This window comes from Malaclemys terrapin, chromosome 20, assembly GCF_027887155.1.
Source record: "Malaclemys terrapin pileata isolate rMalTer1 chromosome 20, rMalTer1.hap1, whole genome shotgun sequence".
NCBI lineage: Eukaryota > Metazoa > Chordata > Testudines > Emydidae > Malaclemys > Malaclemys terrapin.
This window is the reverse complement of record NC_071524.1, coordinates 12,306,400-12,447,874: the sequence shown is the minus strand read 5'-3', so window position 1 is coordinate 12,447,874 and position 141,475 is coordinate 12,306,400. Positions and strand designations below refer to the sequence as shown.

General features: G+C 51.3%; 4 protein-coding genes across 6 annotated transcripts; 1 reads left to right on the top strand and 3 right to left on the bottom strand.

Moving 5' to 3' along the window:
* Positions 1-1,875: 1,875 nt before the first annotated feature.
* Positions 1,876-12,885, bottom strand: LOC128826678 (zinc finger protein OZF-like). The gene is made up of 5 exons (XM_054010107.1): positions 12,766-12,885; positions 11,942-12,068; positions 8,156-8,248; positions 4,015-4,128; positions 1,876-3,677 (listed from the first exon to the last, which is right to left on the bottom strand). The coding sequence occupies exons 1-5, from the start codon at positions 12,883-12,885 to the stop codon at positions 2,401-2,403; spliced, it is 1,731 nt and encodes a 576-aa protein (XP_053866082.1). The 3' UTR covers positions 1,876-2,400.
* Positions 12,886-30,766: 17,881 nt separating this feature from the next.
* BLOC1S3 (biogenesis of lysosomal organelles complex 1 subunit 3) lies at positions 30,767-32,859 on the bottom strand. The gene is made up of 2 exons (XM_054010143.1): positions 32,775-32,859; positions 30,767-31,800 (listed from the first exon to the last, which is right to left on the bottom strand). The coding sequence occupies exon 2, from the start codon at positions 31,781-31,783 to the stop codon at positions 31,214-31,216; it is 570 nt and encodes a 189-aa protein (XP_053866118.1). The 5' UTR covers positions 31,784-31,800; positions 32,775-32,859; the 3' UTR covers positions 30,767-31,213.
* TRAPPC6A (trafficking protein particle complex subunit 6A) lies at positions 32,849-41,076 on the top strand. Of its 2 annotated transcripts, XM_054010144.1 has the most exons (6): positions 32,849-32,954; positions 34,847-34,914; positions 36,632-36,749; positions 37,800-37,883; positions 39,638-39,731; positions 40,920-41,076. In XM_054010144.1, exons 1-6 carry the CDS (start codon positions 32,895-32,897, stop codon positions 40,949-40,951), a joined length of 456 nt encoding a protein of 151 aa, XP_053866119.1. In that variant the 5' UTR covers positions 32,849-32,894; the 3' UTR covers positions 40,952-41,076. The 2 variants fall into 2 exon arrangements, with proteins under 2 accessions (XP_053866119.1, XP_053866120.1); XM_054010145.1 differs by lacking the exon at positions 34,847-34,914 and having other exon boundaries at positions 32,878-32,954.
* An 11,978-nt stretch (positions 41,077-53,054) lies between these two features.
* LOC128826689 (galectin-4-like) lies at positions 53,055-88,157 on the bottom strand. Of its 2 annotated transcripts, XM_054010126.1 has the most exons (10): positions 87,929-88,157; positions 86,325-86,413; positions 81,951-82,149; positions 76,827-76,946; positions 74,852-74,899; positions 65,564-65,608; positions 60,849-60,878; positions 60,168-60,256; positions 59,446-59,611; positions 53,055-53,633 (listed from the first exon to the last, which is right to left on the bottom strand). In XM_054010126.1, exons 1-10 carry the CDS (start codon positions 87,956-87,958, stop codon positions 53,490-53,492), a joined length of 960 nt encoding a protein of 319 aa, XP_053866101.1. In that variant the 5' UTR covers positions 87,959-88,157; the 3' UTR covers positions 53,055-53,489. The 2 variants fall into 2 exon arrangements, with proteins under 2 accessions (XP_053866101.1, XP_053866102.1); XM_054010127.1 differs by lacking the exon at positions 65,564-65,608 and having other exon boundaries at positions 87,929-88,155.
* Between the last annotated feature and the right edge of the window lie 53,318 nt (positions 88,158-141,475).

The window sequence follows — 141,475 nt, the reverse complement described above, 5'->3', positions numbered from 1 at the left end:
CACTGCTTTGTGTGTCAGTGCAAGACCTGCTAGTGTGGATGCGCTCTGCCAGCACAAGAAGTATAGTGTGAACATACAACAGCAGTTTAATTAAAGTGCTTTAATTAAAGCGGCATCATTTTGTTAACAAAAAGCTCTGTAGTGTAGACAAGGCCTAAAATGCAGATTTTTTTGGTCTTGCCCCCTTTCCTGCCACTTAGCATGGTCCATCAGCCTTGTTTGCACTTGGCTGAGGTGTCATTTGACCTCTGAGGAATTGCTTTTGGCCATTCCTCAGATTTATCTACCAAACATACTTTTAGCCATGATTTCAGCTTGTGTTTATTACATTACATACAGTGCTGCTATGTGTACTTTTCCATACTACTGATCAGCAAATTATGAATTTTTAAATGGTACCTCACAAGACGTGCCTTATACAAAAATTATTGTAATAGTGTGTAGGGTGTGAACAAGTCTGTCACAAGACCCTGCATCACAACTGCCTTGGAAAACATATACGAGCCTTTTGCCTAGTGCCTAATCACTTACTGTGGAATTCTCTGCCCAGATCATCTGAGACAATATTGACCTAAACAATTGAACAGCACTGTGACTGTATCCAGTTACTCCCGTCAGTTGCATAATTTGGGGCGTGCTGTTGTTCGCCATTTCAGACTGGAGATTTAAAAACAGTTGGTGATATGTCCAATAACTCGGAGTATTCTCTTCCGTTGACTGAACTGCACTTGAAGTTTCTCTATGTCATCATGGAGGGGAGGCAGGGAAAAAGCAAAACTAAACTAAGAAATGACTACTTGCTAAAATAGTCATTTTCTCAAAGTCCCCAATAAATCGGAGCCACAGTTTGACAAATCAAACTCATATCCTGTTTGGTGGCCAAATGGCCCTCAAGAAAGAGGAAAAACCCACAACGCAGAGAGATATAAGATACATCCAGTTTCATAGAACTAGAAATTCCAGAGCAGGTTAAATGTGTTGACTCAGAACCAAGAGAAGAGGGTCTCTCATTGCATTCTCCTCTGATCCATTCAAAGCCGCATCACTCATTAGTGTTGAGTCGTATCATTTGCAAAACTTCTAGAATCATTGTAATGAAAAAAAAAAAAAAACAGAAACAGAACAAAACAAAAACCCAGCCAACCTTCCCATCTGCAAACAATCCCATCCCCTTTGCTAACCGTTGGAAACTGGGATTTAAACGCCAAATGACGGCCCTGTGTTTGAGATCCATTCAAATGCCCTTTCCAGGTCTCTGCCAATTTCATCTCAGGCCCTAAATTACTAGGTTTTAAGATCAAAGAAAACAAAGTGTGATTCCCAAGCAGAGGACTGAGAACACTGAATCATATGACACATTGAGAGGCAGAGTTGTAGAATGTGTAGAAGATAAATTCTATACGGCTCAAACAGAGAAAATACTGCTGAGCTAATTCTGAACATGGGAATCCTTCCAACTCACCACTTCAGGTGTCACAGAAGTTGAAAAGAACATATTTTCCTATCCCTAATCCGGCTCCTTCTCTTTGTTATATTTAAAATAAGAAAAATGATACAAAACCCAGTGATTCAGCACAACCCAGAGCATTGTGAGAACAACCGGGAATGAGACAATTTGTCCCTAGTGAGGGAACCTGGTGACTAACAATCACTTTGCAGTGGGAGGAAAGGTATGAATATGATACTCCAAATTTGTTTAGACTAGAAGTGATGGAGGTTATGTCAGGTCTTGAGGAAATTTGCTAATTTTCCCTGGTCACTATACATGGGCTATTTCCTTTACTGTAAAAACACTATTTTTTCATCAGGATAGCTAACTCCAGCTATCTAACTCCATGGAATATCCTAGTGCAGTCAAGGCCCAGGTAGATTTAACTTCCATGTACCCAGTTGAAGTGATTCCCAGTTCCCCCATCTGGAGCTGATGGACATTCCTGTTGGAGGGACACACATTTCCCATGACCTAGGACAAAGGAGTTGGTGAAAAAGAAAAAATTGTGGGATTCAGCCCAAGGAAGGGTGAGTGCAAAAGGGAAAAGCAGACAACTCAGCTGGGGGAGCTGAGAGACAACCATGACACAAATGCTGCCTTGAAGTTCATTATGTGGGAATTAGCAAAAGGAAAACAAAATCTTTTCTCATCTCTAAACAAGATTTTTATGGTATTTATCTCCCTTGCAGCTTTTCTGATAATAAATAAGGGCTGAACTCTGACAGAATTTCCCACCCTCAGAGAATTCATAGGATCTCTCCTTTGTGGATCCTTCGATGTCCATTAAGGTGTGAGCCATGAGCAAAGGTTTTCCTGGACTCACAGCATTCCTTTGGGCGCTCCCCTTGGTGAATTTTCTAATGTGTATTAAGGTTTAAGCTCTCAGTGAAGGTTTTCCTGCACTCACATCATTCATAGGGTTTCTTTCTTGTGTGGATTCTCTGATGTGTAATAAGGGTTGAGCTCTGAGTGAAGGTTTTCCCGCACTCACAGCACTCGTAGGGTTTCTCCCCTGTATGGATTCTGTGATGTATAATAAGGATTGAACTCCGAGTGAAGGTTTTCCCGCACTCATGGCATTCATAGGGTTTCTCCCCTGTATGGGTTCTCTGATGTGTAATAAGGTGGGAGATCTGAGTGAAGGTTTTCCCGCATTCACTGCATTTATACGGTTTCTCTTCTGTATGGATTCTCTGATGTGAACTAAGGTTTGAGCTCCAAGCGAAGGTTTTCCCGCACTCCCAGCATTCGTAGGGTTTCTCCCCTGTGTGGTTCTTCTGATGTTTAATAAGATTTGAGATCACAATGAAGGTTTTCCCGCACTCCCAGCATTCATAGGGTTTCTCCCCTGTATGGGTTCTCTGATGGCTAATAAGAGATGCCCTTTGAGTGAAGGTTTTCTTGCATTCACAACATGCATAGGGTTTCTCCCCTGTGTGGATCCTCTTATGTGTAATAAGGTTTGAGCGCTGAGTGAAGGTTTTCCCGCACTCACAGCATTCATAGGGTTTCTCCCCTGTGTGAATCCTCTTATGTGTAATAAGGTTTGAGCGCTGAGTGAAGGTTTTCCCACACTCACAGCATTCATAGGGTTTCTCCCTTGTATGGATTCTCTGATGTGCAATGAGGGTTGAGCTAAGAGTGAATGTTTTCCCACATTCACAGCATTTATAGGGTTTCTCCCCTGTGTGGATTCTCTGATGTGCACTGAGGTTTGAGCTCCGAGTGAAAGTTTTCCCGCACTCACAGCATTCATAGGGTTTCTCCCCTGTGTGGACTTTGTGATGTTTAATAAGGGTTGAGCTCTGAGTGAAGATTTTCCCGCACTCACAGCAGTCATAGGGTTGCTCTCGAGTATGGATTCTCTGATGGCTAATAAGGCCTGAGTGCCTACTGAACTTTTCCCCACACTCAGTGCACGTGTTTCTCTCTCCCGTGGGGATTCTCTGCTGGTCTGTGGTTTCCTTGAGGCCCTTCTGAGTTCCCTGATAATTAAGAGATTTACCAAATTTCTGCACTGGCTGGTTTCCCTGCCATTTCTCTGGAATGTGCTGACTCTCATAGGCCTTTCCCTGCTCACAACTCCTGGTCACACTCCCTTTGCATCTTTGCAATAACGCCCCAGGTGGTTCCACTTGCTCACCATCTTTCTGCTTCATGGTCTCACTCAGCATCCCATCACCTGCTGGGACAGAGAAAGAAAAGCCTCAGAAACAGGAATGGAATAGGGGAGAACAAACCAAAAGAGCAGCTGCAAATGGAAAAAAAATCCCCAAAGAGAAGAGAAGAGGGGATCAGTTCTGCATCCAGTTTGCATCCAAACACTCAGGGAGAAGCGAGTTCAGGGAAGGAACTACTGCCAGGAGTTAGTCAGGATGGGTAGTAAACCATGAGCAATATCTGCCCTGAGAATATGACACCTGCTGGGGACAATCCTGAACTCAGAGAGCTCACAAGGTCTTTGCTGGGAGCTGTTTCCGTCAGGTACTGACAGTTTCTGAGTTGGTTTAATGATTGCTCACCTGTGCAGATGCCTCTCAGGATCTCTCTTTCCTCTGAGCCCTGGAGATCTGAGGCCCACAACTCTTCCCCTCGTTCTAGCTGGGAGATGACATCAGGTTTGGAAACTGGAAACCCTGCCCAGGGGAAAGAAGATAAGTGAGATCAGGTTGAATTCATGGGACATTTGTCACCCACACAGGAAGTTCTGTTATTTTAACCCCAGATCATATTAAATGAGTAAAATCCTGGGGCCAGCTCTTCTGATGAGGAATTTAACTGTGCCCATGTCTACTGGGAAGACACACAGCCAGACACTCATGAGCAAAGGGGCTCCTAAAACCCAGAGCAGGTACCTCCATATCCCAGAAAGGGAAAATTCCAGCCAGAGGGTAAGTCCTCCTGGAACTGCTTCTTACTGATAGAGGCAGGCCCACAGACATTGCAAGAGGGGGAAAGGCATGAGGGGGGCACTCAGAGAGACGAGGAAGGACACACAGATGTAGCGACCCCTGTCAACGATGTTGCCCTGGATTGAGGGGCGAATATACCCTAGAATGTTATCAAGCTAACTGCAACCATATTATATGCACTCAGCCACTATGACCTAATGAAACAGAACACCGCATAGTTAAGGATTAATTTGGAGACCGGCTTTCAGATGTAAGGTCATAACTACTGGTGGTTTTGCTAATCAGAATGGGAGGAGGGGAGGAAAAAGTAAATAACTGAGAATGAAAGAAGATATGTGAATGGACAGCCTTGAATCTAGACGCCTCTGATATTAAAAGTTCATGGAAAGTTAGGAAAACTGATGATTTAGTAGGGGTCATTATGCCCTATGTGTTTTGTAGAGTTAGTTATAAAAAGTTTAGATAATAGAGTGTACTTTGAAGCAGTCTTCTGGAGCTATCCTGTCAGAGACTTTTTTCCTGACATCTTTACTCCCTGGCAGGGAGGCATTTGGCTAGCACCGACCTGTTGTTGATTACTCAATACCGTCTCAGAATATAGGTGAATATCTGGGATGTTCTAAACCTATTGCTTATGTCTGTGTGGGCTTAAATCTAATAAACTGCAGTGTTAGACAAGAGCATGCTGACTTGCATTTAATCCTAGATCAGACAGAATCGCTGGGTGCCTACTGATTTATTCCTAACACCACCTGGAGTGAAATAGTTACGTTGCCCCTGATGGGGGTTCTGAAAACCTTGGGTAACAAACTACTGCCACCTTCCTCTAACTGATCTCACCCCTCCCCACCTCCTGGGACCATTCCTTGTGTTCTCTCCTCAACTCCTCCATTGACCATAGACCTCCTTCTTGGAAGTTCTCCCAAATGTAATGAGGTAGGTCTGGGGATATTTATGGGAAGCTCTTCCAATGAGCAGCATGGGAAAAAACAAAGAACAACAGAAATGTAGGGCTGGAAGGGAGCTCAAGAAGTCATCAAGTCCAACCCCCTGTGCTGTGACAGGACCCAGTAAATCTAGATCATCCCTCACAGGTGTTTGTCCAACTTGGTTTTTAAAACTTCCAATGATGAGGAGTCCACTTCTTTCCTTAGACGTCTATTCCAGAGTAAACTGTCCTTAGAGTTAGAAACTTTTCCCTAATATCTAACCTAAATATCCTTTGCTCCATAATAAGCTCATTAAGGACCCGGCTGAAGAGACCTCTGAGTCAATATCAACAATCTTGGAAGATGGCTTCAAGTCAGCAGGATGTGATGAAATACATCCAAGAATACTTAGGGAACTGGCTGAAGAGAACCCTGAGCCACTGGCAATTATCTCTGAGAACTCATGAAGGGTGGGAGATATCCCGGAGAACTGGAAAAGGGCAAATATAGTACTTATCTCTAAAAAGGAAATAAGGACGGCCCACAGAATTATACACCAGTCAGCTTAATTTTAGTAACTGGAAAGATACTAGACCAAATAATCAATAATCAATTTGTAAGCATCTTGAAGAAAATAAGGTGAAGTACTTGTCACCATAGATTTGTCAAGAATAAATCATGTCAAACCAACCTAACATCAGTCTTTGACAGGGTAACAAGCCTCGTGGATGGGGGGAGCACTTTGATGTGATATATTTCTATGTCCCCCCCCCTCCCCAATCTTCTTTTCTCAAGACTGAACATGCCAGTTTGTTGTTGTTGTTTTTAAACCTTTCTTCTTGGGTTAGGTTCTGTAATGCTTTCATTATTTTTGTTGCTCTCCTTTGGACTATTTTGAATTTCTCCACATCTTTCCTAAAGTGTGGTACCCAGAAATGGACACAATACTCCAGCTGAGGCTTCACGCAGTGGGACATTCAGTATTTTACAGATCAAATTCCTGTTAATAGACCAGAATGATGATATCCTCTTTTGCAGCTTCATCACACTGTTGACTGCTATAACCACCAGATCCTTTTCAGCACTTAACCAGTTATTCCCCATTTTCTAGTTGTGCATTTGATTTTATTTCCTTCTCAAGTGAAGAATATTGCACTTGCCTTTACTGAATTTAATCTTGTTCATTCAGTCCAATTCTCCAATTTGTAAAGGTCATTTTGAATTCTAATCCTCTCCACCGAAGTTCTTGCAACCCCTCTCAGCTTGGTGTCACCTGCAGATTTTAGAAGCATACTCTCAACTCCCTTATCCAAGTCACTAATGAAAACATTGCATAGTACTGGACCTAGAACTTATCCCCGCAGGACCCCACAAAATACACCCTCCAAGTTTGACAAACTATTGATAACTACTTTTTAAGTACCGTCTTTCAACTAGTTGTGACTCTACCTAGACCATCAGAGGGGTAGCTGTGTTAGTCTGAACCTGTAAAAAGCATCAGAGGGTCCTGTGGCACCTTTAAGACTAACAGAAGCATTGGGAGCAACCTGCATCTGAAGAAGTGAGGTTCTTACCCATGAAAGCTTATGCTCCCAATATTTCTGTTCGTCTTAAAGGTGCCACAGGACCCTCTGTTGCTTTTTACCTAGACCATATTTCTCTAGTTTGTGAGAATATCATATGGGGCTATGTCAAAAACTTTATTAAAGTAAAGCTATATCACATCTACTGTTCCCCCATCCACTAGGCCTGTCAAAGAAGGAAGTCAGGTTGGCTTGGCATGATTTGATAAATCCATGCTGGCTACAACTTATTACACTATTATTCTCTAGATGCTTACAAATTGTTTGTTTAATAATTTTGTTTCAGTATCTTTCCAGGTATTGAAGTAAGGATTGACTGCTCTTTAATTAACCAAATATTTTTTTTGTTCCTGTGTTTAAAGATAGGTACACCTCTACCCCGATATAACACCAATTTGGATATAATGCGGTAAAGCAGTGCTCCGGGGTGGGGCTGCGCACTCCGGTGGATCAAAGCAAGTTTGATATAACGCGGTTTCACCTATAACGCGGTAAGATTGTTTTGGCTCCCGAGGACAGCGTTATATTGAGGTAGAGGTGCACTAAGTTTGCCCTTCTGTAGTCTTCAGAGACCTAATTAGTCCTCCAGATAATTGCTAATGGTTCTGAAACTGCTTCAGCTAGTTTCTTGGATACCCTAAAGGGAATTTAATCAAGCTCTGCTGACTTGAACACATTCAACTTATCTAAATATTCTTTAACCTGTTCTCCTATTTTGGCTTCTCTTCCTGCCCCTTCATTGTTAATATTAATTGTGTTAAGCTTAAGGTCACCATTTACCTTTTTTAGTAAAGACTGAAGCATTAAATACTTGAGCTTTCTTGATGTCATCAGTTATTAGTTTTTCTTCCCTACTAACTAGAGGAGTTACACCTTTCCTTTGTCTTTCTCTAGCTCCTAATGTATTTATAGAACCGTTTCTTGTCTTTTCTATCCCTTGATAGGTGTAAAAGTTATTTTGTCCCTACATGCTTGTGCTCGCCTTCTATACTCCATTGCAATTTGTCCGCATTTCCACCTTTTGTAGGATTCCATTTTATTTTCAGGTCATTAAAGAGCTCCTGTGGTGCTATCTTGGCTTCTTACTATCCTTATTTTCTCTCCTTCATTCAGTTATGCCTTTGGTATTGTGTTCTTGACAAACTACCAGTTTTTCTGAAATATTTTTTCCCTTCAGACTGTACCTACTACCCTGTTTCCCCGAAAATAAGACATCCTCCGAAAATAAGGCCTACTTACAGTTTTGCCTCTCGTTGTAATATAAGGCATCCCCCCGATAATAAGACCTCCCCGATAATAAGGCATCCACCGATAATAAGGCATTTTTCATTTCTGAAAAATAAGACATCCCCTGAAAATAAGACCTAGCGCATCTTTGGGAGCAAAAATTAATATAAGACACTGTCTTATTTTCGGGGAAACAGGGTAGTTCTCTTAGGCTTTGTCTACACTAGAGGCTTTTTGACAAAAGTTGTTTCGACGATCAAAAAGCACTATAATTTTATCGCTATTGCATGGTGCACTACCCTCCCTTTGTCGGCAGAGCACGTCCACACTTGGGTCTTTAGCATCGAGAGTGAGAGCAGTGCACTGTGTGTACCTATCCCAGTGTGCAACTTGCCACTTTCAGCAGCTAGGACTTGTGGGAATGTGGAGTTGATCACAGCGCATCATAGGCTGTATTATTTTCTGTCCCAGCATTCCACAATCTTCTGACTGCTTTTCACGGCATTTCTGTGTACTGTGCGCCTGCCATCTGCGTGTGAAAGGATGGATCCCGCACTGCTCTCTACTGTTGTGGTCACTGTTATGAACACATTGCGGATGGTCATGCAGTTAATCATGAGCTACCAATCTGAACAGGAATCAGAGTTGCCTGACCTGCTGTATGCCACAGAAAGAAGCAACACTAGATTACTTTTGGCATTCACAGAGCAGCTGCACATGGTAGACTATTGCTTTTGCGCACAGGAAACAGGCACAGAGTGGTGGGATTGCTAGTCATCGCAGACATGCATAACAATGCAGAGTGGTTGCAGAACTTTTGGATGAGGAAAGCCACCTTCCTGGAACCGTGTGCAGAGCTCGCCCCAGCCCTGCGGTGCAAGGACACCGAATGAGGGCTGCACAGTCAGGGAGAAGTGTGTGGCGATTGCTGTGTGGAAGCTGGTGACCCTGGACTGCTGCCAGTCACAAATCAAGTTGGAATTGGGAAGTTGACCGTAGGAGCTGTTAACACAAGTGCGCCGGGCCATTAATCGCATTGTGCTACGAAGAACCGTGGCTCTTGGCAATGTGTGTGAAAGAGTGGATGTTTTTGTGGAAATGGGATTCCCTAACTGTGGAGGGGCAACAGATGGAACATGGATTCCAATTTTGGGTCCGGACCATCTTCCAGTGGAGTACATCAATAGAAAGAGGTACATGGTATTGCAGGCGCTTGTTGATCACCGTGGGTGTTTCACTGACATCAACGTGGGGTGGTCTGGGAAGGTGCTTGACGCACGCATATACTTAAAAAAAAAAAATTGGTGTTAGTTTTAGTAACTTTTTGTAGTTGCTCCTCAAATTATATTTTTGGCCTGCCTAATTATACTTTCAAACTTGACTTGCCAGAATTTATGCTCCTTTTATTTTTCTCAGTAGGGTTTGACTTCCAATGTTTAAAGGATGCCCTTTTTTTAACCTCTAATTACCTTATTTACTCTTTAGCCATGGTGGTATTTTCTTAGTCCACTTACTTTTGTTTTTGTCCCCATTTGGGGGTACACATTTATTTTGAGCCTCTATTATGGTATTTTAAAAATGTTTCCATGTAACTTTCTCACTTTTGTGTAGTTTCTCTTTCTGAAGTTAAATGCTACTGTGGTGGAGTTGTTGGTACTTTCCCCCCTCGCAATGATGTTAAATTTAATTACATTCTGGTCTCTGTTACCAAGTGGTTCACTTCTTGGACCAGATCCTGTCTGTCACTTAGGACTAAATCAAGAATTCCCTCTCCCCTTGTGGGTTCCAGGACTAGCTACTCCAATAAGCAGCTATTAATGGTTTCTAAAAACTTAACCTCTGCATCCATCCTGAGGTGACCCCTACACAGTAAATATGTTGAAAACCCCGATTATTATTATTGAGTTTTCTATTTTAACAGCCTCTCTAATCTCCCTGAGCATTTCATAGTCACCACCACCATTCTGGTCAGGTGGTCAACAGCATATTCCTACCGCTATACTCTCATTATTCAAGCATGGAATTTCTATCAGTGGAGATTCTATGGCATAATTTGATTCACTTAAAAGGTTTTCGATATTTGACTCTGTTTCTTTCACAGAGTTACTCCTGGGGGAATTTTATGTCATTGTGCGTATCCAGAATTCACGTCCCCTGCAGATTTCTTTGCTTCCCAGCAGAAAAACGACTTCTGTCAGGGAAGCAAAGGGAAGCCGCAAGAGTGGTCACACACCCCTCACAGCAATGCAGGCAGGTTGGTTCAGGCGCCCGGAGCAGCCCGTAGAGACATAAATCACCACCAGGGGCAGGGAGGAGCTGAGCAGTCACGCATGTGAGAGAGACACTCTGTCCCTCTTGCTCGCTCTTGTGGCGAGCTCGGCGTGGAGGGGCAGGGCTTTGGGATATTTCTGAGGAGTTAAGTATGGGGCAGGCTCTGTCCCGTCAGGCAGAGCAGAATGTAGCAGCCTGCCTGCTTTGTGAATTGTTCCTATTGTCATTGTGACTTCCCCTAGGAGTATAAAATAGGTGTAAGTTTTAAGGTACATTTACAGTGCCAGAGTGCTGTAAAGGACAGTATGGCCTTATAAATCCTTATGGTGCTTTAGTGATTAAACGGGGCTACATTTTTGGACTGAAAAAATGTGCTGTATGAACTGTTTACCAGATGTTTCTGGAGATGGTCAGTAGCCAATATAAATTGTGAATCTGATTCCCCAGCCCTCACTTGCTCTTCAGTTGCCTATGATGTAACACTGAGCATATTAGCCAACAAATATATGCAGCCATAACTAGAAAGAGAATCAAATCTAGCTACGTTACTATTAGGCAAGGAAGCTTGGGGATTTCCTCCAATGCTCCCCACTCCCACTCTTAATCCATTTTCCTTGTAGTTTAAATTACATAAATAACTGAAACCAGTGTGATTATATTGCGTTATTTTGACAAATAAAATATGCAGAATTTTGCAATGTGCACAGAATTTTAATTTTTTTGGCATAGAATTCCCCCTGGAGTAATATAGTGCCTCTCTGCACCAGCACAACCTACTCTGTCATTCCTATATAGTTCGTTTCTTGGTATTACCATGTACCATTTATTATAATCACCAAGTTTCTGTGATGCCTATCATATCAATATCCTCATTTAGGATTAATTTGAAGAGCAACTAGCAAAAGTCACAAACTAACACCAATTTTTTTTTTTAAGTACATCAGAAGCAGGAACCCTGACAATCAGTGGGGCCACTGGATGATAGATGTGCTAAACAAGCACTCAAGTTCACCCATTTTAGGGAATAGTTGGAGCAACTTGGCAGAGCTGTGATTCTGATATGAAGAGAGGTGCACGTGAAACTCGAAGAAACAAGTATTCCTCAATTCAGTGGGGAGTGTTGTTGGCACGTCAATAAAGGTGTTCTTGTCACGCCAATTGTCAGCAGTCTGGTGGCATACATGCAAGTGGTCTCCATGAGGGGTAAGTGACTCAGAAGGAATCCTCAGTGCAACGACAAAGGGGTGTGCAGTAGGCTCAGTGTTGGAGTGCAGGCCAGGGGTATGTAGCTTTTGTTTTCTACACTGGACCAAACTACAAGTTTTGCCTTAGCAAAGAGAAAGTATTAGACTTTATGCTATACTGCTCCTGTGTGCTCCGTAGGGGGGAGGATAAAGTGCTAGTATGTGTCATTGGTCTGTCGAGATGTTGCTGAAACAGGGCACAGTTGAGGTTGCATTGTGGGGTGCTGTGAACCTTAATTCCTCATTTTCCCCTTCTCATAACCAAGGGGATGGGAATCCTTACCCAGCGAGGTCACATTCTCATAGTTCTCCTGCATAACATCTCTGTAGAGGGCCCTCTGAGCGGGGTCCAGCAGAGCCCACTCTTCCTTGGTGAAATACACAGCCACCTCCTCGAAGGTCACTGGCCCCTAAAAGAGCAAGAACCTGCTACTCAGTACCTGCTGCCTAGTGACATCACTATTAACAGGCGAGGAGGGCCAATCACATGAAAGCTCTGGGAGGCAGGAAGTGAGCATAGTCCCACCCCATCAGAGCAGCCAGGAAGCATCAGGGTGATGGGAGAAAGAGAGAGCCCTTGTAGCAGAGAGAAGAGGCAGTGGTCTTCCCATTCTCATCGCTCACCTAACTAGCCAGAAGCTGATACAGGAGATGGAGCCCCCAGCAGGGCCTAGGGACAATTTCCTGGTGGGAATCCCAACACCCTCCACATTACCAGCAGCTGGAGGGGAGGAGTTGAGGTGTCTTCACTGGGGGGTGCCCCTTCATATCTCACAAAGTGTCTGGCTCGTAGGTTCAGGCTACAGCATGTGGAGGCTGGTACGTTTTCCCAGCCCAGTTCACAGGGGTTGTTTCCTGTTTGACAAATTAGGGAATTTCCACCCACAAACCCCAGGGCTCTGGTGCTCATATCTAGGCCTCATAGTAAACAAATTGCAGCAAGTTTGTCACACCCTGTCCCCACCCCTCCCTTTCTCCACCCTGTGTATTTCCCTGACCCCTCCCACCACCAAATCAACCCCCCAGAAGTGCCCACTTCCTATGTATTTATTGCCCTTCTCCCTCCAACAGGAACCCAGGAACCCACCAGCCTCTGATAATCCGTACCTCAACCGGCTCCACTGCATCCATTTCCCTTCCCTGGTCGCTGGAAGGACGGAATGATCTGGAGCAAAACATGAATGTTACGCTGCAGCCTGTTACGGCAAAAAGGGCGATAGGAGACATGTCAGAACAGGAAATAATTTCACCTCACAATTCCCCCCAGGCTCTTTCCCTGCACCCTGATGTCCTAGACCAGGGAAATAACAGAAAAATTCAAAAGACAGTTAGTAATGGAGGTGGGGTGGGGGCATGTGTTAGAAAAAGAATTCAACCAGACACAAAGTGTCCAATAAGTTCTTGGAATGTACTGGGGATACCTGTTTCTTTCAGAAGAGGGAAGTAGGAACCGGAGGATGGCCATTTTACACCCGATTCTGACTAACAAGAAGTAATTAGGGCTGGTCTACATTGGGGGGAGGGGGGGCGGATCGATCCAAGATACGCAACTTCAGCTACGCGAATAGCATAGCTGAAGTCGAAGTATCTTGGATCGAATTACGTGGGGTCCAGACGGCGCGGGATCGACGGCCGCGGCTCCCCTGTCGACTGCGCTACCGGTGGAGTTCCAGAGTCGAAGGTGAGCGCGTTCAGGGATCGATATATTGCGTCTTAACGAGACGCGATATATCGATCCTGGATAAATCGATTGCTACCCGCCGATACGGGTAGCAATCGATACGGCAGGTAGTGAAGACGTACCCTTAGTTACAAAACAGAAGGTGGAAAGCAATATGGGCAAAAGTGATCATGACATGATAGATTTCATGATTCTACGAGTAGCAAAAATTCTAGGAGTGGCAAAATAAGGACAGACTTCAACACACTTGGAAAATGGTGACATAAGACAATAAGATAACGGTTCTATAAATATTAGGGCTGTCAAGAGATTAAAAAAATTAATTGCAATAAAAAAATTCCGCTCAACGCATAGCTGCTGCCAAAAAAAGGTAACCGCACGTTAGGATTCATAAGGAACGGGATGGAAACATACCAAACATTTGTATATAAATCAAGGGGACAACCACCAATATACTGGGACCACCATGGCTACTACAGCAAGGCACACAGGAGATTTTATATTAATCTCCGAGAATTGTGAAGGAAATGGGCAAAAAATAAATATTTGATAATATGCTAGAAAACAATGAAGATCTACAGGGATTTTATATCGATATTAAATCTGCGAGAACATTGGGACAATTTAACAGAACTGTATACAGAATTTCAATAAACCAGGGGTTCTCAAACGGGGGGTCGGGACCCCTCAGGGGGTTGCGAGGTTATTACATGGAGGGGGTCGCAAGCTGCCAGCCTCCCCCCCCCAAACCCTGCTTCGCCTCCAGCATTTATAATGGTGTTAAATATACAAAAAGGTGTTTTTAATTTATAAGGAGGGGGGTCAAACTCAGAGGCTTGCTATGTGAAAGGGGTCACCAGTACAAAAGTTGGAGAACCACGGCAATAAACAGACAGTAATAGTTCTCCATCACCAGGCCCATGGGCAGCAGGGAGCCCTTTGGGGAGCTGCTTTAAGAGGGTACGTGAGGGTGGTATGGAGCAGGAAGGCTTCCTGGCAATGGCCGGGGAGGGCACAGCAAGGGTGTGCAGGTGACTGGCACCTGGGAGGGGTGGGCAGTATCTGGGGCTGCGTGACCTGGAGCGTCCACTTCTTCTAAGCTTCTTCTTTTGTGTTTAAGATCAGCAGGGATTTCACTGTTAAAATAGCCCCCACCGGAGGAGATCTGAAATGGACACTGGAACAGGAAAGAGACAATGGGGGTAAAATCTGGAGACAGGGTCAGTAACTGGAGAGATGGGCAGACACCTGCCTGGATTTTGACAAGCCGGGAGAATTGTATCCCTGGTGGGGAGACACGTGGCCAAATCAAAGGGGGGTTCATTAGCCCCCCCCCCATCACCAGCCCCGCCGCCCCGGGGGGGTTCCTGGCTGCAGAGATGGTCCAACCCCCCCATCTGCAGCATGTCCCGCCTGACCCCCCCCCCCCCGCCACACACACAAAGGGGAACCCCCGGGCCCCGCCCCCTCTGTCCCCACCGCGCCCCCAGAGCCGGACCGGCTCCAGCCCCGGCGCGTTCCCGGGGGCTGCGAGACCTGCAGCGCCGCTGCCCGGCCCCAGCTCGCGCCGGCCCCTGCTGCCTGCGGCTCCGGGCGGGGGCGGCAGAGAAGGTCCCCCCGGGCGCGCGCCAGGCAGGGAGACGAACGTTCCGCGGCGGCCCCCGGGGCCCTACACCCGCGCGCGCGCAGCGGGCCAGCCCGCCAATCAGGGAGCGGAGAGCGCGGCGCGCTGAACCCCGCCCCCACCCTCCGCCAATAGAAGGCCGGCGTGAGAGAAACTACACTTCCCAGCGTGCCCCGGGAGGGCGCTTCCGCCTCATGTCCGCTCCCAGAACAGTCAGGAACTACAGTTCCCAGCGTACCCCGGGGTCAGCCTGAACCCCTCCCCCCCACTTCTCATCCCCCCCCCCCGTGCTCTAGCAAGAGCCTCTCACAGCCGCTCCCCCCGCCCTGAGCCCCCCCATTTCTACAGCAAACTCTGGTGTTCAGGGGGGCGGAGCCTGGTGCCTGGTGGCCCCGCCCCTCGGCCGGGGAGACTGAGCGCGGGCAGGGGCTGGGCGGGGGGACCTCAGCTGGGGGTCTCTGGGCCTGCTGCTTGCAGGGGTCTGTCTGTGCAGCGCCCCTAGGAGCCCTTGGACCGACCAGCCCAGCGCCCAGCCCCCACCCCGCGACCACTGTAGGGCGACCAGACAGCAAGTGTGAAAAGTCGGGGGGGGGGGGGGAATAGAAGCCTATATTAAAAAAAAAGACCCCCAAATTGGGACTGTCCCTATAAAATCGGGACATCTGGTCACCCTAGCACCAGGGGCTTCACAGGGAGTGACCAGACCAGGCAGCCAGGGAGGGATCTGCCCCCTCAGCCCAGTCCCAATCAGGTAGGGTGACCAGATCGCAAGAGTGAAATATCAGGACACATTGGGGAGCGGGGCGGGGGGAGGGGAGAGGACGACAATGACAGACACAGGTGCACAGAGCCGTGAGAGGGGACCCTAGGAAGCTGCGAGAGGGGTTGTACGGCCCCTGCTGCAGCCCGCACCACAAGCCACAGGGCAAGGACACCTGTTGAATTCAATGAGAATTTTGCATCTGAATTGATGTACCTAGTTCTGAGATTATAAAGCCAGAAGGGATCCGGTGATCACCTGGTCTCACCGCCTGTATAGCACAGACATAGAACTTTCCCAACATAATTCCTACAGGATAGCTTTTAGAAAAAGCTTTTAGAAAAACACCATGACCCTTAGTATATTGTTAATCGTTAATTACTCTCATCATTGAAAAGGTATGCCTTATACCCAGTCTGAATTTGTCTAGCTGCAACTTCCAACCCTTGGCTCATGCTCTACTTTTCTCTGCTAGACTGAAGTGCCCATTATTAACTATTTGTTCCCCATGTAGATACTTACAGTCTATAACCAAGTCACTTCTTAACCTTCTTTTTGTTAAGCTAAATAGATTGAGGTCCTTGAGTCGATCACTATAAGGCATGTTTTATAATCCTTTAATCAGTCTTGTGACTCTTCTCTGAACCCTCTCCAATTTATCAATATCCTTCTTAAATTGTGCACACCAGAACTGGACACAGTATTCCAGCAGTGGTTGCACCAGTGCCAAATACAGAGCTTAAATAACCTCTCTACTCCTGCTTGAGATTCCGATAAATTTGGCATCTGGTCACCCTATTTCTGTATGCATTTCCCCAGGTTTTTTTGTAAAAATCAAAACTGAACTGCCCCAGAAATTCTGGCATGTGGAATCATCGTGAAACTCGCATGGCTCCAACCCTGCCGATGAACCTTTAGATCCACTGCACAGACTTCTGCCACTTGAGCTAATGGAGTAAGTGATGGCAGAGGCAGTAGGTTGTCATCCTATATGTGATAGATCAGCTCTATAGGGGGATGAGATACTTTTTTTGCCACTGGGTTTCACAGATGTCTGCTGACAGAAGAGGAACTGTGAAACTCAGGAATCCTGGGTCTATTCCAGGCTCCTGAATGGAGTGGTCTCTAGTAGTCAAAGACCCTTCTTCCCCGTCCCCTCCAGTCTATGTCTATCCTATTGCTGTCTAACCTGCCCCAGCTCCTCATCTCATTTCAACTGCCCCCCACTACTGCTCTGGATTCCTTGTCCCAGTTTCCTGGTCATAGAATCATAGAATCATAGAATATCAGAGTTGGAAGGGACCTCAAGAGGTCATCTAGTCCAACCCCCTGCTCAAAGCAGGACCAATTCCCAGCTAAATCATCCCAGCCAGGGCTTTGTCAAGCCGGGCCTTAAAAACCTCCAAGGAAGGAGACTCCACCACCTCCCTAGGTAACGCATTCCAGTGTTTCACCACCCTCCTAGTGAAATAGTTTTTCCTGATATCCAACCTGGACCTCCCCCACTGCAACTTGAGACCATTGCTCCTTGTTCTGTCATCTGCCACCACTGAGAACAGCCGAGCTCCATCCTCTTTGGAACCCCCCTTCAGGTAGTTGAAGGCTGCTATCAAATCCCCCCTCATTCTTCTCTTCTGGAGACTAAACAATCCCAGTTCTCTCAGCCTCTCCTCATAAGTCATGTGCTCCAGACCCCTAATCATTTTTGTTGCCCTCCGCTGGACTCTTTCCAATTTTTCCACATCCTTCTTGTAGTGTGGGGCCCAAAACTGGACACAGTATTCCAGATGAGGCCTCACCAATGTCGAATAAAGGGGAACGATCACGTTCCTCGATCTGCTGGCAATGCCCCTACTTATACAGCCCAAAATGCCGTTAGCCTTCTTGGCAACAAGAGCACACTGTTGACTCATATCCAGCTTCTCGTCCACTGTGACCCCTAGGTCCTTTTCAGCAGAACTGCTACCTAGCCATTCGGTCCCTAGTCTGTAGCAGTGCATGGGATTCTTCCGTCCTAAGTGCAGGACTCTGCACTTGTCCTTGTTGAACCTCATCAGGTTTTTTTCTGCCCAATCCTCTAATTTGTCTAGGTCCCTCTGTATCCGATCCCTACCCTCTAGTGTATCTACCACGCCTCCTAGTTTAGTGTCATCTGCAAACTTGCTGAGAGTGCAGTCCACACCATCCTCCAGATCATTAATAAAGATATTAAACAAAACCGGCCCCAGGACCGACCCTTGGGGCACTCCACTTGAAACCGGCTGCCAACTAGACATGGAGCCATTGATCACTACCCGTTGAGCCCGACGATCTAGCCAGCTTTCTATCCACCTTACAGTCCATTCATCCAGCCCATACTTCTTTAACTTGGTGGCAAGAATACTGTGGGAGACAGTATCAAAAGCTTTGCTAAAGTCAAGAAATAACACATCCACTGCTTTCCCCTCATCCACAGAGCCAGTTATCTCATCATAGAAGGCAATTAGGTTAGTCAGGCACGACTTCCCCTTCGTGAATCCATGCTGACTGGTCCTGTCTCACTCTCCTCTCTCCCCGCCCCCATCCCTCAGATGGGATGTTCATTCCAGACTGGCAAAATTATAAGGCTTCCCAACATTTCAACACTTCCCATTCTAAAGTTTCAGTTGCTTAACTATAGGCTAGCTCTGCCTACAACAAAGCATATTCAGAACCTCTGATTAAAGGGATTATAAGTGTAGCAACCTCCATCATAGCTAGTCACCAAAGATTGAACCCGAGCCATCCAGACTTAGAAGCATGAGCTTCTACTACTTGAGTTCAAGATATAACTCCCTTAGCTGGTAGCTATACAGTTATCCTCTAAAAATCCACCAGAGGGCACAAAACACATGTTGGACAGTGAATTACAAAAGTGCCAAATATTATTATTAGACCTGCAATACTTTTCACAATGAACATCAGCAGGGGATAAACTGGGAGTTTAAGAATATTTGGAAAACAATTTTAGAATAACATTCAGTGCTGTGGTTTAAAAGAAAAAAACTGTTAAAACTCATAACTTAGCAGTATTCAGTGTTTGAGAAAAAACAACTTCTAGGAGCTATGGGATACAAGTTAAGAATGTTGAAACAGGAAGATGTTCTGCTTAGTTACCACTTGGGTAAGGCGGCGTGCTATGGAATACTTGCAAGATTTCACTGTAATGTTTTACCATATATAGCAGCGCAATGCTGATTCCATTGATATTGTTGAGCAATTCATGCTGGTTTTATTTATTTCAGTCCACATCTTAATAGTTTTGAATACTATAGATCACAATTTTCAGCTCAGTTGGTCTGAACATGCAGAGCTTTAAAACTGCTATGCTCTAAACTGTATATTAACTACAATTTTATAAACCGGCATGTCAGAGAACTGTGTGCCACTACTACTAAACAGTGGCACAAGGCTATTCAGTGTGAATGACAGAAATGTAGGACTGGAAGGGACATCAACAGGTCATCTAGTCAAACCCCTGCACTGAGGCAGGACTGAGTAATAACAACACTAGACCATCCTTGACAGGGGTTTGTCTAACCTCTTAAAAAACTCCAATGACTGCTATTCCATAACCCTCTAGGTAATTTGTCCAGTGCTTAACTACCTTTACAGTTAGGAAGTTTTTCCTAATGTCTAACCTAAATCTCCCTTGCTACAATTTAAGCCCATTGCTTCTTTTTCCTGCATGTCCTGAGTGGGACGGGGGTGGGTCCAGGCAGTGGGATTGGGGGGAGGGAGGTCGAGGAAGTCAGTGGGTATGTGGGGATGGACCAGGGGAAGCAGGGTGGAGGAACTGAGGGGGACAGGACTGGGACTGGGGGAGTCGGGGGGTGCTGAGGGGGATGGGACAGGACTGGGATGGGGGAGTAGGGTAGGGGCTGAGGGGAGCATGAATGGGACAGGGTAGAGAGCTGTGTAGAGTGGGGCGGGGCGGGGGAGACAATGGGGCTGGGCTGGGGAGGGTCAGGGGATTGGGGAGAGAGAGACAGGGTCTGGAGGGGTTGAGACAGAGGGGAGCAGGACTGGAATGGGGGGGGAAGTTGAGGGGATGGGGCAGCAGGGGGAGCGATGGGGGTGGGATGATGGGAGAGGCTGAAGAAGAGATTTGGGGTGGGGCAGGGACTGAGGGCAGTGGGTTCGGGGTGGGAGGTACAGGGGGGACTGCGGGGGAGGCTGAGGGAACAGGATCAGGGTGGGGACCGAGGGCAGTGGGTCAGGTCTACACTGGCACCTTTCAGCATCACTGTGCCGGGCGGCAGACCTGCGCCAGCGCTACCCTGGCGATGGAAGAGTCCTCAGTGGAAATGCAGACTTCATGACACAGACCCTCCTCGTCACTTCAAACCTGATGCTGCTCTGGTCAGTCGCTAGGCTCTTGTCACTTTCAAACCCATGCCGGGTATCTGGCTCTTTTTCAGTTCTCAGGTTAAGAAAAGCCTCTGCATTTTGTGAGGGCTTCAGCGTTCACATTCCTACTTCACAAACTGTCTGCCTGACACATTGCTCCCAGGGCATTCATCTTTAGTCATTATCGGCAGGTCCATCAGATTAACGAGCAACACAGGGGGAAGCAACACAATGGTGTCAAGGATTTTTAATTTTTCAAACCACTTTGGCCTCAACAGGGATAACAGCAAATCTGGACAGAGCAGATGGGTGTCAGGATGGGTTTGGGTATTTATTTATTTATTTTTTAAGTGAAAATGTTTGGGTCTGAGCAAAGGCTGCAAACTTCCCTTTGGAAACCTCTGCTGATCTTTTGCCCCAGGGGCTAACGACAGCCTGGAATCTGAGACAGATTTCCACATTCATGCAGGGTGAGATGATCGGGGGTGTGTGGGGGGGGGCAGGGAAGAGACTGTGGGGGAGGCTGTTGGAACAGGGGCAGGGACTGAGGGCACTGGATTGAGGGGGGACACTGCGGGGGAGGCTGAGGGGTCAGGGTGGGGGCTGAGGGCAGTGAGTCGGGTGAGATGATCGTGGGGAGGGGATGGACTGTGGGGGAGGCAGAGGGAACAGGGTCAGGGGGACTGAGGGCAGTGGATTGAGGGTGGGAGGCATGGGGGGACTGCAGGGGAGGCTGAGGGAACAGGGTCAGGATGGGGGCTGAGGGCAGTGGGTCTGAGGGGAGTCCCCCCAGAGGGACCTGCCAGGGGGCCAGGTGAGCCCAGCAGTGCTTACCTGGAGCAGCTCCCAGGAAGCATCCAGCAGGCAGGTCCCTCCCAGTCCCTCTGGCCCCTTCCTAGGGTCGGGTCGAGGGAAGGGGGACGTGGGGGGCTGCCTGCTGCCGGAGTCTAGAGGCCCCTCCCCGCCGCAGCACACAGCAGAGCGAGACCTCCTTGCTGCCTCTCTGTGTGCCCGGGGCAGGGGCAGGGCTGCGCTCTGCAGGCTCCTGCCGGCCGGGGGGTGGCCCCGTGGGCTGACACCACCGCACCAGGAGCTCAGCTGCGCGCTGCCCCAGGGCCCAGGGAGGAAAGGTGAGTGGCGCCGGCGGCGGTGGCTTGCCGAGGTCCCCCTCATATAGGGTGACCAGACGTCCCGACCAATGTAAGGTCGGGACGCGGGACAAGTCCCCTAAAATCGGGACTGTCCCGATAATATCGGGACGTCTGGTCACCCTAAAATCAGGGGCCAGGCAGGGAGGGACGCTGGGGACTGGACGGTTGCTCCCTGGAGCACTTGTTGACCCTTTCATTGGTCTCCTCAGTTTTTGCCCCATTTTCTCTCTAATTCTCCACTGTCCATTTAAAATCTCCTCTGATTTGGGATATTTTCCCACCTGTAGCAAATTCTCTTTGTTTTGGTGGGAAAGTTACCCAAATGAGAAGGGGGTTAATGGGCACAGCTGGCAGAGCCCTGAGATCAGGCTGCATCTGCGGTGGGGTGGGGTATCCAGTCTCTGCCAGCAACAAGGCATGGAAGGGCACAGGAGGAAAAAGTGTGCCCAACGGAGACTGCCCAGCTCTTGGTCACACAGTCCAGACTACTGCCCCCACCTGGTGCCCAATGCAGCTTCCCCCAGCTGCCAGTCATAGAAGATTAGGGTTAGAAGAGACCTCAGGAGGTTATCTAGTGGTGTCCCTAGCCTCTGTTTGTCAGAGGGTGGAGATGGATGGCTGGAGAGAGATCACTTGATCATTGCCTGTTAGGTTCACTCCCTCTGGGGCACCTGGCATTGGCCACTGTCGGTAGACAGGATACTGGGCTGGATGGACCTTTGGTCTGACCCAGTACAGTCGTTCTTATGTTATAGGAGCGGTGGTTTAAGATAATACTGGTACACTGGGGTACACTGCTCCTCTGAGGATCTGGAATTTCTGTGAGTAGGCAGTGTTGGGGCTGGATATCCCAGAGGAATGATTCAAAGGGTTTGAGGTGCACCTATTGTTAACCTGCAAGGCGAAGGAGGGGCTGGCATAGCCCAGTGAGAGTGCTTGAGTGGCCGAAGGGCTATAGTGTCAGAGAGCTGACACCAAGCTACCCCTGGAGGCAGGGAGTAACAAGGTGACTCACAGTCCTGGAAACAATCACTCCTTGTATCACCTGGGAGCCGCTGCATGGTTCACAACTCCTTGAGCCCATCCTTTCCTGTGTCTTTCCAAAGGTTGGATCCATAGTGGAGTACCCTTCTCCCCCGCTTCCCCATGCACTCGTATCCCCTCCTCCAGAACCTGGAACAGGACCCAGCATTCCTGAGTCTCAATATGCTTCTGCATTCAGCAACTAGCTGGGAAACTTGCTGCTAAAATGTGTTTTATCCCCTACCTAAAGATAATGGCCTGCTCTTGCCACTAGTTACTCTGTTAGCTCAGGTACTGGAGGTCTGCAGTGGATCCAAAAGGACACAACCCTGCTGATGATCCATGCAGAGGGTCAATATGGTTCCACGTGATGGGCAAGGCGTTCGAGGTGACGTGTAAGTGGGACACCAGCAACCACTTCCTCCCCGAGAGCAGCTTCACCCGATTTGCTGACTAGAGATTCATCCACAGGGCCCAGCTCAACTGCGTCCCACTGAGCGGAGCCGTCCGCCATAGGCATCGGGACAAGCGACGCAGGAAGTGCGGCTATGCCAACGAGATGCTACCCCATGTCCTGTGTAGCTGCAAGCCCCATTCGAGAGCTTGGGAGCTGCAACACAACACCATCCAAGATTGCCTGGCCAAAGCCATCCTGCCACCCGTGGGGAAGGTTGCCATAAACTCTGCCATCCCCGGAACGGAGAGCCAACTGTGACCGGACATCGTCATCACCAACAATGACGTCACAGTGCCGTTCGAGAACAGGACCCCGGCCTTCCATGATGCCCGAGCTTGAAAAGTAGAAAAATATACCCCTCTGGCTGAAACCTTGAGCGCTACAGGTTACCAGGTCCAGACACACATGCTGATCGTCAGAGCCTTGGGCGCATGGGAGCCCAGTAAGAGCGAGTGCTGAGAGAATGCGGAATCGGTCAACGCTACACTTGGCTGATGCGGCAAACTCATGCTGTCAGATGCCATAAGGTGGTTAAGGGACATCTACATAGAACACATCACAGGACATCGGCAATACCAGGAAGGATGAGCTGGAGTGTCGATAAGAAGCACAGTCAGGAAAGTAACATTCTTTCTTCATTGATTGTATTTTCTAAATGGACAACCAACTTAATTCTCAATTACTGAGGGACAATCTCCCCTCACTGATATATTTTGCTTTCCACAACCAAATCTTGGTACACCTTTTCATGAGTGATGTACCCGTGTATTCGGATTCTGATATCTAAACTGCATTGTTAAATCTACTCACCTAAATTTGGGTTATTGCTGATTATATACTCTATGAATCAAGACTTTTTAAAAAATGAACATTGTATTATTGGTGGATAATCTAAGCACTATACCCAGATGTACAGACACTCTTTTCCCAACCTATGAATTATCTATATTTTTTAACATTAGCTTTAATAAAATTTTTATATATGAGCATACACTGGAAGACTGCCTGGCTCCTCTCTCAAGCCAAGGTCAAGCAACCACTTAGGAGGGGCAAGGGGGGAGGCAAAAGAAACACTAAAAGCCAAAGAAATGTCTGTCCCAGACCGAAGCACAAACTCACTCCCTACCCCTCATATGGGATACAAAAGGGATGGTACCAAAGCCCCCAGATTCATGACCCTCCGAAACAGGAACATGACCATAAATTGTAAGGGGTGGGATCAGGGGTGTGTACTGAGATGCTTTGATATTGATCAGAGGATCTTTTATCTTTCTACCACTTATTTCAGATATTTTCCTTGATAGAGAATATTTTCCTTATATATTGTTGTCCCTACCTGTGACTCCAATCTTCCAGCTTTGGTGTGATCATCGGCTACCCGAAACCCATCACCATCATGTGATTAAATCCATTGAAAAGTCAATTCATTGCCTCGCTCTCTGATCCTTTGAGCCTCCTATAAATTGCATTGATTTTTTCAAAGTTGACTTGTAATTGACTTGCGTTGCAGTTGAGTTCTCAGCACTTCTGGAACTTAATCCCCAAGTGTCTCAAGATGAGCACCCAGAAAATGAACATACTAATTAGTGGCCATGCAGGAAAAAGTTGGGTTTAAGTGACTTGGCTCCTTGGCTGATGCAATGGTAGAAGCCAGTTCCCCAGTGTGGCAGTTGATTGCTTTAGCCAGGGGACCATCCTTTCTCCTCCTGCAATCCCCAGCCTCATTCTGTACACAAATTCTACAACAAATGAAGCTGGGGTCCGACATGTCATTCTCACTCACTAGGCTATTCTGATTCTTTCCCTGAGCTTTGTGCAGCCTGTGCATTGAATCCGGCAGGATCTTGGCCTGCATCTGCAAGAGCATTTAAGTGTTGCAATACTGAGCATCACAGGAACACTGGAATGTTGTTAGGGGCTTTCCCAAGAGAGAGAGAGAGAGAGAGAGAGACACACACACACATCCAAAAGGCCAGAAGTCTGAAGTGCAGGCAATGCAATGTGTACTGGGGATAGTTTCCAGCGAGCATGTCTATAACTCTGATGCTGCAGAACCTCGTTTCCCAGTGTCCCCTACAGGGCCGTCCTAGCCATTTGGGTGCCCTACGCAGCCCCCTAGGCCTCCCCCACCCAGGGTCTGGGAGGCAGGAGCTGTAGGGTGGCACTTTTGGGGGCCCCACAGGCCCAGAGGATTAGCAGGGGGCCGGGAGCAGCCCGCTCCGCTTCCCTTGCCCCAGCCCCAGCTGTATTGTTCGGGGGAGGGGGCTTGGAGGAAGGGATCCCCTCCCCACCCCCGGCACTCACCGGCAGCGGCAGGAAGCGGAGCAGCCCGGCCCCAGCCCGCTTTACTCTGCCAGCTCCCAGCTGCGGCGCTCCGCTTCCCGTCGCCAGTGAGTGCGGGAGGCGATCCTTTCCCCAAGCTCCCCGCACGCACCGGTGGCGGGAAGCGGAGCAACGCGGCTGGGAGCTGGCCGAGTGGAGCGGGCTAGGACCTGGTTGTGCCGCTTCCCGCCGCTGCCGGTGAGTGTGGGGTCGCTGGGGGAAGAGGTGGAATGGAGGCGGTCCGGGGAGGGGGAAGGGTAAGAGGTCTGGGACCCCCCATCTGCCTAGGGATGTGCCCCTTGCAGTGGGCGCAGCCCACGGCGCGGCCAGCCGAGGGATAGAGCTAGTCGCTGGGGCTGGTGCTACCGCATATGCGGCATGCGCAGCTGCCTAGGGCACCAGGAAATTTTGGGCAATTTGGTGCCCCAAATTTCACGGTGCCCCACGCAGCTGCGTATGCTGCATATGCCTAAGGACGGCCCCGGTCCCCTTTTCCCCACTCCCTTAGCAGGCATAATTATACCTGAAACGCACGTCCTCAGTCCCACCGCTGACAATTTATGGTCATGTTCCGTTTTGGGGGTTGTGAGTCTGGGGTCTTTGTCCCACCTCTTTTATAGCCCATGGGAGGGGTGAGGAATGAGGTTGTGCTACAGTCAGGGAAAGGCATTTCTTTGGCCTTTTAGTATTTTATACCTCCCCCCCACACCTCTCTTTGCCCCTCCCCACTGGGTGCTTGACCTTGCCTTGAGATAGGAGTTGAGGCAATCTTAAAGTGTGCACTTGTATACTATACTTCCACCATGCCCAGGAACACTCTAACTGCTCTTAGCTGTTCCCATTATACTCACAAACCCATCTGGCTAGGCAGAAGCAACACACACAGTCCTTGTCCTTGGTTTGCACACATTAGTATAAGATATAAGAATATCAAAAATCAACCGGGCAAACAAGACCCAAAATTCTATCTCAGGCAAAGATACAGGCCTGAATCCTACATCGTCACCAACACTCCTAACGTTCTCTCCCACCTGACGTGGCGATTTCCAGGCTGCACAGTTCCCTGCCTACACTGGGAATTCCCCAGCAAAGTCAGCCTGCCCAAGCACCCTGGTCTGCTTTTCCCCTCGGAGCCTATAAACCATGCAATTGCCACAGTTATGCTAGGACACAGCCCCTTCTAAGCAAGTACATTTCTTCTTAAGGTAAAAGTATTAGAGAGAAAATATTAAAACCTGAACTCCACTAAGGGCTCCAGCCATTAAACAGTGTTTCAAACCCGACCTCCCGCGCTCCACCAGCCTGGGTTTTTTCTGTGCTAACAAGTTCATAACAGCTGTTAGCTCAGAACAAGCAACCCCATGAATCTGAGTCACTCTTTTATCCAGTTTGGGCTGCTGAACTTGTCCTCATGTAATGAGTTATCAGCAGACAACGCGTTTCTCCTCAGGGTGCAGCTTCAGAAGGATGGGACCAGAGGTGGGTAATTTGCATTCCCATTTTCCCACGTATTGCTTAGGAAAGCCACTCACTAGAACAGGGGTGGCCAACCTGAGCCTGAGAAGGAGCCAACATTTACTGATGTACATTGTCAAAGAGCCACAGTAATACGTCAGCAGCTTCCCCCCACCCCAGTGCCTCCCACCCACCGGCAGCCCCACCGATCAGCGCCTCCCCCTCCCTCCCTGCACCTCCTGATCAGCTATTTCGTGGCATGCAGGAGGTCTGGGCCGGGGGGAAGAGGAGCAAGGGCACGGCAGGCTCAGGGGAGGGAGCGGGAAGGGGTGGAGTGGGGGCAGGGCCTCTGGCAGAGCCAGGGGTTGAGCAGTGAGCACCCCCCGGCACATTGGAAAGTTGGCACTTGTAGCTCCAGCCCCAGAGTTGGTGCCGGTACAAGGAGCCACCTATTAACTTCTGAAGAGCCCCATGTGGTTCTGGAGCCACAGGTTGGCCACCCCTGCACTAGAAGATTAATCTTGTCTGGCCCGTTGTTTTAAATATGTCCCCTGAAACTCACAACGCTTCCCACCGTTTCTGTTAGACCACAATCCCGCAACACCACAAACATTTGCATTTTTAATACAACGAATTCGGAAAATACTTAAACTTCATTCAACAAGGTTTGTCCAGCATACTGCAGGTAATTGCTACATCTGTCACAGCCAAGAGCAGACTTTAACACTGCCCACACTTTTGAATGTCATATTGTAAGGCAAGTGATTCTCTCCACTACACTTATTCCCTGTGGGAGTTGCCAAGTTTTTTCTCGAACTTCATGGCCTGAGATGATTATCCTGGACAAGACAACAGCAGCAGCAGCGTTTTCAAAAAATCCAACTGTGTCTCACGTTCAGCGCCCAAACAAAATGAGCGAACCCTTCGCAATTCTCTGTGTGTCATTTCCTCACTTGTGAGCCAGGCACAGTAAATATCTCCCAGGGTCTTGTGAAGAGATATAATTTAAAGACGCACTCAGCTATGACAATGATGGGTACCAGAATCATAGAATATCAGAGTTGGAAGGGACCTCAAGACGTCATCTAGTCCAACCCCCTGCTCAAAGCAGGACCAATTCCCAGCTAAATCATCCCAGCCAGGGCTTTGTCAAGCCGGGCCTTAAAAACCTCCAAGGAAGGAGACTCCACCACCTCCCTAGGTAACGCATTCCAGTGTTTCACCACCCTCCTAGTGAAATAGTTTTTCCTGATATCCAACCTGGACCTCCCCCACTGCAACTTGAGACCATTGCTCCTTGTTCTGTCGCCATTGCTCCTTGTTCTGTCAGATAGGGTGACCAGACAGCAAGTGTGAAAAATCGGGATGGGGGTGGGGGGGGGGTAACAGGAGCCTATATCAGAAAAAGACCCAAGAATCAGGACTGTCCCTATAAAATCGGGACATCTGGTCACCCTAGTACCAGAGAAGAGCCCATGAGGAAATGAATAATTCGGTGTTTACTGCTCATTAGCCAAACACTAAATACGGAAGAGACCACTCACTGAATCATATGCCTGCATAAAATATTGAACAATTACCCATTCAGCTAGTACCACCCAGCCAATCCCCGGATGGAGGGAGACGTACTGTGGAAAAATACTATGTGAGTATATAGTTAAACACGGGAATCAAAATACATAAGTACAAGGAGACAGAGACAACTTTAATTCTGGTATTTCCTAACTTTTCAGTGCGTGACTTTGTCAACTGACCATTCTTTTAAGGTAGTTTTTGTATGTAATCGGAGACACAAAAGATCAATTTGACCTCAGTACTTACCACCTACTTAACCCTGGTGAGACATTAACTGCAATAATAACTAGAGGGTCACACCTTGTTACTTACGCAGGCTGAGGTGAACACCCAGCTGGGCCCCTTGTCCCCAGACACTTGTCTCCCCAATGCAAAGGTGCCAACTGAAGTGGGGGGTGCAGCTGGCTGGAGTGGGGGACAAGGGTCTGTTGGGTGGGGTGCTGGCCAGACTGCAGGGGCAAGAGGCTTCTGGCAGCTTGATTTCCACGAAAACCAGGCCCACAGAGTGCTCATTAGGTGGGCTGGTCCACACTGGGGCGGGGGATCGATCTAGGAAACGCAACTTCAGCTACGAGAATAGCGTAGCTGAAGTCGACGTTTCCTAGATCGAACTAAGTTTACTTATTGCGGGTCCACGCGGCGCAGGCAAGCTCCCCCGTCGACAGCGCTTCCTCTTCTCGGCGAGCAGGAGTTCCGCAGTCGACGGGGGAGCGCTTCTGGGATCGATCCAGATGAGACGCGATAAATCGATCCCAGAAGATCGATCTCTACCCGCCGAATCGGGTGGGTAGCGTGGACCTACCTGGTGCTGCAAGCAGAGGAAGCCCGATGGTTCCCTAAATCTAACCTCACCTCACTGCCTCATCCCTGTATGGAGTGATGCTCCCCAACCACAAGCCCGGGGGAGGTAACTGCCTCACCCGTGTCCAGAGCCTACAGAAACATACCGTTTAGATCAGCAGAAATCAGCCTTTTCCAGTTTTCTGATTTTCATCAAAATCAACAGGCTTCTGCCCTTGATACTTAGAACATTCTCTGCAATTCCAGAGTGAACGGGAGGCAGTCTTCAAAAGTGATCATGCTACAGCCACGCTGAGTGCAAGGGCTCCCTTTGCTGGGCCAATTAGCTCTTATGTAGGCAGAAGAAAAGGGAATCTTAAGAAGGGATCTGAAGGACAAGCTGGGGCAGGGGCTGTTTGCTTTGTGGGGGGGAGCTGTTTTTAAACAGACTAGTTAAGGGAGAGCGTTCCCTGCATAAGGAGTGGCGTGAGATAGGGCAAAGGGGCTTGTAGGAGAAGTGAACAGAAGGGGAAGGAGATTGACGACTAAGGAGGGGTTGGGGGCGGGGGTTAAAGGTGAGCACAAGAAGCTTGACTCTCATGCAGAAAAGCGGGGAGAGCCAGCAGAGGGATTCAAGCGGGTTTGAGATGGTTAGAGTAATAGGCCAGGATGACTAAGGCACCTAGGCATCACACTACACTCATACAAGGAAATAATAATCTTAGCAGCAGCATTTTGAATTGAGGTTTGTGGTCTGGATGCAGAAATCAGTGGATGCGGTTCTCTGATCTGCATGACACGGGCTAGACTAGATGATCATAATGGGCACATCTTGCCTTAGAATCATAGAATGTCAGGGTTGGAAGGGACCTCAGGAGGTCATCTAGTCCAACCCCCTGCTCCAAGCAGGACCAATCCCCCAACTAAATCAAAATGAATGGCCAGGAGAACAATGTGGGTTTCAGGGATGCCATGGAGGAGGTTATAGGAGCCAAGCAGGAGATGGTGAGGGCCCAGAGGAGAGAGTGAGCAGGATGGACAGAGATAAAAGGCAAGCTGTTACAGAGGAAGTTGCAGCATGATTTAGGCATTACCTGGGTGTGTGAGGTGTGGGAAAAGTTACAGATGACACCCAAGTTGCAGGCCTGATGGTGGTGTTCTGTACAGGGACAGAGAAAGGGAAAGAGGAGACTTTGGTTGCTAGGGCCCAAATCCTCCAAGGTATTTAGGGTCCTAATTTCCATTGCAATCAATGGAAGTTAAGGAGCCTGAATACCACTGAGGATCTGGGCCTAGGATAGCAGCAAGACATCCAGGAGGAAGATACACAGGACTGGAAGGAACCTCCTGGGTCCAATCCTCTGCTATTGCAGGCTACCAGGTCACATAATCAAGTGAAGCCTCTCAGTCAGGAAATCAAACCCTGTCTCCCGCATAACAGGCAGGGATACTCAGCACTATGCTAAAGGAAGGCATGACCAAGGAGGATACAGAGACAGATGGAGATGTAGGACTGGACAAGTAGGGTTGAGTCATCGGTGTAAATATGGTAATTGAAGCCAGGTGAGTGGAGGAGATGACCAAGAAAGGGTGTAGAGGGAGAAGACGAGAAGGCCAAGGACACCTCCTAGAAGTAGGTGGGAGAGAAGAAAATGGCAGAACTAGAGATGACAGTATTTGTCAGCATAACTGAGCCTGTATTAGCTTCACAAATGATAAAACACCAAGGAACAGGCTGAGAAACCTTTCACTGAGAAATCACTGCTTTAAATTCCGTCCTGGGGGGATGACTGGAAATGACCATCTGACAACTGCTCTATGTTGGGGACATATCCACATGACAGTTAGTCCCCTTAGTAGTTTCGCTGACCAGATGGGGCATGGAGACGCTTCAGAAAAAAGAACCCACACATTCCATGCTTAGAGCTGTTTACTTACATCAGCTACAGGACAGGCACTGTCCTTGGCCTTCAGACACGTGCTGGTCATACTACTCTGAAAGTGTTACCCTAAAGCACAGACCTTACAGTGCATCCACTGCACTTATTTCTTGGGATTAGCTCCAGCCACATAATATTGTTAACAGCAGATCTCTTAAGCAGCAGTTGCATGAGACCTTTGTGCATGCTGGGAGCGGTGTTCCCTGAGACCTTGGTCATTAATTCGCTTGGGACTAGCTGGGCAGTATTGTCATCCTCAAAACTACAAAGACCCTTCAGGGCTAAAGCAGTTCCATTTGATATTCCACATCCCCTCCTTGTGACAAGCCAGTACCCATCAGTAACCAACCAGCCCAGCACACCAAGCTGCCAACAGAACGGGGTAGCTCAGCTCCCCTAGTTCCAAGAGAAGGGGTAGGTTATGCAGGAGGCAGCTCCATCTGGATATCGGGCAGCAGGTTGCAGCTGGTGACGATGTCCATCTTGTCAGCCACCGCTTGCAAGTCATCCAGAACGAGGCGGATATTGTGCGAGGCGTTGATGATGCCGCTCTGCGAGTTGCTGAGCTGTGCAGTGATGGTGCCGAGTTCCTTGGTGGCCATCTGATACACCTGCTTGATGGTGCTGCTGACATCGTAGTACAAGCGGGCATTGCTCTCAATCAGCTTCTGCTGCAGCAAGGTGCTGTAGCGCCCCTGGTGCTGGATACGAAGGGCAGGTTTCTCTTCTATTCCCATAGGAGACCTTGGCTCCTCCTTCCTGATGACAATCAGGGGAGGCAGGTCCAGGTCGACTAGCTTAGACTTGACTTTGTGCCCACTTGGGCTCCCTTCGTCTTCATCATCTGTCTCAGATGCTTCCCCGAGGACTTTCACACCAGAGAGGCTGGGAAAGGAGGCCTGGGGAACGGACGACAGATAAACTTCTTCGTCGGAATCAGTCTCAGATGCTTCCCCTTGAACCACTGCTTTGTTTTGGGGTGCTGCCATCCTTGGGCTTCAGCCACCTAAAGAAACAAAAGCAGGTCAATCACAGCAAGAGAGGGGAAACTGAGACAATGGAGAAGAGCCTGAGACAGCTCGGAAGGTCGATGGGTCCCAGGAGCCCGGAAGAAGCTGGCAAGTGGTTGTGAAGTTCCAGGGAGGGGCAGTTAGGTGGGCCGTTAGCTGAAGTGCTATGTGCCAGCAACAACCCAGCCCAACAGCCGCTGGATGGCAGGTACCCAGCCAGGAGAGAGGCGGTGAATGAGAGGGCAACACGGTAACAGGATAGGGAGACCACCAGTCCATGGCATGACGGACATCAGCACAGGGCACAATATGGCCATGGGCAAAGTCCCGGAAGCCTGTCATTCATCTCTCAGGGAAACCCCCCATACACGCCCCACAGACATCCCTTCCACCTCTGCTCCAGAGCCGCCTCCCCAGCCCCTCTCCCAGAAAGCACCCTGCTCCCCCTACAGTTCCCCACCCCAACCCTCCCTCCTACACCTCCATCTCTACCCCAGAGCACCCCTACTTCCCCAGAGTGCCCCCACACTTCCCGCCACATCCTCAGAGCATCCCCACTCATCCCCTCTCCCGCAAGAGCATCTCCATTCCCCCCAGAGCGCCCCCAACTCCCCTCCCTTCCCCCCAGAGCGCCCCCACTCCCTTCCCCCCAGAGCGCCCCACTCTCCTCCCCCCGCGAGCCTCTGTCCCTCTTCCCGAGCGCCCCCCACTCATCCCACCCATCCCCCTAGAGCGCCCCCCACTCCCTTCCCCCCAGAGCCCCCCATTCCCCTCCCCCCGCGAGCCTCTGTCCCTCTCCCCGAGCGCCCCCCCAGAGCCCCCCACTCATCCCACCCATCCCCCTAGAGTACCCGTGCTCACCCCACACTCCCCCACCCCTCCCCCAGAGTCCCCCCCCTTCCTCAGGTCCCTCAAACAGCCCCCACAGTCCGAGCCACCAGCCCCGCCCCCACCCGCTTCTCTTCGCTACCCGCTATCGCGGAGGGGGAACAGGAACGGTACAGACGGCGTCCAGGTCACATGATCCCGTGGCAGGCAGGTCACATGATCAGTCACATGGTGTCCGATCCCGGAAGTCGCGACTCCGGCCATGGCTGACTCGCCGCTGTTCCAGGCGCTGCACATGGAGATGGCGCATGCGCTGTGTGCGGTGAGGGGAGGGGGGTGAGAGGGAGCGCCGAGCCGGGGACAAGGCTCAGGGTCGGGCGGCGAGTCGCTGGCTGCGGGCGGGGTGCGCTGCCGAGGGGCGGGGCTCTGTGCTGGGGGCGGGGCTCTGTGCCAGAGGCTGGGGGCAGTGCGGGGCGGGGCTCTGTGCTGGGGGCGGGGCTCTGTGCCAGTGGTTGGGTGCAGTGCGGGGCGGGGCTCTGTGCTGGGGGCGGGGCTCTGTGCTGGGGGCGGGGCTCTGTGCCAGAGGCTGGGGGCAGTGCGGTGCGGGGCTCTGTGCTGGGGGCGGGGCTCTGTGCCAGAGGCTGGGGGCAGAGCGGGGCGGGGCTCTGTGCTGGGGGCGGGGCTCTGTGCCAGAGGCTGGGGGCAGTGCGGGGCGGGGCTCTGTGCTGGGGGCGGGGCTCTGTGCCAGAGGCTGGGGGCAGAGCGGGGCGGGGCTCTGTGCTGGGGGCGGGGCTCTGTGCCAGAGGCTGGGGGCAGTGCGGGGCGGGGCTCTGTGCTGGGGGCGGGGCTCTGTGCCAGAGGCTGGGGGCAGAGCGGGGCGGGGCTCTGTGCTGGGGGCGGGGCTCTGTGCCAGAGGCTGGGGGCAGTGCGGTGCGGGGCTCTGTGCTGGGGGCGGGGCTCTGTGCCAGAGGCTGGGGGCAGTGCGGGGCGGGGCTCTGTGCTGGGGGCGGGGCTCTGTGCCAGAGGCTAGATGCAGGGCGGGGCTCTGTGCCAGCATTCAGTGCAGTGGGGGGCGGGGCTCTGTGTCAGAGGCTGGGTGCAGTGCAGGACTCTTTGCAGTGAGGGAGGGGCTCTGTGTCAGAGGCTGGGTGCAGTGAAGGGGTTGGGGCTCTGTGCCAAAGGCTGGGTGCGGTTCTCTGGCCTGTGCTATATGGGAGGTCACACTACATTAGGGTGACCAGATCACCACACTAAAATATCGGGACACATTGGGGTGCCATCAGCTCCGCCCACAGTCCACCCCTGCTCGGCCCCAGGTCCTGCCCCCTCCCCGCTCGGCCCCCCCACTGCGCCCTTCCTTCTCCCCCGGCCTGCTGCTGGTTTGCTGCATCCCTCAGTCCCCAACCCACCACTCGCCTCCCCGCCTGCTTGCCTGCCCACCGCTCACCTCTTCACCCCCCGCCAGCCACTGACCCCTACGGCGCCGACTTCCCTTCTGCCAGGTGGGTGCTCGCTCACCCTCCGCCTCTTCCTGCCCTTGCACCGCCCTTGCTCCACCCCCATTCCACTCCCTTTCCCCAAGTCCCCGCCTGTGCCCTGCCTCTTCTCCGCCTCCTCCCCTGAGCGTGCCACATACCTGCTCCTCCCCCCTCTCTCCTGGAAAGCGCTAAGCGCCGCCAAACAGCTGTTAGGTGGCAGGAAGCACTGGAGGGGGGGAGGCGAGGAAAGGGAGCTTGGCTGCAATTTTTCCCCATGGTTGCCCTAGCCCTGGAGCACCCATGGGGTCAGCGCCTCCCTCTGTTTGCCTCCTTACCTGAATATCAGGACAAATGGCGTCCCAATCATACATTGATCGGGACGTGGGACAAAGGGTTAAATATTGGAACAGTCCCGATTTTATCGGGACATCTGGTCACCCTACACTACATGATCACATTCACAATGGTCCCTTCTGGCCTTGGAGTCAACAAATCGATGAAACTTCAGAGTGAGCATCAGGTTCCCCTACCCCACCTCAACCCAACCCACCATACCCCACTCTTCAACGTCAACTTCACAATGCTGCATCTTGCCCTGATGCTCCCAGGTCAGAGACCTTCTCCCACCCTTCTGAAGCCATGGAGGGGCTGCTAGGCGAGGCTAATCCCAGCGCCAGACAAATGGCTCACGTGCACTGACTCCATTCTGAGCCTTTTCATCTGTGGTGTTTGACAGGAACAGGAGAAAGGTCTCGGTGCCCTGGAGGGAGTGGGTTTCCGAGTGGGCCAAGGACTCTCGGAGAGGTGAGTGCAGAGTACCAGAGCACAGGCGGGGTGGGGTGGGAGATTCATGGAGTGACGGTGGAGGAGGAAGTTTAACGTGGACGACAGATCGGCAGGAGCAGCTCCCAGTACAAAACGGTCCCTGTGAACTGGGAGTGCATCAGAGTCTGAAATGGAGCCCAGTGAGCACCAGGGAGGGAAGGCCCCAGGAGCAGTGGCGTAGCCAGCTTCTAAGAGGAGGGGGAGCAAATATTAAAAAAGGCGCCCCCTCCTTGGCTCCTTCTCTGGCCATGTCCCCCTTGGCTGGCTCCTCCTTCGGCCACTCCACGCCCCGCCCTTGGCTGGCTCCTCCGGCTGCACCGCCCCTCCACCCCCCATGGCTCCTCCAGCCCTGCCGTGCCACCCCCACAGCGCCCCCCCCACAGCGCCCCCCCCCCGCTCCTCTGGCCGCGCCCGCCGTCTCCCCGTGGCTGCCGGCCGCCAGCCTGCGCCCCCCCCTCCTCCGGCTGCGGCAGCCAGCCGCGCTGCGGGCCGCATGCTGCGCCTCCCCCCGCTCCTCCGGCCGCACGTCCGCCACCCACTCAAACCACATTTGTTCATCAGACGCCCACACAAACCTTCTTTGTTGCTCTCTCGGCCTAGAACTGAGATACTGTGTATACCAGCCAATCAGTACAATTCAGAGTAAGGATGAGGTCAGTTTGTGATGGCTGGAGCCAGATTGAGAGTTTTTTTAGGTCTTGGATTTTGGTTTGGCGCATGATACAGGTAGGGGTCAGAGATGAAACATGGAATGGATCCCCCCCCCCCCCCCCTCCTCTGGCCGTGGCTTCAGGCCGCATGCTGCCCCCCCCCCTCCCCCCCCGCTCCCTGGCCGCGCTCCCGCCGCCCACCCATGGCTGCCGGCCACGCTGCGGGCAGCCAGCCTGCGCCTCCCCTCGCTCCTCCAGCCGCCTTTGCAAAGGCGCCGCTTTTGGCAAATTTGCTGAGGGGAAGCGGCTGCTTCCCCTGCACCCCACTAGCTACGCTACTGCCCAGGAAGGGCTGGGACATGGCAGGGGTCCTGAAGCTGGATTCACTTCTAATTTTGGCACCGTTTGCTCTGGGCTCCCCTTGCTTGGGCTGTCTGTCCTCCTGCAGTTCCTCCTGCCCACTGGGCAGCAGAGTGACCTGGTGAGTCTGTTGGCTTAGCTGATGGGCAGAGTTTTGGATGTTGCGCTAGGCCAGGGTGGCTGATTCCATGGGGGATGTGTCCTAAAACCATGAGAGAGCACAAAGGAAGCACATTTGTGATTTAAGAGCCTGAAGCTCATTGACTCAAATAGACACAGAAAGTGAATGATATTTAGGCTCCTAAGCGACTTTGTTGTTTTTGAAAATGTTCAGCCCTTCTGTTTAGCTGTTAAGTGAAAAGCACTTCCAAATGCCGGAGTGGCTTCAAACCCCCTTGCATGTGCTGAAGGGGCTCCCAGCTCCCTTCCCAGGCAGGGCTCCAAGCCCAGGCCTGAGTAAATCCAACTTCCTTTCTGATACATCTAGTGCTTAATCTCTTTTGACAAGATACAAGGGAAACAGGAAATGATGGAGCTAGAGCCCTGGGCAGTCTGCCAATGATCCTGTCAGCATTGCTCTGACAGGTGACTCAGCTCCGGGTTTTCTCTAGTCCCGCTGCCTGATACTGTAGGACCCATTCAAAGAGACAATTACCAAACTCTGCGATTTCCCCCTTCTGCTGAAGGTTGACAAAGGAGACTCCGTCATTCAAGGATGAGCTGGACGTCCTGAAATTCCTCTGCAAGGATCTGTGGATGACCGTCTTCAAGAAGCAGGTGGATAATCTGCGCACCAACCATCAGGTAAGAGCTGCGAGGCTTTCCCCTGCTCCCAGGATGACTGGATGCTCTCCCACAGTTTTGTCTTGGCCTTTGCAGGCTCCTCCCTAGAGGGGGAGGATAGCTCAGTGGTTTGAGCATTGGTCTGCTAAACCCAGGGTTGTGAGTTAGGGTTCTGGGGCAAAAAACAAACAAAAAATATTGGGGATTGGTCCTGCTTTGAGCAGGCGGTTGGACTAGATGACCTCCTGAGGTCCCTTCCAACCTTGATAGTCTATGATTCTATCTCAGTGTCCCTGCTGCACAATGCAGACGGGTGAGAAGAGAAGCATTCATTCTCCCCAAAGCACTTCTTGCTCCATAGCTTATTCCAAGAGGAGGGTGGAGAAGGACTAGGCTGCTGCCCCAGGTAGTATCAAGAGGCCTGAGCAAACATTTGAGTCTGGCATTGTGGCTCAGCAGTGTGTGGCACACGCGCAGCCTTATTTCCAGGAGAACAGAGCTCCTCAGCTGAGGACCCTCCAGTAAGAATGCCCAGCCCCAGAGTTCCACCCTATTGTCCCCATTGTCCTGGGGAGAGAGGTGGTCACTGAGGTTGGCAGGTCCTAGCCCATTAGAGCTCAGAGATTAATACAAAGACCATGAAATGTATCCAGAACTGGACCAGAGCGTACTGGGAGTCCTGTGCCTGTCCCTGCTCTGGAACTGACCTGACTTAGATTCCGAGGTGCCATTTGCAGATCAGGGGTCCCTCTGAAGGCTGCGTCAGAGACAGCGAGTGTACTGACCAAGCTGGAGTACAGAACAGCACTAGGATCATTTAGTGGAAGGAAGTGCCCTTCCTGCTGTGCTAGGATCGGGGGCTTGGCATTGCGGAAGCCTGTGGCAGTCAGCGATGGATTTCTAGGCGATTGCTGATGGTCTCATGTGCTGCGCAGGGGGCACCCTGGTACATGCTGCTCACACAGTCTGACTCTTGGTTTCATTTCTAACGGGCCTAGTATTTGCAGCTCTGAGGCCCAGCCATCTTGACTTCTTTTGACTCCCAAACCCACAGATCTCTCATTCCCACAGGGAACCTACATGCTGCAAGACAATCAATTCCTCCTTCTAAGCCAGCTGTCCAATGGGAAGCAGTACCTGGAGGAGGCACCCAAGGTAAGCCCACCGTGGGGCCATCCTCCAGTAGAAGCATCTCCTCCTTGTTTGTCAGGGCCACAGGAAAGGCTGCACTGTGACCTCTGTCACCACGGCTAAAACCCTCCTCCGTGTTCAGATCCCCCATATAAAACCCAACAGATTAAATTCCTCCAAAGCAGTCGTGGACATGCTGTGTGTTGCCTCTTGCCATAGCAAGCCAAGCTGGAAGCGGAATCCGAACCAGGTAGGCCTTGTGGCTGCTTTTCCCCTGGGACTGACTGCCCCTCTCAAGCTCAGATAGTCCATATTAGGTTATAAGATCTTTGGGGCAGGGACCAGGCCTTTCTGCCTCATCTGGGGGGCCTCAGCATACCTTGGATGTTCTAAAATAATAAACACAGCTGCATGGACTCTGACCTGGCCTGCTTTCCTGTGCTCTGGGTTCCAGGTCCTCTGGTGAAGTCCATCACTGTTGTCCTTTGAACGTGGAGCTCGTGTAACTGTTGAAAGCCCATATAAGAGCTAATGGGATGCTTGGATGCATTAATGGCATGGGTGGCGTGTGAACCGCCCATTGGGGCAGGCTATCCCCCAGCCACTCCCCTTCTGCCTGAGGCCCTGCCCCATCCCCGCCAGAGCCTAGAGCAACCCCACCACGGCCACCTGAGCGCCCCCAATCCTGGAACGCTGAACAGGCAGTCCCCAGCCCCAGAGCGCCGGGCGGGTGGGCGGGCGGCCCCAGCGGTCCCCAGCCCCGAAGCACCAGGCGGGCAGCCCCCAGCCCCGATGCACTGGGCGGTGCAAGCACTGGCCCCAGTCGCCCCGAGTCCCAGTTACAGGCTGGCCCACCCCCACCCGAGCCATGGGGGAAGAGCGGGAACTGGAAGCAGGCAGGAGAGGGTCTGGGGGCGAAGCATGGGCAGGGCCACGCTGGACTGTTTGGGGAGGCTACGCCTCCTCTGGCCTGTTATACCCGCCGCCCATGGTTAACGGGAGTAGTGAGTGGGAGCAGGAGGGTGATTTTCCCTCTGTAGAACATTGATGGGACCAGTACTGAGATGCTGCCTCCAATTCTGGGGTCCACGCTGGGGAGAAACTGAAGAGTTCAGTCTCTTTAGTTTATCCAAAAGACAGTTATGGTTACATGTGGAGGAGATTTCTGGTTTTTTTATCTAGCCAAATGAGTTAGAACAAGTTCCAGTTACTGGAAGCTGAAATTAGATAAACTCAGAGTAGGAATAACCAATTTTTAACAGTCGGAGTAACTAACCACTGGGAGAATTCACCTAAGGGTGGTGCGGATTCTCCACCACTTGGAGTCTTTAAATTAAAATGGGACATCTTACAAAGAGATGCTGTTCTCAGCCCTAAGTTACGGGCTTGATGCAGGAATCAGTGGAGGAGGTTATCTGCCCCATGTTATGTAAGAGATCTGAACAGATGATCTTTACTGTTATTTCTGGCCTTACAATGTGGGGGTGAAATCCTGGGCCCACTGAAGTCAATGGTAGAACCCCCACTGAGTTGGGCAAGCCCGGATTTCATCAGAGGAGTCCATGACTGTGAGGATAATTCCCTAATTCCTGAGGTCCCTTCTGACCCTGATATTCTGTGATTCTATTGGTTAGTCACTGGGGCAGTCTGCACATAGAGAGAGTCACTCCCAGTCTAGCTAGTGAGTCCTAGCTCGATCCCCCTCTACCTAGGGCAAGTATTGCTCCTCCAGAATGCCCCCCAGGGGAGAACTGACCAGCTCTCTGCCTTTCCTGTAGTTTCTCGCCTTTACATGTGGCCTTGTGAAAGGAGCTCTCTCCAACCTGGGCTTTGACAGCACTGTGACTGCCGAGGTGCCGGTGATGCCGTCCAGTAAGTAGTTAGCCTCTGCGTGGGGAGAGGGAACTGAGATCCAGTAGGACGCAAGCCAGGGCACCTTAGGATATACCCCTCCCCCATCCCTGCTCTAGGGAAGAAGGGGGTGCCCCCAGCGAGCACCCTGTTCCCTACTTCCCTGCCTGTCAGAGCCCTGGGGAGCCTTGGGTTGCAGTGTGATGTGCTGGGCATTGCCCAGATGTTCCAGCCAGCTGATATCTGTTCTGTGGCCCTGAGTGGAACAAGGGAGACAGAAGGTCTGAGTCCAGTTCTTGGCAACGGGGTAGCCCTTGTCACAAAGCTATTGTCACCATTGGCCCCAGCTGGCTCCCCTGGCCGGTGGCCTCTGGAGAGGGGGCCAGGATGGAGCGGGCCAGGCAGGTTGAACTCCTCTCTTGGAGAAGCCCTAGAGGCTGAGACATGTGGAGGATGGTGCCCTGCTGCCGCCTGTGTAGTACAGGAGGGTGTGCCAGGGGGGCCAACCTTCTCCCTGCCCAATATTCACTTCCGAAAGGGACCCCTCCTAGCTAGCGCTCAGTGAAGAGGCGTCTGGGAATGTGTCCAGGGAAAGAGAGCCCCAGGGAGTCGGATGTGGGCTCTTGGTTCAGTATTTGGTGGGGTTGCATGGATGAAGCCAGGACAGTGATTTCCCAGGCAGAGGTTTCTCAGCCATGAGATCTCTCTAATCCAGCCCCTTTCCATGGTCATAGGCGCCTTCTGCTCCCGCCGGTGAGTGCTCGACCCTCCTCTACCCCCCTGCCCCGCCCTGACTCCACCCCTTCCATGAGGCCCTGCCCCGCCCCCATTCCAAGTCCCTGCCCCAACTCCGCCCCCTCCCTTCTTCCCCAAATCCCCACCCCGGCCCCTCCTCTTCCCCACCACGTTCCCGCTCCTCCCCCCACCCCAAAGCGGCCAAACAGCTGTTTAGTGGCGGCCAGGCGGGAAGCGCTGTGAGGTAGGCGGAGGAGCGGGGACACAGCACGCTCAGGGGAGAAGGAGGTGGGGCATGGGGGAGCTTGGCTGCCAGTGGGTGCAGAGCACCCACTAATTTTTCCCCATGGGTGCACCAGCCCCGGAGCACCCACGGAGTCGGCACCTATGGCCATGGCAGCATTTCCCTTTTTCTGTGTTCTCCCCTTCGCGAAGGGCCTGCATTGCACGCTCAGTGCTTTCTCTTTCTGCCAGGTAAATTTCAAGTGGTGATTCAGAAATCCTGACCTCGTGCTGGCGGCTGAGAATGGGTAGAAGAGAGACAGTGGCTGCAGCCCTGTTTCAGTGGAGCTGGTTTCTGCTTTCTGGGTACCAGGATGTCATAGGTTTGCAATAAAGTGTTTTTGATTTCCATTCGTCTTTGCTGCTCTCCCAGGTAACCAGCCAGCTTCTGTCAGGTGTGGGGCTGGCCTGGCACTCTAATGCTGGTGTTCCAGTCCTACCCCATGGAAGTGAATGAGCTCGAGCTGGTGGGGTGTGAAGAATATCCCTCCCTGTCGGATGTGCAGTAGCAGAAAAGTGGTGGCTGTGACCTGAGGCTTTGGGAGTGATTCTCAGGTCTCTGGGTGAGCAGGGATTCATAGATTCTAGGACTGGAAGGGACCTCGAGAGGTCATCGAGTCCAGTCCCCTGCCCGCATGGCAGGACCAAATACTGTCTAGACCATCCCTGATAGACATTTATCTAACCTACTCTTAAATCTCTCCAGAGATGGAGATTCCACAACCTCCCTAGGCAATTTATTCCAGTGTTTAACTACCCTGACAGTTAGGAACTTTTCCTAATGTCCAACCTAGACCTCCCTTGCTGCAGTTTAAGCCCATTGCTTCTTGTTCTATCCTTAGAGGCTAAGATGAACAAGTTTTCTCCTTCCTCCTTATGACACCCATTTAGATACCTGAAAACTGCTATCATGTCCCCTCTCAGTCTTCTCTTTTCCAAACTAAACAAACCCAATTCTTTCAGCCTTCCTTCATAGGTCATGTTCTCTAGACCCTTAATCATTCTTGTTCCTCTTCTCTGGACCCTCTCCAATTTCTCCACATCTTTCTTGAAATGCGGTGCCCAGAACTGGACACAATATTCCAGTTGAGGCCTAACCAGCGCAGAGTAGAGCGGAAGAATGACTTCTCGTGTCTTGCTCACAACACACCTGTTGGAGGAAAGATGGGAGGTGGAACCATTTGTTTCTTTGTGATAGTGGGAGTGGCTCCATGATCAGGGGTTTGGCTCTTCCAGCCTGTGAGTTCTTGCTGGCCTTTGATTCTTGCTGCTTGCAGCCTGTGGGAGGGAGAGGGGCACAGAAAAATAGTGGGTGTCCAGCACCCACCAGAGCTGTTCGGTGGTGTCACAGATCAGCTGTTTTGGAGGCGCTTGGGGGAGGACGGAGAGCAGCAGGCAGGCAGGGGCCTCGGGGAAGGGGTTGGAGTGGAGACAGGAAGAGGCGGAGTGAGGGCGGGGCCTCGGGGAAGGGGGCAGAGCAGGGGAGGGAAGAGGCAGAGCAGGGGGGGGGAGAAGAGTCAGAACAAGGGAGGGGCCTCAGGGGAAGGGCCGGAGTGGAGGCGGGACCTCGGGGTGGACTAGGGCGTGAAGTACCCCCGAGGGAAAATAATTCAGTGCCTCTGCTCCAGGCCCAGCAATCAGGGCTCCAATTCACATGGAGTATGACATGCCGGGACTGCAGCACCGCTGTAGCGAGAGTGAAAGGCAGCCCTAAGTACCCTTGTCAGACGCCAGTGGTGGCCCTTGGCTCTCCCACTGCTCCTTGTAGGGGAAATACCTTACGTGTGTTCTCTCTGGAGCTCTCTGCTGGGACAGCTTGTCAGCATCTGCAGGCCCTGAGTGGTGGAGGTCCGTGTGTGTGCACAGTGGGCACCGGCCGACACAGGCAGCTCTGCCAGGTGCCAAGCATGACTGCAGCCCCAGATAATTCCCAGTCCTAGGTGCTGCCTCTTGCCTGATTCCTCCACTGACACAACCTAGCCTCAGTGATGCCACACTTCCAGTGAGGTACTAGTGTGAACCGCAATGAATCCACAGAGACACAAGAGGCAGCGGAGCAGAAGAGACTGTCAGGAGCCCATGCAGGGCAGCCACAGGGTTACCATATTTTAAGTGTCCAAAAAGAGGACACCCCGCGGGGCCCCGGCCCTGCCCCAACTCCACCCCCAGCCCCGCCCCAACTCCACCCCGCCCCTTCCCGGCCCCAGCCCAACTCCGCTGCTTCCCGCCAACATTTGATTCGCGGGAAGCCTGAAGCAGGCAGGCAGCAGGTAAGCTGGGGCTGGGGGGCATGAGGAGGCGCGGCCCCCCCGGCCGAGCGGCTCCCTCCGGTGGCTGGCCGGCCGGCCCAGGCCAAAAGGCTCTGGCCCCGGTGTCTCCTGCCCGGCTCGGCTTGGGCCCTGGGGCGTCAGACCCCAGCCCGGTCCCGGCCTGGCCCCCGGCCGAGCACCGCCGGCCCCTCCCTCCCTATTTTCCCAGACATGTCCGGCTTTTGGGGATTTCCTCCCGGACAGGGATTTGAGGCCCAAAAAGCCGGACATGTCCGGGAAAATCCGGACGTATGGTAACCCTAGCAGCCACACAAAGGGCTTGTTAATAAAACGTTGTGCTGTGTACAGCTGGTCAGAGCACGGCAATGCTCTGCACCTTGCTCTGCGCCCCCTTTGCTGTCTCTGAGCTCCATGCTCACTGCTCCAGGCTCCTTCTCTTGCTTTCTCCACCCATCAGAGTCCAGGCCGTGAGGTCTGATGAAAGCCCCAGCTTGGCACACGTTCCTAAGAGCCACTTGCACCCAAAAATGGTGATCTGAGAGGGTTTGAGCTTTCTGTACATCATGGATGTATTGCAGTATTGGTCTAATGAATCACTAACAGCAATTAAAGTCCCTCACAGGACTGGGCCACTAGGAAATGTTTTTGCATCTTTAGCGTGGCCCAGTGGGTCTGTCGGAGCTTCCCAAAGCAGGTTTGACCTCCAAACAATGGCAGGAAACGAAGAAGTCGGCAGATACTTATCGCGGCTCCGAAGTGTGAAAAAGGAGCCAGAGCCCCCGTGTGAGGGATTATGCCCCATAACATTCCACAGCTCCTGTTCACGAGCAGAAAACTTCGTTAACACAGAGCTAAGGTTGCCTGTGGCTCATTCATGCCCCTCCAGAACACTGAGTCCAGCTACACTCAAACTTCTGAAAACCAGGAAATACAAAGTAAAGATCCAACCCTAATTCAGATCTCCTTTTTTGGTGAGATTACAAGTCTGATTGATAAAGATAGCAGTGTTGATTTGGTACACTTAGACTTCTGTAAGGCATTTGACTGGGTCCCACTGTGACCTTCTATACCTTGGGGGAGCGTCCTGTAACCCCATATTCCTCATTTACATATAATTGTGATCTTGCATATAACGCATGCCTTATAAGGTATCAGGGGAGAGGTTATGATCTGCTGAAAGTCATTTTTCTATCCGTACATGTACATCATTAATGCAGATGAAGTTATGAGAATTGTGTTGTATGGTTGTCACTAAAGCGTGCTGTAAGTTGGGGAATCAGCCAGATATTAGCTCCCCAGCAAGGAAAGTAACCAATGCCCAGGTAGGGTGTCAAACAGCCATCAACAGCCATTGTCCAGCAAGGGAGCTACAATGCAATGACTCACCTGCATGAGGCTACACCAGGGGAACTGCCCAATCTTGCCTGGGGACTCAGCAATGCCCCCCAACCATGCCTGGACTTGTGCTCTACAAGCACATGGACTGAGGGTATAAAACTGAACACAGGGGGCCCAGGCTGGGCCCTTCTCCTGCCCTCACCTACGCTGCAAGCAACCAAGACACTGAGAAGAAGACAAGGCTCCAACAGAGGAGATTGGCCCAGGTTTAAGGAACGAACCTGTATGTTAAGGACTGCAATATCCAATGGGGTGAGAAAAACTGCTTAATGTAGATGTTGCCCAGTCTAATAGAATTGAGAGTTTAGAAGAATATGTGCTGTAATTATTGACAATACCGCTAAGAAGGTATACCATACATTCAGGTGTGCACACCCCCGGTCATAAAGATACCGGGCAGTAAAGAGGGAACCAGGTGTGGTTAATATTGTATTCACTGTTGGTATTTTATGAATTGAGAATGTTTATGATTAAAAAGTATCCCCACCTTCGGTCGTAGCAGGGCTGAGAAACAGGAGAAAGGTTTAGATCCCTCTCTCCACCCCAGACTGCTGGGGGAAAATAATTGCAGGTGGGTATACCCCTGATTGTAGTATGGTCAGGCAGTAGGAGGAGGACTTAGAGATCCTCGCTCCAAACCGAAAAATCCTAGGTGCATACAGCCTCAGCCGTAGCAAGACTGAGCACAAGAGGAGAACTTAGGGTTTCTCACTCTGATCCCTGGGAGGGGTTTTTATATTTGGTGTATAAACCCCCGGTTGTAGAAGTGCCGGGCAATAGGGGGAGGATTAGAGTTCTCGCTCCTGTTGGGGAAAACTATAGAGATAAGATATATACAGTGTAGTATTTTTTGTTTGTTTGTGAGTGATATTGTGGTAATTTCACAGTTTTAAAAAAACGTTTAAGGAAAGGGACCAGGAGGGGTGGGGGATAGTTAAGGAGCCCACCCTCCTTGCTAAATTGGTAGTGGAACAAAGACAGTGTCCATAAAAAGGGACGGTTCAGCGAGGAAAACAGGATCGGGCCTAGACAAGCAGGCAGGCAACAGATAAAAAAAATTGAAAACCAGGTTGGAAGCCCCAAGGGCATAGGGGCAGGAGTAAGAAAAAAAGGAAGTACAGGCATGGGAATTTCAGATCCCCGGAACAATACTTGGAATGGTAAAATCTGAGTTGATGAAGGTGTCATTTTAGAAGATAAGCAAGTTATTAAAAAAAAAAAAAAGTAAGACGTTAACACTGCAGAGGCTGAAGGAAATTAAGCAGTCAAACGTCGTAAAAATGTTTTTTAAAAAAAGTATTATAGAAAGAAAGTTCTTGGTTTCTTTGCACCCATTCTGACGGGAAGATGGGCCCTTTTCCAAAGGAATGTCTGTAAGTAAGCCAGGCAAAGACACAATCTGATTTAAATCATTTGACTATAAACAATTTAGTCAAATTTGCTAAAAGAACATAAGGGGTTTCTATTGGAACGTAACTGCTCCCAAATGTATAAAGGGAATGTAATCGGTGTACTGCTATTTAAAAATGGAGCAGCGTAGAAGGAATGTTAAAAAAAAATGTGTACGTATCTATCTCTGTTTGTAAATATGTACGGTTCTAAGGACCAATTGGTTTTGTTTTTCAATAATTCCATTCAAAGTTGCAAAACCAAAAATTACTTTTTGCCAAACACCGGTAACTAGTGTTGTTCGGCTTTGATATTTAGCATTTAACCCTTAAGGTACCTTAATGCTTTATAAGTTCAATATCTTTTTAAAAGACCAAAGTCCTGGCTGCGGCAGGGCAGTTCAAAACCAGGAGAATGAAAAAAGATTCCGGATTTGTTTTTTGGTAACAAAATAGCAAATAAGAGTTGTAGTAAAAGAAGAAAGAAAAAAGACAGTGCCCCACACTGAGCCTTATGGTGACTCTGTGTAATGAAACTGTCACTCTGATAAAGGTACATAAAAACTCTGTGAGCACAAAAAAAACCCAGTTACACCTTATGTAAAAATTAATATGGCTAATGTAATAAAAGTTAAACTGTAAAAGGAATGTGCATTTTCCCCAGAATATGTGTAATGTATATTGTAAAAGGAATAACAAAAAATGAAAAATAAAAAAAAATTGCAAACTTGGTCTACTGTATAAAAAAGGGGAAACCGAGGCACAAAATCAAACACTAACGAAAAAGGATTTGGCACTAATTCAGACAACGGGGTTCAAAGTAGCCTTAGATAAGGTTCCATTGGTGCAGCCCCAAGTTACATATTGGGGTATAATTATTGAACAAGAAGAAAGGCAAATAGACCAGCGCAAAGTGAGAGCCCTAGTGAAAATGCCAGCTCCTACTGACGCTCACTCCCGGAAAGTACTGTTGGGAGGGTTTAATTTTCTCAGATCACACAGTTACAAGTATGCTAAAGTAATACACCCCTTGTGGCGATTATTAAAAAAGAAGACCAAGGGGAATTAGGAAGAGGAGCAGGACGCTGCTTTAAGGCTCTTAAAGCAAAAAGCTCTCCCAGCTCCGGCACTGCACTTCCTTGATGAATCGCAGCCTTTTGTTATTCACCTAGCTGCCAACAATACAGCCTTGGCTGCTACCCTATTACAAAATAATAAAAAGGGAAAACTAATTCCGGTAACATCTAAATCCAGGAAGTTACAAGGAGCTGAGATAAGTTTTAATCCCTGTGAACACGAATGCGGGGCAGCCATCTGGGCAGTGCAATCTTTTAAGCCACTCACAGGAATAGCTCCAATCACTATTCAAAGCACCCACACTCCACTAAAATTCATTTTGTCAGGAAAGCTGATGGGAGGGAAAGTCTCTAATACTCGAATGGCACAATGGACTCTAATTTTAATTAACAGCGGGGTAACCACAGAAACAGTGTCAAAACCAGACATGCTAACACACGCTTTAATTAAAAAAGAAAACCGACATGACTGGCCAGAGATCACTCTGGGGCAAAGAATTGCTTTAGTACAAGCACCTCCACTGGAGAAATTGAATACAGTAGGGCAAGAGAAGCATATCTGGTTCACTGATGAAAGTCCAATGGTAATACATGGAAAAAAGTGTGTAAAATATGCAGCTCTCAATTTAAATAAAAACGTTATTCAGGGCCAGCTGGACCATGGGTCAGCCGACATGCTGCATTACATGCAATTTATCAGGTTCTGAAATGATATGAGCATTCCTCACGACCAGTGTATATTTACGCTGATAGCAACTTTTGCATAAAGGGAATTCAGTTCTGAATGCAGGACTGAAAAAAAAAAAGTAAGTGGAGGGCGGCGGATGGTAAAAATATTGCATATCTAAATAAATAAAAGTGGAGTTATCAGTGGGTAACAGAAAATCTTAACCAATTGAAAATCAAACATGTAAAAGCCCATAACAAGGAAACAAGCGAGGAAGTTGTTTGGCACAGGGGGAGGGATAGCTCAGTGGTTTGAGCATTGGCCTGCTAAACCCAGGGTTGAGAGCTCAATTAATGTGAGTTCAATCCTTGTGGGGGCCACTTAGGGATCTGGGACAAAAATCAGTACTTGGTCCTGCTAGTGAAGGCAGGGGGCTGGACCCAATGACTTTTCAAGGTCCCTTCCAGTTCTGTGAGATAGATATATTATTATTATTATTAATAATGTAGCCTGGCAACACAGTATAGCAATTGTAACTAGAAACCAAGCTAAAGGCATCCTTACCGAGGCCCCTGAACCAACAGATGATGCTGTAAATCACCAAACTCCAGGAAAGGCAGAGAGGCAAGAACTAATTAATGTAGCCCATCAGTTCATGCATGAAAAAGTAAAGGAAACCTTAAATAGGGTAAAACAAGTTGCAAAATAGAAAACCATGGAGGATAATGTTAAAACATGGGTAAGGAATAGCATGCGGTGTGCACGACCCCTTCATTGGCAACCCATGATGCACCAACGAAGGCACGGGCCCTGGCATAGAGTCCAGATTCATTTCATTGACAAGTTGCCTAAAAGTAAAAAAGAATTTCAATACCCGTTGGTGGTAATTGATTCTTTTTCAGGCTGGGTAAAGGCATTTCCTACTAAAACCAACAGCACCAAGGTGGTGGCCAAGGAGTTTTTAATAAGATGGTGTGTAAATATGGTACCCCTGAAATAATAGAGTCTGATAACGGGGGGGGCCTTTGTGAAAAAAAATTTCACATTGCTCTTGCAAGCCTTAGGAATCAAACAAAAGTTTCATATCTCATACCGACCCCACTCCTCAGGTCAGGTAGAACGCATGAACCGCACCATTAAGGCAGTACTGCGGAAGGTAGTAAACCACACCGAAAAAAATTGGCCAGACAAGCTGCCTCTAATTTTAGCAGCTATCCACAGCAGCAACAAATTACAAACCAAAATTCAGCCCTTCCAAATTATTTTTGGACACTCCATGCATCTTATGATTGACCCTGTCCACCTAACACAAGATCGGGGGAAAGACCCCTAATGTAACACAGCATAAACATTTGCAGTGACTTAAGCAGCTGCGAGAAGATAAAACCACTCTTCAATACAGAGTTAATCAAGCTATTAGACAAATACATAAAAAAATTCAAGCACAAAAGCATATCAAAGTGGCCCTATGGAAAACAGGGGATCAAGTTATGTACCTTAATTAAAAAAAAGGCACCACTCCCTGAAATCAAAATGGACGGAATCTTATTCCATAGTGGGCCGCCTCAGCCCATTGGTATACTGTATTAAAAAGAATAAAAAGTTAAAATGGGTACATGTTTCACAACTTAAACCTTCTGCATGATTAATAATGTCTTGAACTTTTTACAAAAAAGGACCCCTGGAATTCAAAACATAAGACGCTGCTCGACCACTACTACTTCCAAATCCATGAAACCTCAGTATAATCCCCGACCATGCTGCCGGCTCAGCCCAGCGGACACAGTGTCATAAATATACACAGAGCAGCTGTACTGAATCGCTTTACCTGTAAGGGCGTTAATCAGTTCAATTAACCTAGTTGGCACCTGACCAGAAGGACCAATGGGGAAAGAAGATACTTTCAAATCTGGGTGGGGGGAGGTTTTGTTTGTGCTCTCTTTGTTTGTTCCCTCTCTGGACGGAGGGAGGGTTCAGGCAGGAAAAAAACATCTCCTGGAAACATACCTGAAATAAGCATCTAAGGTTACAAAAATTGTAAGTAAGGCAAGGAAATGCGTTAGGTTATCTTTTGTTTTAGCTTGTGAATTTTCCCTGTGCTAAGAGGTCATTTCATTCCTGTTTTGTAACTGGGAAGCAGAGTCAGTGGGGAATCCTCTGTGTTTTAACTCTTTTTATTTACCCTGTAAAGTTACCTTCCATCCTGATTTTGCAGGTGTGATTCTTTGACTTTTTTTTAAATAAAATTCTTCTTTTAAGAACCTGATTGATTTTCAGTGTCCTAAAAACCAAGGTGCTCACATTGTAACCAACTGGTTAGTATATTATTTTCAAGCCTCCCCAGGAAAGGGGGTGAAGGAGCTTGGGGGGAATATTTTGGGGAAACGGGGACTCCAAATGGACTTTTTCCCTGAATTTTTGTCTAAATCACTTGGTGGTGGCAGCAATACCGTCCAAGGACAAGGAAAGGATTTGTGCCTTGGGGAAGTTTTTAACCTAAGCTGGTGGAATATAAGATTAGGGGGTCTTTCATGCGGGCCCCACAGCTGTACCCCGGAGTTCAGAGTGGGGAGGGAACCCTGACACACAGTCACCTCCCAGTGGGGCCGGTGAATGTGGCTGGGGGAAAGGGTGTGGGAGAGCGGGTCTCTGAGGGAGTTTGTGGGGAGGGGCTCTGGGCAGTGCAGGGTTTGTGGGAGGTGCTGGGCAGGTGTGGGGGCAGGCCTGTATGGGGCGCTGGGCAGTGGGGGGGTCTGTGGGCAGGGGGGCACCAGACATATGGGTCTGTGGGATGTCTTAGTGGGGGCACTGGGCATAGGGGACTGGAGGGTGTCTCTGGGCAGGGGAGCACTGGGCAGGGGGTTGGTGTGGTGCTTGGCATGGACCTGCCCCCGAGAGGAAGGGGCAGGCTGGCAGCGCATGGCTGGGCAGGCCAATGTGTGTCTGGCGCAGCGGTTCTCAACCTGCAGCCCACAATGGTAAATAGGTTGAGAACCGCTGGTTTAGTGTCTGAGTGGCTGGAGGTACAGCTGCAAGAGATGATATTCCATATGACATTCCATTTCTCAGTGCATAGCTGATTTAAAGACTTTGTATCAGTGACCTGTTCTCTTCACTAGTTACCAGTCTCCCAGTCTTTGTGTCATCTACAAGCTTCACCAGTGATGATTTTATGTTTTCTTCCAGGTCATTGATAAAAACATAAATAGCATAGGGCCAAGAACCAATCCCTGCAGGACCCCATTAGAAGCACACCCACTCGATGATTCCCCTATGATGAGACTTATCAGTTAGCCAGTTTTTAATCCATGTAATGTTTGCTGTGTTAATTTTATTAGAGAGACAAGATGGGTGAGGTAATATCTTTCATTGGACCAAATTCTGCTGGTGAGAGACGAGTTTTCAACCGTACACAGAGCTCTTCTTCAGGTTTGGGAAAGTTACTCAGAGTGTCACTGTCATGGACTCACATGACTCGTGCTCTCTCTCGGCTCCATACGGTCCCTGGGAGGAACCCCCTTCAGAGCAACAGACCTTCTTGGGGGTCCACTCTCTCCTAAGGGTTAAGCCGTAGGCCCCTCCACATTCTGGAACCTCTCTGAGCCTTCAGCACGCCTGGCTATCGCTGTGGGTCCCTCAGGGAGTCCACTCGCTCTGGACCCCAGGGCCTCCATGCCCAGAGGGAATAATACAACCCCAATCTCTAGCCTGCAGTGACTCTCAGCCAACACAAAGCAGAAGAGTTTATTGAGCATCTGAACCCAGCACAGGAAACTCTCCGGGCCCTTGGGCTTAGCAACCTTCAGCACAGTACATCTAGGTCTCTCTTGCATCCAGGAGGGCTCTGGCTGCTCCTCTCCCCAGTCCAGCTGCCCCCGCCCTTCCAGCCGACCATCTGTATCATCTCCCCCAACAGCTCCTCCGCTGTCCTTTGTCTTGGTCCCAGGTAAACAGGTCGCCTGGGCCTCCTCTCCTCCGTCCTTTGTTTCCCCCTGGCTGGAACCAACGAGTCAGGTCAGCAGGGTCCTCTCTCCTCAGCCCTTTTTCCTCCCAGTGGCCAGAACCAGCTTACTGCTAAGCTGGGGTAGGCCACCTGGTCACCAGGTCACTAGGGTCCCCCATCTCCAGGCAGTTTTCTGGGGTCCCGACTGCCAGGTGAGGTCACACCTGGTCCCTTGCAACAACAAACTCCCTCTCCTACCGCCTCATTACACACGCAGCACACAGGGAAACTGAGATCCACACAGTATTCATGCAAAACTCAAAGAAAATCCCCCACTTCGTCATAGTCACAACTAAATACAAGATGGAACAGATTGTTCAGCCTAAGTAAATAACACATATTTCAAAGGTGACGTAGCCTGTTAGCACCCCTCCAGTCATTGGCAGGGGAAAGCTTGGTGGGAAGGCGGGTTGGGGATTACAGATTGTTGTAATAAGCCATAAATCCAGTGTCTCTATTCAGTCCATGATTTTTAGTGTCTAGCAAAGTTATGAATTTAAGCTCCCAGGCTCATTTTTTGAAAGTGTTGTGCAGGTTTCCTTTGAGGATGAGGACTGAGAGGTCAGATATAGAGTGATCGCTTGGTGAACAGTGTTCACTCACAGGTGATATGGTGTTTTTGTCAGGCTTTCAAACAACCCCCCACCCTTTCCAAACTCATCATCAGATAGGGTTGACTCAGGCCCTGGAACTCTAATCCAGTGGTTCTCAGCCAGGGGTGCACATACCCCTGGGAATACACAGAGGTCTTCCAGGGGGTACTCAAATCATCTAGCTCAGTGTTTCTCAACCTGGAGGTCATGACACCCAGGGGAGGTCACTGGATTGGTTTAGGGAGTGGGGGCAAAAGACATATCTGGCTTCAAAACTAAGCTTGATAAATTTATGGAGGGGATGATATGATGGGATAGCCTAATTTGGGCAATTAATTGATCTTTGATTATTAGCAGGTAAATATGCCCAATGGCTTGTGATGGGATGTTAGATGGGGGGGATCTGAGTTACTACAGAGAATTCTTTCCTGGGTGTCTCGCTGGTGAGTCTTGCCCACATGCTCAGGGTTTAGCTGATCGCCATATTTGGGGTCGGGAAGGAATTTTCCTCCAGGGCAGATTGGCAGAGGCCCTGGGGGTTTTTCACCTTCCTCTGCAGCGTGGGGCACGGGTCACTTGCTGGAGGATTCTCTGCACCTTGAGGTCTTTAAACCATGATTTGAGGACTTCAATAACTCAGGCATAGGTTAGGGATTTGGGTGGGTGATATTCTGTGGCTTGCGTTGTGCAGGAGGTCAGACTAGATGATCATAATGGTCCCTTCTGACCTTAAAGTCTACGAGTCTATGAGTTCACAAGTGCAGGGCTGGCATTAGGGGGTGACAAGCAAGGCAACTGCCTGGGGCCCCATGCCACAGGGGCCCCCATAAAGCTAATTTACATGTTTTAGCCACGCCGCCTGGGGCTCAGCCTTCAGACAAGGCTCACAAGTGAAAAACGGCTCAAGCATCACACTGAAATGTAAGTACAATATTTATAGTCCAGTTGATTTATTTTATAATTACATAGTCAACATGAGGAAGTCGGCACTTGATCAGTAATAGTGTGGCTGTGACACTTTTGTATTTTTATCTCTGATTTGTAAGCAAGTAGTTTTTAAGCGAGGTGAAACTTGTGATACACAAGACAAATCAAACTCCTAAAAGGGGTACAGTAGTCTGGAAAGGTTGAGAACCACTGCTTTAAGCTACAGTATCAGAAATGCATATAGACAAAAAAAGAGACAATGAGAGAAGCCCTTCCCTCCCCCAACCCCCGTAGTGAGACTTCAGAGTTTCTGTATGATGTGAGATTTGGTGGCTGAGATCTCCAGGCTCGGCAGTGGAGCTGTTGAATGAAGATGATGAGAGGGCTGTGGAGTGGAGGATGAGTCAAATAGTGAGAATTTAGTGGCCCAGGCGGGGCCATCAGTACTGCACACAGGAGAGTGTCACATCCCCCGCTATCTGTAGCTGGTCCACCTGGTTGGCAGGGAGGCGGTGGACATAGTCAAACACGCGCAGTCCATTCACCGAGACCTGGTAGCACTTCCGCGTGTTCATTATCTCCATCTGGAGGAGAGAGAAGATTTACATTTGTGTGCCCTGACACCCAAGGATACAAGAACACCTGTTACACTGATAACAAAGCCCAGGGGAGCCATCAGTTCATCTTGCAGCACATTAGCCAAGAAGATAAAGTTGAAGCCAAGAAAAGCTTCTCCTGACCTGCGTCTTTGATGCCACGTGAATGCGTGTCTCAAAACCACAAATGTAACATTTTCTAACAGAGCTCCTGAAATAAAACAGCAGCTGGATTATCGCCAAGATCACCCCTTGCTACATGATCACAGAGTGTTTATTTCAAGCTCTTTTGATGGGGAACACAGTATGCACCTCAACCTCCACTTCCTCAGAAGTATCTTTACAAGATTTGTTTCAGGCAGAAAGCTTACCTGCTTGGGAAAGGAGACGAATGGGGAGAGCAGATCAGAGTATATAAAATCACATTTTTAAAACCTACATGAAAAGAACATGAAGGTTGCAAATTCAAGCACGCAAAAATTAGATGATGTTAGGGATTAATATTGCCCAGCAACCTTAATTCATCTGCCTTGTGTGTGAGCATCATGGTACAGTCTTTAATTACATAAAATCATAGCGATGTAGGACTGGAAGGGACCTCAATAGGTCATCTAGTCCAGTCCCCTGCACTGAGACGGGACTGAGTATTATCTAGACTAGTGGTTCTCAACCCATGGCCCGCAGGCCACTTGCGGCCAATCAGCATACAGCTGGGGCCCATGTGACATCCTCAGGGCCATACATGTAGTATATATATTGTGTGGATGCAGCCCACATAACACATAGAGAGCAGCATATGTGGCCCACAATGGTAAATAGGTTGAGAACCACTGAACTAGACCTGGATAGGTATTAGTCTCACCTGTTCTTAAAAACTTTCAATTGACGGAGATTCCACAACCTCCCTGGGCAATTTATTCCAGTACTTAACTACCCTGACAATTAGGAAGTTTTCCTAATGTCCAACCTAAATCTTCCTTTCTGCAATTTAAGCCCATTGCTTCTTATCCTGTCATCAGAGGCTAAGGAGAACAATTTATCACCATTCTCTTTCTATCAATTTTTTATGTACTTAAAGACTATTACCATGTTCCCGCTCAGTCTTCTCCAGACTAAACAAACTCATTGTTTTTTCAATGTTTCCTCATAGGTCATGTTTTCTAGACCTTTAATCATTTTTGTTGCTTTTTTCTGGATTTTGTCCAATTATCAACATCTTTCCTGAAGTGTGGCGCCCAGAACAGGACACAATACTCCAACTGAAGTTTTATCAGTGCTGAGTGGAATAATTACTTCTCATGTCTTCCTTACAACACTCCTGCTAATACATCCCGGAATGATATTTGCCTTTTTTTTCCCCCCGCAACAGCGTTACATTGTTGACTCATATGTAGTTTGTGATTCATTATAACCCCCGGATCCTTTTCTGCAGTACTCCTTCTTAGGCAGTTATTGCCCATTCTGTATTTGTGCAATTGATTATTTCTTCCTAAGTGCAGAACTTTGCATTTGTCGTTATTGAATTTCATCCTATTTATTTCAGACCATTCATCCAGATTGTCAAGGGCATTTTGAATTCTAATTCTCTCCTCCAAAGCACTTGCAACCCCTCCCAGGTTGGTATCATCTGCAAATTTTATAAGTGTACTCTCTATGCCATTATTCAAATCATGTATGAAGATATTGAATAGAATCAGACCTAGGTCCGATCCTGTGGGACTCCACTTTATATCCCCTTCCAGCTTGATTGTGGACGATTGATCAGTACTCCCCGCATACACTTTTCAAACCAGTTGTGCACCCACCTTATAATACATTCATCTAGCCTATATTTCTCGTTTGTTGATGAGGCCATGTGAGACAATATCAAAAGCCTGACTAAAATAAAGATATATCACATCTACCTCAGTTAGAGTGTATACATCTTTGATATACAAGGCAATGTCTCCTCCCTTTTTTCCCTGCCTGTCATTGCTGAAGAAGCTGTACTCTTCTATACCCATGTTCCAGTCATGTGAATTATCCCACCAAGTCTCTGTGATGCCAATTATGTTGCAATTGTGATTATTCACTAGTATTTCTAGTTCTTCTTGTTTATTCCCCATACTTCTTGCATTAGTATACAGACATCTAAGACAGACATCTAAGATGTTCATTTGATTTCCCCTCTATATTCCCTCTTTTCTCCATTGTCCCTGCTGTGATTGCCTATGTTCCCCCCCCCCCACCCCGCCCCATATTCTGACCCTTCACCCAAATCTCCGTGTTTTGGACTGACATGTGAGCTTTTGTCACCTGCCCCCATCAAACCTAGTTTAAATCCGGCCTCACTAGGTTAGCCAGTCTGTATCTGAAGATACTCTTCCCCTTCCTTGACAGGGACCTCCAGAGGTCATCTAGTCCTGTCCCCTGCACTCATGGCAGGACTAAGTATTATCTAGACTCTCTCTGACAGGTGTTTGTCCAACCTGCTCTTAAAACTCTTCAATGATTGAGATTTCACAACCTCCCTAGGCAATTTATTCCAGTGCTTAACCACCCTGACTGTTAAGAAGTTTTTCCTAATGTCCAACCTAAACCTTCCATGCTGCAATTTAAGCCCATTGCTTCTTGTCCCAGCCCCAGAGGTTAAGAAGAACAATTTTTCTTCCTCCTCCTTGTAACAACCGTTTATATACTTGAAAACTGTTATCATGTTCCCTCTCAGTCTTCTCTTCTCCAGACTAAACAAACCCAGTTTTTTCATTGTTCCCTCATAGCTCATGTTTTCTAGATCTTTAATCATTTTTGTTGCTTTTCTCTGGACTTTTTCCAATTTGTCCACATCTTTCCTGAAATGTGGCACCCAGAACTGGACACAATACTCCAGTTGAGGCCTAATCCACATGGAGTAGAGCAGAAGAATTACTTCTCGTGTCTTAGGGCTAGGTCTACACTACCCGCCTGAATCGGCGGGTAGAAATCGATCTCTCGGGGATCGAATTATCGCGTCTCGTCGGGACGCGACAATCGATCCCTGAATCGACGCTTCTACTCCACCAGCGGAGGTAGGAGTAAGCGCCGTCGACGGAGGAGCCGCGGAGGTTGATTTGCCGCCGTCCTCACAGCGGGGAAAGTCGGCTCCGATACGTCGAATTAACTGAATTTGCATATCTTAAATCGAGCCCCCCTCTCCCCCCGTATTGAGGACGTAGCCTAGCTTACAACACTCCTGCTAATACAATCACTATACTATGAATCGTCCCTGGGTCTTCTCTTTATCCCTCTGCATTAGGCAGGCTGCCTCCTCCTCCACTTCATGGCTAGGGCCCAGCAGGGGGAGCACTGAGAACACAGGAGAGACAGTCTCCCTGTTCTCCACTCTGGAGCCTGACAGGACAGCAACCCCCAGGAGGAACAATTGCAGGAAAAGTCCTAGGCCCTACAGTCCTGGGCTGGAGCATGCTCTGTGCAGACAGACTCTTCAGAGAATAACACTTGCAGCCTCTAACAAACCTCTACTGAGCAAGTGCAAAGTGCAGTTTGCACTGGTGTGTAACTTGGCCGTACGTGGATGGATTTTCGCAAGGACAGCAAAAGGTATGTCCCTGACACAAGGGAGATAAACTAGGGTTACCATATTTAAAAAATAAAAAAAAAGAGGACACTCCACGGGCTCTGGCCCTGCCCCTTTCCCATCCCCTTCCCGCCCCAACTCCGCCCCTTCCCCAAAGTCCCCGCCCTAACCCCGCCCCCTCCCCTGAGCACCACGCATTCCCCCTCCTCCCTCCCAGCCATGCGAAAAGGGCTGCCCGAGCGCTACCGGCTTCACGGTTTGCCGGGCAGCCCCCAGACCCTGTGCCCCCGGCCGGCGCTTCCCCAGCGCAGCTGGAGCCCGGGAGGGGAAGTGCCCGGCCGGGGGCGCAGGGTCCGGAGGCACGGGGGCTATCTGAAGCCGGTAGCACTCGGGCAGCTCGGCTCTTACAGAGCCCAGGAGTCAGGGAGCACAGCAGCCCCCGGCGCCCGCTCTAAGGTAAGCCAGGGAGTATTTTTCCCCGGACATGTTCGGCTTTTTGGAAATTCCCCCCGGACAGGGGTTTGATTACCAAAAAGCTGGACATGTCCGGGAAAAACCGGACGTATGGTAACCCTAGATAAACATTTCCCCCTCCCCTGCCAAATTTCTAAAGCACAGGGGCTACAGCCACAAAGGGATTTAGGCACTTAACTGCCAGTTTAGGCACCTAAGTCCAAAATTTAGAACCTCAAAACCCCTGCTTAGCTGCTGCCAAAGGCTGTAGGCCCCTGAATCCTCTGGGTGCCTCTGTTTCTCCTGGGCACCTAAATCCCTGTGGGTGGGTGTGTGCACAGCTGTCCAAGGCCTGACACCTGGCTAATGCCTAAACCCAACGGGATTCACAAACTAGACAGTACCCACCTATCTCACCTGCGGGGCCATAGCTGATGGCCAAGCTAAGAAGCTGCCTTAGAGCATATGTACTGGATTGGGTCCCATGCAAAGAGGTGGCATTGCCCTTCCCCTATAGGCCTAGGGTGACCAGATGTCCCTATTTTATAGAGACAGTCCTGATATTTGGGGCTTTTTCTTCTATAGACGCCTATTATCCCAAGGTGGAATAGCTTCAGCAGGAGTACTTGAATGTGACCCACCCTCTGTAGCCCAGTGGCTAGGAAGTAGGAGATTGGGGTTCAAATCAGACAGACTCTGTATCTCCCACATCCTGGGTGAGTGCCCTACTGGCCAGGGAATACAGAAGGTGGTGGTGTCAACACCCCTTCTCCCCCTAATTTTTTTCCCCCCAAGAAAGAGTTGATCCAGCTTAGGTGCCCAACTCCAGGAGAGAGTCACAGCAGAGAATCCCGAGCACAGACAGACACTTAAATCCGGGTCGGAGGGAGACACCTACATCCCTTTGAGGGGGCGAGGTTTTACTCACCTGCCATTCCTTGGCTGGTTTAGGCAGCTCCCACTCAGCCTGCTGGCTTTTGTGAATCCCGGTCTTAGGCACCTAACGTTCCCCTTGCACTGTATGGGGACCCTGAATGCCCAACTTGAGATTGTGGATTCTGCTGGACAGCAGGGAACCTAAAAGTTGGGCTCAGCAGTGCGGTGCCTAAGTCCCCTTTGTGGGTCTTGCCCTAGAGCTTCTCCACAAAGTGGTTGCAAGAATTCTTGAGCATGAGCAAAACAACCTATTTCTTCCTAGCTTCATTCTTGGAAATGGCTGAACTGTTTCTACTGAAACTTACCAAACAATTCAGTCTGAAGCTGATACCCGGCCTGGGAAATTTCACCCTGCATTTCAGGCTGTTATAAGCAACTGAAAACAGGGTCTTATAATGGAAAGTGTCAAACAACCTTAATAATAAGTGGTCCTATAAGAATGAATGAGCCAGAGCACAAGAGCTTACCCCTGTCTCTTAACACAAGAATAGGGGGGTATTCCATGAAATTTAAGGAAATACTTTTTCATATTAGGCACAATTAGACTCACTGCCACAGGCTTTCATTGAGGCCAAGAAATTAACAAGATTCCCCCACAAAGAATATAAAAGTCTGGCATTCTACTAGTTAATTCTAACAACAATTTTGACAGGGATAGAACACCTCATGCTCCAGGCAGAGCCAATCTCTAATTCGTAGGCACTTGCCCATTAAAAAAGGATTTCGTTCCACAGGGGCCTGTGGCTCTGTGGATTCCCGCTGGGCCGGATTCCCTACTGCACAGCACCCCAGCTGCAGCATGAAGCTGAGAACGTGTTCCAATGCGTGCCTCAGACAGCCGCCTTGGAGGCTCACCTGGAAAGCCTGGCCTGGCGCGAAAGGCAGGGTGGAGAGGTGCCTCTCCTCTGAGCCCCACGTGCCGTGCGTTTGGGTGTTCCGAACCAGCGCCCTCTCCCTCAGCCGTGGGTTGATGTGCAGGGCGATGTTGCCGGTCATGCTGTTTTTCAGATTGACGTGAAAGCTATGAGGAGGGAGAAAGGGTTTGGTCAGAGCTTTTCATGACAAGGGTGCAGGGAGAAATGTACCAGGATGGTGCACATTGGAGAGTGGGACAGACCCGTGTCCTGTAGCCAGGGCCACCTTCAACACCCCCGCCCCCACCCCACTGGGCACTGGAGCCTACACAACTTCGACCAGGAGTTCCTATGCCCAACTCCTGGCAATTCCTATCCCAGCCTGGACTTTCCCATCTGCCATCAGCATCTTGTGACCGGTCCACTCTGCTTGTGGAGAAGGAATATGAGGAAGGGTGATTGCATCCAGCAGGGCCTGGTGCTTAGCGGTTGCCTCACAAATGAAGACAAAGGGTTTTGTTTGTCACATGCTGAGTGCAGCAACCCCCTCCCTACCCCCCGGCATTTCTAAAGCATTGTTGCTTGGTGAGTCTCCTGCCCACCCCCACCCCTATCCCAGGCTGTAACCTATCAGCTGCGTTTGTGTGATGGTGGGTGCAAACCAGCCCATGCACATGGGCCCAAGGCCCCCATGTTCCCCTCCAGGCTGCATCAGAAACCCACCTGTTTGCATGGAAAGGCACGTTCCCCACAATGGTGATCTTGCGGGCCCGGGCGATACTCCCTGGGATGGCCACTTGGAATGGGACGACCTGAAAAGAGAGCCCAAAATCTCATAGGCCACAGTCCTTCCCCACAGCAGCCAAGCATGGGGAGCCAGGGGAGGCTGTCGTAACCCCAGATTGGGATTAAAGCTGACAGGCCTGGGCTAGGGGATGGAATGGCTCAGGGGGAGGGGGCACCTCCATTCCTGCCAGGCCCTGGAAGGCCAGTGCCGCAGGAGGGGGTTGTCACTGGCTCTGTTGGTCAAGGATTGGTTGTGTCCCGGCCAGTGGCTCAGCTAGGTGCAGCCCCTACACCGCTGCCCTGGGGCAGAGAGCTGGGCAAGGAGCTGCCCCCACCCTGCGGCTGTGCTCCTGCCATACGTATGGACCAGCTGTCTCAGTCCACATGTGCTTGCGCAGGCCCAGTTCCTCTGGTGCCATTTCTGTGTAGGCCAGGCCAGCAGCACTCGCTGGGCAGCACAGTGGCTTTTAGGTCAGATTGTCATGAGCAACTGAGATGGGGGCTGAGGCTCTGGACTAAGGCAGGAGCGATTCCAGGGCAGGGGGGGCGGCTCCTGCTCAGATAAGCCCCTGACCCGGCTCTCACTAGTTCCTTCTCGCGGTTTGGCTGGGTACTCACAGGGTTGGTCACAGTCATAGGAGTGTTGTGCTGAGGAGAGAAGACACGAAGGCAGTCAGAACAGTCCCTCACTCATCACTGTGTAACACCCCCCAGTCTGTGCTGGCTGGGGAGCGCCAGGGGCCAAGCCACTGGCAGGAGGCCCCAGCACCTCTCTGGTGTGGAGACTGTACCAGGCCTCCCCTGTTCTTTGACAGGCCATTGGCAAGGGCCCTGGGCACAAACCTACCTCTCTGCAGGGCGCAGGGAATGCCGTGCGGGTTTCTCCTTAAAATAAAGGCCTCAGAGCCCTTTTCTCCCCAGAAGAGAGTCCGTGTCTGCTGCTCAGGACTCATGAGCACCCCTACAATAACAAACCAGCACTCTTGCCCTGAGCAGCCCGGGTATTCCTGCTGCCAGTGGGCATGGGAGTCAGGGGGAGGCAGACCAGTGACCCACAAGGACCCCTTCAGGCAGCCGAGAATGCCAGCTGCCATCTCCATGGAGCTGGCTCCCAGAATGTGCCTCTGGGTGAACCCCAGCCCAGCTCTCAGCATTTTCACCGTTCTCAGAAATGCTCTCAGTAGTATTCAGCTTGTGAACTTTACCGTCGGGCACACTTCTCTCCAATGCGCTCTGCATCCAGCCTGCACGCTAGGTCATCTCCTGAGCACAGCTTCCCCATGGCCCTGAACTCACCTCTGACAGGAGCTCCCCCAGCCTCTTTAGCAGAACAACCCATAAAACCTGCCACCAATGATGCCTTGAAGGAGCCAAAAAGCAGGGAAGCCAGGAAACAAATAGCAATTTACAGGCGCATTTGTGAGAGATCAAATGCAATGGAGAAGATGGATTATAAAGAAACCCTAGGAGAGCCCAGCTTCTCCTGCTCCCCAGGGACTGAAACTGCCCCCAGATCTGCTGGGAATCATGGTGCCTCCAGGACAGGAGCATCTCAGGCAGCCGACACACACTTCCCCCTGCCAGTGTGTCCCACCTTTGCCAGAGCAGGGCCATCTCTGCGGATAAGAGATGCGTTCAGCATCTGTGGCCCCTTTGAGTCTTTGTCTCTCTGTCGAGATGAGGCACCTGCCACCAGGAACTGAACTGAGACCCATTAAACTCATTGCACTGCTGGGAGCTTTGGGAGGAGATGTTCTTCTTTCAAGAGGTTTGGAATGGAGCAAGATGGCGGACCGTGGGTTTGGCATGAACAATAAAAGGGAAAGAGCAGACCTGAAGGTCAAGGGGAGCTGGAACGGCAGGTAAGGGCAGCCTGGGGAAGGGAAGGAGTGTGCTTGGGGCCCTGGAGCTAGCTGGAGGCAGATGCAGCCAGACACGGGGCTGAGACATCCCAGGAAGGAAGCCTGGTTATCCCACTGCAATAAAAGCCAGGAGAGGAAACCCACTGTGGATAAAGGAGAGCACAAGGCAAATAATGGAAGTGGTGGGCAGCAGGTCCTCCTCCTCCATGTACCCAAGAGGAGAATGTGAATTCTGGGGAGTTGCACAGAAATAAAAACTGGGCTGACCCACAGCAAAGTATCAACTAATCAGTGGAGCTGTGATAGCTGGGGATCTCACAGACACACCAGGCAGCAGGAAGCACCAGGAATGCCAATGCCACCATCCCAGCACTGGTCCAAAACAGGCCTACAGAACAAGTTACAGGCTGGGAGTGAATAAAAACTGTCTGGCAGAGAACAGGCAGCAAACAGAAGACAGGGATCAGTATTTCCAGGAGCTTAATACTGATGTGCAGGAGAGGCAAATTCCCCATGGATTCATAGGCCCAGATAAGCACAAATGGGAGAGCCAGCATGGACTGTGAATCTAGATCTCCTACCTGGAGTGACAGAATAATCACAGTGCTTATAAGCTGGGAGAGGGCAGCAGTGCAGAGAGAGAGAGACCTGGGATTTAAACTGAGACACCTACTAAAATGCAACCGTGACCCCTTTACCACTGATCGAAGGAAGCACGTTTTTACCCAGCCGCTAACCAGCGTGTGGAATTCACAGCTGCAGGACAGCACAGAAATCAGAGATGAAAGAGACCTGCATGTTGGGTCTAGGAACAGGGCTGGAAGGGGCTGCCTGGGTCATGGAGTCCAGTCCCTGCTATCACAGGTAACCCCATCATCTAATCCCATTTATACAGTTATCAAGCTCCATCTTAGAACCAGTTAGGTTTCTTGCCCCCATTACTACTTTGGAGGGCTGGTCCAGAACCTCCCTCCTCGGACCGGTGGCCTATTCAAGGGCTTAAACTGGTCCAGTTTTAATTAGCTCAGACAATGGCCCTTTCCCTGGGAAACTTTCCCAGTTTAGTAAAACTCAGTATTCCAAAACACTTCCTGCTATTTACCCTCACTGTCATTTGCTCAGTTTCATTCCCTTACTCCTGAATCTACCCCCTTTGGGCCCCCCTAAACTAGTCCTCTTTCTCCCTGATGTCTGTACCCTTCACACCTGTCCTATTACTCACCATGCGGTCGAGCGACGTGGACGGTTCACTCAGGGCTAGAGCACAAAGGAACGTACTGCCTAGCCACTTCTTTAAGTGCTCAACCCTTACAGTAAGGTGCAGTGGCTGAGTGGTTAAGGTGCTTGGCTACACTCCTGAAGGGGAGGGTGCCCTCCTGTTCACCCACCTGTAAAAGGGGTACCTGATCCATCAAGTTAGGGCAGTCAAAGGTGGTCAGCTGTGATGCTGGCCACATCACTCCTTTGTGTATCATTACCCCTGCAGCTCCAATGGCAGCGCAGTTGCATAGCAATTGGAGCTGCAGGGGGAATGCTCGCCCAGGTCGATGTACCTGCACTAGCTCTGAGCGAGCCAGGGGTCACCCAGCCTGTATCACCTGTGGACTTGATTCAGTGGTCAGTGCTGCTCATGGGCTCTTGGGCTTGGGGGTGTCTCTCTGCAGCAGCAGGCTCCAGGCTGGGGAAGGGTGAGTCAATCACTGGTCCAAGGAGGCACCTGGCAGGAGCACCAGGCTCTGGTGCCCGCCCCAGTGCCAGGACAGGTGACTTCAATGATAAATCCCCATCGCTCCACATAGGCTTGGCTAAATGAGTGGATCCCACTGGCAGCTGAGGGGTTGGCTCTGCGCAGGTATCGCCTGTCTGGCTGAATGACTGTGAGAGAGAACAATAGGCTCACAGACTGACAGACAACCAGCCCTCTGTGTGTCAAGTGACAGGACTGGAACGCTGGGCTAGCTCCCCAAAAGAGCACTGGAGCAGCGTTCCAGCACGACTTGAGCGCTGGCTGGATGGGGTGTCCTGTTATGCTCCAGTGAGGGGCTGTGTGTGTCAGTGGAACTCGAGTTAGGGTGACACCACTGGAGTTATATCCTGATTTTGCAGCGGAGACAAGCCCTTCGTCACTAGCCCTCTTTACACCTTGCCTGGGTTTGAGGCAGAGGGTAGAACAGAAGCAGGGGACGGGACTAAATGATACTGATGTCTCTCCTGTCATGGAACAGTCTGGAAAATAAATGTCATGTGATCTCCCACCGCAACATCTCAACCAAAAAAAGAACTGACTATACAACTACCTAAAGTGCTGGACGGCATCAGCAGCAAGGGACCCAACTGCAGGAGTCATGGGATGAAACTGAGCAAAGGAGCATTCCGGTTGAATATCAGCCCATCTTTGCTAGCTCATTGAACCTCTCCCGAGGAAAGGAGGCCGGATTCAAGGGTATCTTGCTGTTGTTACTTGTAAAAGAGGCTCAGGACACCCCGCTGCTGTGGTAGAACCCCAGTGCCACGAGTGGCAATCTTTATTCTGCCAGAGGAATGACGGACAGTGCAGCCCTCCAGCCACTTACTAACCAGAACATTATTTCCCCCGCCCCAGTTAGCTTCAATGTGCAACCACTTAAAAATCCTGTTCTTCCCCCCTCCATGGAATTCCCCCTTTCACACACTGGCAGAGTGGGCAGACGTAGGGTCTGGCTACACTGCAGCTGGAGGTGGAATTTCCAGCTTGGATAGATGCACACAGTCTAACTGTGCTCACGTTAGCATGTAGCCGCAGCAATGCGGGGGTCAGCATGAGCTCACGACCCGAGTACAATCCTATCTGAGACCCCGGGCTACCCCATGACACCACCTGTGCCACTGTGGCTACACTGCTGTTTTTAGCCTGCGTGTGTCGACCCGAACCAGAAAGTACACCGCCAGCGGCGGTGTAGATGTCCCCCGAGACACACATTTGCTGGATTTGCTCCGGCCAGGTATTGCTTCCCCCAGACACACATTGAGAATGAGGGGCATTCAGGGCCGGCACTTCCAGGTAGGCGACCTAGGCGGTCGCCTAGGGCACCAGGATTTCGGGGGGCAGCATTTTGCTGCCTTCGGCAGCAATTCTGCGGCGGGGGGGTCCTTCCGCGCTCCGGGTCTTCGGCGGCAATTCTGCGGCAGGTCCTTCACTCGCTCCGGGACCCGCCGCCGAAGTGCCCCGAAGACCGGGAGCACGGAAGGACCTCCCCGCTGCAGAATTGCCGACGACGACCGGGAGTGCGGAAGGACCCCCGCCTAGGCCGCCAAAAACCCTGGCGCCGCTCCTGGGGGCATTGCTGGGTCTTTGGATAGTTGGCTCCCCCTAAGAGAACTCACTGCCCTCCCACTGACTTTCAAACTCCCCTGGGGAGAGCTGCTCTCTGTGTTTCACTGGAGAGCAGGGAATGAGGTTGCAGCCACACTGCACTGGGCTGTGCCCCGTACCAAGGCAGCTGGCACCTGTCCTGGGAAGTTCTTCACTTTCTTCCTCTGCAAAGACAGAAGACAGATTTCACAATTCAGTCTCTCAGGCTCTTCAGCTGGTTATTTTATTCCCACTCTCACCTTTACCTGAGTGTGGGCCCTGCTCCATGAACACACTCGGGAGAACCTGGGACCCTTGTTTGTTCAGCTGTCTCTGCAGCCGTGAGGCTGGTGCTTCCAGCTGTTTCTTCTCCAGAATCAACTAGGTCTTTCCCATCTTTAATTTCTGAGATCCCACCACTCTTGATTTTGACCCAATCGAGTCAGAAGTTCTCAGCACCTCTCAGCTTGTGTTTCTTTGCTCTTTCACAATGCCTTTTATCTTACTCCGAGCATACTGCCTCCTGCACATCCAGACCCTGAGTAACCTGGGGATAGATCTAAGGACATTTCCTTATCTTTCTTTTCCTTTCATTGCCTTATCCTATTCTGCTTCGCCCAGTGTTCTTCCCTAGGTTGGATTCTCTAGTCTGTGCTATGCAGGAGATCAGACTAGGTAATACTCCGAATGGTCCCCTATGGCCTTAAACATTTGTGAAACTATGAATCTTCCCAACTTTGCTCTGCAGAAATGCAGAGTCTGTCTTTCCTTCAGCTGTCCTCCCTCAGGGCTGAAATGGAATTGAGCCTAACCAGAATTTGATACAGGTTAAGCAAAATGTTCTTGAAAAACCAGAACTGGCCCAGATCTTTAGACAAATAATGAACCATCCTGGAGGCTCCATTAATGAATGTTCCCCTATGAAGGTGTCCCTAGTGTCACCTTAATCACTCTCTGCCTTATTCTCTTTGATAGGTCTGGATGTAGAGAGCAGCTTATCATCTTGGATTGGATGATTGGGCCATCTAGTCTGACATCCTGCCCCTAGCCAGGGGCCAGTACATGTTGCTCCAAAGCAAGGCAAAAATCCTCAGCTATGCACTTAGCCAAGTGTAAATTGTTCCACATGGACCTTCCTGATGCCTGCACATAATCAGATCAACCTTGGCTCTGAAACATGAGCTGTACTTATCCCCAGCAGATGCAGTCAACATTGTTAGTAGAAGAAGGCAATAATGTCTAATGGTTAAAGCAGGGCTGGGCGGAGTAGAGGCATAGCACGCAGAAGTAGCTAGCTCCAGAAATGGCTTACATGTGAAATCCATGTGGCATGCAGCGCTGTTTGAACCAATGGGGCTCCAGCCAGATTGAACCCCGAGCAATGTAGTACAGAAAGGAGACCAGACAGGCCATTTCTGAAATGACCAGTGCACTGTGGGATAGGAGTGGGAGGACTGAAGGAATATAGGTAATGCAAGATGGCACTTAATAGAAAAATAACAAGTTAGTTAGGTGAAACTAGTTATAATTAGCTTTGCTGTTGTTAGGCAAATTCAAGTTGGTTTTGTGAGGTTAAAGAGGGTTGCTTTTGTGTTAGTTTAAAGCACACAAACCTAGTTTAAGCTGGCTAAAACCACTAGAAGGCTTGTAACTGCTGCAAGAGGATGTGTCTGAGACAAGTGGAACATTGACTGATGCAAGCAAGTGCAGCTAGCAGGTAGGCATAGAACATAAAGGGGAGATTTAGACAAGTTTTAGCATAGGCACCGACTTCCTCTCTATCCGGGGGGTGCTCGACCCACCCTCCCTCCGCCTCAGGCCTGCCCCCACTCCACCCCTTCCCTCAAGCCCCTATCCCCCCCCCATTTCTTCCCGCCCCCTCTCCGCCCCTGGCCTGCCTCTTCCCACCCCCTCCTTCAAGCACGCCCCATCCCCGCTCCACCCCCTCCCTCTCAGCACCTCCTGCACGCTGCCTGTTCCGTGGAGTGCGGGAGGTACTGGAAGGGAAGGGGAGTTGATTAGCGGGGCCACTGGCAGATGGGAGATGCTGGGGGGGCACGGGTAGCTGGCTGCCAGTGGGTGCTAAGCAACCACTAATTTTTTTCCATGAAGTCAGCACCTAGGAGTTTTAGCTTAGAAGACCTGTCGGACACCCAAGGCCATGGGATGCCTGGATGATGTGGTGGTCCTCCTTCTAGCTCTACTGTAAGTAACAGGCCATTGTTTATAGTATTAAGGAAGCACCATTGTAGTTGGGGTTTCCAGTTACATTGAGTACAGTGTACAGGAAATATTTGCGTTGGGAGACAGTTACTTTTGCCGAATTGCCAACTCGTAGTCTGAGTCTTAAAACCAAAAAGTTGTTCCAAAAATTTCGAGAAGGATCACGAGCAATGACCGTATCTCCCCAGCATGGGATGCATGCACCCTGCCACTCAACCAATGGCACTAACACCAATAGACACTTATCCGATTACACATCAAAGCAACTTGTATAGTCGGAGAAACATCACTTGGGGTACACTGGTGAGGGGGCAAGAAGTGATTTTCTGCTGTAGACAGAGCCTAACTAACCAAAACAGCTCAGGCTGTGTCTACGCTACGGACCTTACAACGGCACTGCTGTAAGGTCTCCTGTGTAGCAGCTCTCTGCAGGTGAGAGAGAGCTCTCCTGCCGGCATAATTAAACCACCCCTAACGAGCAGCGATAGCTATGTTGGCAGGAGAATATCTCCCGCTGACGTAGCCCTGTCCACACCGGCACTTCTGTCAGTGAAAGTTTTGTGGGTCGGGGACAGAGGTGAAAGTAAGCCGGTCCGGTCCAGCGTACCAGTAAGACAGTGGCTGCTGGAACACAGCTGACTGTACTGGCAGGGCCGCTGATGGTGGGGAAGGCGCAAAAGGGACAGATGCCCTGGGGCCCAGCGATTTAAAAGGGTCCGGGGCTCCCAGCAGTGGCTTTAAATCACCACCAGAGCCCTGGGGCTCCTGGCTGCCGCTACCCCGGGGCTCCGGTGGCAATTTAAAGGGCCCGGGGCTCCTGGCTGCCACTGCCGCTACTGCCACCATGCCAGCGGCTGGAGCCCTGGGCCCTTTAAATTGCCGCTGGAGCCCCAGGCGGCGTGGGCCGGGTAGCGCTGAAGGGCTGCCTGGGGGAGTCTGGCCCCAGCCCCGCCCCTTCTGCCCCGCCCCTTCCAGGGGCCCAGAGCTGCCCCCCCCATCTTGCCCCAGACCCCCTGCAATATTGGTAAGTCCTGGTCAGGGGTGTGTTTCTTTTTCACACCCCTGACCCACAACATTTTTACCCACAAAAGTGCTAGTGTAGACTTAGCCTTAGTATCCTCAACAGACACCACAAACTTGCTAACAGCTTCTTCCTCCAGCCATTAGAGCTCCAGGACGCTTCTGGAAACGGCATATTTGAAGCGGACGCTAGAGACTATTTGCAAAAGCAAATTCTGTATTTGCATTTACAAGTGATCACAACACAACCCTACTTCTAGGGGTTACATTCGTCCAGCCAGGGAACAGAAACAAGAGCATGTGACGGATGTATCCTGTGTACTAAATGAAACAAAGAGCTCACAGATGAGCTGCAGACCAAGGATTACTCAGTGAATCATTTCATAAATTAGAGAAAAAAAATCTCAAGAGGATCATAAACAAATAGGGGCAAAAGTCAGTGAATAAAGTCACATTCAGCCCAGCATGTATCCAGAGCACTGACACTATAACTGAAGGGGCGAGCATGTCGAATGTTTCATTAAGTTGCATCCTTTTTCCAAAGGACTCATAAGCCATTGGAGTGATGTGTATGTCAACCAAAGCAGAGGCACCGAGTATTAAATTAAATTAATGGAGATATCCCATCTCCTAGAACTGGAAGGGACCTTGAAAGGTCATTGAGTCCAGCCCCCTGCCTTCACTAGCAGGACCAAGTACTGATTTTGCCCCAGATCCCCAAGTGGCCCCCTCAAGGATTGAACTCATAACCCTGGGTTTAGCAGGCCAATGCTCAAACCACTGAGCTATCCCTCCCCGCCAGTCTGATCAAAACCGCTTTCTTCTCTCAAACGCTCCGCTTTCATTCTCTTGGCAGCCAATATTTCACTCATGTTCCAGGCATCACAGAGCCTTCCAGCCTAGACAGGTCCTGAATTTCTAATGGGAAAAACAAGTGAATCCTCTCTGATCCCCCCAGCTTTCCTTATTCATCAGCCGGATGCACCAAAGGACACATGTTCAATGCCTCTTCCCTTTGCTGGGCATTTTAGCCTCTCTCTCCTCTTTGAGGAGCAGCCGATCACTGTGACTGTGACAGCTTCTCTCTCACATGACTAGGTTAAAATCCCAACATGATTTTGCCCCACAGTGAGTATTTCCTTCATCTCCTATCAGGTATTTTAGCCAAAGCTCTTGGGAGCCACCAGGTCACCTAACTCACTTTTTCCAGTGGACTTTTGTCATAAACATACAGCTAATGGTAGCATAAAATCCCTCCTTTACCTGTAAGGGGTTAAGAAGCTCAAATAACCTGGTTGGCACCTGACCAAAAGGACCAATAAGGAAAGAAGATACTTTCAAATCTGAGCGGGGGGAGGTTTTGTTTGTGCTCTCTTTGTTTGTTGTTCCCTCTTGGGACAAAGAGAGAGACATAAGAACGGCCGTACTGGGTCAGACCAAAGGTGCATCTAGCCCAGTATCCTGTCTACTGACAGTGGCCAATGCCAGGTGCCCCAGAGGGAGTGAACCTAACAGGTAATGATCAAGTGATCTCTCTCCTGCCATCCATCTCCACCCTCTGACAAACAGAGGCTAGGGATACCATTCCTTACCCATCCTGTCTAATAGTCATTAATGGACTTAACCTCCATGAATTTATCAAGTTCTCTTTTAAACGCTGTTATAGTCCTAGCCTTCACAACTTCCTCAGGCAAGGAGTTCCACAAGTGGACTGTGAGCTGTGTGAAGAAGAACTTCCTTGTATTTGTTTTAAACCTGCTGCCCATTAATTTCATTTGGTGGCCCCTAGTTCTTGTATTGTGGGAACAAGTAAATAACTTTTCCTTATTCACTTTCTCCACATCACTTATGATTTTATATACTTCTATCATATCCACCCTTAGTCTCCTCTTTTCCAAGCTGAAAAGTCCTAGCCTCTTTAATCTCTCCTCATAAGGGACCCATTCCAAACCCCTAATCATTTTAGTTGCCTTTCTCTGAACCTTTTCAGTATATCTTTTTTGAGATGAGGAGACCACATCTGTACACAGTATTCAAGTTGTGGGCGTACCATGGATTTATATAAGGGCAATAAGATACTCTCCGTCTTATTCTCTATCCCCTTTTTAATGATTCCTAACATCCTGTTTGCTTTTTTGACCGCCTCTGCACACTGCGTGGACATCTTCAGAGAACTATCCATGATGACTCCAAGATCTTTTTCCTGATTCGTTGTAGCTAAATTAGCCCCCATCATATTGTTTGTATAGTTGGGGTTATTTTTTTCTTTACATTTATCCACATTAAATTTCATTTGCCATTTTGTTGCCCAATCACTTAGTTTTGTGAGATCTTTTTGAAGTTCTTCACAGTCTGCTTTGGTCTTAACTATCTTGAGCAGTTTAGTATCATCTGCAAACTTTGCCACCTCACTTTTTACCCCTTTCTCCAGATCATTTATGAATAAGTTGAATAGGATTGGTCCTAGGACTGACCCTTGGGGAACACCACTAGTTACCCCTCTCCATTCTGAGAATTTACCATTTATTCCTACCCTTTGTTCCCTGTCTTTTAACCAGTTCTCAATCCATGAAAGGACCTTCCCTCTTATCCCATGACAACTTAATTTATGTAAGAGCCTTTGGTGAGGGACCTTGTCAAAGTCTTTCTGGAAATCTAAGTACACTATGTCCACTGGATCCTCCTTGCCCACATGTTTGTTGACCCCTTCAAAGAACTCTAATAGATTAGTAAGACACGATTTCCCTTTACAGAAACCATGTTGACTTTTGCCCAACAATTTATGTTCTACTCTGTGTCTGACAATTTTATTCTTTACTATTGTTTCAACTGATGTTAGACTTACCGGTCTATAATTGCCGGGATCACCTCGAGAGCCCTCTTTAAATATTGGCGTTACATTAACTATCTTCCAGTCATTGGGCATAGAAGGCGATTTAAAGGACAGGTTACAAACCATAGTTAATAGTTCCGCAATTTCATATTTGAGTTCTTTCAGAACTCTTCGGTGAATGCCATCTGGTCCCGGTGACTTGTTACCAGGGCCGGCTCCAGGCACCAGCCCACCAAGCTTGTGCTTGGGGCGGCACCTGGAGGGGGACGGCGCGGCGCAGTGCTCCGGCTCCGGCCGCCGGGGAGAGCGGAGCCCCGGCCGGGCTCTCCGCCTCCCCCCGGCGCTCTGGTCGCCGGGGAGAGCGGAGCCGTGGCCAGGCTCTCCGCCCTCCTCCTGGCGCTCTGGTCGCCGGGGAGAGCGGAGCCGCGGCCAGGCTCTCCGCCCTCCTCCTGGCGCTCTGGCCGCTGGGGAGAGTGGAGCCCCGGCCGGGCTCTCCACCCTCCCCCCGGTGCTCCACCCAGTCGGGGAGAGCGGCTCACGGCCGGGCTCGGTGCCCTCCCCTGCCGCGCTGAGGGGAGAGGGGGGCGGGGTGGCGGGAGGCTTTTTTGCCTGGGGCGGCAAAAAAGCCAGAGCCGGCCCTGCTTGTTACTGTTAAGTTTATCAATTAATTCAAAAATCTCCTCTAGCGACACCTCAATCTGTGACAATTCCTCAGATTTGTCACCTACAAAAGCCGGCTCAGGTTTGGGAATCTCCCTAACATCCTCAGCTGTGAAGACTGAAGCAAAGAATCAATTTAGTTTCTCCGCAATGACTTTATCATCTTTAAGTGCTCCTTTTGTATCTCGGTTTCAGAATAGCAGCCGTGTTAGTCTGTATCCGCAAAAAGAACAGGAGTACTTGTGGCACCTTAGAGACTAACAAATTTATTAGAGCATAAGCTTTCGTGGGCTACTGCAGCCGAAGAAGTGGGCAGTAGCCCACGAAAGCTTATGCTCTAATAAATTTGTTAGTCTCTAAGGTGTCACAAGTACTCCTGTTCTTTTTTTGTATCTCGATCTTCCAGGGGCCCCACTGGTTTTTTAGCAGGCTTCCTGCTTCTGATGTACTTAAAAAGCATTTTGTTATTACCTTTTGAGTTTTTGGCTAGCCGTTCTTCAGACTCCTCTTTGGCTTTTCTTATTACATTTTTACACTTAATTTGAGAGTGTTTATGCTCCTTTCTATTTACCTCACTAGGATTTGACTTCCACTTTTTAAAAGATGCCTTTTTATCTCTCACTGCTTCTTTTACATGGTTGTTAAGCCACAGTGGCTCTTTTTTAGTTCTTTTACTGTGTTTTTTAATTTGGGGTATACATTTAAGTTGGGCCTCTATTACGGTGTCTTTGAAAAGCATCCATGCAGCCTGCAGGGATTTCACTTTAGTCACTGTACCCTTCAATTTATGTTTAACTAATCCCCAGCTCCTACTGAAATGATACATCTAAAATTACAGAAATTGTAAGTAATAACCTAACACATTTCCTTGCTATCTTTTGTTTTAGCTTGTGAATTTTCCCTATGCTAAGAGGAGATTTATTCCTGTTTTTGTAACTTTGAAGTTGAGCCTAGAGGGGAATCCTCTGTGTTTTAAATCTTTTTATTACCCTGTAAAATTACCTTCCATCCTGATTTTACAGAGATGCTTCTTTTACTTTTTTCTTTATATTAAAGTTCTTCTTTTAAGAACCTGATTGGTTTTTAGTGTCCTAAAAACCCAAGGGTCTGGTCTGCGCTCACTTTGTTAACGTATTGGTTGGTATATTATTCTCCAGCCTCCCCAGGAAAGGGGGTGAAGAGGCTTGGGGGGATATTTTGGGGAAATAGGAACTCCAAGTGGTCCTTTTCCTGAATCACTTGGTGGTGGCAGCAATACCGTCCAAGGACAAGGAAAGGAATGTGTGCCTTGGAAGTTTTTAACCTAAGCTGGTAGAAATAAGCTTAGGGGGTCTTTCATGCAGGTCCCCACATCTGTACCCCAGAGTTCAGAGTGGGGAGGGAACCCTGACAACTTTAGCATACCAGAGACAGATTATTTTCCCTCATGGAAGGCAGGCTGGTTTCATGCCATTGATCCTAGATATCCAAATCCCAGGTAGAACTGTTCTCTCCTTGTTCATCTGTTTCTATTTCTTCACAGGGCAGAGCCACAGCTCTACAGGGTCTGCTACAGAATTGTGACATACAAGGAATATTAATGCCTCAGTCATTCTCCCTTGTACAAGGAGGAGGCTCGCAGCTCTGCAGTTCCTTTGCTTCTGTCTGAAGTACAGCAGCCCTAAAACTCCCAGCCACCAGGACCCAGATAGGAACATACCTATAGGAATACAGGGACTGCCAGGCCAGAGCAGACCTGCGACCATCTAGTCTGTATCCTAACCCTACCAGTTAGTGGTTAGCTTATGCCCCAAAGCAGGAGGGTTTATGTCTCATATTTTTTATTCTCTCTAACACAATGTTGAGGTGAAATTCTGGTCCCATAATTCAATGGGATTTTTTGCCACAGACTTCAGTCCAACCAGAATTTAATTCTGAATGGTCTCATCATCCATATAAGTGTCCCATCTTTTTCTACGTCTCTTGGTGATATCATGTGGCAATGAGTTCCACAAGTCAATTGTAGTGTCTAAAAAGTATTATGAGATGTCTGACAAAGTCTTAAGAGTGAAGAATATGACTGCATTAACTGTATAATTTTATGCCCTCAGTCAGCTGAAATGAAACATCAAGTTTGTGTGGGACACAAGGAAATGTGGGACTAAGCTCAGCGGCATATAACAGTAGGCAGGTGCAAATGAGTGGAAGAAGAGAGAGTTCCATGTTAGCAGCTGTCCAACCTCAGGAGCAGCCGCTCTTTATCTGGTCACAGTGCCTGTAAATCCTGGCCAGTGTCTCTGCTCTTTCACACAGGACCCTCTGTTAGCTCCATCTGCTCCCAGTGATTTGCTGAACTCAGATTTCCCAAATTGCTCCCTAGTTTAAATCTGCGTGCCCTCTCCGTCTGCACATTCTGCAAGCCCATGGCTGCTCGAGCCACAGGCCACCAGCTACTGCACCACCCAGGGCATTGGGATTCTTCAGATCTGGGATTTGGAGCCATGCAGGCTTTTCTTCATGGCCCCACACAGGAGTCCTTGAAGCATAGTGTGCGTACCCCACACCTCTGCAGCCTCACCTGGTGCTTCTGTATAATATGCCAGGGATGATGTTACCCTACTGGGTTTCCCTCCCTATCCTGCCCCCTCCCATCCCAGGGTCTTGTCAAAGTCTGTGTATGATGGATGTGTTTCATCTGTAGCAAAATACTCACTGTGGGAGCTGGAGCCCCGTAGACTGGCTGGGCAAACACATTGGAGATCTGCAAGGACAGAAAGGCCAGGTAAGCACAGCACCTGTGATCTGAGCTTCAGCAGTTAGAACTCCCCTGCCTGTATGATGTCATCAGAATTAAACAGCCCCTTCGCTTCGTGACAAAGCAGAAGCTGGACCTCTCGCCCCACCAAGGCCCAGACGTGGGACAAAGCCCCAAAATGAGAGGCCCAGACAAATGATTCCTGCAGAGAACTGGACCTTCAGGTGTCTTCCCCTTCAAAAGGATGTTGAGAAGCGAGGTCTTGGGGTGTCACTCTGGTGAGCTGTGTGGCTGCTCCATTCTGATAGGCTGCAGGGGTCTCAGCAGCAAGACGCTTCCCATCCAGGTGACTGGGCCATTCGTAGAGCACCCAAAAGTGTGCTTAGTTCAGGTATAAAGCAGGGCCCTGTCCTACGGAGCCTGCAGCCTACACAGAGGCAGTGCCACGGGGGTGGAGGAAGATAAAACACTCCTCACTTACTTTTCTGGCTTCTTTGGTCTCGTAGCCCTTGCCCAGGAGAGGAAGTCATCTCAGCCCGACAGGACTCAGGCAGCGGGAGGCAAACCCTGTTCGACTGTCTCATACGCAGGGGGACAGTTGGACCCAGTCGGACCCAGTCCACTACTCCCATGCTGATGCAGCAGGGGGACATGTCGGGGATTGTGCAGGCTACCATGGCCAGAGACAACCATTTTGGCGCCTGATGTCTCCTGGAGCTTTTCCAGCTCACTTTTCTAGGATGATCTGAGCATTTGCTCTTTAGATACACATCCCTCCTAAGTTAGCAGAACATGGGAATGGAAGAGTTGTACTTACACTGCTGGAGTGAATTCTATAAGCAGGGGCTGCCTGCCCTTGTGGCTCGTAAACCCAAAAAAATACATTAAGGTAAACCATAGAATCATAGAATATCAGGGTTGGAAGGGACCTCAGGAGGTTCTAGTCCAACCCCCTGCTCAAACCAGGACCAATTCCCAGCTAAATCATCCCAGCCAGGGCTTTGTCAAGCTAGGCCTTAAAAACCTCTAAGACTGCAGATTCCACCACCTCCCTAGGTAACCCATCCCAGTGCTTCACCACCCTCCTCGTGAAATAGTGTTTCTTAATATCCAACCTGGATCTCCCCCACTGCAACTTGAGACCATTATTTCTTGTTCTGTCATCTGCCACCACTAAGAACAGCCGAGCTCCATCCTCATTGGAACCCCCCTTCAGGTAGTTGAAGGCTGCGATCAAATCCCCCCTCCTTCTTCTCTTCTGCAGACTAAACAAGCACCCACCAATTTTTCCCCATGGGTGCTCCAGTGCCTATGCCTGAGTGGCCAGTCACTGTGGGCCTGGACATTGGAGGCACCATTGGAGATCAAGACATTAGTCACACCCAAGTTCCTGAGTGGTGTCTCCTGCTGGGTGCAGTAGAGGGGGCTCCCATGGAACAACATCCCAATTTCCTCTGGCTTTCCTTGCCCTGCATGAACACATGCCTCCCAATATTTCAAGTGCTAAAGCGAGACACAGCGACGCTCAGGTTTGGCCCATCTGCCTCTCTGTAGACGGAGGGGCCAGATTTGATTGGTGTTGTGACCTAATGCACGGGGTCACTCAGATATGGCCCAGCCAGCCTTAGACAGAGCGGCGGCCAGGCCAAACCTGAGTGGGCTGTGACCCTGTGTCACAAATGCCCCTCTGTTTGGGGGCCCTCTCAAATAAGGGACCAGTGGCAAACGGCCCCTTTCTCCCCTCTCCTCTCATAGGTCGCCCTGAATGTGCAAAATGTTCTCCTTTAGCCAGGATGGGACTTTTGGGGGTCAAGCAGGACAGTCCAGCGAAACCCGGGACAGTTGAGAGGTCTGTTAACACAACGTCCCTTGCCACTGGGCTTCCGGCCTGAGCAGTGGAACTGGTGCTAACAAGGCCAGAGCAGATACTCACACTGGGGCTTGTGAAGTTGATGCAGTTCACAGTCACGTCCCCTTTGATCTCCAGGATCTGGACAGTATGAAGGGGAAGGCGGTGTCTGTACTCCAGGAAGTGCTGACCATTCACAGAGACCTAGGGAAAGAGCAGAGGGAGGGATGGGTGAGGACTGTGCTAGGAGAAGTGAGAAGATGTGGGGGAGCAGATGTGCAGTGGGGGAGCCTTTACTCTAGTTAAGATCACATCAGCGCTGCAATATCGCCAACCCCAGTGTTCACAAATTATGAGTCACGTCCCATCAAATCATGAGATTGTCCTAAATATAAAGAATTATGGACTCTGTCTATTTGCCTTCTGGGTTTCCGGTCTTTTGGGGTCACATTTTCAAACTTTTCTCCATAGCCATGGGAACTGAACATTTCCTTTTTTTTTTAAATGAAAGCTGAGAGTCTGATGTAATCACATGACTCCAGGAGCAGGGGCTTTAAGAAAAACACCCAATATTGCAAGAATGCGGGGCTTCCCTGCTCTCACTTGCTCACAGCTTCCTGAAAATGTCTCCTCTGGGGCCGAAACCTCCTCGGCTGCACTCAGCCCAAGGGGGAATGTCTCTTCTGCGGCTGAAGTCTCCCCAGCTACACTCAGCACAAGGGGAAACGTTTTGAAAAGTTTCAGCAAAGTCTATTCAATGACTTTTTGTTTGGCTGAAAAAATGTTCAGCACCATAAAAGCTGAACTGTCCTGTCCACTGGTGTCCGGGCCTGTCTGAGGAGGAGCCTCCAAATGACTGCAGTCTCTGCATGAAAGTTAACCAGGTTCTGTGCATCCCTGTTTGACATGAGCGGAAACATTCATTGCCGACACTGAGCCAGATTCTGTTGCCAGTGACACCAGGGTAATACTCCACTGACTCGTAGAGCTTGACTCTGCTTTCCGCTACCTCAGTGTAAACTGGAAGTAATGCCAAGGAGGCTACAGAGATTACACTAGTGCAAAACGAGAATGAGGCCATGGATTTAGGTCTTGTCTACACAAGGAAATTGTATCAATTGAGCTACAGCGGTTTAGAAACTGATTTAGATCAACCAGTGCAATCCCCAGTGTCAGTTCAAGAGTGCCTTGTCATGGAAGTGCTGGTCCTGACTCCACAGTTCGGCCTGAATTGCATTTTGCACTTAAATCAGGGATTCAACCTCTTTGTTTTATATGAAAAATACAGCACGTCCTCCTCAAACTGACAGCACTCACTCACTCACTGGGCACTGAATGGATTGTCTGAAGATTTACAAGTACATCCATTAATTAGTTTATGAGTTAAAATTAGTTAAAAACTGGATCCTTTAAGAAATTTAGCACCCAGTGTCAGTCTTTTCTTTGTCCAGAATGATCTCAATAATCTCCCGGATAGATGAAACCTCAAACTTTCCACATAGTTAACATTACTAGACCTCTTGTGCCCAGGCTAAATTTGAAGAAATTATGATGTTATTTAGCTACGTGATTAATAATTTTTGTATTTAGATGTAAGCAGATCAGAATGAGCTCTACCCTGACATCTGGTGGTGAGTTGTGGAAAAGGACTTCAGGGGCTGATCTTATTTGCATGGGCACACCCACCCTGCCTAGCATGATGGATTGCTTGCCCAAATGGTCACTTTGGCTGCTGTGGGACCCCCAGTCTCTTTGTTATCAGGGCAGGAGTAATAAACTGTTGTTATCCTAGTTATGAATCAAGGACAGTAGAACTGGGTAGTTTATAATGGAGGGACTCACCCTCAACTAAAGAGCACTCGCTAGGCAAGAGACATGGGTTCCAAAGCCTAGTGAACTGAGAGAGACCGAGGATAGGTATGTGTGTTCTGAGTGAATTAGTACTGGGACCACCTTGCTGATAGCTGAAATCACTGAGAGCTGTATTAAGGAGGGGGGCTGAAGCCATATTGGTGAGTGGCTAGCAGAGAGGAGTGCCCAGCAGGGTGGCTAGTGGAGAAGAGTGGTCAGGTGGGAGGAGCAGCTGGTGGTGAAGACTGCAGCAGAACCCCATGGAGAGGCTTGGCAATTGGCTGTTGACCTGAGCAGTAGACCATGTAAGATGCCCCCATATCTCCCCCCATTTCCACCCAGGCAGGGGGGTAAACTCTGCAGAGGAACTTCTGAATTCTGGGGGCTGCACAGACCAAGGACAGAAGCTGTGGGTGGGGTAATTGTTGGGTTGCTGGACTTAAGACCCTGAGGGGAAAAAGACACTGCCAAACTTACTTGGGGTGGGTCTTTTGCTCATGGTTTGTGTTATGAATCCTGTTTGTGGTGCTTCCCCAACAAAATGCCACATTGTTTCCCTCCTTTATTAAAAGGCTTGCTACACCCAGACTCTGCCCTCATGAGAGGGGAAGTATTGCCTCTTAGAGGCGCCCGGGGGAGGGTGGCATGTAATTGTCCCAGGTCACTGGGTGGGGTTTCCAGCCGGTTTTGCATTGCGTTATTGAAACGGAACCCCTAGATACAGAACCCGGCCCTTGTTGCTGCCAACTCTGACAGGCAGAAGGGTTACAGAATTGTTATGGTTATATAGGCTGCAAACAGGCTCAGATAACTCAAATAGGGCCATTATGGCAGCAGTAACTCAATCTATCCCCACCCTTCCTCTACAGCTAATTTGCCTACAACAGTTCTATTGGCACATGTCCCATGAGTTCTCTTGGGTAGATTACTGGGCCCTGCTGTCACCGGCTCCTCTTTTTGAAGGCTCTAGGCTGCTCCGAGTTTGGGAATCAGTGTATGAAAAGCTCCCCAGGGTGCTGCTGCCTCACCTCCACAGCGCACTGAGGCCTGATCTGCACTTAACGTTGAGCTGGACACAGCTTTGGCCCTCATGGGTGTGCAAAACCCATCCCACAAGCACCGTAGCCCCAGTGCCACCCACCCGTCCCAGCAGAAGCTGCGGTGTGGTAGGGGAAGCCCCAGCACCCAGGCCACTGGGTGTGGCACTGGGACTGGAGGAGCTCTCACTCCCCACTGCGCCCTGTGGCAGGGGGACAGAGCTTCTCCGGTTTGGGGGCTGCAGGGGAGGGAGGAGGAAGGAGCAGGGGACTGCAATGGGGTGGGTGGATCCTGGGTGGAACGAGTGGGCCCCAGGAAAGGGGCAGAAAGGGCTGGGGCAGTGGGTGGGGCTGCAGGCAGAAGGGGGGGGAGGAGCCACCCCACTCACTCTGGCTCAAGGCCCCAGGTAACCTTAATTTGCCTCTGCTTCCCGACTGCCCCCCTCCGCCCCCGTTCTCCCAGCATGCTCAGAGTCAACCAGTGTCCCTGGAAGCTGAGTCCAGGCAGGGAGTGGGCTGACGCTGCCATCCCTCCCCAGCCAGGCTCTCTCCCACGCAGCTGGCTACTCTGTATGGAGCAGTGACTGGGAACAGCTCTGGCCCACTCCCTGCCCAGGCCTAGCTGCCAGGGAGGGCAGCCAAACACATGGGGGGGAGCTGGCACAGAGGGAGGAAAGAGCCCTCCGCCCCTGGAGGTAACATGGGGTGGGAAGGAGGCGCAGGGAGGAGACATGAGGGGAGGTCATGTGTCCTCCCTGTTAGCTGGTGCCCTGCCTCTGGGGTGAGGAGGGGGAGCTGGAATGGGGCTCAGGGAGGAGAGGGGCCAGGCACCGGTATCCTCCCTACTCTAGGGAGCTTCCAGTGCTCACGCCCAGCCTCTCCAAATGCAGGAGTCACACGCTGCCCACATGGGGCTGGGACCCTCCCATAAGAGGCCAGCCACCTTGTGACAGGGCCTTTGGAAATCTCCCCCTGTGACAGAGGAAGACTTAGACCCATCCTCGGCAGGGCTGCGGAGACAGACCTCAGTGGCGAGCCCCTCCTGCAAGTCTCTCCCCTCTCCTTCAAACACTGTGTCAGCCGCACTCCATCAATGCTTAGGGCCTGATCCTGTCTCCCTCTCACATCCCTCTGCGTCATCTCGAGGCCAGTCACGAAGCAGCATTTACTCAGGGGCAGCGAGTTGTATGGGCCCGTGGTGCCGGTTCTCCACCAATATGAGAGCACAGGGGCCCGCCTCCCCTGGAGCATCACCCCCAGCCCCGCCTGCCGCCCCCGCGCCCCCTCCAGAACACCCCCCCCGGCCCCGCCTGCCGCCCCCGCGCGCCTTCCCCAAAACGTCCCCCCCAGCCCCGCCTGCCGCCCCTGAGGGCCTCCCCCGGAGCATCCCCCCCGGCCCCGCCTGCCGCCCCCAGGCAATTTAAAAGGGCCTGGGGCCCCCACCACCACCACCAGCAGCGCAATGGGGCTAATGTGGCTTCCTGACCACCCACCCATTCCGTTTCCAGAAGTAGCCGGCACGTCCCTGCGGCCCCTGTGGGGGGAGGAGCATATCTCTGTGTGCTGCCCCCGCCCCAAGCTGTGGCCATTGGGCGTTGCGGGGGTGGTGCCTGCGGGCAGCGGTCCACCTAGGAGCTGCTACCACATGGGGGTGCGGGTCTCTTCCGGGAGCCGCCCAAGGTAAGCGCTGCACCCCACACCCTCTGCTGCAACCCAAACCCCAGCCCAGACCCCACACCCTCTGCACCCAAACTCCCTCCCAGAGCCCAGCCCCTGCACCCCCTCCTGCACCTCAACCCCCTGCCCCAGCTTAGACCCTGCACCCAAACTCCCAGAACTCGACCCCCGCACCTCACCCTGTACCCCCTGCCCCAGCCCAGACCCTCCACCCTAACTCCCTCCCAGAGCCTACTCCCCACACCCCCTCCTGCACCTCAACTCCGTGCCCCAACCCACACCTGCACCCTAACTCCCTCCCAGAGCCTACTCCCCACACCCCCTCCTGCACCTCAACTCCGTGCCCCAACCCACACCTGCACCCTAACTCCCTCCCAGAGCCTTAGGCACCACCAAAATTATACAAAACTGCCTCCCCTGCATGTAGTGGCACCACCAAGGCATCCCAGAAGCACAGACTGGTCTGGACTGGCCTCCCCTCAAGGCCACAGACTGGTACTCGCTGATGTGTCCTGTCCCAGCAAGGGGATCCGCTTCCCCTCCATCACCCCTGTGGAGCTAGTGTCCCTTGATGGGCCGTGGTGCAGCTGCCAGCCGCAGAGTATCCAGCCCGGCTGCCGTCCTGCGAGGGCCGTGTGCTCACCTGATAGCAGTGGCCCTTGACGTTGATGATCACTTCGAAGTAGATGCCCGGGTGGAAGGGCACGTGGTAGGTCCTTTCCTCTGCCCCCCAATTGCCATTCTGCTCGGTGTTGCATACAACCATCGGGCGGCCCTCGTTGAAACGCGGATTAAAGTGGAAGGCGATGTCCCCGTTCCCGCACCGCAGGTTCACCCCAAAACTGAAACAGAACGAGATGGTGTGACCTGGGCTACCCGTGCCAGGAGGGGGAGCTGACACTGCACCCCGTATTCCTCTCAGTGATATGATTAGGACATAATCATAATGTATTTGATGCAAGATAATCATGTGAGATGTCATTGAGAAGGTTATGATTTGCTGAATAGGATTATCCCATTTGTGTGCATGTGTCACTTTTAGCCTCATGACAAATATTGACTCTGTATCTGTATTTCAAATGTAGTTACACCTGGGTAACACCCACTAGACAAGATGCTTTCAGTCTAGATAGTGGGTGGGGAAGGGTCTATTCAGGGCAACGAGCCATTAGGAAAAAAAAACCAATAGGCCTTAGGGGAAGCTTTTCTCCCACCTGGGGAGCCTTCCTGAGAACTACAGACAGCCTCTGTGTAACGGCTGCTATGACTCTACAAGGACATGTGATGAGACCACATGTCTCTAGACTCCATCTTGGAATGTCAGTGTTCTTCCATAGACTGGTCTGGCAACCAAGCTTTGGGAACAAAGGATCCCCTCCATATGCAAAAGCTAGATAAGGCAGGGAGTGACCTCATCAGGGGGTCTTCATGCCCCACACAAGAAGACTCCTGGAAACACTTGAGGAACAAAGACTGAATAGGGGGAAGTGCTAGAGGGATAGCTCAGTGGTTTGAGCATTGGTCTGCTAAACCCAGCGTTGTGAGTTCAATCCTTGAGTGGGCCACTTAGGGATCTGGGACAAAATCAGTACTTGGTCCTGCTAGTGAAGGCAGGGGGCTGGACTCTATGACCTTTCAAGATCCCTTCCAGTTCTGGGAGATGGGATATCTCTATAATTTAAATGTAATGGGATTTTTAGCCTGTGAATGGAACACCTGGGGGTTCCAAGCTGTAGCCCCTTAAGAATCTGCAACCTGCTTGTAGCATCGCTTAGGTGAGAATCTGCTAATTCATATCCAATCTATTTCATATATTAAGTTTAGTTTGCTTTATTTATTTATTTATTTGCTAGGTAATCTGCTTTGATCTGTTTGCTATCACTTAAAATCTATCTTTTGTAGTTAATACATTTATTTTTGCTTTATCTAAACCAGTGGTCTCCAAAGTGGGGGGCATGCACCCCAGGGGGTGCGCAAGAGGATCTTTGGGGGTGCACAGCAGGAGGAAGTGGGTTGTTTTTTGTTTTGTTTTTTTTTTTGCTTCGGCAGTTCGGGCGCGGCAGGGGGTGCATGCTCAAAATTTTTTTACTGATAGGGGTGCGCGATCAAAAAAGTTTGGAGACCACTGATCTAAACCAGTGTGTGTAAATCATAACTCAGGGGCAAAAGGCTTTTGCATATTTCTCTCCACATTGAGGAAGGGGGTGAATTGTATGAGTTCCCTGTGCAGCACGAGATGATATCATTTTGTGTTTACACTCCGGAGGGGGGAGGGGTGTCTAAGGAGCTGGGAGTAGCTTTCCTATGCAGAGGCTGGTCAGAGAGTCTGCACGTAACCGCAGCTGGGTGTGTCCCTACCTGTGTGTATGAGGGTGAAAGTGCAGGCTGGAAGGCTTTGTAGTGCCGTGTAAAAGGGAGCCCAGGCTGGTGGGTCAGGGGGCTTAGTGGTGCCCAGTTCCAGGTGGCACCCTGGGGGGAACCCATCACAGGAGGAATGGGGGCTAACGGCACCAGAAGGGGAGAATAGGCACCGACTGTGCCAAGGTGCAGGGGGGCTGCCCCTGGCAGGGAGGGAGCATGGGGGCTTCCTATGTTAGGGGGCAGGGAAGGGGCTTCCAGAGCCAGGTGTGGGGATATGAGGGCTGCTCTTGACAGGGAGTGAGCATGGGGGCTGTCCACACCAGAAAGTGGAAATGGGGGGCTGCCTGCGCAAAGGGTAGGGGACGGGGGGGGCTGCCCACCATTGTGCGGGATGGGACTATGGTGGGACAGAGGGAGCATGGGGCTATGAGGGTGGGGTAGAGAAGGGGCCATTTGTGGCAGGTAAGCTTGGAATAGGGCTCTGGGAGTAGGGCAGAGGGACAATGGAAGGGGCTTTTCTTCAGGGAAGTGTGCAGAAGGAAGTGTCACAGGGGCAGCCCCTGCCTTGTGGGGGGAGCAACGGAGGGTGTGGATGGCGCCACATTGGGGAGGGGGCAGGGTAGATGGGGCTGTAGGAGAGGCACTGCCTCGGGTGAGGCGAGGGAGGAAGGATGGGAGTCATGGGGCAGCCCTGCCTAGAGGGGAGGGGGAATAAGGCCTATGGGGGAAAGGGGCATGGGGGGGCAAAGGAGAGCTAGCATGTGTGTGTGTGTGCGCGCGTGTTTGCACGTGCGTATAGTAAATTGTTCCAATGGTTAATTCTCCTCACTATTAAAAATTAGTTCCTTATTTCCAGCCTAGATTTGTCTCACTTCACCTTGCAGCCACTGGACCTTGTTCTGCCTTTGTGAAATTAAAGAGACTTTCGTCATCTGTGCACCGTGATCAAGTCACCTGTTTGCTTTCTCTGGGAGAAACTAAATAAACTGAACTCCCTTAGTCCTGCCCTGTGCGGCAGCTTATCCTTGGATTGTCCTTGTCACTCTTTTCCGAACCTTCCCTTTCTGTCAACATTGGCACTGGTGAGATGGATACCGGAGACTGCGCCTCGTTCTGGTTGCCACATGGTAAAAAGGATGGTGGAAATTGGAGAAAATGCAGAAAAGAGACACAAACATGATTTAACGGCTGGAGAAAATACCTGGCAAGAAGAGACTGAAGGAGCTCAATCTGTCTGATCACAAGGGATCAAAAGGTGACTTGGTGACAGTGCACAAGTATACACCAGGAGGGGTGTAGGTTACATCAGTATATCTAGTGGCACCGAGACCACTTAGAGAGATTCATGAGTTTACTCTGCAGCCTTAGCTAACAGCCAGTTGGCTTTTGGCTCATGCAGTGGAGGCTCATCTATTAAACTACAGAGGGCCCTGGTTCAATCCTGCCCGCCGACGACCAGCGTCTGTTGGCGTTACACAAGCACCTTCACAACGAGAAAATACTGGCTACTAGAGGGCTCTTTGATGTAGTGGAGAAAGCAGGGCCGGCTCCAGGCACCAGCCCATCAAGCTTGTGCTTGGGGCGGCACCTGGAGGGGGGCGGCGCGGTGCTCCGGCTCCGGCTGCCGGGGACAGCGGAGCCCTGACCGGGACTCGCCGCCCTCCCCCCGGGGCTCCGGCCGCCCTCCCCTGCCGCGCTGGGGGTGGCAAAAAAGCCAGAGCCGGCCCTGGGAGAAAGGCCGAACAAAAAAAAAAAAAAAAAAAAAAAAAAATCAGTGGATGGAAGCTGAAGCCAGACTAATGTAAAATTAGAAATTACGGTCAAATGGCGGATTAACCATCGGAAGAAAGCCCCGGGAAGTGGTGGATTCTCATCTCTTGATGTCTTCAGACCCAGACTGGCTGCCTTTCAGGAAGGTGCTTTAGCAAATGCAAATGATTGGGCTCAATGCAGGGGTAACTGGGTGAAATGCGATGGCCTGTACTACACATGAGGTCAGACTAGATGATGTAATGGTCCCTTCTGGCCTTAAAGTCCTGAAACTGTGAGTCAACCGGTTTGAAGTGTGGACACCAAGCTGGTCCTGGTACCCAGTGAGGGTCTCATCACTGCCATATAGAGATGACAGCACCTCTTTGCTTCCTCTTCCCCTGTTCGTACCTCCAAGGAACACCTTCACCCTCTCAGCCGCTGCATTGCTCTGGAAGCTGGGTTTCACAGTGAGCCATAGTCCTTTGCAGAGAGCTGGGGCAATGGGAGTAGAAACCATGGTGGAGGAGTGAGAGCGGAGGAGTTTGTTGAGAGGCAGGATATTCAGGGGAGCCGGTTTAGCATGGGGAAGAGAGTCATGCCTTGTGCAGCTAAGCAGGAGGGAAGGGAGCCAGGAAGAGAGAGGAGATTGGGGAGAGAGAGGGGCCAGTGGAGGGGATGACCCATAACAGCAGCCAGGAGGAGCCTGGTGGAGAAGCCGTGCTGGTGGAGGATGACCGTAAGGACAGCTCAGAGTTAGTGGGGCGGTGAAGGAGGTGATGAGGGAGGGATAGTGGAGAGCTGTTGTGTGCTGATAGCGCAGGGGCGTGGTTGAGCTGAGTCCAGATGGAGTGCTGGTGGGGGAAGGAAGTGAGACACGGCACAGGATGGGGTAAATAGCACCAACCTTTTCACGAAGGGTTGAACTACTCCTTGGATTAACACCATCTTCCCTTCACTCAGGCCTCCAAAGATGGGTCCAGAAAAGGGGACAATCTGGAAGAAACCACCCCACAGTTTTAAGGGCAGCAGAGGAATCATACACTAGTCCCATGCCCCCAGCAGCACAAGCCCTACACTGGCCAGTGTGGGGTAGTAATTTTCACAGGGCCCTACTGCAGGCGTTCTGCTGTGTCTCCCAGTATTGGGCCATTGCGTCTGGGGAGCTTCTCTCTGTTGGGGCCCTGACTGGGTGACCAGATCATAGAATCAGAGAATATTATGGTTGGAAGAGACCTCAGGAGGTGAGCTAGTCCAACCCCCTGCTCAAAGTAGGACCACCACCAACTAAATCATCCCAGCCAGGGCTTTGTCAGGCTGGGCCTTAAAAACCTCTAAGGAAGGAGATTCCACCACTTCCCTAGGGAACTCATTCCAGTGCTTCACCACCCTCCTAGTGAAATAGTGTTTCCTAATATCCAACCTAGACCTCCCCCACTGCAACTTGAGACCATTGCTCCTTGTTCTGTCATCTGCTACCACTGAGAACAGCCGAGCTCCATCCTCTCTGGAACCCCCCTTCAGGTAGCTGAAGGCAGCTATCAAACCCCACCTCACTCTTCTCTTCTGCAGACTAAACAAGCCCAGTTCCCTCAGTCTGTCCTCGTAAGTCATGTGCCCCAGCCCCCTAATCATTTTTGTTGCCCTCTGCTGGACTCTCTCCAGTTTGTCCACATCCCTTGTGTAGTGGGGGGACCAAAACTGGAAGCAATACTCCAGGTGTGGCCTCACCAGTGCTGAATAATCACTTCCCTCGATCTGCTGGCAATGCTCCTACTAATACAGCCCAATATGCTGTTGGGCGTCTTGGCAACAAGGGCACACTGCTGCCTCATATCCAGCTTCTCATCCACTGTAATCCCCAGGTCCTTTTCTGCAGAACTGCTGCTTAGCCAGTCAGTCCCCAGCCTGTAGCAGTGCATGGGATTCTTCCATCCTAAGTGCAGGACTCTGCACTTGTCCTTGTTGAAACTTATCAGATTTCTTTTGGCCCAATCCTCCAATTTGTCTAGGCCACTCTGGACCCTATCCCTACCCTGCAGCATATCTACTTCTCCCCCCAGCTTAGTGTCATCTGCGAACTTGCTGAGAGTGCAATCCATCCCGTCATCCAGATCATTAATAAAGATGTTGAACAAAAGCGGCCCCAGGACCGACCCCAGGGGCACTCCGCTTGATACCGGCTGCCAACTAGACATCGAGCCATTGATCACTACCCGTTGAGCCCGACAATCTAGCCAGCTTTCCAGCCACCCGATAGAAATATGTCCCAATATTATCTGGATCATCCTGATATTATGTCCAGATAGATATTATCTGGACCATCCCAATATTAGGGGCTTTGTCTTATATAGGGCCCTATTTTCCCCACACATTGGACCCTATTCCCCCTCTCCCATCAGTCCCGATTTTTCACACTTGCTATGTGGCCACCCTAGCCCTGACAGATGTCTCCTGCAGAGAAGGCCACGTGCATCTCCAGGTGTTCAGCTCCCACCTAGCCTCACTCACCGGGTTCAGAATAGGCTGCTGGAAAGCCATGCTGACCGTGTCCAACGCTGCTGCTTGTGGTAACCCGAGGCGGCTCCCTGTGCCTCTTTAAGTTTCGTTTCCAGCTGCAGGCACAGAATGTGGGCGGGTTGTCTCTCTCCTGCCACCGGCGTGCTTTAATTAACCCATGAAGGTATGGTTCCCTATGGCAGGGACGCTGGCATTGCCGTCCCAGAGCCGCAGTCAGTGCCGATGATGTGAGGAGCTGGCAAGGAAAAGGAAGTAGCAGGCACCTGCCATGGGGGGAGTGCAGGAGCATTGCTACTGGCTCACCCCCCCTGCTTCGTGTCTCTGCCACCAGTTCCCCTTTCAAGTGCAGCTGTTGTTAGTTCCCCAGCTCTCAGCCATTTACTCTTGTGCTGGGTAAGAGACTTTCCCCTTTTAAAGACACCAGTGTCTTTTGTGCCTGTGGAATCCAGACCTAGCCGGCTAACCCTGACCCACGGACACCGCTCTGCGCTCTCCGGCCGGCATGATGCCAGTGCTCAGGCACATGGCAGGGGTGTCTTGACACAGCCCTCGGCAAACAGGAGGGCTAAAACTTTTATTCTTTGGCATGAAAGCGGAGATTCTCCGGTGTTAACAGGACTCCGGGAGCTGGGGCTTCTGGGAAAACTAAACATTGTCCCCCCAAATATCCCCACCTCCCCTAGGGGTTCTCCTCACCAGACTCCCACCAAGTTCCCCTCTCACAGTCATTCCTCACCCCCAAGGCTCTCCTCTCACATCCCTCCTCCCCCCAAGTTTCCCTGTCTTGTCCCTTCTCCCCCTTCCCTATGGATTCTCATTGTCCCTTTTCCCCTTTCCTCCAACTTCTTCCCCACAGGTTCCCTCTCCAGGATTTTTCCGCCAGCCCATAGCCGAGGACAGTACAGCACTGCACCTCACCTCTTGCGACCCCTCCGGCTCAGCCTGCAGCACCCTGGACAGCCGTCAATCTATGATGTCATGTCCCTCAGGGAACTATCACCTGGCCGTCAGCTGCAGACATGGGCCAGGTATTATATGTTCTTTCATAGAATATCAAGGTTGGAAGGGACCTCAGGAGGTCATCTAGTCAAACCCCATTGACTGTAGGGAACATATTCTTGGTAACACTGTTATACTAGCACTGTGTGCTGAAATCAGAGTACAAACCTCAACTAGGTACGTGATAGAGCAGAGCTGTTTAACCCAGAATGCCTAGCCGTGACAAAGTTCCTCCTCGGTCTTGGTGGGTCCTGCGCTTATTGGCAGATTTTCTTGCCTCAGAGATTCACCATGTGGGTTGGGGAACAGCCCAGAGACCTGCCCCTCTGGAAGAACCCACAGTCCAGGTCAATTGGGAGGTTTGGGGGGAACCCGGGCCCGCCCTCTACTCCGGGTTCCAGCCCAGGGCCCTGTGGACTGCAGCTGTCTATAGTGCCTCCTGTAACAGCTGCATGACAGCTACAACTCCCTGGGCTACTTCCCCATGGCCTCCTCCAAACACCTTCCTTATTCTCACCACAGGACCTTCCTCCTGGTGTCTCATAACGCTTGTGCTCCTCAGTCCTCCAGCAGCACACCCTCTCAGCTCCTTGCACCTCTTGCTCCCAGCTCCTCACACTCACACCACAAACTGAAGTGAGCTCCTTTTAAAACCCAGGTGCCCTGATTAGCCTGCCTTAATTGATTCTAGCAGCTTCTTCTTAATTTGCTCCAGGTGTCCTAATTAGCCTGCCTGCCTTAACTGGTTCTAGCAGGTTCCTGATTCCTCTAGTGCAGCCCCTGCTCTGGTCACTCAGAGAACAGAATACTGTTCAGCCAGTGGCCGGTGTGTTTGCCTTCGACCAGACTCCTGTAGCTGGAGAGGCATCTGGCCGCCAGCCCCGGTGATCCAACCCTCTGCGGAGCATGCCGGGAGAAGCGGGAGGAGCTCCGGACCCTCGAGGACCATTGGGCCGGAGGTGCCTTTGTTCGATCCCGCATCCGCCTCCTTCGGGAGATGGATTGCGGCTCCCGCTTCTTCTACGCCCTGGAGAAAAAGAGGGGGGCCAAGAAGCATGTCACCTGCCTTGTAGCAGAGGATGGTACCCCCCTCACGGATCCGGCGGAGATGTGCGGGAGGGCCAGGACCTTCTACGCACACCTTTTCTCCCCAGATCCGACCGATCCTAACGCTTGCAGAATGCTCTGGGATGAACTCCCGACGGTCAGCGCGGGCGACCAAGACCGGCGGGAGCTGCCTCTCACTCTGGCCGAGTTCTCGGAAGCCCTCCGCCGCATGCCCACCAATAAATCTCCGGGCATGGACGGGCTGACCGTGGAGTTCTACCTCGTGTTTTGGGACGTCCTCGGCCCAGACCTTGTCACCGTCTGGGCCGAGTCCTTGCAGAGCGGGGTCCTCCCTCTCTCGTGCAGGCGAGCCGTGCTCGCCCTGTTGCCGAAGAAGGGGGACCTCCGCGATTTACGAAACTGGCGTCCCGTCTCACTCCTCAGCACGGACTATAAGGTCGTAGCGAAGGCCATCTCGCTGCGGCTGGGGTCCGTGCTGGCGGACGTGGTCCACCCCGACCAGACCTACACCGTCCCGGGCCGGAGCATCTTTAACAACCTGTACTTGGTCCGGGACCTATTAGAGCTGGGACGTAGGGATGGTCTGTCGTTCGCCCTCCTGTCTCTGGACCAGGAGAAGGCGTTCGACAGGATGGACCACGGGTACCTCCTGGGCACTCTGCGGGCGTTCGGCTTCAGGCCCCAGTTTGTGGGCTTTCTCCAGGTGCTGTACACTGAGGCGGAGTGTCTGGTCAGGCTCAACTGGACCCTGACCGAGCCGGTCAGCTTCGGGCGGGGAGTACGGCAGGGGTGCCCCCTCTCGGGCCAGCTGTATGCTCTGGCGATCGAGCCCTTCCTCTGCCTCCTCCGCCGGAGGTTAGCAGGGTTGGTGCTCCGGGAGCTGGAGCTGCGGCTGGTCCTGTCAGCGTACGCCGACGACGTGCTCCTCGTGGTCCAGGACCCAGAGGATCTGGTGCGGGTGGAGGCTTGCCAGGCCGTTTATTCGGCTGCCTCTTCTGCCCGGGTCAACTGGGTCAAGAGCTCTGGCCTGGTGGTCGGGGACGGTTGGCAGGCAGGCTCCCTCCCACCCGCGCTTCAAGCCATTCGGTGGAACGCGGGTCCGCTGCTCTATCTAGGCGTTTATCTTTCCGCCGCGCATCCTTCTCCGTCGGAGAACTGGCTGGATTTGGAGGCCAGGGTGCGTGAGCGGTTGCGGAGATGGACTGGACTGCTCCGGTGTCTCTCCCTGCGGGGGAGGGCGCTGGTACTGAACCAGCTCATCCTGTCCATGCTCTGGCACCGGCTCAACACCCTGAGCCCGACCCCGGGACTCCTGGCCAGGCTCCAGAGGATAGCCCTGGAGTTCTTCTGGCCCGGACTGCACTGGGTCTCTGCGGGGGTTCTGAGTCTTCCCCTGGAGGAGGGGGGACAGGGCCTGGTCTGCCTTCATAGCCAGGTCCATGTCTTCCGCCTCCAGGCCCTGCAGAGGCTCCTTTATGGCGCAGGTAGTCCAGCATGGAGCACGTTAGCGCACGCCTTCCTCCGCCGTCTCCGAGGGCTCCGATACGACCGGCAGCTCCTTTTTCTTCGCCCGAGAGGTCTTCCGCGAGACCTCTCAGAGCTGCCAGTCTTCTACCAGGACCTTCTCCGGACCTGGAAGCTTTTCTCGGCGACCAGGTCCACTGTGGCCACCGAGGGCGCAGATTTCCTCGTGGAACCCCTGCTGCACAATCCCGATCTCCGTGTGCAGGTGGCGGAGTCACCCTCGGTGAGCCGGAGGTTGGTCCTGGCGGGAACCACCAGGGTCGGAGACCTCCTGGACTACACCAGAGGGGACTGGGTGGATCCCCGCGCGCTTGGTCGGCGCATGGGACTCTCCACCCTCGCGACCCCTCTGCGTGTACTCCAGGAGGTGGGCGCTGCATTGTCACCTCCTGCTGTCGGCTTCCTGTGGCGGGCCCTGCGGGAGGGCGCTCCCCGCCCACCCCTCACCCCGGGCCCTCCGGACCTTTTTCTCGGACCCCTGTTCCGTGAGCCCCCCCCGGCTCCCCCGCTCCCATAATCCGAGCCGGCTGCGCGCTCTACAGCCGGTCCGGTTTCGAACCACGCCCAGAGACCACCTGTACACGCTCGTGCTCCACACGTTGCATCACCTCACCCTCGTGTCCCGCCCCGACACCAAGTGGAGGGACTATCTGCTACCTGTGGAGGGTGAGGAGCCCCGGTGGGCCAGCCTTTATTCCACCTTAGTTCCCAGGCCCGCCGGGGACATTGGTTGGCAGCTCCTTCATGGAGCCGTGAGCACGGGCGTGTACTTGGCGCGGTTCACCCCTATTCCCGAGGCCTGCCCATTCTGCGGCGTCAGGGAGACCCTGGCGCACGCTTACCTCGAGTGCGCCAGGCTGCAGCCCCTTTTCCGGCTCCTCCAGAACTTTTCCCCACACTTGTTTATTTATGCACACCCTATCCGTGGCCCCACTCGGTCGCGAGACCTCCTCGTCAACCTCTTCCTGGCCCTAGCCAAACTGGCCATCTATAAAACCAGGGAGAGGAGGTTGGCCGATGGAGTTTCCTGTGACTGTGGGGCGTATTTCAGGTCCTCCGTTCTTTCATGTATCCGGGCAGAGTTCCTCTGGGCAGCGTCCACTGGCTCCCTTGACGCCTTCGAGGAGCAGTGGGCGCTGGCCGGGGTTCTCTGCTCCGTGTCCCCGTCTGGTTCGCTTCGTTTGACCCTTTGACCTCACTCCTGTCCCTGTTCTTTTATTAGTTGTCCCCGGTAATTTTTTGGTCTCCAGGCCCTGTGGACCCCCCCTTAGGCTGGGGGGGATCCTTTAGCAGTGGGCTGGCTTTGCTTTGCCCGCCCACATCCTGGATCCCAATAGGACCAGACTCCTGTACCCCACTGGCCTGGAGGGAGGTAGGTAGAGAGCTGCTCCTCCTGCTACTAGGCCCTGGGTTCTCCCTACAACTGCTGACTGTTGCTGCTGCTCCAGCTACTCCCCTGGCTGGGCTAACCCCCCGCACCATCTCTGCTACCTGCTTGTTGGCTGGCTGGCTGCTAGACCCCCCCCACCCTTGGTTGTTGCTGCTCCAGTTACAGCCCCTGGGGGGGGCCTGCTGGCCCACTCCCCAGAGGAGGGGAGGGAGGGAGCCAGCCATTGCTTGTACTGCTGAGGACACCACCATCATCGACACCTGCGAAGGGTCCTTCCTGCTGGCCACCAGACTTCCGCCTAAAGCTGCTGTGTTTGCTGCTGGGAGCTGCTGGAGCCCTGAGGAGGCGGAGGAGGAGAAGAGGACCATTTGCCAGTCGGGGAGCGCGTAGGAACAGACCACCGTGGAGGGGGTTCTCACGGAGTGAGTAACTTTTGAACTGTGCTCTTGTGGTGGGGGTCTAGACTGTGTTTGTGGGAAACAGGGGGTGTGGTGTGGAGCCTGCCCCCTGGTCTGTCTGTGTCCCCCCCGACCCCCACCACCACCATCATCGTTGCCCCCTCCACCACCCCCACCGGCTACTTACCATCTACCTTGAGCTCCTGCCTCTGGGATTTCAGCTGCTCACCTAGGCTTGCTACGCCCTGTTGCCACCATTGGGCCTGATACTAGGGTTACCATACGTCCGGATTTTCCCGGACATGTCCGGCTTTTGGGGGCTCAAATCCCCGTCCCGGGGGAAATCCCCAAAAGCCGGGCATGTCCGGGAAAATCGGGAGGGAGGGAGGGCTCGGTGGTGCTCGGCCGGGGCCTCTTTGGCTGGGGTCGGCGGTGCGGGGCCGGGGCCGGTGCAGGGCTGGGCCGGGGTCCAGGAGCCGGGCGCGCGGTGCCGGGCCGGGGTCCAGGAGCCGGGCGCGCGGTGCCGGGCCGGGAACCAGGGGCGCGGTGCCGGGCCGGGAACCAGGGGCGCGGTGCCGGGCCAGGCGCGGGGCCGGGCGGGGAGCCGGGGGTGCGGTGCCGGGCCGGGGTCCGGGCCGGGAGCTGGGGGGCCGGGCCCACGGGGCCGGGAGCCGGGGTCGCAGGGCCGGGACCGCGGGGCCGGGGAGCCGGTCCGGGGTCGCGGGGCCGGGGGGGCGGGGCTGGTCCAGGAGCCGGGCCGGGCCCGCGGGGCCGGGAGACGGGCCGGGCCCGCGGGGCTGGGAGCCGGGGGGTGCGCCGGGCCGCCGGGGGCTGGCAGTGCTGGGCGGGCCGTGGGTGGTCGGCCGGGGCCGGCACCCCAGGGCCCGAGCCGACCCAGGCTGGAGCCGCCGGGGGGCCAGCCTGGGCCGCGCCTCCTCCCCCCACACTCCCCCTTACCTGCTTCAGGCTTCCCGCGAATCAAATGTTCGCGGGAAGCAGGGGAGGGGGCGGAGACTTTGGGGAGGGGGCGGAGTTGGGGCATGGGCGGGGCTGGGGGCGGGGCGGGGCTGGGGCCCCGTGGAGTGTCCTCCATTTGGAGGCACAAAATATGGTAACCCTAATAGAGGAGCAGATACACGACACACCTGACTTCAGTTCCTTTGGGTGGAAGTTCCTGATTGCATGGATGAATCCCATTCAGATGGGCGGGTTTCGTGTGTCTGTGGTGAGAAGTGGGGCTGTCAGGGCCAGCAGGCAGGTGAGGACAGGGCCGGTGCAACCCATTAGGCAACCTAGTTGGTCGCCTAGGGCGCTAACATTTGGTGGCCGGCGACTGCGGCAGCCGGATCTTTGGCCGTGTGATGTTTTTTATATAATCTGGGACCATATAGAACATGGTTGCAACCAAGGTCCGGTAGTGACACCAAATCTTCTATAAAGGTGGTCAAATGAGGCGTCTATGACAAGGTTATGGTTTATTAGTTATGATTATGTTGTCTATATGTGTGTATCAATTTTGTAGTTGAAGTTATGAATATTGGCTCTCTACTGTCTGTATTGCAAACTTATGCTATGCTGCTGGGTGACATCCCAGACAAGTTGGTGTTAGCTCTGCCTGGCCTGCTTGATGGCCCATTAAGGACCATCAGCTATACAACTGACCCATGGAGAGAAGGCAGTTACGCCTTGTAACTCAGCAAAGTATGCAGGAACTGGCCCATGTGACTCCAGACTCCATTTTGCTGTAATTTTCCACAGTAAGAACAAAGAGGTGTTCTTACACCTGGAAAAGACTATAAAAGGGCCGATGCCTCATCTCCATTTTGTCTTCAATCCTGCTTCTTACCTCTGGAGGGACTTTGCTACAAACTGAAGCTCTGAACAAAGGACTGATGACCCACCCCAGCTGGGAATGTTCCAGAGACTTGATTTGAACCTGCAGTTTATTCTATCGCTGCTGCAAGCCTGAACCAAGAACTTTGCCATTACTGTATGTAATTGATTCCATTTAACCAATTCTAACTCTCATCTATATCTTTTTCCTTTTATGAATAAACCTTTAGATTCTAAAGGATTGGCAACAGCTTGATTTGTGGGTAAGATCTAATTTGTATATTGACCTGGGTCTGGGGCTTGGTCCTTCGGGATCGAAAGAACCTTTTTTTCCCTTTTACTGGGGTATTGGTTTTCATAACCATTTGTCCCCATATCGAGTGGCACTGGTGGTGATACTGGGAAACTGGAGTGTCTAAGGGAATTGCTTGTGTGACTTGTGGTTAGCCAGTGGGGTGAGACCCAAGACTTCACTGTCTGGCTGGTTTGGTTTGCCTTAGAGGTGGAAAACCCCCAGCCTTGGGCTGTAACTGCCCTGTTTGAGCAATTTGTCCTGAATTGGCACTCTCAGTTGGGTCCCACCAGAACCAGCATCGTTACAGGCCGCCCCAGTCGTCGGCAGTATTTCGGGGGCGAGACTTTCCGCCGCCTCTGTCGGGGGTGGCATTTAGGGGGCGGGACCTTCCGCCGCCTAGGGCGGCAAAAAAGCTGGCGGCACTCCTGGGTGAGGAGCAGGAGATGAGCGCACGGGGCAGCTGAAAAGGGATGAGCCGGAGTGAAGCTTGAAACACAAATGCAGGGGCCAAGAATCCCAATTCATCCATCCCGGACAAAGGGAGTCAAATACTTGCTGATGGACAATTGGTTCAGATTCTGGGACTGGTTCCTTGTGCAGCAAGTGAAGTTAACTGCACCTCAGAGCCGTGACAGAGCACTGTATAACCAGGGTCTAGTGACTCTCACCCTGGGCTCTCCCCAGTATAGACTCTTGTTCACACTAGTCGAATGATGTTCAAATGCTGAGAAGGAGCAGGGAAGAGGCACAGAAATGACTTGTGGCCTGGCCAGCACACCTTCCAGCAGGCAACCCGAGGGGCTGCAGCTAGTCAGCTTGACTAAGCAGTTCCGAGCTCTGTCATTAAGGTCTATAGTCACCCAGCAGGAGGAGGTAGCTGCATTTCAGGTTTTTGCTCTAGCAGACAAAGGTGTAAGGAGAGCTGGCAAAGCTGATGTTAGAAACATTGACACTGGAAATCCATGTAAGTGTAGAAGAGTGACGGAACCAATCGTGCGGGGACGTGGGAATTCACTCTCACCTGGCCTCTGGGGATGGAGGCAGCACGTGGCTGGCACTTCTCGCTCCTGCTGTACGAGGGGCAGGTGCTGCTACCGACTGCTCCCCCTAACCCCTGCCCTGCTGCGCTTTGGGGATGCTGCCCTGCTGTGGAGCTCTCAGGTGTCTTGAACTGGAATGTGTTTGGAGAGAAACTGCTAAGGAGCCTTATCAGCCCCGAGCAGAGAGTACCTGGGAGCCTGCCTGGGTCAGGCGGGTCTGGTACAGCCTCTTCCCTGGACCTGCCACCCATTGGAATCTGGAACGATTCCCTCCGAGGTAACACCTGGGGCAGCCAGGGCAGGGCAGGGCACGGCCTGCTCCCCTGGAGCGTTAGGGCTTTCAGGAGTCAGAGGTGTCAGCGGAGCAGGTTGAACGTTAAAGGAGCAAAGGCAGTTGGGGGGTCAGAGGAATTGGGTGCTTTGCCATTGCACTTGATCAGCTCAATTTGAAAATTCTTTCAAAGGAAATCCAGATGTATACATCTGACTGGGGTACATGTACACATACACACGCACTCTCACATGTGCACACACTCATGTGCACATACACGTACACACATACATACGCACATGTACACATACATATATATACAGACGTACACATACACGCACACACGCTGTCCCTGGAGCGCCCCAGGATGCTGGCTATTATGGAGGCACAAAGGGGTTGGGAGAAAATAATCAACAAGAACTTTTGCTGAAAATGCAAACCTAAGCTGGAAATCTGTGCAGGGCTGGGCTCAGCGAAAATGATCTATTGAGCTGCTCTTATTAACCGTGGTCCTGTACTTCCTGGTTTGCGTCGGACCCAGGCAGGAGACTGGGCTGCTCTCAGCTGTAGAAGCCATTGGAATGAGCCAGGTCGGAATGAGCCAGGCCCTCAGAGCCTTCTGCCACCAATCGCCCCAGCAGTCACTGATCCACACCAAACCACGACCTTCCAGTCAGGCAGTTTCATATGCACACGGCAAACCCTTGGTTTGCCACTCAGACACCACGGTGATGGGCACAGTAAGGACCGAGAGACGCTAAACAGGCAGACAGACAAGGAAATAGTGGCCCTGCCTACAGGTGTGTGTGTGGTGCAAACGGATGAACACCAGTTGCTGGCTGAAGGCACAACCTTAATTCCCGCATCTCCTGTCTGTCAGCTATCGTTCGCTTGGCAGCCTGAGCTCCGATTTCTAACACAGCATTTTGCTCTGGCCTATTGTGGTTCTCATGTCCAGGGGCGCGTTGGCCCCTGGAATCAGGAGGGGTGCTAAGGAGGCTGCTTTTGAAAGGTCCTTAAGTAGAGTTGCCAACTTTCTACTTGCACAAAACCAGACGCCCTTGACCCAACCCCTTTCATGCCCTTCCCCAAGGCCCCACCCCCACTCACTCCAGCCCAGCCCAGCTCCCTCAGTCGCTCGCTCTCACACCCTCACTCACTTTCACTGGGCTGGGGCTGGGGGTTGGAGTGCAGGGAGGGGTGAGGGCTCTGGGATTGGGCTGGAGATTAGGGGTTTGGGGTGCCAGAGGGGGATCCGGGCTGGGGCAGAGGGTTGGGGTGCGGACTCTAGGAGGGAGTTTGGGTGCAGGAGGGGGCTCAGGGCTGGGGTAGGGGATTGGGGTGCGGGTGGGGGTGTGGGGTCTGGGAGGGAATTTGGGTGTGGGAGGGGGTTCCGACCTGGGGCAGGGTTTCTGGGTGCGAGCTCCAGCCAGGCAGCGCTTACCTCAGCCAGCTCCTGGTCAATGGCACACCGGTGCTAATGCAGGCTCCTGACCCCTGGTCTCCCTCCGCTGGCAGGCTCTGAGCAAGGCCTGCCCAGAGAACATGGATGACGAGCTCTCGATCCTGCTGACAGCACCCCCCAGCACAGACAAACTCCAGCACATCTTGGAGGTGAGCAGAATGGGGAGGGGCAGCAGGGGTTTTACCTTAGCCCTGGGGACTCCTAGAAAGAAGAGACTGGAAAATCCATGTTTCTATTGGATCCTTCCGAGTATGCATTTGTGATATAAACTCACTGGGTGACCTTGGGGTAACTCACTTCCCCCTTACGGCATCAGTCTTCTCCATTATCAAATCTACACTGGGGAAGAAGGACAGAAGCCCCGACAATCACCTTCACCTCTGGGTGTCTGGTCCTGGGAGCCAAAACCAACTGGACTATCTGCCCCATCTCCGAAACTGCCCTGTCTTTCCCTCCTAGGGCCTGGTCCTTAGTGCTCAGCCTGGCCCCTTCCCAGCTTGTCCCTGACCTTTAAAGGACTCTCCAAGCCCCTCCCATGCCTACTTCCCTTGGGGTCTCTCTCCTGGCTGAGCACAGGCTGCCCTTCTATCTCTCAGCAGGCCTGGGTCCTAGTCACAGGCTGCGTCTTGTCACGTGACCCCCACACTTATTCCCTTCACCCTAGGGAGCTGCATCACCTGGGCCAGGTGCAGTTGAGCTCCAACCCCGTTCCTGGCCATCTCACCCTGGGACAGGTTGAAACTGGAAACCTGTGGGTAACAGTAACTGGTTGCTCGCAAAGGTGCTGAAGACACAATGGAAGAGGAAATCCTTTGGCCTGGATTGAAATTATTCCAACTGAAAGTGAATGAGAGAAAATTGGTCCTGAGTTCTTTTCCTAGCAGCAGAAAATGTAGCGATTGATAGAGGTTCAGGTCAGAAAGGACCATTATGTGCATCTAGTCGCCCCTCCTGTATAACTCAGGGCTAGAATGTGACCAAGTGGTTCCTTCAGCCAACCATAGCATGGGACTGAGCCAGAGCATGTCTTTTGGAACGACGTCCACATGCAGGAGAGCCAGCTGGCTACCAGAAAATCTCTCTTCTGCAGTGACGTGGGGTTAAGGGACACGGGGGAAAAGACATGGAGGCTATGACTAAACTTAGAGCAGCAAGGCCAGGAAAACCAGGGTTAGGTCCCAGGCCTGGCTATCAGATCTGCTGTTTTCTATTCCTGGCTTTGGGACCATGAGCGAGTCTCTGCACCGCTGGGTGCCTCGGTTTCCCCAGCTATCAAATGGAGCTAATCAAGGTTTTGTTTGTTCTCCCCATTTTACAGGGTGGGAAACCGAGACACGGTTGGGACCTGTCTACACTACAGGTCTGTCGTGCGTTTGTAATCTGCTGACCCCCACATGTTGTTCAGAGCCTATGGACAACACAGCTCCTAAAGGTACGTTTGTTCTGTGCTTATCCCCTATGTACCAGCAGGGCTGGACAGCATTTCTCACTGTGATGTGGGGAGCAGGTCCTGGGTACTAAGGGTCTGAAGAAGCTCTCAAGGACTAATTTTTAAAAATAATTATTATCAATGAATTGGGAGAAAACATACAATCACTGCGGATAAGATTGGGGGGGTGACAAAATACAGCCAGAGTGGTAATTACTGATGGGGAGAGGGCAGTGATACAGAGCGATCTGGCTCATTCAGCCAGCTGGACCCATTCAAAGAAAACAAGTTTGAGCAGAGCCCAATGCAAGGTCCTATGCGTGGCAACAAGGCACGCCGGCCACACCTCCAGAATGGGGACGTGTATCCAGGAAAGCAGTGACTCTGAAATGGATTTAGGGGCCAGAGTGGAAAAGCCACTCAACATGAGCTCCCAGTGTGATGCTGTGGTGAACAGGGCTAAAGCCATCATTAGACGTAGGAGCAGAGCCGTGAGTAGGATAGGGAGGTGACACAGCAGCAGTGAGTCTGCTATTGGAATACAGCCTCCAGTGTTGGTGTCCTCCTTTGAAAAAGATGGTCCTAGAAATTGGAGCTGGGCAGCAAAGAGCCACCAAATGTTCTGAGGGCTGGAGAAAAATGCCTTCTAGTGAGCTATTGAAAGAGCTCAACCTGTTTAGCTTATCAAAAGAAGATTGAAAGGTGACTTCACTGAAGTGTTGAAATGCCTTAATGGAGAGAAAATATTGGGTATTAAAGGGCTCTTTAATCGAGCAGAGAAAGGCAGAACAAGACCCAATGGCTGGAAGGTGAAAAGAGACAAATTCCTATGACAAATAAGGCACAAATATTCAACAGCAAGGATGATTGAACACAGGAAGAAGCTACCAAGGAAAGTGGTGGATTCTCCATCTCTTGATGTCATTAATAAAGACTAGATGCCTTTCCGGAATGTGTTTGCCCCAAAAGTAGCTATTGTGGTAGACAGGAGGCCTGTGATATGCAGGGGGTCAGATTAGATGCTTTAACCGACTCTTCTGCACATAAAGTCTACTCATTTCTGAGAAACTGAGTGTAGCATTGGGAGCAGCTTGTGATGTTTTACTGTCTAGCCAGCTTGCTTCCTAGAATGAACACTCATTGAGTGGGGTGATCCACAGGGAGTAGCTCAAACCTCTAAAGTGTCTGCCCTGTGGCAGGACATTAGCACTGCAGGGGAGGGGTGGGTGTGGCAGTGACATCACAAAGGCCTTTTTCAGGACCTCAGCCTATTGGCCAAAGGTGTAGGGGAGGTGGTGACCTCACAGAGGGATGCTGACATCAGCCAGGCAGCACAGGGGCGCAGGGCCAGGGAAACCTCAGAGACCCCTGTGGCTTTGCTTCAGCAAGTCTCCTTCTCGAGATCTCTCTTTGAGGTCTGAGAGAGTATTAGGGGTCACGTACGTGAGCACCAGGAGGAACTTCTTTTGAGTTTTCTCCTTTCTTTTTCCTGATTTCACTAGAAAACTGACGTCCCTGTTTAGAAGGTAAGAGCCTCTGAGAGGTTTGGAACCTGTTCAGTCTGATGCATCTGGCGCCATCTGAATTTTAGGCATGGAAAACAATAGCTTGAGGTGGCCAAATTTTATTCCCCACCTGGGATTTTGTCCTTTAGAATCTCTGGGGACATTAAGGTTTGTCCTTTTTCTTTTACCTTTTCCTCCATCCCTCCCTCCTTTCTCTTCATCTCTTACTTCTTTTGTCTGTTCCCCTGTTCCCCTCCCACCACCAGGAGGGGGGTGTGTGTGTCGTGGAGGTTGCTCTACAACTCCCATTGTGGGAGGTCCACCGAAAAATGTGGGGCTGAAATAGTGCTCAGACAGTGATCCCCAGCGGTGACCTGGGCCATCCTTTGGGCTCTCTGGTGAGAACCCTCATCCTCCCGCCCCTCGGTCTCTACCCTGATTGGCTGAGCAGGGCGTTATTGACAGGGAGGAGACTCAGGTCCCTGTTGTTTTCTTTTAAGACCAAGTAAATAGTCATAACCAGTCATATGTTCGACAAATTTTGCTGCTTCTCTGCAGTTCATTATTTTCTCTACCATTCCAGTTCTCCTAAAATACTTGCTGAATAATTACTATGAACTCTTGCTGGTCTGGAACTCACTTGAGAGCACTTTATTCAGGTCATTCAATGTCTGAAATTCAAGATCCGATGGTTAGTTTGAAAATCAGGGCTCTTGGGTCCTATTCCCAACTCTGCCACGGACTGGCTGTTTGACCTAAGACAAGTCAATTTTCCTTTCTCAGCCTTAGCTTCTCCCTCTTTCAAGTAGGGATAACAATCCGCTCCTACCTACCTCCCGACAGGTGGAGGATGGGGATCTATTGGAGAGTGTCACTAGGAGCAGTGCATAAGATGAGGTGTCCTATCATGTTTACTCAGATCAGATTATGACATAATAGAATGGCTGAAATAGTCTATTTTATTTGTATTTTATTATGTTGCAATTGTTAAGAGCAGCAACTACTTAGCTCAGACTGAAACATCTTATCTAATTTTTGAGATCTAAGTGTCTCCTCTTTGTGTGCGACGAGACAAACACGTACTCCTGTTCTTTTTGTGACACAGAAGATGCTTTTGTTTTGCAACAAAATATTTTTGCAAAGAATTTTCATGCCACTTGATATGATTTCAGGAAAGAAACTGGTTTAGTTTGAATGGGATTTTCGGACAGAAACGGTTTCAATGAAATTTCCCCACCATCTCGATTCCTGGGCTCTATCCCTGTCTTTGGGGGGTTTGCTGTCTGTTAGAACAGGAGTCTGATTTGGATAGGGATAGAGACCTCTTTAATGTTTTTAATGAAGTAAATACTAATGGGAATTGTGTGATCATGGGAGACTTTAACTTCCCAGATATAGACTGGAGGACAAGTGCTAGTAATATAATAGGGCTCAGATTTTCCTAGATGTGATAGCTGATGGATTCCTTCACCAAGTAGTTGAAGAACCAACAAGAGGGGACGCCATTTTAGATTTGGTGTGGGTAGTGAGGATCTCTTAGAAGAAATGGTTGTAGGGGACAGCCTTGGTTTGAGCGATCATGAGCTAATTCAGTTTAAACTAAATGGAAGGGTAAACAAAAATAGATCTGTGACTAGGGTTTTTGATTTCAAAAGGGCTAACTTTAAAAAATTAAGGAAATTAGATAGGGAAGTGGATTGGACTGAAGGACTTTTGGATCTAAAGGCGGAGAAGGCCTGGAATTACTTCAAGTCAAAGTTGCAGAAACTATCAGAAGCCTGCATCCCAAGAAAGGGGGAAAATTCATAGGCAGGAGTTGTAGACCAAGCTGGATGAGCAAGCATTTCAGAGAGATGATTAAGAAAAAGCAGAAAGCCTACAAGGAGTGGAAGATGGGAGTGATCAGCAAGGAAAGCTACCTTACTGAGGTCAGAACATGTAGGGACAAAGTGAGAAAGGCCGAAAGCCATGTAGAGTTGGACCTTGCAATGGGAATTCAAACCAATAGTAAAAGGTTTTATAGCCATATAAATCAGAAGAAAATAAAGAAAGAAGAAGTGGGACCACTAAACACTGAGGATGGAGTGGAGGTTAAGGATAATCTAGGCATGGCCCAATGTCTAAACAAATACTTTGCCTCAGTCTTTCAGAGGCTAATGAGGAGCTTAGGGATAATGGTAGGATGACAAATGGGAATGAGGATATGGAGGTAGATATTACCACATCTGAGTTAGAAGCCAAACTCGAACAGCTTAATGGGACTAAATCGGGGGGCCCAGATAATCTTCATCCAAGAATATTAAAAGAACTGGCACATGAAATTGCAAACCCATTAGCAAGAATTTTTAATGAATCTGTAAACTCAGGGGTTGTACCGTATGACTGGAGAATTGCTAACATAGTTCCTAGCTTTAAGAAAGGGAAAAAACGTGATCCGGGTAACTACAGGCCTGTTAGTTTGACCTCTGTAGTATGCAAGGTCTCAGAAAATGTTTTGAAGGAGAAAGTAGTTAAGGACATTGAGGTCAATGGTAATTGGGACAAAATACAACATGGCTTTACAAAAGGTAGATCGTGCCAAACCAACCTGATCTCCTTCTTTGAGAAGGTAACAGATTTTTTAGACAAAGGAAACGCAGTGGATCTAATTTACCTCGATTTCAGTAAGGCATTTGATACGGTTCCACATGGGGAATTATTAGCTAAATTGGAAAAGATGAGGATCTATATGAAAATTGAAAGGTGGATAAGGAACTGGTTAAAGGGGAGACTACAACGGGTCGTACTGAAAGGTGAACTGTCAGGCTGGAGGGAGGTTACTAGTGGAGTTCTTATATTATGGGAACAAGTAAATAACTTTTCCTTATTCACTTTCTCCACATCACTCATGATTTCATATACCTCTATCATATCCCCCCATAGTCTCCTCTTTTCCAAGCTGAAAAGTCCTAGCCTCTTTAATCTCTCCTCATATGGGACCCCTTCCAAACCTCTAATCATTTTAATTGCCCTTCTCTGACCTTTTCTAATGCCAGTATATCTTTTTTGAGATGAGGAGACCACATCTGTACACAGTATTCAAGATGTGGGTGTACCATGGATTTATATAAGGGCAATGAGATATTCTCCGTCTCATTCTCTATCCCCTTTTTAATGATTCCTAACATCCTGTTTGCTTTTTTGACTGCCGCTGCACACTGCGTGGAAGTCTTCAGAGAACTATCCACGATGACTCCAAGATCTTTTTCCTGATTCGTTGTAGCTAAATTAGCCCCCATCATATTGTATGTATAGTTGGGGTTATTTTTCACAATGTGCATTACTTTACGTTGTCCACATTAAATTTCATTTGCCATTTTGTTGCCCAATCGCTTAGTTTTGTGAGATCTTTTTGAAGTTCTTCACAGTCTGCTTTGGTCTTAACTATCTTGAGCACTTTAGTATCATCTGCAAACTTTGCCGCCTCATTTTTTACCCCTTTCTCCAGATCATTTATGAATAAGTTGAATAGCATTGGTCCTAGGACTGACCCTTGGGGAACACCACTAGTTACCCCTCTCCATTCTGAAAATTTACCATTTATTCCTACCCTTTGTTCCCTGTCTTTTAACCAGTTCTCAATCCATGAAAGGATCTTCCCTCTTATCTCATGACAACTTAATTTACATAAGACCCTTTGGTGAGGGACCTTGTCAAATGCTTTCTGGAAATCTACGTACACTATGTCCACTGGATCCCCCTTGTCCACATGTTTGTTGACCCCTTCAAAGAACTCTAATAGATTAGTAAGACACGATTTCCCTTTACCTAAACTATGTTGACTTTTGCCCAACAATTTATGTTCTTCTATGTGTCTGACAATTTTATTCTTTACAATTGTTTCAACTAATTTGCCCGGTACTGACATTAGACTTACTGGTCCGTAATTGCCGGGATCACCAATAGTGCCCTTTTTAAATATTGGCGTTACATTAGCTATCTTCCAGTCATGGATACAGAAGCTGATTTAAAGGACAAGTTACAAACCATAATTAATAGTTCCGCAATTTCACATCTGAGTTCTTTCAGAACTCTTGGGTGAATGCCATCTGGTCCCAGTGACTTACCAGTTAATTCCAAAACCTCCTCTAGTAACACCGCAATCTGTGACAATTCATGAGATTTGTCACCTACAAATACTGGCTGAGGTTTGGGAATGGCTGGAAGGTGAAAAGAGACAAATTCCTATGACAAATAAGGCACAAATATTCAACAGCGAGGATGATTGACCACAGGAAGAAGCTACCAAGGAAAGTGGTGGATTCTCCGTCTCTTGATGTCATTTAATAAAGACTAGATGCCTTTCTGGAATGTGTTTACCCCAACAGTAGCTATTGTGGTAGACAGGAGGCCTGTGATATGCAGGGGGTCAGATTAGATGCTCTAACTGTCTCTTCTGCCCATAAAGTCTACTCATTTCTGAGAAACCGAGTGTAGTATTGGGAGCAGCTGGTGATGTTTTACTGTCTAGCCGGCTTGCTTCCTAGAATGAACACTCATTGAGTGGGGTGATCCACAGGGAGTAGCTCAAACCTCCAAAGTGTCTGGCCTGTGGCAGGACATTAGCACTGCAGGGGAGGGGTGGGTGTGGCAGTGACATCACAAAGGCCTTTTTCAGGACCTCAGCCTATTGGCCAAAGGTGTAGGGGAGGTGGTGACCTCACAGAGGGATGCTGACATCAGCCAGGCAGGACAGGGGCGCAGGGCCAGGGAAACCTCAGAGACCCCTGTGGCTTTGCTTCAGCAAGTCTCCTTCTCGAGATCTCTCTTTGAGGTCTGAGAGAGTATTAGGGGTCACGTACGTGAGCACCAGGAGGAACTTCTTTTGAGTTTTCTCCTTTCTTTTTCCTGATTTCACTAGAAAACTGACGTCCCTGTTCAGAAGGTAAGAGCCTCTGAGAGGTTTGGAACCTGTTCAGTCTGATGCATCTGGCGCCATCTGAATTTTAGGCATGGAAAACACTAGCTTAAGGTGGCCAAATTTTATTCCCCACCTGGGATTTTGTCCCTTAGAATCTCTGGGGACATTAAGGTTTGTCCTTTTTCTTTTACCTTTTCCTCCATCCCTCCCTCCTTTCTCTTCATCTCTTACTTCTTTTGTCTGTTCCCCTGTTCCCCTCCCACCACCAGGAGGACTCTGTGTGTGTGTCATGGGGGGTGCTCTGCACCAAGGAATTCTAAACTTTGCTAAAACATCTAGTCTGCAGAAACCAGAAATGGTCGGGGCCACATTGTAACCATTGTCTTTTTTAAAGCCCATTGAGGGATGTGAGTCCCACCTTTTTAGGTATCTGGGGTGCTGGGAGGAGAGAAGAGGTGCCTGTCTCCATTTTATGGCCTCAACAAACTAAGTGATGTGCCCCAGTTCTCATCAGAGATCCCTGAAAAAGAACGTCTTCCCATCCATTAACATACCTGGAAAGATACTGGAACTCCTTATTAAACAATCAGTTTGTCAGCACCTACAGGACAATTTGGTTCTTAGGACTAGTGAGCATGGACTTGTCAAGAACAAATCATTCCAAACCAATCCTAGCTCCTTCTTTGGCAGGGTTACGGGCCTAGTGGAGGTGGGTAAACTGTAGATGTGATCCATCTTGGTGTTAATAAGGACATTCTCACAAACAATCTAGGGAGATGTGGTCTAGATGCAATTAGTATAATATGTGTGCACAGATGGTTGCAAGCCCGTACTCCAACAGCCCAGAACCAAACAGCAGGAAGCAGATCATGCAATGAACTCCTGCCAGTGCGTGTAGATTGCATTACATGCACCCCTGTGCGGGGAGGAGGAGCTGCTCTGGCTGGGGCAGGGATGGGGAGGGACCAAACAGGCTGGTTAGTGAGAGGCTGCCTTGACCCCAGACTCACACCCGCTCCCCGCTCGGTTCCAGGATGGCCAGGCTCCTGAGGAGGTTCAGGAAGAAGGCTCTGCAGGTGGCCCCAGAGCCTGAGGGAAGCAGCTGCCATCTTCCCCAGGAGCAGAGCGGCCCCTCCGTCCCCGCTGGCGAGGAAGGAGCTCCCGGCCAGGCCAGGAGGTGGAAGTGCCCAGCCTTCTGGCGGAGAAAACCCGCTCCCAGCGCAGGCGCCAAGGTGGGAGAGGCCAGGTCGAAATGGAGCTGGGCCAGGCTGCGGCTGGGCAGGCAGGACCCAGCGCAGGAGGGGAGCCGGGCAGGGTTACTCTGGGGCATGTTGTGTGGGCAGCAGCGGCCCAGGAGCCCAGCCCTGATTCCCAGCAGGAGGCATTGCCCTGCCCGGTCAGTGAGGACCTTCCAGCCTCCCCAGGGCAGGAGGTGGAGGATCCCTGTCCCACCACCAGCAGCTCGGCCCGCTCCCCATGGGACAGCAGCAGTGCCTGGGACTCGGGCAGCAGCGAGGCCGATGGGCGCCGCTGCTTTGTTCTAGGTGAGGAGTCAGGCTGGGCTCAGAGAGAGGTGAGGGCGGGGCTGTGAACACCCTGGGCCCAGGCCCTCGATCAGTGCTATGGGGGCGGGTCCCTAGCCCAGGGGTCTGGCTTGAGCCACATGAACCCCACTGACACTAGATGCTGCCACTTTGGTCCTTGGTGCTCCAGTTGGGGGAGGCACCTCCCAGGGAGTCCAGGACAGCGTGGGGGGGTCTCTTTGCAATGGGCTCCTGAAGGAGTTGGGGGCTGAAGGCATCACTGAGAGGGGGGAGTGTGGGGCCCGATCTGCCCTGGGTCCCGGAGGTGGGAAGGGGACACATTGCCCCACCGTGCCCCTGTCCTTCCCCCAAGTGGCAGCAGGCGTCACCCTGTCCCCTTCTCTCCCTGGTGCAGGGACTGCCAGGGACTCAGGGGACGAGGAGGAGGAATGGGTGGACGTGGCCACAGAGGAGGCTGCTCTCAATAACAGCCGAAAGCAGCTCCAAGGCGGAGAAAGGTACAAACGTACCCCAGCTGTGCTGGAACCGAGACTGTCCTGCCCCTTCCCAGCACCTGACCCCCTGCAGAGGGTCTTGTCCCTGAAGATCCACCAGCCCTAATGGGGACCTTTCTCCTCCATGATCTGGGACCCCAGAGGTGGGGGTGTCTGTTACACACCAGCCGGGTCTCCTCCCCCCACAGGCACTGTCCCAGTTCCTGACCCTGCTTGTGGTGGAGTGGTGGGTGATTTGGACAATGGGCGGGTCCCCACTATCCCCCATTCAGGCCTGAGTCCTGCAGCTGCTGTGTGGGGGCAGGGAGGTCCCTGGCTAACTGGCTCTCTCTCCCCTAACCCCACTCCTGGTGGGTGCAGGAGGAGGCCCAGCAGCTCGTGTTCCTGCTCGCCATCCACCCCGCGTCTCGCTGCACAGCAGAGAGGGCAGGACACAGTGGAGCCGCACTGCTGCAAGGCGGCTGTGGCGGAGAGGATGGTGGTGAGCGAGACACGGTGCCCAGCAGCTGGAGGAAAGACAGAGACATGGGAGGGGCAGGGGTCTCCCCAGGCCAATGGATGGGGGATTGTTGGTGCTGGAGGGGCAGCAGAGGGCAGGGATTGCTGGGGCTGAAGACTGGGGAGAAGAGATGGGAGAAATTCGGAGAGTGGTCACTATTGGGCAGGAATCGGAGGAGCGGGAGGCAGGTGGGGGATCCTGCTGGCTGTGTGGGGCCCTGGCTGTGTAATCTCCTCACTGGGAAGTGTCAGTGAGGGCCAAATCTCACACGCTCCTTTGTCTCATCACTGAGGAGCTGCCTGATAACTCTCCACCCGGCGCCATCCTCGCTAACTCCCTGATTGCTGTGGGCAACCTCAGGTACCGAGACCCTCCAGCCCGGTTCCCCTAACCCCAGTGCTGCTCAGGCCCAGGGCTGGGAGTCACTCCCCCTCCCACTCCCAGGTCACCGCCCAAGGGTGGCTCCTCTGGCAGAGGTGCGGGGAAGGTTCACTCTCTCCTGGCTGGGCTGTTCTTTTCACTCCAGTAACATTGCAACGGCTTTGGGGAGAGGCTCACACCCAGGATCAGATACAGGAGGGGCAGCAGGGTCCAGGGAACAGGTGCTATTCCTGCCCTGCCACTGTCTGTCTGAGAAACCTTGGCCTTGTCATTCCCTGGCTCGCTGCCTCAGTTTCCATTCTCGCCAGCCTGTGCCTATTTCCCTGCAGTTTCACCTGCATGTTGGTGCCAGTCCCATCCCCGCACTGCACAGTCTAATGCCGGCTCCTCTCTCTTGCCAGCACCATGACACCTGCCCTGGAGCCAGAGCTGGAGACCCACCTCCTCCGAGCTGCCCCGCACGCCGTCTTCACCCTGGGCATGGAGAAGGACACCACCCAAGTGCAGGTAGATCAGCTAAAGTCATGGATTGAAGAGCCAGCTGTCATCCTGCCATGAATCCTTGCTAATTGCCTGCAGTGGGATGTGAATGAGAGAGGCCAGGATATGTATTTGGGGGTCTCACCAGTGCTTCCCAGAGACCCCATTTCCCATCCTGTGGCAGGTGTAGCCCCAGTTTCCCTAACTCTGACCCATGGCTCTCCCTTGCTTTCAGGATCTGCCTAGGGTCTTGCCAGACCTCCTGGACGCCATGCTGGGGAACCTGCTGGCAGAGTCCCCAGACACCAACAGGCTCCAGTACATCTTGAAGGTGAGCCCGATGAGAGGGGTGGGGGCAATTTTACCTTCACTCTTAGATCCATTTTCCAGTCTGTCCTCCTAGCTGAGCCCCCAGTGGGCATCCTTGGTCAGGGCAGTCAGTGCAATGCAGTGTCAGGCCCTTCCTCCTTAAAGGACAGAGGAAGGAGCTGGGACTTCAAGCCAGAGCTCAGCCTGGTTGTGCTGAGCACTAACCACAGGGCCCCTGGCTGGCTTGGGGAGTGAGAGTCTGAACCCCTCCTGGGAGATCCAGAAGAGGGTCCTCAGAGAAGAGTCACAGGCTCCTTCCTAGAGAAACAGGAGGGCCCCAGAGAATCAGCCCGTCTCTCCGACGGGCCCTGAGATTTCTGAGGGGATTGTTCAGGAATCAGGAGTGCAGGGAGGATGGGACCAGCCCCGACACTGAACATTGTTCCAGTCTAGAGAGACAATGACAAGTTGTGACCTGCAGGATTCAAGAATCGTCCTGTGGGCAACAATCCCCTTCCAAAGCTCTGCAATCAATGAATCAGATATTCCACCCTGCGCACAATGTCTCAGCCCCCTGGGGATGGGTGTGTGTCTGTGTCTCATTTCCACAATACGTGCACCTGCCCATTGATCCTGATCTGCCTCCTTTCCCCACAGCACATTAACTACTGGATCGTGTCCAGGGTGCCGCGAGAGAGAGCCAGGGCCGTTAAGAGCAGCACGGCCCTGCTCAGATTCACCATCACCCTCCCTGAGTTTGACATAAGTGACCTCTGACCCCAGCTTCCTGACTCCAGGCGTAGGTGATCTGGCTCCGACGGGCTGTAGGATCTGCTGCTGCAGGGGCTGTGGGTTAGGAGTGTTCCTCTTGGGGAGGCAGAGTCAGAGCAGAGAGTGAGCCTGGCTTGAGTCAAGTTCTTCTTGTCCTAGTTAAGTGGTGACTCTGGGCTTTTAAGGGGACTGTGCTCCAGGTTCATGCCTCCCTGTCATCCTGGAGCAGCTGGGGAAGCAAGTCCTCATGGAGGGCCCTGCCCACAGCCCTGTGCTCCAGGCTTCCTTGGGGGCAGAGGAAATTAAGGGTCTGGCTCTAGCATCTCCTGCAGAGGGGCTGAGGGGAAGGAGAGTCCTGGCCCGGGGGGGACTGGGAGCTGACAGGAAAATGCTGATGGAGTCCCCTCTCCCTCTCCCGTCCATTAGAACTCAGCGGAATTCCCCAGGATGGGTCACCACATGGCACAGCTAGCTCTGTCCGTCAGTGACCCAGCCAAGGACATCAGCCGGCAGGCCAGGGAGGGGGTTTACCGGCTCTACCAGCTGCTGCTGCACCAGAGGGGTAAGGAACCCAGCTGGGAAATGGCACCCGCTAGAAGAGTGAGACTGGGACCCCAGCCAATTTCTCTCAGACTGATCCCGAATGGAGGATGAGTCACTCTCTCTCTTTCTGTGTTCCACACCACGCCCTGCAATTCTGTTGGGTGCTCCTGGGAAGGGAGATGAATTCACCTCCATGAGCAGCAGTGAGCCAGCTTGTCCCCGGAGCAGCTCCACCCAGCTCTTTAGCCAGGCTAATTAATGACAAGCTTTGCCTCATCCCAGACTTATGTTCTTAGGACAGGGTGCTATCGCTCTTGGGAAGGGCAGGAGAGTCCCCCAAGTGCCCTCTGCGAGACTCTCCTGTCCCACAGGGCCGCACCCAATTCCTAGTGGTCTGGTGTCTGTGTCACCCGAGCCACCACCCAGAGTTGCTCCCATCACTGGCAGCCTGGGAGGCCAAGGACTGATGGGTGATGGCGTCTGACCAGGCAGGGCTGAGGCACATGGGCAGGGGATGCTTGTCCTGCTTCTGGCAAGGCTGGACCCGTTCTGGAGAGAACAGGAGGATTCAGTCAGCAGTAGGGTTACCATGTCTAATAAATAAAAAAAGAGGACCCTCCACGGGCCCTGGCCCCGCCCATTTCCCCTCCCCTAGCCCCGCCCAACTCCACCCCTTCCCCCACCCTAACTCCGCCCCCTCCTCCCCACTCCCAGCTATGGGGAAAGGGCTGCCCCAGTGCTACCGGCTTCACGGTTTGCCGGGCAGCCCCCAGACCCTGCGCCCCCGGCCAGCGCTTCCCCCAAGCTGCCGGAGCAGAGCAGCTGGAACTGGGAAGGGAAGTGCCTGGCCCATGGCTCGGAGTCCGGAGGCAGCGGGGGCTGCCCGAAGCCGGTAGCGCTGGCTCGGGCAGCTTGGCTCTTAAAGTCTGAGAGGGGAGGAGCGCAGCAGCTCAGCTGGAGCCCGGGAGGGGAAGTGCCCGGCCGGCATTTTCCCGGACACGTTTGGCTTTTCGGCAATTCCCCCCGGACGGGGGTTTGATTGCCGAAAAGCAGGACATGTCCGGGAAAAACCGGACGTATGGTAACCCTAGTCAGCAGGGGCTGCCGATCCATCCCATTCACCAGGGCTGCCATCCTGCGGCTTCAGCATTAGTGGCTGGGGTGACTTGGGGAAAGGTCTCAACCTCCCCACATCCCACTTCACTGCTGCCAGAATCCCTCCTGCCCCCCCCGCTACAGTCCCCTCCCTACCCAACCTGGGTGGGGGTGGAGGAGAGGGGTCTGAGAACTTGAGCTGTGGATTGGAGGTGGAACAGCTGTCAGGGGCGCTGAGGGGGACGTGGCAGGAGCTCCCCGTACAAGGAGGGGGGTTGCCTCTGGAGGTCACTAGGAAGGACAACAAGATTCCATCCTGGGGGTCAGGAGGGGGAATCCATCCCTCAGAGGTGGGCAGGGGCTGGGTGGAAATGCTGCTGGTTCCAGGGGCCGTTAATCCCCCCTGATTCCTCGGAGGCGTCTGAGTCTCAGACAGGTTCTCGTTCCCTTGCAGCAGGAGGACGTCACGGCCAATGTGATGCGCCAGCTCCGTATCATGCGGCACTTGCGCCAGGTGCCCGAGGCGCTGCAGGGCCTGTGCCTCTGAGGCCACCAGCAACTCCCGCTCTCTGCTGCAGGTACTGCTCTGGCTCTCGGTAAATGGGGAGCTAGTGGAAGGGGAAATGGAGCCCCCTGGCACTCACAGAAACCCTCTCCCCTCTCTGTGGAGCAGGGTCCTTTCCTCTGCCCCCAAATTCCTTCATCTGGGACAGGAGCTCTTTCCCTCACACCCATTCTCCTCCCCCCTTTCCTTGATCTACCCCCATCCCATTCCCCCTGCACCCAGGCAGAGCTCTGCCTGCCCCCTATGGTGCAGAAAGGCCTGTGATATGCAGGGGGTCAGATTAGATGCTCTAACTGTCTCTTCTGCCCATAAAGTCTACTCATTTCTGAGAAACCGACTGTAGCATTGGGAGCAGCCTCTGATGTTTTACTGTCTATCCGGCTTGCTTCCTAGAATGAAGACGCATTGAGCGGGGTGATCCACAGAGAGTAGCTCAAACCTTCAAAGTGTCAGGCCAGCAGCAGGACATTAGCACTGCAGGGGAGGGGTGGGTGTGGCAGTGACATCACAAAGGCCTTTTGCAGGACCTCAGCCTATTGGTCAAAGGTGCTGGGGAGGTGGTGACCTCACAGAGAGATGCTGACATCAGCCAGGCAGGACAGGGGCTCAGGGCCAGGGAAACCTCTGAGTCCCCTGTAGCTTTCCTTCAGCAAGTCTCCTTCTCGAGGTCTCTCTTTGAGGACTGAGAGAGTATTAGGGTTCACGTACGTGAGCGCCAGGAGGAACCTCTTTTGAGTTTTCTCCTTTCTTTTTCCTGATTTTACTAGAAAACAGACGTCCCTGTTTAGAAGGTAAGAGCCGCCGAGAGGTTTGGAACCTGTTCAGTCTGATCCATCTGTTCCACAAGTTCTTCAGTCCAATCCACTTCCCTAACTAATTTCCTTAATTTTTTAAAGTTAGCCCTTTTGAAAAAAAAAACCCTAGTCACAGATCTATTTTTGTTTACCCTTCCATTTAGTTTAAACTGAATTAGCTCATGATCGCTCAAACCAAGGCTGTCCCCTACAACCATTTCTTCTAAGAGATCCTCACTACTCACCAAAACCAAATCTAAAATGGCATCCCCTCTTGTTGGTTCAGCAACTACTTGGTGAAGGAATCCATCAGCTATCACATCTAGGAAAATCTGAGCCCTATTATATTAATAGCACTTGTCCTCCAGTCTATATCTGTTAAAGTCTCCCATGATCACACAATTCCCATTAGTATTTACTTCATTAAAAACATTGAAGAGGTCTCTATCCCTATCCAAATCAGACTCCTGTTCTAACAGACAGCAATCCCCCCGCCCCCCCGAAAGGCAGAGATAGAGCCCAGGAATCGAGATGGTGGGGAAATTTCATTGAAACCGTTTCTGACCGAAAATCCTATTCAAACTAAACCAGTTTGTTTCTTGAAATCATAACAAGTGGCAATGAAAATTCTTTGTCACAATGTGTTAAATTGTCTCGTCGCACTCAAAGAGGAGACACTTAGATCTCAAAAATTAGATAAGATGCTTCAGTCTTAGCTAAGTAGTTGCTGCTCTTAACAATTGCAAAATAATACAATACAAATAAAATAAACTATTTCAGCCATTCTATTATGTCCTAATCTGATCTGAGTAAACATGATAGGACACCTCATCTTATGCACTGCTCCTAGTGACACTCTCCAATAGACCCAGCAGTCCTTATTTCCAGGCCCCTTCACTAACCACTGCTGCACACTCCCTCCCACAGCTGGCAATTACAACCAGGCCCTCATGTCCGGTCCCCCTGCTTTGAGAGGGAGTGTGCTCCACTGGAGTGATTGGAGCAGGGAACTGGGAGTCAGGACTCCTGGGTTCCATTGCTGGTTTCCTATTGACCTGTGGGACTTGGGGTAAGTTGCTGCCCCCTCTAGGTTCTGTCCCCAGCAGTCAAATGGGGATTTCATACTTTCCCACTATTGGAAAGTGCTGAGAGAATCCCCCAGCAAAAGCTGCTCTGACAGTGCTAAGCAGCATCTGTTTGCTTGTGAGAATGTCCTATGGGACTGTGTCAAAAGCCTTATTAACACCAAGATAGATCACATCTACTGTTTACCCACCTCCACTAGGCCCCTAACCCTGCCAAAGAAGGAGCTAGGATTGGTCTGGAATGATTTGTTCTTGACAAGTCCATGCTCACTAGTCCTAAGAACCAAATTGTCCTGCAGGTGCTGACAAACTGATTGTTTAATAAGCAGAGGCTGCTCCCAATGCTACACTCGGTTTCTCAGAAATGAGTAGACTTTATGGGCAGCAGAGACCGTTAGAGCATCTAATCTGACCCCCTGCATATCACAGGCCTCCTGTCTACCACAATAGCTACTTTTGGGGCAAACACATTCCGGAAGGGCATCTAGTCTTTATTAAATGACATCAAGAGATGGAGAATCCACCACTTTCCATGGTAGCTTCATCCTGTGGTCAATCATCCTCGCTGTTGAATATTTGTGCCTTATTTGTCATAGGAATTTGTCTCTTTTCACCTTCCAGCCATTGAGTCTTGTTCTGCCTTTCTCTGCTCGATTAAAGAACCCTTTAATACCCAATATTTTCTCTCCATTAAGGCATTTCAACACTTCAGTGAAGTCACCTTTCAATCTTCTTTTGATAAGCTAAACAGGTTGAGCTCTTTCAATAGCTCACTAGAAGGCATTTTTCTCCAGCCCTCAGAACATTTGGTGGCTCTTTGCTGCCCCAGCTCCAATTTCTAGGACCATCTTTTTCAAAGGAGGACACCAACACTGGAGGCAGTATTCCAATAGCAGTCTCACTGCTGCTGTGTCACCTCCCTATCCTACTCACGGCTCTGCTCCTACGTCTAATGATGGCTTTAGCCCTGTTCACCACAGCATCACGCTGGGAGCTCATGTTGAGTGGCTTCTCCACTATGGCCCCTAAATCCATTTCAGAGTCACTGCTTTCCTGGATACACATCCCCATTCTGGAGGTGTGGCCGGCGTGCCTTGTGGCTACGTATAGGACCTTGCATTGGGCTCTGCTCAAACTTGTTTTCTTTGAATGGGGATGTGACGGAGCAGGGAGCAGGGCAGATTTGACCTGGGAATGTTGCAGGGGGATTGCAGTGAGGAGGGGGGACTTCCCTTGAAGGAAGCTACCTGAGCTGTAACCTGAGCCAGGAACGTGGGTGGGGAGAATTAACACCTTCTGCCTGGGAGACTGAACAAAGGAGAGGAGCAGGGGGAGGAGTTGGGAGTTTAGTTTCGGTTTGGGCTGGGTGATGCAACGCAGGGAACCCCAAGCTGGGGTCTAAGCTCCCTGAACCTCCCAGAGGGACCTAATTGAGGGGGTCTGGTCGTACCTACACGCTCTGCTTGAGACTGTGTTCCTGTCCTTAAATAAACCTTCTGCTTTACTGGCTGGTTGAGAGTCGCAGTGAATCTCGGGAAGAGGGGTGCAGGGCCCTGACTCCCTCACACTCCGCAACAGGGTCCAGCTGGCTGAATGAGCCAGATTGCTGTATATCACTGCCCTCTCGCCATCAGGAATTACCACTCTGCCTGTATTTTGTCACCCCCCAATCTTATCCGCAGTGATTGTATGTTTTCTCCCAATTCATTGATAACAATTATTTAAAAAAATTAGTCCTTGAGAGCTTCTTCAGACCCTTAGTACCCAGGACCTGCTCCCCACAGCACAGTGAGAAAGGCTGTCCAGCCCTGCTGGTACATAGGGGATAAGCACAGAACAAACACACTTTAGGAGCTGTGTTGTCCATAGACTCTGAACAACATGTGGGGGTCAGCAGCTTACAAATGCACGACAGACCTGTAGTGTAGACAGGTCCCAACTGTGTCTCGGTTTCCCACCCTGCTCTAAGTTTAGTCACAGCCTCCATGTCTTTTCCCCCGTGTCCCTTAACCCCACGTCACTGCAGAAGAGAGATTTTCTGGTAGCCCGCTGGCTCTCCTGCATGTGGATGTCGTTCCAAAAGACGTGCTCTGGCTCAGTCCCATGCTATGGTTGGCTGAAGGAACCACTTGGTCACATTCTAGCCCTGAGTTATACAGGAGGGGCGACTAGATGCACATAATGGTCCTTTCTGACCTGAACCTCTATCAATCGCTACATTTTCTGCTGCTAGGAAGAGAACTCTGGACCTATTTTCTCTCATTCACTTTCAGTCGGAATAATTTCAATCCAGGCCAAAGGATTTCCTCTTCCATTGTGTCTTCAGCACCTTTGCGAGCAACCAGTTACTGTTACCCACAGGTTTCCAGTTTCAACCTGTCCCAGGGTGAGATGGCCAGGAAAGGGGTTGGAGCTCAACTGCACCTGGCCCAGGTGATGCAGCTCCCTAGGGGGATGGGAATAAGTGTGGGGGTCACGTGACAAGACGCAGCCTGTGACTAGGACCCAGGCCTGCTGAGAGATAGAAGGGCAGCCTGTGCTCAGCCAGGAGAGAGACCCCAAGGGAAGTAGGCATGGGAGGGGCTTGGAGAGTCCTTTAAAGGTCAGGGACAAGCTGGGAAGGGGCCAGGCTGAGCACTAAGGACAAGGCCCTAGGAGGGAAAGACAGGGCAGTTTAGGAGATGGGGCAGATAGTCCAGTTGGTTTTGGCTCCCAGGACCAGACACCCAGAGGTGAAGGTGATTGTTGGGGCTTCTGTCTTTCTTCCCCAGTGTAGATTTGATAGTGGAGAAGACTGATGCCGTAAGGGGGAAGTGAGTTACCCCAAGGTCACCCTGTGAGTTTATATCATGAATGCATACTCGGAAGGATCCAATAGAAACATGGATTTTCCAGTCTCTTCTTTCTAGGAGTCCCCAGGGCTAAGGTAAAACCCCTGCGGCCCCTCCCCATTCTGCTCACCTCCAAGATGTGCTGGAGTTTGTCTGTGCTGGGGGGTGCTGTCAGCAGGATCCAGAGCTCGTCATCCATGTTCTCTGGGCAGGCCTTGCTCAGAGCCTGCCAGCGGAGGGAGACCAGGGGTCAGGATTATGGAACCTGTTGTGACACCTGCCAGCATAACAGCAGGCCCTGTAGTCCTTGCCCAAAGCAGCTTTCTGCAGAGGGCCTGGTGCACAGCAGTGTAGGGAACAGCCAAGCTGCTAGGGATGGGAGCTGGGCTTCCTGGCAGAGTCCAGCACCCAATGCCCAGCGTCTGCAAGGAAGGGATTCCCCACAGAGGGGCAACATCATCTCCCACACACAGGGAGTCTCCCCCTGACACTTGATTCATCCTATGGCCTGTTCCCATCTCTGCCCACCACACTCCCAACTCAGCAGCTCCAGCTACTGAAGGGAGCACGAACCAGAGGCCTTCCTGCTCCTGGGACAGAGGAGTAGGTTGATGATCTACCTGGATGTGAGCGTTGGCCTTCCCCATGCCCAGGGTCTAGACTCCATTCAGGGCAGCGCACAGGAACTGCGATTCCTATTCTGGATCTAGTGGCAGCTTCAGTTTGCTGGCAGGAGACTGTACATGAGACCTTGCAGTTGCGGGGGTGACACAGGCACTAACATGTGCATGGGAGTTTGAGCAACAGGGCAGAGGCCTGTGTGGGGTAAGGAGGGCAGGGATTTGGGAAGCAAGAGCAGAGGATCAAACCCTTTCTTAATGTGGGTCGGGATGATCCCCATTTCAAAGATAGAGAAAGTGAGGCACCAGGTGGGAGAGTGACCTGGCCAGGATCACGTTACCGCTCAGTGGCAGGACTGCAAACAACCCGTTCCCTGATCTCCTCACTGGACGCTGCTGCCCCTCCTGTATGACCCCTCCAGCCATCCTCGCCCACAGGCCATCCCCACCACTCTCCAATACCAGGCTGTTTCCACAATGGAAGCAGGCTTGTAACAGAGTTCACTCACCGATAGGTGCCCCTTCCTTCAAGGCCTGGGGTCACAGATTTCTTGGGCTAGCACGCCCGCCAGCAGGTTTTTGGCTGGGAACTCAGCCCTTCGGCCAGTCCACTCCTTCCTGGGTCGCGCTCATCCCAAACGAAAAGTCAAAAAATGTCTTTAACTGAAACAAGATCCTCTGTCCCTTGGGGGCTTTTCCTCAGCCTGACTTTGGCTCGGCCTGCCCTTGCTGGCCTTGCTAGCCCTTTCTATGGCCCTGTACATCCCCTTCCTTAGAGACCGTGGGAGAACCAGTCCTACCCTGGATTCTAGGTTCTGCCCCAAGGCCCTGTACCGAACAGCTAGGCCTGCTCCTGTACCTTTGTGTCGGTTTCCCCTGGTTTCCCCTCAGCTGGAGCTCACTCTGTAATCCATTTGGCCTAGCTCCAGGCTTTATAGCCCACCGGCCAAGCCCCCCGTTATATACCCTCCTCCTTAGAACCTGGCCCACGCGGGGGCAAGTTCTATTCTTCTCCAAGCTTCATCCCTCCTCATCTCATCGCTGTCACCAGCTGCGCGCTTGTACAGCCTGTGCGCAGTGTCTGCAGCTCCACTGCCAGCTCGCTCGGGGCAAACCTTCTCTTCTGCAGTATCCCGACGCTCTTCCTGCAGCCACTCAGTCTCATGAACAGCTGCTTGCAGAGCCTCTTCTGAAGCCTTTAGCGTCTTCTGTTGCCTTTTTGCTACTGCCGCTGCATCTGCCAAAACCTTTTCGGTCAGGGTCTGAGAACCCACCATGGACTGCTCCACCCTTGTGTTTGTCCCTACTCCAGTCTGCTTCATCTCTGGGCCAATCATTTCATCCTTCATCTCCCTGCAGCACCCGACAGGGTGTGTTGGTGGAGGGTCTGCAAGGTCCATGGCCACCCCAGCCACCTCCACCTTGTCTGCCTCATGGGGGTTTGTGTCAGAGGACACCTTCTCCTTTCTTTCTAACTTCTTAGGGCCCTGGCCCCTCGTTCAGCCACTCAGCAATTTCCTAAGCAGGCCGTGTCTTTTGATATGGCCTGCTTCTCTGCCCCCAAAACAAAGAACTCTTGCTCCCATCTTGGCATTAGGCCACGCTTGTACACTTTCTCATGCCCTTCTCCCTGGGCTAACCTTCTCAGCACAGCCCAGGCATGCTCTCCTTCTCTGCTCTTTTTGTCCATGGGCATAGCAGACCCTGGGTTGATTTCCCTTTGCAGGATCTCTCACAGGTATTGCTGCTGCTGCGTCTGTAGCTCCACCTGCACTTCCTTCTGCGTCTGTTGGTTTTCTAGGAGCTTCTGGAGAAACCCCTAGATCTGCTTTGGCTGCTTAGCCAGTCCCTGGAACTGAAGTGGGAAATCCAGCGACCAGCTTGGTCCCTTGATACACCTGCTTGGGGGAGGGATAGCTCAGTGGTTTGAGCATTGGCCTGCTAAACCCGGGGTTGTGAGCTCAATCCTTGAGGGGGCCACTTAGGGATCAGGGCAAAAAACTGTCTGGGGATTGGTCCTGCTTTGAGCAGGGGGTTGGACTAGATGACCTCCGGAGGTCCCTTCCAACCCTGATATTCTATGATTCCTTCAGCAACCAAGACTTCCCTCACGGATCACAGGGGGAACTCAATCCTGCCAACTATGCCAATCATAAATGAATCTACTCATCGTTAGGTGCCCCCCGGCGGCCAGGCATGGCATCACAGCCCTCTCGCTGGGCTAGCGTCCCCCATCCATGGTCGCTCCAGCACCACGGCAGTTTCTCTGCCTGGTAACGCCGGCCAGGTCACCACCTTTAGTCCACCCTTCTGGGGCCCAGCTTGCCTCACACTAAAAGTCCAAAGAGGTCTTTCCACACACAGAAGTCCTTCTGCCATCGCTGGGGCACTTGCTCAGCCTGTAGCCCCCTTGCTGGGCTTGGGAACCCTCTCCAGGTGCGTGTACGCCACCTCCTCTGGGGCCGGTAGGGGAACCCAGTCCCACCCTGACATTGATAGCAGCTCAGGGCCCTGGACCCAACAGCTAGGTCTGCACCTTTCTCTTTGCTGCACTTTTCCAACCTCTCTTCTCAAGTTCCCCTCCAGGCTTTCCTTGCTGCTCTGAACTTCCTACCTCGTTCTCAATCCTGTTGCTACCCCAGCTGGGCTGTATCACCACTGAAGTCTGGCTCTTTAGGGGGGCGGATATGGTGCCTCTCAGTTCGGGCTCATTCTGTAATCAGCTTTCTGTGAGTGCCAGGGGGCTCCATTTCCCCTTCCACTAGCTCCCCATTTACAGAGAGCCAGAGCAGTACCTGCAGCAGGGAGCCGGAGTTGCTGGTGGCCTCAGAGGCACAGGCCCTGCAGCGTCTCGGGCACCTGGCGCAAGTGCCGCATGATACGGAGCTGGCGCATCACATTGGCCGTGACGTCCTCCTGCTGCAAGGGAACGAGAACCTGTCTGAGACTCAGACGCCTCCGAGGAATCAGGGGGGATTAACGGCCCCTGGAACCAGCAGCATTTCCACCCAGCCCCTGCCCACCTCTGAGGGATGGATTCCCCCTCCTGACCCCCAGGATGGAGTCTTGTTGTCCTTCCTAGTGACCTCCAGTGGCAACGCCCCTCCTTGTACGGGGAGCTCCTGCCACTTCCCCCTCAGTGCCCCTGACAGCTGTTCCACCTCCAATCCACAGCTCACGTTCTCAGACCCCTCTCCTCCAGTCCCACCCAGGTTGGGTAGGGAGGGGACTGTAGCGGGGGGGGCAGGAGGGATTCTGGCAGCAGTGAAGTGGGATGTGGGGAGGTTGAGGCCTTTCCCCAAGTCACCCCAGCCACTAATGCTGAAGCCGCAGGATGGCAGCCCTGGTGAATGGGACGGATCGGCAGCCCCTGCTGACTGAATCCTCCTGTTCTCTCCAGCAGGGCCGGCTTTAGGAAAGGCGAGGCCCAATTCGAACATTTTTGGCGGGACCCCGGCAGGGATGATTAACAAAAAAAATAATGTAAAAAAAAGCCTTTCATTTCTTCCATGTATTATTTACTTTCCATAACTATATAAATAATAAAATTATATATTGTCGGAGAAAAACTGAGTTCTCACTATTTTTGTTTAGGTGCAGCAAGTCAGACGCTTTATTAACTCTCACATGTGCAGAGGAGAGAGCAAGTAGGTCTCTCTCTGGTAACTAATTACAGCAAGCATTTATACCTTTCATTACAGAAATAATGAGGGACAGCTGCATTTTGTTTATACATAGGCCATCTTGATATCTCATTTCCTTACTTGTTTTGACTCTTGCCTACATACAATTAGTTTCTATACCTTATCTACACAAGGTCTTCTACACCTTATCTACACTGAGGTCACAATGACTTCTTACATAGCTCTTTCTCACCCGTCTCACACAATCCTCACACAATCCTGGCTTCTACAAATCTCGCGTTATCAGGGTTATCAGGGTCACAGCTAGCTTGACTCTTGCTAACAAAGACTGTCTCTTGCTAACGAAGCCTGACTCTTGCTAACAACCATCATGCATTGCAGTTCCCTTCTGTCAGTTCTTTTCTCTGCTTCCACAACCCCCCCCTTTTGTACTTCTAGTACAACAAACATTCTCAAATCTCTATTTGCATCAAGTCCTGGACTTCAGATTCTAAATCAGATGCTTCAACCTTAGGGGTTTTGATTGGATGCAATGACAATGCATGATTAGCATGAACATGAAAGGTATTACTATTATTACGTCTTTTACAACAACAATAACATAATCCTAAACTAACTAATAACAATACAAGCAATAACATTCCCATAGCAATACTATAATGGGGTTGTTGTACAGCCTTTGTCATAAAGCACAATACATCATATTTAGTACATAAGGTAGCTACTCTATAAGCAGTGTGAAAGGCATACTTTTCTACTTGATATACATTTTGAAGCATGTGAATTTGCCCTTGTACCTCAGAGATTTTCTGAATCTCAGGTAACAATGAAAGCAAATTTTGAAATCTATCAGATAGTAAGCTAGTCCAATTAAAGGGTATCTGGAACCTAAGGGCTACTTGAAAAACTCTATCTGCAGGCCAATAAATGATATGATTGCCTGCAGTGGTAATGAGATTAAAATGTATGTCTTGCAATGTAGTGGCTTTAACATACACACAGCTATCATTAGCTTGGAAGAGTAAGTGTCCTGTCAGGGTAGTTCCTTGTCCCCTACCCTCCCAGCAAACGTAGTCATAGACAGTGACAACTTCTCCTGGCTTCAGTTTACGTGTACACTGAAGCTGTGGGGGTTCTAATGGCCAGAATATCCACAGGTTACCTAACCCCATCCAAATGTCAGGTGTAATCCTAGGAGCACTAACTAAGAATCGATTGGGCATACCAGGTGGTCTAATTTCCCAGATGTCTCGATGAATTACCCAATCCCATATGCATCCTCCCCATGGACCCGGCAGGATACGGTATGTGGGAGCCCACACCCCCTGTACCGGTCCATATGCTTGGAAGGAGCACTGAGAACGTCCACACTTCCACCCAGAAAGTTTCCAAGTATGTCTCCATGGCCACAGGTCAGATGGCACTCCTGACGTGTCTGTAAGGGCAGTGGGCCAAGCCTGGTGCTCTAGATCATTCCGAATGGCCATTAGCTGGTCATTCAAGAAATCCTGAATCTCTGAGCATGCTAGATCCCACTGCAATGCCTTCCCAGCCTCAGTGATATTCAATACCATCTCTGTCAGTAACTTCTGGGTCATAGAACTAAGGGCGGAGATAACATGTAACTCACCAACTCCAGCCTGTACCTGGGTTAGTTGTGCTCCAGAAACAAGGCCTATGGCCTTCTCTAGTTGGCCCAATTTTTCATCATGTTCCTGATTCTTAAAAATATTCCAAACTGCTGCTGCACTATTGGCCCCATCCCACAGGGATCCGGTCAAGTCTCTTCTCTTTCTAGAAGAAATAACCCAAGCCCTCTGTTGTGCTAATCTAATGGCAGCCCCTTGTGAACAGTTCGGGTATGTAGAGGTAATCTGGAAACTGGATAAGGGCAATGAAAATTTAACAGTTCCCAGTGTGGTGTTAATCACAGTCCATCGATATCCTACTACATCTCTCTTTGGTGTAGTACTATACCACATCTGTTGGTCAAACACCTTTATGTATTTCCGGGAGGCATTAACATTAATGGTATAAGATGGAGTGTATTGCAGTAAGGTACAAGTCACATTATCAGTCACTGGAATCATTTCTATGCAGGTAAAATTTCCAGTGGCAGAACAAACTCTTTGAGTGCTTGTTCGATTGTTCACTAATTGGGTGATCAAATAACAATAAGGGCCTCTTTCATTTAACACAGTACAAATTCCAGGAACAATCATCATATCTACTTCACTATAGAACCCATCAATTGCAGTTATTAATTCTTGGGGTTCACTAGTAGTGATATCATGTATTTTTATCTCTACTGATCCATTTGTTCTCCATTCAATTGTTTGCTCATATACATTGTCTTGAACTTTAAAGAATAATTTCTCTGAGCAAAATTTCAGTAAATCACTGAGATGTGAATGTCTTGGCCAATGAGTTTCATTGGAATGTGTAGTACTGTTTGTATCTGGATAAGTTACAGTGGTGGTGGCAAGGGTCAAGGGACTAGTGGTAGGTGTAGTCTTTGTAGTGGCAAGGCGTTTTTGATATTTATCATCTGAAAGCCAATTAGGGAGGGCAGTGCATCCTGAAGGTACCTGTCCATAAGCACAAAGCCCTGATCCTGGAAAGAATCCACCCCACCACTGGACCCCACATTCCCAGGAACGTTCCCCACAGTTCCCTCCTTGCCAATAAACAATACTTCGTTTCTTCCACCAGGGCCAGTTCTTAATGTCTTTTGTAGTTAGAAAGTTCTGGACTTTGGTGGTTTCAGCAGAGCGAGTGTTTCTTCTTTTCTTCTTCAAAAACAGTTGTGATTCACCACAGTGCAGGGGAGAGGTTACTAGCACTTCACCCTGTACTGGTGTGGTTCCTGTAAAAGAATTCAAAGGCACAGTAGATCTGTCAGTGGACAAGGGAGAGGTTACTAGCACTTCACCTTGTCCTCTTTCCCTGCTGTCCAGGAGGCACAGCAGAGTTAGCAGGAGAAATAGGCTGATCAGCAGCTGGAGAATCCTCTCCAGGCGGAGGGGTCTTTTTGCAGTGCGAAGCATGGGTCCAGGTGGGCAGTCCTTGGCACTTCACAGCAGTGTTGGTAGTTAGCAGGACTTGGAAAGGGCCTTTCCAGCATGGAGCCAAGGCAGTCTTTCGCTGATGGACCTTTATGTAGACCCAGTCTCCTGGTTCCAGCGAGTGGCAGGGCTGCACAGGATCCTTGGGTAGTGCTTCTTTCACCTGTGTATAGAAAGACTTAACACATTTCATTAGTGCCTGACAATACTTAAGCATTGTGTCATCCATTAAATGAATGTCCATCTGAGCTAGGGTCAGTGGGGGCGCAGTTGGTAGTCTCATCGGGCGCCCTGTCAGAATCTCATGAGGGCTGAGTCCAGTCTTTCGATTGGGAGTGGCCCTCATACTCATTAGTGCCAGAGGAAGGGCATCTGGCCACTTCAAGTTTGTTTCAGCACAAATCTTGGCCAGTTTATTTTTCAGAATTCCATTCTGGCGTTCCACTGTCCCAGCAGACTGCGGATGGTGGGGGCAGTGAAGGTTGTGTTGAGTCTGCAAAGCTGCACATAACTCCTTTACAATCTGTCCAGTAAAATGAGTTCCACGGTCACTGTTGATACTCACAGGGATGCCAAATCGTGGTACAAAATCTTTAAGCAGAAGTTTCACAACAGTCCTGGCATCTGCTTTCCTGCAGGGAAAAGCTTCAACCCAATTTGAAAATACATCCACCAAAACCAATACATATTCATAGCCACAACATTTAGACAGTTGAATAAAATCAATCTGAATATTTACAAAAGGTCCCCAAGGGGGAGGGTGAGCTGCCTGCCTAACTTTAACAGCTTTACCAATGTTATGCTGCTGACAAATCACACATTGTTGACAGTAGTGATGTGCAATGACTGGGAACCCGAACGCACACCAATCTCGGTTAACTGCAGCAACCATCCCCCCTTTGCTCACGTGAGCCATTCCGTGGTATACACGAGCAAGATAGGGCATTAGCATCTTCGGTGCAACCAGGCGACCAGCTGGGGCACGCCAAAGATGATCAGGGTGTAGAATACAGCCATTAGTACTCCATAAACGTTTCTCAGCTGCCGGTGCTGCTTCCTGGATCTTGGCCAGATCCTCAAGGGAGGCTAGTGGAGGCTGTTCAATCAAAGCACAAGTATATTCAGCCTGAGGTGCAGAAAGGGCCGCTGCTTTGGCTGCAGAGTCTGCCAAAGCATTTCCACGGGTAACTTCATCATGAGGGGTCTGGTGAGCTGTACATTTCACGACAGCTATAGCTTTGGGCAATAAAAGAGCATCTAAAAGAGCAGAGACATACAGACTGTTCTTAATAGGAGAACCAGTGGATGTAAGAAAACCTCTATACTTCCAGAGCAACCCATAATCATGTACCACTCCAAAAGCATAACGAGAGTCTGTATAGATTGTAACTGCTTGATCCTGAGCGAGAATGCAGGCTCGAGTTAAAGCCACAAGTTCGGCCACTTGAGCAGAAAACACAGAAGGAAGGAAAGCACTTTCAATAACAGCATGTGCAGAACACACAGCATAACCAGCAACCAATTTGCCCTTAGAATCTCGCAAGCACGAACCATCTACAAAGTAAATAAGATCAGGATTTTGCAAAGGCACATCTAGTAAATCATCTCTTGGACGAGAGAGAACCGATGTCACAGACACACAGTCATGTGGGTCTCCGTCTTTGGGCCCAGGCAACAAGGAGGCAGGATTTAGAACAGGGCAACGAGCCAAAGTAATATGAGATGAAGACAACAAGACAAGCTCATATTTTGTAAGACGAGAAGTGGATAGATGCTGTGTCTTAGATTTTAACAAGAGAGCAGCCACAGCATGAGGAACAGTAACAATCAAAGGAGATCCTAAGACAATAGATTCAGATACCTGAACAGCAAGAGCTGCTGCAGCTACAGCACGCAGGCAAGGGGGAAACCCAGCTTCCACAGCGTCTAGGGCAGTACTGTAATAAGCAATGGGACGGTGTTTGTCTCCGTGCCTTTGCGTTAATACAGCCAAAGCAAACCCATTATGCTCATAACAGAAAAGAGTGAATGGTTTAGCATAATCAGGAAGTCCCAGGGCTGGTGCACTGGACAGACTTTGCTTGATAGCAACAAAAGCTTGTTCAGCCTCTGGAGACCAAGGAAGAGGCTCAGGGGTACCTGACTTAGTCAGATCCTGTAAGGGTTTAATCATTGTTGCATAGCCTAAAATCCATTGTCTACAGTACCCAGTCATGCCAAGAAAAGTACGCATTTGAGAAATAGTTCCAGGCCTCTTAAAGGAACCTGGAGTGCATGTGCCACACTTCTAGTAAGATAACGGGTACTTTCCTCAGAGGGATTAGAATCAGGGGAGCTACTGGGAGGCTCAGAATCACCTCTTTGTGGTGAAGAGGAGGCTTCTCTCCCAGGGGAAGAGAGAACAATGTGTGCAGTTGATACATGCAGTGGTGAAACTGGCACTTCCGGGTGAGATTCGTTAGCAGACCCAGGCTGTGCAGGGGGAGGAGGCAGCACGGGCTGCTGCTGCTGCTGAATGTTACTGAAGAAATCTAAAATATCCTCAGCAGTTTCCTCCTCACTGTCAGACCTAACTAATTGGGGATAAAGGGGAGCAGAAGGAATTGCTTGAACGGGATTAGGATACACAGGAGCAGAAGGAATCGCTCTAGGGGTTAAACAGCTGGATGCCTTGCATTTAAGCTGTAAATGTTGCACTTGGGCTTTTAACTTTTCCTGGGAGTCCTTTAGACTCCGCACTCGAGACTCGTGGAGTCTCTTTGTTGCTTCCTCCCACCAACAGACAAATTGCTCCCACTGTGTATCAGAGGCTTTTGGTGAAGCCAGAGTTTCTTTAAGGTATTTAAGTTTGTCTAAATCAAAGGTACCTTCTAGTGGACATTGTTTAGATGGATTTGCACGCGTGTAAAGATTCCAATTATCTAAATACCTGCAGGTTTTCGGGCCATAATGTACGTACATGAAATAAGCTGGGGTACCCTTAGGGGGTGAAAGGGAAGACTTAGACTGTCCCCCACCCATTTTCCAATCACACACTCAAAGGGGAAGGATGCCCTGTCCGCGCTAGCGGCTCATAAACTAAGGATCTCTCCCTACAGGGTATTCACACAGGAGTGACTAACGAGGATAGCCATGACCCCCTACACCTCCCTTCAGCAAAGAGCGTCGGCTAATCTCAGAGAGAAAGCGCCGCTTACTCTGTTGCATCCAGTGAGATGGTCAGACTGTCAGTGGCTCACACGGAGAGGAAAAGGGGAGGGAAGATGGGTGCACACACTCCTAGACCCAGGTAGCCTCCTCGCCGGACGATGCCAGGCCGAGTCAACTTACATGGGTCGGATCTCCTAAAAGATCCTCTAGTTACCGGGCTTGCGTTAGAGTAGTTCTGGTCACGAGCCAAAAGACTTCGCAGAGTACTCTGGGCGTCTTCCGGTAACACTCAATTCACACTGTGTACACACACACACACACACCACACACACACACACTCCAACATACCAAGGCCTTATACCAGGTACTACTCCTGAGTACCTCCAGGTACTATTCCCAAGTACCTTGATGCATCACTTGAGGCGGTAAAAACCCCTCTTGAGGCAGTAACAACTCCTCAATACAGGTGCAAACCCTATGCACCTAGCATATGCTTACAGGGGGCGGCAAACAATTCCCCTATTACGCCGCTCAGCATCTGACCTTGCTGCACAGTCAATAAGTTCGGATGGCGTGAGCCCAACAGGGGCAGACAGCCCCACGGACAGTCCTCCTCCGACACCCCAATAGAGATTTCAAAAGGTCTCTTACCTCTATTGTGGCGCCATGGGGTTTGAAGGGGAACGATCCGTAGCAGCTGCCGTTGCCTCAGTGGGCGTTGCCATCCCGGACGAGCCCCCAAATTGTCGGAGAAAAACTGAGTTCTCACTATTTTTGTTTAGGTGCAGCAAGTCAGACGCTTTATTAACTCTCACATGTGCAGAGGAGAGAGCAAGTAGGTCTCTCTCTGGTAACTAATTACAGCAAGCATTTATACCTTTCATTACAGAAATAATGAGGGACAGCTGCATTTTGTTTATACATAGGCCATCTTGATATCTCATTTCCTTACTTGTTTTGACTCTTGCCTACATACAATTAGTTTCTATACCTTATCTACACTGAGGTCACAATGACTTCTTACATAGCTCTTTCTCACCCGTCTCACACAATCCTCACACAATCCTGGCTTCTACAAATCTCGCGTTATCAGGGTTATCAGGGTCACAGCTAGCTTGACTCTTGCTAACAAAGACTGTCTCTTGCTAACGAAGCCTGACTCTTGCTAACAACCATCATGCATTGCAGTTCCCTTCTGTCAGTTCTTTTCTCTGCTTCCACAATATTATGTACATTGCATCATATATGCTGTTGATCGGTTATTAATGAGCTCCGTTTCACGTGTGTGGGTCCCCGCCACTCCCTGGGGGTGTGCTAGGGTGACCAGATGTCCTGATTTTATAGGGACAGTCCCGATTTTTGGGTCTTTTTCTTATAGGATCCTATTTATCCCCCACCCCCTGTCCCGATTTTTCACACTTGCTGTCTGGTCACCCTAGTGGTGTGCACATGTGTGGGTGCCAGCTGCTCCCTGCCCCCCTCATTGAAGCAGGTGTGCAGGGTTACTGCCCTGGGAACTGCAGGGCACCAGTGGACATGGGGCTGGCTGGAGGCAGGGCAGGGGCTCACTGGAGGTAGGGTCTGGCTGCAGGCAGTTCAAGGGGTGCGGGGCTGGCTGGAGACAGGGGTGTGTGGGGCTGGCTGGCTTTGGGCAGGGCCGCAGGGGGGTGCGGCAGGGGTTGCCTGGAGACAGGGCAGGGGGTGCGGCAGAGGCTGGCTGTGGGCAGGGGGTGCAGGGCTGGCTGCAGGCAGGGCAGGGGGGCGGGACTGGTGCGCACAGAACAGGGGGTGCAGGGCTGGCTGGAGACGGGGCTGGCTGCGGGCAGGGCAGGGGGTGCGGGGCTGGTGCGGGGACGGGGTGCAGCAGAGGCAGCTGGAGCCCCGGCCCTTTAAATAGCCCCCGAGTCCCCCGCTATCCCAGGGCTCTGGGGGCTATTTAAAGGGCCCAGGGCTCCCCTGCTTCTACCTCCCCGGCCCTTTAAATAGCCGCGGGAGCCCTGGGGAAGCAGCGGGGCTCCAGTGGGTATTTAAAGGGCCGGGGCGGTAGAGGCAGCGGGAGCCCCGGACTTTTTAAATAGCCCCCAGAGCCCCGCAGCCCTACCCCAGGGCTCCAGCAGTGGGGGTCTGGTACCAATTTAAAGGGCCTGGGGCTCCGGCCCCTGCTGGGAGCCCTAGGTCCTTTAAATTGCCCCCTGGGAAAGCCGGGCCACCCTGGTACAGCGCACCGGCTCTTGCCGGTACACCGTACCGGGGCGTGGGCCCGGGGCCCGATTCAGGGGAATTGGTTGAATTGGCCTAAAGCCGGCCCTGGTGGGGGGATGGCCACAGAGCCGCAGGGAGGGGAACCCTGAGGTTGGGGGCTGGGTGGGTACTGGGAGTTCCTCCTGAAGGGACGGGGGTTGGCCAAGATCACTCAGCCCCCGGGTGTGGGAGGGGGACTGGCTGAGGGAACTCAGAGCCCCAAGAAGTTGGGGGGGGGGGGGCTGAGGGGAGGGACTGGCCAGGGGCACTCAGAGCTCGGGGGAGGGGCTGTCCGGGGGGGGCACTCAGAGCCCCAGGAAGTGGGTGGGGAGGGGCACACAGGATTTCAGGAATTCCCTGGCAGTGAAGAGCTGCTGGCGGCAGGGAGGAGCCAGCCGTGACAATCCCCACTTCGGATCCCTGGCTGGACTAGTGGCTATGGGGGTCCGTGGCCAAGCTGCAGCGGAAGGTGATCTGAAGGAAATGCCTTGGCCTCGGCCTCTGGCTAGGAAGGGCCTGGGCCAGACAATGACCCACCACGCAGTGTCCCAGCTCCCTGCCCCACACCTGCGGGGCACGGCCCCTCCTCTGTAGGGATGTTGGCATGTACCTTAGTGCTGCTTCCTTCATCCCCAAAGGGCTCTCCCAGCCAGTCTCTGGCAACCCCTGCCGTTCAATACGCACATTACCCTGCTGTGACATACTGGGGGGGGGGACCCCTTGGGATGGGGGGGGTGTCACACAGCTGGGCAATTTAACCCGGCTGGGCCGGGGTGACTGTCTCCCTGGAGCTGGGGTCTCAGCCCAGGTGTCTCTCTGCCCTTCCCCCAAGTTGCCCCCGGGTAAGGTGGGAGCGCCCCACATTGCGTTCCAGCCCCACATTCACACCCACAAGTGCTGGTGGGTTCCAATCCCAGCTGAACACGCCCACCCGGCCCTAGTGTGGAGCAGAAGGGCCCAGCGCTGCCCCACAGACCCTCTGGCTCTCCGAGCCCGCTCTTACCCATCACCGCAGCACGTCTGGCTCAGGCTGAACGCTGCTCCTCTGTGCAGAGAGGCTGGCACTTCTCGCTCCTGCCGTACGAGGGGCAGGTGCTGCTACCGACTGCTCCCCCTAACCCCTGCCCTGCTGCGCTCTGGGGATGCTGCCCTGCTGTGGAGCTCTCAGGTGTCTTGAACTGGAATTTGTTTGGAGAGAAACTGCTAAGGAGCCTTATCAGCCCCGAGCAGAGAGTACCTGGGAGCCTGCCTGGGTCGGGCGGGTCTGGTACAGCCTCTCTCCAGATAAGGCTCTTCCCTGGACCTGCCACTCATTGGAATCTGGAACGATTCCCTCCGAGGGAACACCTGGGGCAGCCAGGGCAGGGCAGGGCACGGCCTGCTCCCCTGGAGCGTTAGGGCTTTCAGGAGTCAGAGGTGTCAGCGGAGCAGGTTGAACGTTAAAGGAGCGAAGGCAGTTGGGGGGCAGAGGAATTGGGTGCTTTGCCATTGCACTTGATCAGCTCAATTTGAAAATTCTTTCAAAGGAAATCCAGATGTATACAAATGTAACCCTTCTGCCCATCTAAGTTGGCAGCAACAAGGGCCGGGTTCTGTATCTAGGGGTTCCGTTTCAATAACGCAATGCAAAACCGGCTCGAGCCCCCACCCAGTGACCTGGGACAATTACATACCACCCCCTGGGCGCCTCTAAGAGGCAATACTTCCCCTCTCGCAAGCACGGAGTCTGAGTGTAACAGAAAATGTTTAATAACATGAGGTAAACAACATCAGCATTAAATGGAAAAAACACCACAACTAGAGTTTTTAGACCAAACCATGAGCGAAGACCCACCCCAGCAAATTGGGCCGTGTCCTCTCCCGTTGGTTCTTGAAACCAGCGACCCAAGAATCACCAAAGTCCCAAAAGTCCACCAATCCCAAAGTCTCTTAGGTCCAGCAACCCAAGAATCACAAAAGTCCCAAAAGTCCGACAACCCCCCAAAGTCTCTGTCCATGATCAGTGCAGCCCCAGAGTTCAAAAGGGGGGGGGGTGAGCAGGGTGTTAAGGGGCACCTTACGTGATCCGAGGCCAACCGGCTGCTTCTCCGCGGGGTTCCACTGCAGCCTTCACCACGAACTGCTCCACTCCACCTGCAGTCCCACGCACTGCTCTGGCAGCTGCTCCGCTCCGCTCACCGACCTGTGAGCCGCTCCGCTCCGCTCCGCCCGTCCCTTGGGCCGCTCCCACAAGGCTCTGCTCTGCTAGCTGCTCCTCCAGCCGCTCCGCTCACCGACCTGTGAGCCGCTCCGCTCCGCTCACCCCCACTAAGCTAAGTTAGCTTAGCAATATAGCTTCAGGCTCCCCCACTAGTTAACACAGCCTCAGTGATCTCAGCTCTTAAATAGCTTTAGCTCTTTTGTGATTTCAGCTAGTAGTAGGGGAGCCCCAGTGCTGGTGCACTATTGGCCCAAAGTGAACTCAGCTCAGCAGTCTGTAACTAGACTCCTAAGGGAATCAAAGTTAGCTCTGACATTCAACAGTGGAGAGAGGAGGTAGCGCAATTGGTGTTTCAACCCCCTCAGGGAGGGGGGGGCCACACCATCAGGTACAAATACCTGTCCCCATCCTCTCTCCCTTCACTGGGTTTTGTAACCCATGCCCCTTGACAAGCAAATGCTACTTAGGTAATGGTGAATGACTCACTCAGTCCTTCTGTCATACAACAGTTCCATTGGCCTTGATTCACAGAATCAGGGTAACAAAACTTTATTCTTCCTGCCCCAATAACAGAAAAACTGGGGATCCCACACCAGCCAAAGTAACCACTTTGAGTTGCTGTGGTTTCATGCTAGGCGAGTGGGTGTGCCTATGCAAACAAGATCAGCCCCTGGAGTTCTTTTCCACCCTCGCCATAATTCACCACCAGATGTCAGGGTAGAGCTCATCCTGACTCTGCTTACATCCTCCCCCCAGCCGAAAATTTGTCGTCCCGACAAATCACACTCCCTATTATAACAACTCACTGGTTCCCTCCAAAGGGCCTCAGATAGCCCACTCTAGCTTCCACAAGCCTGTGTGCTAAACATATTGGTTCCTCACTAGTTACCCCAGGTGCATCATAAGTCAGCCGTTTTACTGGTCTTATTACCCTGTCTCGTCTATTGAGAATCTCTGTTGCCGTGGTGGGCGGGACAGCCTCTTGACCGATGGATGGAGAGGTTTCCTTTGAGGGTCCCTCGGCTACTGGCATAGGCCCCTGCATTTCTAGTTCTAACAGTGGAGGGTCCAAGGTGCCCAGGACATCCTCCACCTGTATGTCTCCACTGTCCAATAACCTGGGTGTGTCATCACATGGGGGTCCCACCAGTGGCTCAGGGGTGTCAGGAATGGGCCTAAATACTTCTGCCATGGGGTTTAGGGTGGAAGAAGAGGAGCTCTCTGTTGATTCAGCCGATCGAGACTGAAATCTTGTCTCCATCCCAGGGTACACCATGGTTGTGTCTTCCTCCTCAGACTCACTCTCAGATGTGCTGCATGGGGGTAGGTTAGCTGCAGGGGGCTGGCTGTCCACGTTGGAGGGCGGCTTTGGTCCAGCACCTTCGTTCTGCCCAGTTGCCCTGTTGTGGCCCATCTCATACGGGGTGCCTACCAATTCCCCCACAGGGAGCAAAAGGTTTCTATGCACTGTCTTTGTCTGCCCTGGACCCTCTTCAGGTTTGATCTTGTAGACCGGCAGGTCTCCTAGCTTTTCCATCACCAAGTAAGGTATTGCCTTCCATCTGTCGGCTATCTTGTGTTTGCCAGCAATACCCAAATTTCGCAGCAGAACTCTGTCCCCCGGCTGGAGTTCTTGCAGACGTACCCTAGCATCATATCGATGTTTGTTGCGGTCGGCGTTCTTCCGAGCCGCAGATGTAGCTAAGTGATAAGCATCCCGCAGCTTTTCTCTCAGTCGGGATACATATTGCTGATGAGTTTCATAGCTATCTCCATCCTCTGATACACCAAAGCACAGGTCTATGGGTAATCTTGGTTCTCGTCCAAACATTAAGAGATATGGGGTGACTCCTGTAGCATCATTCTTTGTGGCATTGTAGGCATGCACCAGATATGCAACATGTTGGCTCCAGGTTGCTTTCTGCTCTGGTCGCAAAGTCCCCAACATATCTAATAGGGTTCGGTTGAACCTCTCTGGCTGAGGATCACCTTGCGGGTGATAAGGCGTTGTTCTAGACTTCTTAATTCCCGCTATCCTCAGCACCTCCTTCAGAAGATGACTCTCAAAGTCCCGCCCCTGATCCGAGTGTATCCGGGCTGGAAATCCATAAACTGAGAAGTATTTCTCCCACAGTACTCGAGCAACCGTGGTGGCCCTCTGATCACGCGTGGGATATGCCTGCGCATATCGTGTATAATGGTCAGTCACTACTAGAATGTTCCCAATATTCCTCTTGTCTACTTCTAAAGACAAGAAATCGATGCATACCAGTTCCAAAGGTTTGGTGCTGGTGATGTTCTTGAGATATGCAGCCCTCGTGGGCAGAGTTTTCCTTTGAACACATCGAGCGCAGGTCTCACATTTCCTGCAAACATCTTCAGCCATCCGAGGCCAATAGAATCTACTACGAAGAAGTTCCAGGGTCCTCTCCATCCCTAAATGTCCAAAGTCATCATGCAGGGCCCTCATGGCCAGGGCTCTGTACTCTTTTGGCAGCACTAGCTGTGCTCGTTGCTTTTGTAAAGGGTCTGTGGTCACTCGATGTAGCACTCCCTGAATCAGTTTTAGTTTGGTCCATTCTCTCAATAGTAGTTTACCCTCCGGGTTAGGTGGGACAACCACAGCTGGGCTTTGCCCCTCCCTTTTGGCAAGTAGTGTATCACGAATGCCAATATCTTGCAGCTGGGCTTCCTGCCAGTCAGCCGCATTGAGCATGGGCAAAGGAGATTGGTCCAACGCAATATAGTTCACTGAAGCAGAAGGCACGCATTCAGGGGGCAGGCCCAAAGCTTCTGCAGCACATCCATGAAGACTCTCATGGGACTCTGGCTCCCGGCGACTCACACTGCAAATAGCCCGCACTCCATCTGTGGGTATCACAGCAACTCCTGGTGCTTGTGGACGCCTGGACAATGCATCTGCATCTACATTGCTTCTCCCTGATCGGTATTGAATGCTGAAGTCATAGCTAGCCAAAGCGGCCACCCATCTTTGCCCTGTAGCATCCAGCTTAGCACTTGTTAACACATAGGTCAGTGGGTTGTTGTCTGTCCACACCTGGAACTGAGCACCATATAAGTAGTCTCGAAATTTCTCAGTGATGGCCCATTTCAAGGCCAAGAACTCCAGCTTGTGGGTGGGATAGCGAGTTTCACTATCAGACAGTCCTCGGCTGGCAAAGGCTACAGGTTTACGTCTTCCTTCCACTTCCTGGTACAGTACTGCTCCCAGACCCTCCAAACTGGCATCAGTATGCAGGATAAATGGCTTGCTTGGGTCAGCAAAGACTAGGACTGGACCATGAGTTAGGCAAGTAATGATTTCTCGAAAAGCCCTTTCACATCTCTCATCCCACCGTGGCCCAAATGGTTCGAAGGGGCCATAGTGTCTCTGCACAGGAGGCTTTGGGGACCTTCCCTTATTCTTGGTCTTAGATTTGTTCCTGCTGGACTGGTATCCCCTGGTAAGATCATTCAGAGGTTTTACAATCGTAGCATAGTTTTTCACAAATCTGCGATAGTAGCCACTAAACCCAAGAAAGGTCTTGAGTTCTCTGTAGTTACTTGGACATGGCCATGTAGTGAGGGCTTCTATTTTATCGGGATCAGTACTCACACCCTCTTGGGACACGATGTGACCCACATACTTCACTGAGGTCCTGCAGAACTGGCATTTGTCAATTGAAAGCTTCAAACCATAATCCTCTAACCTATCGAGCACTTTAAGAAGTCTTTCTTCATGCTCCTCCAAGGTTCTTCCAAACACTATCAGGTCATCCAAATAAACTAACACTTGCAGTAAATTCATGTGTCCCACAACTTTCTCCATAAGACGTTGAAATGTGGCAGGTGCTCCAGAGATCCCTTGGGGCATGCGTTCAAACTGATAAAACCCTAATGGGCAGATGAAGGCTGTCTTCTCCTTATCTGCTTCACCCAGAGGGATCTGGTAGTATCCACTCCGAAGATCCAACACAGAGAACCACTGGCTTCCCAGCAAACAGTCTAAGGCATCTTGGACTCGAGGCATTGTGTACTGGTCAACCACAGTACGGCGGTTTAGGGTGCGGTAGTCAATACACATCCGGATTTTCCCATTCTTTTTACGGACCACCACAATGGGTGAGGCATATGGGCTGCGGGACGCTGTAATGATGCCATTCGCAGCCAGCTCCTGAAGATGTTGTCGCACATCTTCCATCTCGGAGAGGGCAATCCTCCTAGATCTCTCCCTGAAAGGTCGAGAGTCATGTAGTCTGATGTTGTGCTCTACTCCTTTTGCACATCCCACATCCCACTCATGCAATGAGAACACCTTGGATCTTTCACAAAGTTTCCTCCTCAGGCGATCTTTCCACTCCTCGGACAACGGTGAATCTCCAAAGTCAAACTTTGCAGGGTCTATTGGCGGAACTTGAGTCTCACACTGGGGTTTTACAATTGATTCAGGCTCAAAGAGATCCGCTATCTTTTGTCCTTGCTTCACAACAACATCTCGACTTGTTTCATTAGCAATCAGTATAGTCACCTTTTCCTGGGCTTCAGCAGGTAGGGTTATGACTCCACTGGGGACCAGCACTCCTTCCGGGAGCTCTCCTTCAACCGGCTGCTCTACCATTGCTAATGCCCCTTTACTGCCTTTCAGCCGAGTACTCATGACAAGCACTTCTTGCTCCGTCCTTGCAGGCACTACTAACGGGGTTGTGCCCATGTACTTCAGCGCCCCAATCGGTAGCTCAGATGTCTCCTTTTTAGCACCCTCAATCTTCCTATAGGCTTCAGCACAAAGCGTATGGATCATCAGGGTATTCAGGTACTGGTCCCCAGCCCGTCGTCTGCAGTAATCCGCGAGCACCTTGGAGAGACTGGAGTTGGTCCCTATCAGCACAGACACATCAGAGGTCCCTTTAGGGTCAGGGCATATTAATGCAGCTGTGTCCACCTCTTCTCTTACCCCAGCAACCTCCTCTGGGAATTCCAGGTGCACTATGACATACCCTTGGTAGGGGTATTCATCCATGCTGAGACCACACAGACCAACGCCAGTCAGTGGCTGTATAGGCAGGTGCCTAAGCATTTGTTGGTATAATGACTGAAATATAATAGTCACTTGAGATCCAGTGTCAAGCACGGCTTTACACTCCACCCCTTCAATCTTCACCATGACCTCTGCTCGAGGCCCTATCAGTCCTGCGGGGATCCCAGCTGGACAGTCTTTTCTGGGGGAATCTTCAAATCCTGCAGGCCTGGGTGGTCCCCGTCCCTGGACTCTCTGGCAGCTACCGGATCTCTCCCAACTGATCCTCAGCTTTCCATACACTAAGGAGGGGTTTTCTTCATTATGGCACTTGGCAGCACTGTGTCCATCCTGACCACATCGGTAGCAGAAGAATTGTCCTTTCCCTCTTCGCCCAGATGGGATGGTGGCTCTAAATGCTGACTTCTCCATCACCACGGTCAGAGGCTCCTTATTCCCGGAAGTCTTAGCTTGGTCAATGGTGCTTTGCAGTTCAGCTATCCGTTCTGTCAGGACCTGCACTTGTTGGGCAAGTTCCTCTGTGGTGCTCACCATCAGTACACTGGCCATTTGCAGTGGTGTTGTGCCGGCTGGCTCCAATGTTTGGTCTTCCCAAAACTCGCTGGCAGCCTGCCTTTCTTCCTCTTCTCTGACCTCCTTTATCAGCTGGGAATAACTTGGGGGATGTTCCCGTCGTTCTCTTAGCCGGAGATGGAGTAGAATCGGGTTCTGATACTGAGCTCCTCTTACAATTTGAGCCAGTCTGGTCCGATCCATCTGTTCAGCAGTCACTGCACCCCTCATGACAGCTCTCTGAAGCAGTCTCTCCAGCCTCTGTATATAGGCTGAAATCTTCTCGCCAATTTGCTGTCGGGAATTAAGGAACTTACAGTAACTGTCTTCAGGGCCCTCTACACTCCCAAAGGTATGATCAAGGGCCTCTAGGCAGTCCTTCACACTGACCCCAGGGTCAATGAGCTTCAGGGTGCGAATCACATCTAATGCTGGGCCACTAAGGCTCTCTATCAGACATCTTCGCTTTTCTGCATCAGGTACGGCCCACTCCTGCAGCATTTCAGTGGTATGCTCCAACCAGGGTTCGAACTCCTCTGCCCCAGCAAATAACCTTAACTCACGACAAGAGTTTGACCTAGCATGGGACAACACAACCTTTTCCAATATTTGCCCCAGTGCTTTTGTCCAATCATTGGCTGAGGCTGTGGCCCCTGAGCTAGAGGCTGCAGAGCCGGGGCCCAACAAACCCGACATATTAGCCATTATACAAACAGTAATTTCCTCAAAATATAACCACAATTGTTTCCCAATGCAGGGGAACACTCAACAGGTGCTTGCGAGGGGTACTGACCCAGGGGATCCCGGACGAGCCCCCAAAAATGTAACCCTTCTGCCCATCTAAGTTGGCAGCAACAAGGGCCGGGTTCTGTATCTAGGGGTTCCGTTTCAATAACGCAATGCAAAACCGGCTCGAGCCCCCACCCAGTGACCTGGGACAATTACATACCACCCCCTGGGCGCCTCTAAGAGGCAATACTTCCCCTCTCGCAAGCACGGAGTCTGAGTGTAACAGAAAATGTTTAATAACATGAGGTAAACAACATCAGCATTAAATGGAAAAAACACCACAACTAGAGTTTTTAGACCAAACCATGAGCGAAGACCCACCCCAGCAAATTGGGCCGTGTCCTCTCCCGTTGGTTCTTGAAACCAGCGACCCAAGAATCACCAAAGTCCCAAAAGTCCACCAATCCCAAAGTCTCTTGGGTCCAGCAACCCAAGAATCACAAAAGTCCCAAAAGTCCGACAACCCCCCAAAGTCTCTGTCCATGATCAGTGCAGCCCCAGAGTTCAAAAGGGGGGGGGGTGAGCAGGGTGTTAAGGGGCACCTTACGTGATCCGAGGCCAACCGGCTGCTTCTCCACGGGGTTCCACTGCAGCCTTCACCACGAACTGCTCCACTCCACCTGCAGTCCCACGAACTGCTCTGGCAGCTGCTCCGCTCCGCTCACCGACCTGTGAGCCGCTCCGCTCCGCTCCGCTCCAGCCGTCCCTTGGGCCGCTCCCACAAGGCTCTGCTCTGCTCTGCTAGCTGCTCCTCCAGCCGCTCCGCTCACTGACCTGTGAGCCGCTCCGCTCCGCTCACCCCCACTAAGCTAAGTTAGCTTAGCAATATAGCTTCAGGCTCCCCCACTAGTTAACACAGCCTCAGTGATCTCAGCTCTTAAATAGCTTTAGCTCTTTTGTGATTTCAGCTAGTAGTAGGGGAGCCCCAGTGCTGGTGCACTATTGGCCCAAAGTGAACTCAGCTCAGCAGTCTGTAACTAGACTCCTAAGGGAATCAAAGTTAGCTCTGACATTCAACAGTGGAGAGAGGAGGTAGTGCAATTGGTGTTTCAACCCCCTCAGGAAGGGGGCCACACCATCAGGTACAAATACCTGTCCCCATCCTCTCTCCCTTCACTGGGTTTTGTAACCCATGCCCCTTGACAAGCAAATGCTACTTAGGTAATGGTGAATGACTCACTCAGTCCTTCTGTCATACACCAGTTCCATTGGCCTTGATTCACAGAATCAGGGTAACAAAACTTTATTCTTCCTGCCCCAATAACAGAGAAACTGGGGATCCCACACCAGCCAAAGTAACCACTTTGAGTTGCTGTGGTTTCATGCTAGGCGAGTGGGTGTGCCTATGCAAACAAGATCAGCCCCTGGAGTTCTTTTCCACCCTCGCCATAATTCACCACCAGATGTCAGGGTAGAGCTCATCCTGACTCTGCTTACACATCTGACTGGGGTACATGTACACATACACACACGCATACTCACATGTGCACACACTCATATGCACATACACGTACACACATACATACGCACATGTACACATACATATATATACAGACGTACACATACACGCACACATGCTGTCCCTGGAGCGCCCCAGGATGCTGGCTATTATGGAGGCACAAAGGGGTTGGGAGAAAATAATCAACAAGAACTTTTGCTGAAAATGCAAACCTAAGCTGGAAATCTGTGCAGGGCTGGGCTCAGCGAAAATGATCTATTGAGCTGCTCTTATTAACCGTGGTCCTGTACTTCCTGGTTTGCGTCGGACCCAGGCAGGAGACTGGGCTGCTCTCAGATGTAGAAGCCATTGGAATGAGCCAGGTCGGAATGAGCCAGGCCCTCAGAGCCTTCTGCCACCAATCGCCCCAGCAGTCACTGATCCACACCAAACCACGTCCTTCCAGTCAGGCAGTTTCATATGCACACGTCAAACCCTTGGTTTGCCACTCAGACACCACGGTGATGGGCACAGTAAGGACCGAGAGACGCTAAACAGGCAGACAGACAAGGAAATAGTGGCCCTGCCTACAGGTGTGTGTGTGGTGCAAACGGATGAACACCAGTTGCTGGCTGAAGGCACAACCTTAATTCCCGCATCTCCTGTCTGTCAGCTATCGTTCGCTTGGCAGCTTGAACTTCGATTTCTAACACAGGATTTTGCTCTGGCCTATTGTGGTTCTCATGTCCAGGGGCGCGTTGGCCCCTGGTATCAGGAGCGGTGCTAAGGAGGCTGCTTTTCAAAGGTCCTTAAGTAGGGTTGTCAACTTTCTACTTGCACAAAACCAAACGCCCTTGACCCAACCCCTTTCATGCCCTTCCCCAAGGCCCCACCCCCACTCACTCCAGCCCAGCCCACCTCCCTGAGTCGCTCGCTCTCACACCCTCACTCACTTTCACTGGGCTGGAGCTGGGGGTTGGAGTGCAGGGAGGGGGGAGGGCTCTGGGATTGGGCTGGAGATTAGGGGTTTGGGGTGCCAGAGGGGGATCCGGGCTGGGGCAGAGGGTTGGGGTGCGGACTCTAGGAGGGAGTTTGGGTGCGGGAGGGGGCTCAGGGCTAGGATAGGGGATTGGGGTGCGGGTGGGGGTGTGGGGTCTGGGAGGGATTAGGGTACAGGAGGGGGTTCCGACCTGGGGCAGGGGGTTGGGGTGCCGGGTGTGAGGTCTGGGAGGGAATTTGGGTGTGGGAGGGGGTTCCGACCTGGGGCAGGGTTTCTGGGTGCGAGCTCCGGCC

Excerpts from the sequence above, each read along its gene's own strand:
- LOC128826678 (XM_054010107.1), bottom strand. The coding sequence starts at position 12,885 with ATGTCTCCTATCGCCCTTTTTGCCGTAACAGGCTGCAGCGTAACATTC. Across the intron at positions 8,249-11,941 it reads TGAGAATGTGACCTCGCTGG|AAATGAAAAATGCCTTATTA; the intron begins GTAAGGATTCCC and ends CTTATTTTTCAG. Across the intron at positions 3,678-4,014 it reads CCTGAGAGGCATCTGCACAG|CAGGTGATGGGATGCTGAGT; the intron begins GTGAGCAATCAT and ends TCTCTGTCCCAG.
- BLOC1S3 (XM_054010143.1), bottom strand. The coding sequence starts at position 31,783 with ATGGCAGCACCCCAAAACAAAGCAGTGGTTCAAGGGGAAGCATCTGAG.
- TRAPPC6A (XM_054010144.1), top strand. The coding sequence starts at position 32,895 with ATGGCTGACTCGCCGCTGTTCCAGGCGCTGCACATGGAGATGGCGCAT. Across the intron at positions 34,915-36,631 it reads GGCCAAGGACTCTCGGAGAG|GTTGACAAAGGAGACTCCGT; the intron begins GTGAGTGCAGAG and ends CTTCTGCTGAAG. Across the intron at positions 37,884-39,637 it reads ACCTGGAGGAGGCACCCAAG|TTTCTCGCCTTTACATGTGG; the intron begins GTAAGCCCACCG and ends CCTTTCCTGTAG.
- LOC128826689 (XM_054010126.1), bottom strand. The coding sequence starts at position 87,958 with ATGGCTTTCCAGCAGCCTATTCTGAACCCG. Across the intron at positions 82,150-86,324 it reads GTTCAACCCTTCGTGAAAAG|TTTTGGGGTGAACCTGCGGT; the intron begins GTTGGTGCTATT and ends GTTCTGTTTCAG. Across the intron at positions 59,612-60,167 it reads GTGCCTTTCCATGCAAACAG|CTTTCACGTCAATCTGAAAA; the intron begins GTGGGTTTCTGA and ends CCCTCCTCATAG.